The sequence below is a fragment of the Rattus norvegicus genome, chromosome 18 (genome assembly GCF_036323735.1).
Source record: "Rattus norvegicus strain BN/NHsdMcwi chromosome 18, GRCr8, whole genome shotgun sequence".
Lineage (NCBI taxonomy): Eukaryota > Metazoa > Chordata > Mammalia > Rodentia > Muridae > Rattus > Rattus norvegicus.
The window spans coordinates 84701969-84844209 of NC_086036.1; the positions used below are offsets into that span (position 1 = coordinate 84701969).

Below are 142241 nucleotides of genomic sequence, written 5' to 3' on the forward strand. Positions count from 1 at the left end.
TTCAGTGGAATGGGGAGAGTAGAGCTTCAGCAAGACAAGTGGGTGTGTGGCCCAGAGGAACCCAGAGACAAGGTATCTTAGAGTTGCAGGACTTTGTATCTATTTCTGACTCTTGACTTTCTCCACCCAACACTGCACCATGCAGTTTCTGCAAAGAGCCTTGCCTTGGTAGAAGTGTATCCAAAACCAGTCAAGGGTGGTTTGAAAGCAGGCAGTATGTCCTTTCTAGCAGTGGCAGAATTGAGAAACAGTTTTGAAATTTACAAATGGACAAGTAATTTCCAGTTTTCACCAAGTAGCAGAGTTCTTCATCTTTGTTCCTCATTCTTTGTTTACGTCTTTGTTCTCCATAGCAAGATTTCTGCTTCCCCATCACACTCAAGTAAAGATATCTCATTTCCTCTCTCTGAAAACAAAATGATTTGTCAATCAGTACACAAGGGGTACTACCAACATGTTGGGACTCCTTACTCTTAGTGAAGTTCAGAGAATTTACTTTTGCAATGGTCCCAGGATTGAGAGAACTCTGCTCAAAGGTGCTTGAATATATATATATATATATATATATATATATATATATATATATATATATATATATATATATATATATATGTATGTATATATGTGTGTGTGTATGTATGTATGTGTGTGTGTATGTATGTATGTATGTATGTATGTATGTATGTATGTATATCACTTAATTCAAAGTGTTTGGTACTGACCATGACCTTAGTTTAGAGAATATATTCCTAGAGTAGTTGTTGGGTCAGAATCCTAGACATATAGACAGTTCTTTCCAACTTCTGTTCACAAAGACCCATTGTGGAAAAATACCAGATACCGAATGCCATACACAAACCCAGAATGCCATGCTCAGTATTACATGAAATCAAATGAATGTCTGAATTGTATGCACTCTTCTTCTTAATCTGACTCCAACAATGAGCTTTCTTTCTAAAACTTAAGCCCACTCGTATCCTGTTGAACTCTCTTGCTGCCCCTTGGGCCTCTTCAGCCAGTCATCACTTACTAATTGGTTTCCATTTTCATGGTGTATGCTGCTTTGGTCAATTACACAAGTTTTGACTTGTATACTACTAAATAACTGTCCCATTTAAAAATCTCTTATTGCACTGAAATATTGTGTATGTTTACATAATTTTTAAATGATCATAAATGTATAAATAAAGGAGTCCCTTTATTGCACCAATACAGATACAATCACCACTTATATCATAGTGTTATTTATTTTAACCTCTCAGTAACCCTTGGGGATAGCATTGAGGCTCATTTGGTAGAATACTTATCTAACATGCAAAAAGTTCTGGATTGGATCACTAACATTTAATAAACAGGAATCATTATACATGACTGTAATCCTATAAGTCAGGTAGTAGAGGCAGGGAGATCAGAAGTTTAAGGTCTTCCTTTACTATATAGCGAGTTTGATGCTAATCTGGTCTCTCTCTCTCTCTCTCTATATATATATATATATACATATATATGTATATATATGTATATATATATATATATATATATTTAAGTAGCCCCAGTAACAATGTCTCTATTACAAATGCCATATTCATTTAAAGATGACTTATTATTTTTATATGTATATGTTGTCTCCATGAGTGTGTGCCTATGAATACAGGTTCCCTTGGGGTCCAGAAGAGGTTGTTATAACACCAGGATCTAGAGACACAGATAGCTATCCACCACTCAGTATGGGCACTGGGACCTGAACTTGGGTTGTCTACAAAAGCAATAAGAACTCTTAACCATCAACCCATCTCGCCAGCCCCTATATTTTTAAAATTGGTTTTTTATCCAATAATATATGCTCATTATAGATAAAATCACTGATGTTCTGTCATTTAATGATTCCATTCAGTAGATGTTTTGCTCATTTTATGTATAAATTAATATTTTGTGTTATAAATCATAGGTTTATATTATTTAGTGACATATTTTATCATGAAAATGGAATAAACAAATTTTTTAGAACAACTCAGCAAAATAAAATTCTAGTTTATTGTTGGACATTGTTTCACACATACATCAAACAGGCCAAAAAATAAATAAATAAACAGCATCTTCATAGACAAAAAAAAAGGGAAAAAATCTTTTTATCTTTGGCCTTTTTAACCATCTCATATAAACCAACTACTTATAGTACAGCTAGGTACACACACAAAAAAAGTTACTGGAATGCTCAGAATAAGATTATTTTGTTGTTGTTGTTGTTTTTTAACGAGGTTTTTTTTTTTCCTCCTTTGAGCGTATAATGAACATGGTCACACCACAAGTAAAGTCTGAAGTAGGACAGAAAATGCTCTGAAGACTGGATTGGTCACCCGTTATCATTATAAATGGCTGACCCCTAACAATATGTACAAAAATATAAAATGTAAATTAAAATTACAAATTTTCCTTTTAGAGTATTTTTAAGAAAAAAAGCAGGTCCTGGGAAGTTCTGGTTCTTTTCTCCTCCCTTGTTGCCAATTCATGTTGTGGTTTTGGTGGGGTGGTGGAGAGCGCACGTCATCTGTGGGTGGCACAGCCCGCAGTGGGTGGGCGGGGCCTGCTTCTCTAGTGGAAGGTGACCACGTTTAAATTCTGAGACCGGAAGTGGAGGGTGAATATGTCACCGTGTGTAAGGTTAGCTTTTCATTTTGCTGTCTAGTCCTCCTCATCAGTCTTCTGCTTCTTGGTGTCAACATCATCATCCTGATCGTCCTGAGCTACCCGCTTGCCCATAGGAGCCTCAGCTTCCTCATCTTCATCTCCATCCTCTTCCTCACCATCACCTTCCTCCTCCTCCTCCTCTTCATCTACCTCATTGTCAGCCTCGTGCTCCCCATTTTCCTCATTTTGAGCGTTCCCATTGGCAGGTGGATCTCTTCCATTCTCTGCCTCTTCCACAACTTCCTTCTTCTCCTTCAAGTCCTTGGTGGTGATCTTGGAGCTGATGTCCACTGCTGCGTCTGACATGGTGGGGCACGCTGGTGGTCTGATACTGCTAGTAAGGAATTAGTTGAGTTTCGAAGACTCTGGCGAGAAAGCTGCCTGAGTCCGCATTGGAGGAGATGGTGGGCGGCGATGGGCGGTGAAGGTGGCTGCAGTGAGCAGGGAGCACGACCCGGGAACAATGCAAAGATGGCTTTTCCGAACAGCCAGAGGGGCCACAAATTGTTAATTAGCCTTCATGAAATGCAAAACTTTAAACTTAGTAAAATGTTAAAACAAATGTTAGAGTCCTTTTATGTGTTTGATTCTGCACAGTAAATTTTGTTATCAAAACATCTCTTTTAGTAGGAATGATGTATTTAAAAGATGTCCATAGACAAGGCTGCCCACTCTCTCCCTACTTATTCAATATAGTTCTTGAAGTTCTAGCCAGAGCAATCAGACAACAAAAGGAGGTCAAGGGGATACAGATCGGAAAAGAAGAAGTCAAAATATCACTATTTGCAGGTGATATGATAGTATATTTAAGTGATCCCAAAAGTTCCACCAGAGAAATACTAAAGCTGATAAACAACTTCAGCAAAGTGGCTGGGTATAAAATTAACTCAAATAAATCAGTAGCCTTCCTCTACACAAAAGAGAAACAAGCCGAGAAAGAAATTAGGGAAACGACACCCTTCATAATAGACCCAAATAGTATAAAGTACCTCGGTGTGACTTTAACAAAGCAAGTAAAAGATCTGTACAATAAGAACTTCAAGACTCTGAAGAAAGAAATTGAAGAAGTCCTCAGAAGATGGAAAGATCTCCCATGCTCATGGATTGGCAGGATTAATATAGTAAAAATGGCCATTTTACCAAAAGCAATCTATAGATTCAATGCAATCCCCATCAAAATACCAATCCAATTCTTCAAAGAGTTAGACAGAACAATTTGCAAATTCATCTGGAATAACAAAAAACCCAGGATAGTTAAAACTATCCTCAACAATAAAAGGACTTCAGGGGGAATCACTATCCCTGAACTCAAGCAGTATTACAGAGCAATAGTGATAAAAACTGCATGGTATTGGTACAGAGACAGATAGATAGACCAATGGAATAGAATTGAAGACCCAGAAATGAACCCACACACCTATGGTCACTTGATTTTTGACAAAGGAGCCAAAACCATCAAATGGAAAAAAGATAGCATTTTCAGCAAATGGTGCTGGTTCAACTGGAGGTCAACATGTAGAAGAATGCAGATCGATCCATGCTTATCACCCTGTATAAAGCTTAAGTCCAAGTGGATCAAGGACCTCCACATCAAACCAGATACACTCAAACTAATAGAAGAAAAACTAGGGAAGCATCTGGAACACATGGGCACTGGAAAAAATTTCCTGAACAAAACACCAATGGCTTATGCTCTAAGATCAAGAATCGACAAATGGGATCTCATAAAACTGCAAAGCTTCTGTAGGGCAAAGGACACTGTGGTTAGGACAAAACGGCAACCAACAGATTGGGAAAAGATCTTTACCAATCCTACAACAGATAGAGGCCTTATATCCAAAATATACAAAGAACTCAAGAAGGTAGACCGCAGGTAGACAAATAACCCTATTAAAAAATGTTGTTTTAGTGCTAAACAAAGAATTCACAGCTGAGGAATGCCGAATGGCTGAGAAACACCTAAAGAAATGTTCAACATCTTTAGTCATAAGGGAAATGCAAATCAAAACAACCCTGAGATTTCACCTCACACCAGTGAGAATGGCTAAGATCAAAAACTCAGGTGACAGCGGATGCTGGCGAGGATGTGGAGAAAGAGGAACACTCCTCCATTGTTGGTGGGATTGCATACTGGTACAACCATTCTGGAAATCAGTCTGGAGGTTCCTCAGAAAATTGGACATTGAACTGCCTGAGGATCCAGCTATACCTCTCTTGGGCATATACCCAAAAGATGCCCCAACATATAAAAAAGACACGTGCTCCACTATGTTCATCGCAGCCTTCTTTATAATAGCCAGAAGCTGGAAAGAACCCAGATGCCCTTCAACAGAGGAATGGATACAGAAAATGTGGTCCATCTACACAATGGAATATTACTCAGCTATCAAAAACAATGACTTTATGAAATTCGTAGGCAAATGGTCGGAACTGGAAAATATCATCCTGAGTGAGGTAATCCAATCACAGAAAAACACACATGGTATGCACTCATTGATAAGTGGTTATTACCCCAAATGCTTGAATTACCCTAGATGCCTAGAACAAATGAAACTCAAGACAGATGATCAAAATGTGAATGCTTCACTCCTCCTTTAAAAGGGGAACAAGAATACCCTTGGCAGGGAATAGAGAAGCAAAGATAAAAACAGACACAGAAGGAACACCCATTCAGAGCCTGCCCCACATCTGGCCCATGCATATACAGCCATCCAATTAGACAAGATGGATGAAGCAAAGAAGTTCAGGCCGACAGGAGCCGGATGTAGATCTCTCCCAAGAGACACAGCCAGAATACAGCAAACACAAAGGCGTATGCCAGCAGCAAACCACTGAATTGAGAATAGGACCCCCATTGAAGGAATCAGAGAACGAACTGAAAGAGCTTGAAGGGGCTCGAGACCCCATATGTACAACAATGCCAAGCAACCAGAGCATCCAGGGACTAAGCCACTACCTAAAGACTTATACATGGATTGACCCTGGACTCTGACCTCATAGGTAGCAATGAATATCCTAGTAAGAGCACCAGTGGAAGGGGAAGCCCTGGGTCCTGCTAAGACTGAACCCCCAGTGAACTAGATTGTTGGGGGGAGGGCAGCAAAGGGGGGGAGGATGGGGAGGGGAACACCCATAAAGAAGGGGAGGGGGGAGGGGGATGTTTGCCCGGAAACCGGGAAAGGGAATAACACTCGAAATGTATATAAGAGCTCTGCACCCAAATCCCGTGGGAGGGAGCGCTAAACCTTCAGAGAGGCAGACAAGCCTGGGAAACCAGAAGAGACTGCTCTCTGAACAAACACATCACGGACGCCAGAGGAAAACACCAAAGGCCATCTGGAACCCTGGTGCACTGAAGCTCCCAGAAGGGGCTGCACAGGTCTTGCTGGTTGCTGCCGCCGCAGAGAGCCCGTGGGCAGCACCCCGCGAGCGAACTTGAGCCTCGGGACCACAGGTAAGACCAACTTGTATGCTGCAAGTGACCTGCTTGGTGAACTCAAGACACAGGCCCACAGGAACAGCTGAAGACCTGTACAGAGGAAAAACTACACGCATGAAAGCAGAACACTCTGTCCCCATAACTGGCTAAAAGAAAACAGGAAAACAGGTCTGCAGCATTCCTGACACACAGGCTTATAGGACAGTCTAGCCACTGTCAGAAATAGCAGAACAAAGTAACACTAGAGATAATCTGATGGCGAGAGGAAAGCGCAGGAACCCAAGCAACAGAAACCAAGACTACATGGCATCATCGGAGCCCAATTCTCCCACCAAAACAAACATGGAATGTCCAAACACACCAGAAAAGCAAGATCTAGTTTCAAAATCATATTTGATCATGATGCTGGAGGACTTCAAGAAAGACGTGAAGAACTCCCTTAGAGAAACACAGGAAAACATTAATAAACAAGTAGAAGCCTACGGAGAGAAATCGCAAAAATGCCTGAAAGAATTCCAGGAAAACATAAATAAACAAGTAGAAGCCCATAGAGAGGAGACACAAAAATCCATGAAAGAATATCAGGAAATCATAAATAAACAAGTAGAAGCCCATAGAGAGGAGTCACAAAAATCCCTGAAAGAATTCCAGGAAAACACAATCAAACAGTTGAAGGAATTAAAAATGGAAATAGAAGCAATCAAGAAAGAACACATGGAAACAACCCTGGATATAGAAAACCAAAAGAAGAGACAAGGAGCTGTAGATACAAGCTTCACCAACAGAATACAAGAGATGGAAGAGAGAATCTCAGGAGCAGAAGATTCCATAGAAATCATTGACTCAACTGTCAAAGATAATGTAAAGCAGAAAAAGCTACTGGTCCAAAACATACAGGAAATCCAGGACTCAATGAGAAGATCAAACCTAAGGATAATAGGTATAGAAGAGAGTGAAGACTCCCAGCTCAAAGGACCAGTAAATATCTTCAACAAAATCATAGAAGAAAACTTCCCTAACCTAAAAAAAGAGATACCCATAGGCATACAAGAAGCCTACAGAACTCCAAATAGATTGGACCAGAAAAGAAACACCTCCCGTCACATAATAGTCAAAACACCAAACGCACAAAAGAAAGAAAGAATATTAAAAGCAGTAAGGGAAAAAGGTCAAGTAACATATAAAGGCAGACCTATCAGAATCACACCAGACTTCTCGCCAGAAACTATGAAGGCCAGAAGATCCTGGACTGATGTCATACAGACCCTAAGAGAACACAAATGCCAGCCCAGGTTACTGTATCCTGCAAAACTCTCAATTAACATAGATGGAGAAACCAAGATATTCCATGACAAAACCAAATTTACACAATATCTTTCTACAAATCCAGCACTACAAAGGATAATAAAGGGTAAAGCCCAACATAAGGAGGCAAGCTATACCCTAGAAGAAGCAAGAAACTAATCGTCTTGGCAACAAAACAAAGAGAATGAAAGCACACAAACATAACCTCACATCCAAATATGAATATAACGGGAAGCAATAATCACTATTCCTTAATATCTCTCAACATCAATGGCCTCAACTCCCCAATAAAAAGACATAGATTAAGAAACTGGATACGCAAAGAGGACCCTGCATTCTGCTGCCTACAGGAAACACACCTCAGAGACAAAGACAGACACTACCTCAGAGTGAAAGGCTGGAAAACAACTTTCCAAGCAAATGGTCAGAAGAAGCAAGCTGGAGTAGCCATTCTAATATCAAATAAAATCAATTTTCAACTAAAAGTCATCAAAAAAGATAAGGAAGGACACTTCATATTCATCAAAGGAAAAATCCACCAAGATGAACTCTCAATCCTAAATATCTATGCCCCAAATAAAGGGCACCTACATACGTAAAAGAAACCTTACTAAAGCTCAAAACACACATTGCACCTCACACAATAATAGTGGGAGATTTCAACACCCCACTCTCATCAATGGACAGATCATGGAAACAGAAATTAAACAGTGATGTCGACAGACTAAGAGAAGTCATGAGCCAAATGGACTTAACAGATATTTATAGAACATTCTATCCTAAAGCAAAAGGATATACCTTCTTCTCAGCTCCTCATGGTACTTTCTCCAAAATTGACCATATAATTGGTCAAAAAACGGGCCTCAACAGGTACAGAAAGATAGAAATAATCCCATGCGTGCTATCGGACCAGCACGGCCTAAAACTGGTCTTCAATAACAATAAGGAAAGAATGCCCACATATACGTGGAAATTGAACAATGCTCTACTCAATGATAACCTGGTCAAGGAAGAAATAAAGAAAGAAATTAAAGACTTTTTAGAATTTAATGAAAATGAAGGTACAACATACCCAAACTTATGGGACACAATGAAAGCTGTGCTAAGAGGAAAATTCATAGCGCTGAGTGCCTGCAGAAAGAAACAGGAAAGAGCATATGTCAGCAGCTTGACAGCACACCTAAAAGCTCTAGAACAAAAAGAAGCAAATACACCCAGGAGGAGTAGAAGGCAGGAAATAATCAAACTCAGAGCTGAAATTAACCAAGTAGAAACAAAAAGGACCATAGAAAGAATCAACAGAACCAAAAGTTGGTTCTTTGAGAAAATCAACAAGATAGATAAACCCTTAGCCAGACTAACGAGAGGACACAGAGAGTGCGTCCAAATTAACAAAATCAGAAATGAAAAGGTGACATAACTACAGATTCAGAGGAAATTCAAAAAATCATCAGATCTTACTATAAAAGCCTATATTCAACAAAACTTGAAAATCTGCAGGAAATGGACAATTTCCTAGACAGATTCCAGGTACCGAAGTTAAATCAGGAACAGATAAACCAGTTAAACAACCCCATAACTCCTAAGGAAATAGAAGCAGTCATTAAAGGTCTCCAAACCAAAAAGAGCCCAGGTCCAGATGGGTTTAGTGCAGAATTCTATCAGACCTTCATAGAAGACCTCATACCAATATTACCCAAACTATTCCACAAAATTGAAACAGATGGATCACTACCGAATAACTTCTACGAAGCCACAATTACTCTTATACCTAAACCACACAAAGACACAACAAAGAAAGAGAACTTCAGACCAATTTCCCTTATGAATATCGACGCAATAATACTCAATAAAATTCTGGCAAACCGAATCCAAGAGCACATCAAAACAATCATCCACCATGACCAAGTAGGCTTCATCCCAGGCATGCAGGGATGGTTTAATATACGGAAAACCATCAACGCGATCCATTATATAAACAAACTGAAAGAACAAAACCACATGATCATTTCATTAGATGCTGAGAAAGCATTTGACAAAATTCAACACCCCTTCATGATAAAAGTCCTTGAAAGAATAGGAATTCAAGGCCCATACCTAAACATAGTAAAAGCCATATACAGCAAAGCAGTTGCTAACATTAAACTAAATGGAGAGAAACTTGAAGCAATCCCACTAAAATCAGGGACTAGACAAGGCTGCCCACTCTCTCCCTACTTATTCAATATAGTTCTTGAAGTTCTAGCCAGAGCAATCAGACAACAAAAGGAGGTCAAGGGGATACAGATCGGAAAAGAAGTCAAAATATCACTATTTGCAGATGATATGATAGTATATTTAAGTGATCCCAAAAGTTCCACCAGAGAACTACTAAAGCTGATAAACAATTTCAGCAAAGTGGCTGGGTATAAAATTAACTCAAATAAATCAGTTGCCTTCCTCTATACAAAAGAGAATCAAGCCGAGAAAGAAATTAGGGAAACGACACCCTTCATAATAGACCCAAATAATATAAAGTACCTCGGTGTGACTTTAACAAGGCAAGTAAAAGATCTGTACAATAAGAACTTCAAGACACTGAAGAAGGAAATTGAAGAAGACCTCAGAAGATGGAAAGATCTCCCATGCTCATGGATTGGCAGGATTAATATAGTAAAAATGGCCATTTTACCAAAAGCAATCTACAGATTCAATGCAATCCCCATCAAAATACCAATCCAATTCTTCAAAGAGTTAGACAGAACAATTTGCAAATTCATCTGGAATAACAAAAAACCCAGGATAGCTAAAGCTATCCTCAACAATAAAAGGACTTCAGGGGGAATCACTATCCCTGAACTCAAGCAGTGTTACAGAGCAATAGTGATAAAAACTGCATGGTATTGGTACAGAGACAGACAGATAGACCAATGGAATAGAATTGAAGACCCAGAAATGAACCCACACACCTATGGTCACTTGATTTTTGACAAAGGAGCCAAAACCATCAAATGGAAAAAAGATAGCACTTTCAGCAAATGGTGCTGGTTCAACTGGAGGTCAACATGTAGAAGAATGCAGATCGATCCATGCTTATCACCCTGTACAAAGCTTAAGTCCAAGTGGATCAAGGACCTCCACATCAAACCAGACACACTCAAATTAATAAAAGAAAAACTAGGGAAGCATCTGGAACACATGGGCACTGGAAAAATTTCCTAAACAAAACACCAATGGCTTACGCTCTAAGATCAAGAATTGACAAATGGGATCTCATAAAACTGCAAAGCTTCTGTAAGGCAAAGGACACTGTGGTTAGGACAAAACGGCAACCAACAGATTGGGAAAAGATCTTTACCAATCCTACAACAGATAGAGGCCTTATATCCAAAATATACAAAGAACTCAAGAAGTTAGACCGCCGGGAGACAAATAACCCTATTAAAAAATGGGGTTCAGAGCTAAACAAAGAATTCACAGCTGAGGAATGCCGAATGGCTGAGAAACACCTAAAGAAATGTTCAACATCTTTAGTCATAAGGGAAATGCAAATCAAAACAACCCTGAGATTTCACCTCACACCAGTGAGAATGGCTAAGATCAAAAACTTAGGTGACAGCAGAATCTGGCGAGGATGTGGAGAAAGAGGAACACTCCTCCATTGTTGGTGGGATTGCATACTGGTACAACCATTCTGCAAATCAGTCTGGAGGTTCCTCAGAAAATTGGACATTGAACTGCCTGAGGATCCAGCTATACCTCTCTTGGGCATATACCCAAAAGATGCCCCAACATATAAAAAAGACACGTGCTCTACTATGTTCATCGCAGCCTTATTTATAATAGCCAGAAGCTGGAAAGAACCCAGATGTCCTTCAACAGAGGAATGGATACAGAAAATGTGGTACATCTACACAATGGAATATTACTCAGCTATCAAAAACAACGAGTTTATGAAATTCGTAGGCAAATGGTTGGAACTGGAAAATATCATCCTGAGTTAGCTAACACAATCACAGAAAGACATACATGATGTGCACTCATTGATAAGTGGCTATTAGCCCAAATGCTTGAATTACCCTAGATGCCTGGAACAAATGAAACTCAAGACGGATGATCAAAATGTGAATGCTTCACTCCTTTAAAAGGGGAACAAGAATACCCTTGGCAGGGAATAGAGAGGCAAAGATTAAAACAGAGACTGAAGGAACACCCATTCAGAGCCTGCCCCACATGTGGCCCATACATATACAGCCACCCAATTAGACAAGATGGATGAAGCAAAGAAGTGCAGACCGACAGGAGCTGGATGTAGATCGCTCCTGAGAGACACAGCCAGAATACAGCAAACACAGAGGTGAATGCCAGCAGCAAACCACTGAACTGAGAATAGGACCCCCGTTGAAGCAATCAGAGAAAGAACTGGAAGAGCTTGAAGGGGCTCGAGACCCCATATGTACAACAGTGCCAAGCAACCAGAGCTTCCAGGGACTAAGCCACTACCTAAAGACTATACATGGACTGACCCTGGACTCTGACCTCATAGGTAGCAATGAATATCCTAGTAAGAGCACCAGTGGAAGGGGAAGCCCTGGGTCCTGCTAAGACTGAACCCCCAGTGAACTAGACTGGTGGGGGGAGGGCGGCAATGGGGGGAGGGTTGGGAGGGGAACACCCATAAGGAAGGGGAAGGGGGAGGGGCATGTTTGCCCGGATACCGGGAAAGGGAATAACATTCGAAATGTATATAAGAAATACTCAAGTTATTAAAAAAAAAGAAAGTAAGTACAGGAAAATTAATTGGTAAAAGTGCAGCCTGGGTGTAGGAGAAGACACCAGCATTTTGAAAATGCCAGCACCATAAGAAGACCACCAAGAACATGGCGGCAACGGAGTGGAGCGAGGTGGAATGCAGATGAAATGTTGTGTGGGCTGCAGACCGTAGAGCTAAAAAGTGACCAAAGCCCTTTGGAGGACCCCGGAAGACTGCGAGTGGAGCTTAGACATTGGACCCTGCATTACGTACACTGTTGGAAGTTTGGTTTGCTTGATCTGGTTGTGACTGCGCTCTGCATCTCCCATCTTGAAGTGAGATATTATTTATTTTCATTTTGAGGCCTTATAAAAGACCACAATGGAGAGTTTCAACCCCCCCCAAATAAATAAATAAATAAATAAAAGATGTTCAGTTCAAAGTAGGAAAATCACATGAAGAAATGTTGGTAAAGCAGAATGAGAAATTACTAGAATAGAAATGAAGCAGAAAGATACAGAGAATATTATTTCTGCAACACTCTGTGTTGGAGTCAACAGAGCAATGTAGTTTCACACACAGAGAGAGAGAGAGAGAGGGAGGGGAGAGGAGAGAGAGAGGGGGGAAGGGAGAAGGGGAGAGGGGGGAGATGGGAAGGGGGAGAGGGAGAGAGAATATAAACCCAAATTGTGTTGTTCAATGATCTGAAGAGTAGAATGGGACTACATTAATGAACTTTATATATCTTATATTTAGATAGAAGCAGTTATTTAGCATGTAACATGCATGGTTAGCGCTGTAACCATATATGTATCTGTAGGATGATACTAAACCTGGTTAAAGTAAAACAAGCCTCTGATAAGAAGTTGAGAAAATCAATCTTTATGTGTTAAAAGTTTATGTGGCATTTTCTTTCTCTTCCTATAACCAAGTATTACCTACTTTTCTAAAAGAAGTTTAAACAATTTTGCTTTCCTAAAAAGTTGTAGAGGGCACTGTGAGCTTAAGTAATGTCCATTCTGTTTTATACAAATCAACACAAGAGTCAGTTTTAGTCAAGAGAGAGCAAAGTGATTACAAACAAGTCTTCTGTGCCCAAGTTAATGTCCTGGTTTTGTTGAAAAGGTGACTTAGTCTCCACCTCAGCTCTTGGCAGGAGCCATCTGGCAGAGGCACCGGGATGGCACCAAAGGACCTTTAAAGTTATGTTGCTCCCTTCTCGTTTTGTAGTTCAGATACTTGTAAATTCACCTGCTGATGCAATAAATTTTCAGAGACATTCCACAAACCATTTACCCAGGTTCCTCAAAATAGTGACAAATTACAGGACCTAAAACAATATCAAACTAAGACACTGACATTAATACAGTAGGCTTAACTCACTCAGATTTCCCAAGTTTTGCTTGAACTCATGTGGATGTGATTGTCTTTGAAACAGGAGGATACCCAGGAGGGAGTGTTATAGGAAATATTTTATTTTCTCAATGCACATTGCTGACCTTGGGAGTATTATAGAAGAAAGGAACATCCACTATGGTTGCTTATCAATGAAACCCATCTATCTATTGACTGGAGGGAAGAGGTCTACACTGCCATAGGTGGAGAGTGGATATTAAGGTTAAAATTGTGGACTCTGTAAGCAAGTAGCTGGATTTGAATCCTGACTTGGCTAAGCAGAAGATGTCAGGAATGGAGCCTTAGGTAAGTTACCTGGAAATGGTAATAATTTCTTAGTTATATACTTTTAAGATTTAAAAACTGATTAAATGGATTTGTCTGGAACCTTGGTGTGAACCTAGTTTTGCCCATTCATGGTGACTATAGATACTCTCAGCCTTCCTTGTTAGCTTATTCCTATTCCTTGTGTCAGCTGCTAATTGTTGTGGATTTGGTCTAATGCTGCTTGTATTATGTTAATATGGGGCCCCAAAATTCCATGAGAATACTCATGTCTGCTTGTAAGGCACTAAAGGAAACCTGTCCCTTGTTTGGTTTGGGATTGATAAAGTTTCCTGGGAAGGGACCAAGGAAGAAGGAGGATGGAGAGAGAACTGCCATGTGGTGAGGAGAGGAGACACTACACCTGAGAGGTGCAGGACACAGAGCGTAGTCACCATGCAGGAGCCAGGGGAGCTTGGCCCAAGAGAACTGCACATTTGGGTCTAGGGCAGCAAAGATGGTATATAGATTTTAGTAAGTAATAACTCAGGAATATTGGAGGGGAGATGGATTAGCCATGTGAAGGTTAGGAAGTGGCCCAGCCATGGAGCTGTTTTAGGCATATCAAAATATAAAGGCTAAGTGTATGTGTCTTTTATTCGGGAATCCAGAACATTGGGGTGGGTGGTGAGGAACTTGCCTCCACTCCCAGAATCAATTGAGTAGATTAATTGGGTACAGCTATAGCTAATATCTAGTAACATTCTCCACCTGTAACCCAAGTTGTGACATTGTGCTAGGTCTCAGGTAGGCAATTCACGCTATCCTTATTGTTCTTTGTGATGAACTCTCCATTTTCACCCTTAGTCCTGTTGCAACCTGTTTGCAGGTACTCCTCTTATCTCAATTCATTTATTAGAGACTCCAACTCCTGATATAAAACCAGGTCTCTCCTAACCCTTTCATCCTTGTCTCTCTGGACATTCTTTGTTCTACTGCAATCTATTTGCAAAAAACCACACCTCTACATGACACTTTACTCAGCAAGACAAAGTTCATTTAAGGTACCAAAATGAGTCACCACAGTCAACTTGCAGCCCTTATCACAATGTGATAGGCAGTTTTAGCTGAAGCAGTATTTCCTTTATAAACTGGGTTGTCTTTGTGTGTGGTGCCTAAATGTTCAGGGTTGGTATTCTGAATGTTTCTTGTACTTCGATAAGTACCTCCTGCGTTGTTTTGCACAGTTTTCTTCTATGATTTTGTTGAAAATATTTTCTGAACCTTTAACTTGAGTTTCTTCTCCTTCCTCTATCCTATTATCTGTAACTTTTGTATTTTTATAGTGTGGTTTGTCAAGAACTAGCCTCAGCTTGGAGAGGTGTTCCTGAGAGAAGGGGTGTCTGTCATTGGCAAAACAGAGGATTTGAAGTCAAATCGGGGGTTACAAGCTGATGGTCAATGTTCTGCTCAAGACAGCTTTCCAGATAGTTCTCTGCTCAAGACAACTTTCTCTGAAATAAAATTGGAAATAATAAAAATTGACGAATCAAACAAAAATCTCAAAGGTAAGTCTCACTAATAGAGTATAACACCTGGAAGAAAGAATTTCAGGCTTTGAAGAAAAGGTAGAAGAAATAGATATCTCAGTCAAACAGAATGTTAAATCTAAAAAAAAAATCAAGCTACAAACAATTGAGGAAATCAGCCATACGATGAAAATACCAAATTTATGGTTAATAGGAATGGAGGAAGGAAAAAAAAACTCAAGTCAAAGGCACGGTAAAGTCATAGAAAAAAATGTCACAAAACCAAATCAGGAGGTACCTATTATGGTAAAAGAAACATTCAAAATATTAATCCTAAACAATTAGGCACCAAACACATGAACTACCAAGCTATAAATCACATATCACACTGTGACTATGATGAATCGATTTTGGTACTTCAGATGAACTTTGTCTTGATAAATAAAGTACCAGTAATGAAATGGGAAACTTCTTGTCACTTCATAGAACTTTCTCCAAAATTGACAACATATTTGGACACAAAGCAAGTCTCAGTGGATACAATAAAATAATGTGCTACATTCTATCTGACTACAATAAATTAAAACCAAATATCAACAAAAACAAAAACAAAAACAGAAACCAAAGAAAGTTTTCAAACTCATTGAAACTGAAAAACTGACTACTGAATGAAAAATGAGTCAAGACAAAATTAAATAGGAAATTAAAAACTTTTTCAGAGTTGAATAAAACTAAAAATGGAAATACAACATATCTAAATACCAAATATTGGACTCAATGAAGGCAGTTCAAGGAAGCAAGGCCATAGTACTACTTACCTATCTACCTACCTACCTACGTATACACACACACACACACACACACACACACACACACACACACACACAGAGAGAGAGACACAGGAGAGTTATTAACAACTTTGTGGTGCTTCTGAAAGCTCTAGAACAGAAAGAAGAAATAATGTTCAAAAGTAGAGGGGAAGAAATAATCAAACACAGGGTTGATATCAATAAATAGAAACAGACAAAAATTGCAAAGAATTAAATGAAAAGTTGGTCTTTTGAGAAAATCAATGATTGATACAGTCTTAGTTAAATTAACTAAAAGATGGAGATAGAAGATCCAAATTAATAAAATTATAGGTGAAAATAGGGGCATCACAACAGAAACTGTGGAAATTCAGAGAACCTTAAGCACATACTTTAAACAATCCGAACTCCACCACACTGGAAAACTTTAAATAAATGAATTAATTTATTGAATACATATATGTATATGACAAACAATAGTTTAATCATGGTCAGATAAGCCTTTAAATAGAAGAGTTAAGTAGAAGACTCCCAACAAGCAAAACAAGCAAGCAAACAAACAATCTCATGGCCAGATGGATTCAGTGTAGATTCCTGTCAGAACTACTAAGAAGAATTAATGACAATACTCTTCAAGTTATTCTACAAAATAGAAACAAAGGGAACATTACCAAGAAAGAAAATTACAGACCAATATTTGCATAAACAGAGATGTAAATGATGTCCTGAGAGAGCACAGGAACTCCACGGGAAGACTAACACAGTCAACTAACCTGGACCCTTGTGGGCTCTCAGAGACTGAATTACCAACCAAACAGCATCTACAGGCTGGATCTAGGTACCTGCGCAGCTCTGTCTTCATGTGGGTCCGCCAACAACTGGATAAGAGGTCTGTTCCTAAATCTATTGCCTGCCAATGGATTCCTGTTCCCCTAACTGGGCTGCCTTGCATGGCCTGAGTGGGAGAGAATGTACCTAGTTTAGCACAGATGGAAAAGAAATGTAAAGGGGAATATGGAAAACAAGTCAACATTAAGGGCCACTGGAGGTAGGGGTCATTTAAAAACCTACTACTGTAGAAGCATCTTAAAATATATAACAGTGAAACCTAAATGAACTCACAAAATAAAGGAGAAGACAATACCTCAACTAGATATCCTTTGTTGCAAGTGAAACTGCCAGTGCCAGAAATGTGTAACATTTAGTTGAGTTGTTGACCAAAGGGGGCCCAACAAAAGCCCCAAATATCTCAGAGTATTGTCAAGGCTATTTGCTGTTCACAAACTTATGGTAAGGCCTTATTCCTATGGACAATGTAACATACCATATTAAATGTAAGAATTTAAGCTGTGACTACCTAGAACCTTCATCCCTACTGACTAGTGTTCATGGTACTGGAAGGTACTCTGCAAACTACCAGAAGAGAAAGGTACAAAGCCTGTGATCTATAATGGTGACTTCCCTGCAAGATATGCTGGTACAATAGTGGTAAAGGGCTGCAGGGGTTCAAGCCAGATGAGGTCTCAGTGCTTAGAGTGGGAAGTGGACATGAGCTTCATATCTAATTAAGAAGCAATATCAAATTGGCATCTGCTTGCAAAGGAAATTTAGTTTTCTGATAGAGTCTCACTACTATGTTAACCACTTAAGGATAGGCCTACACCTGGCAGTAGATGACCAATACAAAACAAACCCAATGGTAACGTTATAGACTTGTCTAATATTGCTTGTTTGACATTTATTTCCGTTTTACTGGTATTTCGATTGTATATTACGGTTTCCATTTTTTCTTGGAATTTGTGTGTTTGCTTGCTTGCCTTTTTTCTTCCTTCCTTCCTTCCTTCCTTCCTTCCTTCCTTCCTTCCTTCCTCTCTCTCTCTCTCTCTCTCTCTCTCTCTCTCTTTCTTTCTTTCTTTCTTTCTTTATTTATTTTTCTCCCTTCCTTCCTTCTATTCTTTCTTTAAAAAAAAACTTCTGGCTTGTTTTGTTAAGAGACATAGAAAGAAAGATGTGAGGTTGAATGACAAAGGAGGTAGGGTGGATCCGAGAGGAGTTGGGGGAAGGAAAATTGTGATCATGGTCTGAAAAAAAATGTTTTCAATAATAAAATGGAAAAGGATAATGAACAAAGTATTTAATGAAGAAATGTAAGTGCTGGGGACCATCAAGAAGGCTCAGCAGGTAAAGGTACTTGACAGTGATTTTAATTACCTAGGTTTGATCTCAGGAAGCACAGGTTGGAAGGAGAAATAGACTCTTGCTAGTTGTTTTCTGAGCTCCATGTGAGTGTCAAGCTACAAATATTCCCCCATCACAAACACACAAACACATACAGTCATAAATGTACACATACACACATATACATATATACAACTGTGTGCACACATATATACATACCCACATACAGAATGCATACCCACATACAAACATATATACACATACACATTCACTCATAAATAAATGATTATAATAAAAAAGAAAGAAATGTTGGGCACATAACCATCCAGTCACCACCAGCTAGAGTGCCTATAGTTAGACAATTAGGTGGGAAAACTAGCAAAGCTCATGGTGGCCCTGGGAAAGGAGACCCAAGAATCATGAACAGTGATCTGCTAATCATAGCAGCTGCTTTGAGAGCAAGGATACTATCGGTAGAAGTAGAAAAGGAAGAGGAGGGTTTTAAATGTATTTTTTTAATGAACATTCTTCGGTATTTGGTGACATAATATAACATGTTAACAAGGACTACTCAAAGATGGCATTGAGGTGGGCCCTGGGAACTAGGAAAGGGGACTTATATCTTCCATGAATGCAGGGTGTCCTGGATATGAATATATCATCCTGGGAAATTCAGTGATATAGGATCAAGGGTAAATCTTTCAAGTTTTGTCTTTATTGGGAGGAAGGAATATGAAGTCATTTCGTTAGTTTATACAAAAATCTGATACATGATCCATGTTGGTAATGAAACAGTCTGAGTATGCAGCTGTATTACAAGGAAAATTATGCCTGAGATGCAACTTTGAACTTTGAGGACATCTCTGCTTTTTATTGAGGGCACTGAAGTGGTAGAATAGGTCCTCTGGGAAGGAATTAAAAGAGAAAGGCATGCTGGTACTCATAATCAAGAAAAGGAACAATACTAGTGGGAAGAATTAAAAAGGCCTCAAGTGAAATAAATATGCATGAATTAAAGCCAGAAAGGAAAATGGTGTCTTCAGTAACGCAGGTTTAAGTAAATGGGGAACTAGGTAAGATGACTTGGTATATAGCAGATGTATAAAACTTCAAACCTTCTGCATATAGAGTAGTGTATTTTACCTTGTGTCAGTATTTTGCTGGGTTTTGTTTTCATATTATTACTCATTTCCTTGTATTTCCCCATCGAATCCCAGCTATCAGAAACTTCTAACACTATTATCACAAAATAATTTATCTTGGGTGAGTGGATAATGACACATGCAACCAAGTCCCTGGACCCCATATAGGGGAAGAAGAGAAATGACAGAGCTGTACATTAAATACCATGCCTTTGCCACTGTGGCACACGTGTCCCTCCACTCTCTCACCCAAATACATACATAAATGTAAAAAGATTAGATAAAACTGTACATTTAAAAGGATTTGAACAAGGAGTAATCATATTAGTTATGTGTATGTATGGCTTAATGCATACTTGAATATCTTTCTGTCATCCACAACTTTATCACTTTTCCTCCAAAGTCATCTCCTCTAGAAATTTCCAGAAACTGGCCCACTGCTTTGTGAACTTTTCTGGATTCTACTTATTTCTGTACCAAGCACCAAGACTTTTATCCATGCTTTTACACACAAAAATTAGAAGAAAATCAATCTGCATTTTATTCACGGAGAAGACATAATAATGACACCCCTTTCACAGATATTCAAGGAAAGGGACTTCTCATAAGACGAAGAGCAAAGATTTTGAGGTGGAAACTTATCTGGTCTTGTGTGAATGGGTCTAATGTAATTACAAACATCCTTAAATGTGGAGGCAGAGTGACAGTCAGAGAGGATGTGAGCAGAGAAAATGGTCAGAGAGGCAATGTTGCTGACTTGGAAGGCAGAGAAAGAACCAGGAGTTCAGGAAGCATCTGCCTCTAGGAGCTGGCAAAGCCCATAAGACATGACCTTGCCTTGAGACTAGAGCTCTGTGGACACTTGGGGTTCAGTTCAGACTCGTGTTTCATTTTAAACCTCTAAATTTATGGTAATTTGTTACAATCACATGTAGAAAAAAATAAAGGGGCTAGGAAGACCTAAATTACATCCAGATGAGGAAAGACGGTGAGAGAGACAAAAGGAGGGAAGGAGATGGGGACGGAGTCAGAGAGAGCTTCCAAACCACAGATAAGGTGAATAAAGATATTAGAGCAGTAAAACTCCCCAGATAGGTAATGCACAAAATTGTGAGAACATTTCACAGAGTACTAAAATTTGGGACTAATTCATGATTTCAAAATAGGTAAGATGATAATTCTGGTGCATGGAGCAAGAGGAGTCTGTTGTGCAGGATTTCTTCTCTGGGGAAGTAGAGTGAAGAATGCCATGCTTCAAGGTTGTTTCCTCTAAACAGTTTCCTAAGGATACTGTACCAGTAGTATGGCCTCTGGTCCAGAAAAGCATGGAGGAAAAAATCTTAGGGCTGGGACTACAGAGCATCATCCAGAGTTATCCAGTTTCTCTTTTACCAGGCATCTAACATTTCTCCTAGTTGACAGGATGTCCATAACTTACTAGATTTAAGTTGAAGTGAAGGGCAATCAGGACAAGGGAAATAAATATGTTCATTTAAGCAGGCTGAGAGTGAAGGTGGAAGGGTAGAGAGCTACATTACTGAAGTCCTGAGGACACCAACCTGAGTCTGACTGCAGTCGAATATTCAAGAATTAGAAGCTCTGGCTCTCCAAGAACACATCGGTCCATCACCAGCTTCCAGCAGCACAGGTGCAAGGAATTTCCAGAAAGTTTTGGAACAAAGCTACTTCAAGCCTCGTCTGTGCAAAACCTGCCCACCAAAGCTCCAGATGTTAACAGTACAAATTTCCCATTCGAAACCATGCAATATTAGTCTATGACTGAGTTAAATATAGACTTCCAAGTCACACGCAAGTGCCTTTTGCTCCAAGAATTTAACTTAAAATCTTGCTTCCAGGAATACTGGGTCACACACTCTCCAAGTTTTCAACCTCTAAAATGCAAGGGAGAATTCAGAAGGAGAGAATTTGGGTTGTTGGCAGGTAGCATGCTGGTATACTGGCCACCACTGCCTCTTATCTTCTCTTAGAATGAAGAGTTCTGAAAGTAATGAACCCTCTTACAGCTTACATTTGTATTTAAAGCTCTGATTAGGCATTCTGACAGAGTCCCCCTTTGTTGATTTTAAGAACAAACAAACTTCTTGTTAACAAAAAGCAAAATAAGTGTTAAAATCATACTTAGGGAAGAACTATTTATAAATATCTGTAAGGTGCTAGATGATGCTCCTGGCATTGGGGTCTAGACTTGGTGACCAACAACTAGATTTTTCTGAGACTATTCTGAACTGAAACTTGTATACTGTGAGCCGATGTAGTACCATGTAAACATCTAGACAATGGACCATGTTTGATACAGCAGTGAAGAATGCAGGTTTCAATACATTTGAGGTGTTCATCCTTAAGTTGGTGGCCCAGACACACACACACACACACACACACACACACACACACACACACACACACACACGCCAAGGCAAAAGTCAGAGTTTTACATACATAGTATCAAATAAGAAAGAAATTAAAACATGTTTTAGTTGTAGGCTGGTTCAAACATTTATTCTGTAATGAGCCGTCTCCTTCTGTGTGTAGTACGAAAGAGATGGTTCTCTAGGAAATAGCTGTGTATTCTGAAAGTTCCTGTTTACTACCCATGTGGAGACATATAAAGAAAGTCTAACTACCATTGCTTACAGGTAAGGTTGGCTTATTTTATCTGTCTTTATTCCCTTCCCCAGGATCCCATGTCCTTGGGAAATGAAAATCACTTTATATTGAGGCCTTGAGTACTAAGGCCTCTACAGCTGGCAATAGTAGTAGATTTTTATTTCTGAAGCCAGGGCCATCTTGACTGAGGAATGGGTAAAGGACTACAGGCTCCCATGTGAGCTGACTTTTCATTATTGAATATTTAAGTGCATCCAAAACTCAGATGACTCCATCAAGTTGGCATCCTCAGGACTTCAGTTATGCAGGAGAAAGATGTGCTGTCCCCAAATCCTCTTGGTCATCGTCCAAGCTGGGGTGACTACCTGGCTTGGCTTGGACTGTACAAGATCATGGGATCTTGGGAAATTGGGTGTCAGATTTAAAATCCCCTAGGTAGCTTTTTGGTGAGTATAAAATTTATTATCCAACCCAAGATACTTTTAAAAATGAAAGGCAAGATAGACAAACGATGGATAGATAGATAGATAGATAGATAGATAGATAGATAGATAGATAGATAGATAGATGATAGTGGAAGAGAGAAAGAGAGACGAGAGAGAGAGACGAGAGAGAGAGAGAGAGAGAGAGAGAGAGAGAGAGAGAGAGAGAGGAAAAAGTAAATGAATGAGGGAAGGAAGGACATAACAAAGTACACAGATTTTCTACCATTGTAGGCAATAAAGATTTCTTCCAACAACCTAAGTGCATTAATATTAAAAATATAGGATGAAAAATGGCTTTTGCGGTATTTAGAATCTTCATGGAACTCTACCAAGGATGGAAAATGCCTGATCTAAAGTCCCAGAGATGGCGTCTGCCTTCCTGGAAACCATCCTCCCTGGAAGAGAGTGCCGTTGTAGCTGGGAAAGGATGTAGGCGTCCTCAGTGGAGGACTAGGAGTAGCATGGATCGTCTTGCAGGGATACAGGTCTGACCCCAAGTCACTGTGCAGGGCATTCTCTTGCTTCTAGGACGACAATGACTTTCTCTTACTTTTAACCACAATGGAGAGCTCAGTTTTATCAAATGGTGGCAGCACAGAGCAGTGTGGACTACAGAAGATGGCAGAGGAGCAGTGTCAGGAACTGGCCACTGAGGGGAAGAGATACTGGATATCAGAAAGCCCCTGTCTATCAGTACAGATGAAGCTGACTGCTCTTTCCTGTTTGTTTCTCAGCAAACTATCCCAAAGAATCCTCAGCATTTGCCTAGGTCTTGCACTTGTATTCCTGTAATGTACTTGCAAGAATACATTTCCTAGAAACCTTAAGAGCATCACCACAACAACGGTGAAGAAAAGAAGGAGAAGGAAAGGGCAGTGGCGAAGGCAGCATGGACACAGAGACCTAGGCCCTGGGCAATGTGGAAGGCAGGTGAGGAGGAGAGCATGGGCTCTCAGCTGCTTTCTATGGTGGTCTCTATTTCATGTTTATGAGACTATGTAAGATGCATAAAGCTCAGTTGTTTCTATTTTTTGTCTCTGGAACTATGCAAGATGCATTTAAGCTTTTTTCTCAGCATATTGCAGAAGTCTTGCATGTCTAAATATAGATTTGTGTAATCATTGCAGAGTAAAACAGTCTCCTGAGTGCATTTATCACAATGCACACAGCCCATCCACTGGAGACGGGCTTACATTTATTTTCAGTTCTTATTAACAGTATCCATTGTAATAAATATTTATACTTTAGATAAATATCCTTGCTAGCTTTTATAAGTGTACCTGTTTTAGGATACATCTTTTGAGGTGATTTTGCTGGTTTGGAGGGTATCTGTTACATGTCTTGTTTAACTCTATAAACACACAAAGTTTAGGATGTGTATAAGATGACTCTTCTAATATAATTATTTATGTTCACTCTTACCATTGTTCTTGTGTCTCTGTTTACACAACTAGTCAAACAAAAGTTGGCTTATAATTGTTTTAAATTTTAATTGTTTACAGCTGGTGATAGTATCTTTGACGTCTCACACCCTTTTGTTTTCCTTTAATTGAAAGCATTGGGTAATTTTATAACCTATAGTTTAAAAATGTTATTCTTCACTCTCATAAATTATTTTTATTCCTTTCCATTCAGATTCTCATGTACTTTTGCTTTTTTACTTGTTGTATACTTGACATGTGAGAGTTCTAAGTTATTAGGAGAAAAAGGAGCTGTTACATTTCTCCTAACTTTGGAGCTTTGGTGGTGTATGTAAAAGTGGTTTAGAAAAGATGCAAGTTACAGTATGTATGTATGTATGTATGTATGTATGTATGTATGTATGTATGTATTATGTAGGTATTTCTGTATATATGTGAAGGAGGAGGAAGAAAGATATAAATAGATCTCTCTCTAACCAAACCTACCTATCTTCATCCCTAGGTTTTAAACAAAGCCTAAATTTTTAAAGATGCTTTTTCTCACTCTTAATTTTGGATGAACTTGAAATTAATGGTGAATTTATTAGCCAAAGTTTTTAGTTGCAATATTTAGAAGTAAGTCTATCTAACCCAAGAATGAAATGATATATTATAAGGCTGTAGAATACCATCTAGACTAAAGGATAATATTTATCAGAGAATTAGAGTATGTTTTGGAGAACTATACAGTACAGTGCCCATGGTTACCAGTACTTTAATATATGTTAACATTTCCTGAGGGCACATATGATTTTGAATTTACCACCAATATTTAAATGCATTAAATAATTTTTAAAGGATGGAGACACGAAATCTTTGGCAGGACTAGATACGTTTTGGACACTGACTATGATGGGACTTTCACCAGAGCACTATATTCTTGTTTCTAACCTCTGAAGTTATGTACATTAAAAATATTTATATTGTTTATATGCAGCTATACTTTAAAAAGTGTTTTTAAAGGGAGGCATGCGACAATTCTGGAGCTAGTTCTGTGGATAAAGGACTGGCAAGTGAGAGTGCTGTTCATAGTCCTAGATATCTGCTAAAAGTAAGGCAGGTATGGGTGCGGCCTGTATTGCTAGCACTTATAAGGCAGTGATCCTGCACATGCTGGATAGTTAAACTAATCTAGCTTGGAGAGCTCCAGGTTCAGTGGAAATTCTGTCTCAATAAATAAGGTATAGGACTATCAATGAAGATACCTGATGTCAACTTCAAGCCTCCCTGGGAAAACAGATGCATGTGACTGTGCACCCACATACTCATCGTGCATCCCATACATATAAAAATTGTAAGAAAGGATACAGGATATAGGATATGTCACAGGATAAATGGACAATGGAGGCATCAGAGGTTTGCTTAATGCAACTCAGCTTACAACATTTCCACTGTATCAGATGGACATATTTGAATAGCAGCCTCCCCCAACCCTGCCCCAGTGCAGACCCTGCTCTTTGCCACTGCCTGCCAGTGGGTGCAGGGGAAAGGGATGAATCCTGCCATAGAGAATGAGCAGGCCCTGAAGACTTCCTGGAGCTGCAGCCTCTCCAGTCCTGCCCTCTATTTCTTTCTTGCTTTAAATTCTAGAGTCTGATCCAAGTTCCGTGAAATAAAGATATTACTTTATGCTTGCATCCCATTCCAAGTGTGAACTAATCTGGCAGAAGGAATATTACAATTAAGATAGGTGCTGCCCCAGAAATGATAGGCATAGATGGTGATGAAGGTGAAGCCTGGCATACCTTTTTCCAAATGGCAAGCCAATTTCCTGAATACTGTTAGAATATCAGTTCTTCTCTCTACTGAATTAAAATGTCATTGCTATCATGTACTGAAAATTTATAATTCTTCAAGCCTATTTTTGAAGTCTGATTCTTAAAGAATATATAGTCATTGCAGCTTTACAATACACTTTCATATGTGGCAGTGTGAGTGTGAGATACCCTGCTCTTTTCTCTCTTTATGAGCATGCCATGGTATCCTCATTTAAACAGAGCTGCAGCTAACCAAAACCGTTTCCATTCTGTGACCATTTATAGGCACACAGCACACAAGTACTAAGAACTAGTACCCTTGACTGACCACTTCTCATGGTCTCAGATGGAGCATACAGTCAACACATATCATCTGACCTATTCGAAAAACATAAGAGATTCTGGGATTTCAGGCAAGTTCTACTGTACAATTTTGATGTGCTCCCAAATTGTATCTTAATAGAGGAATAGCCTCATTCACACATGTCTCCACTAACATAAGATTTCAAAATGTTTTCTTTGGTAGAATATATAAGTTTCTCTAATTCTTTTTTATTGATTATTTTACTTATTTATATTTTAAGTGTTGTCCCCCTTCCTGGTCTCTCCTCTGTCTCATCCCCCTCCCCCTCTATGAAGGTGCTCCTCCGCCTACCCACCCACTTCTGCCTCAGTGCTCTAATATCCCCCTACACTAGGTCATCAAGCCTCCACAGAACTGAGGGTCTCCCCTCCTACTGATGTCACATAAGGCATCCTCTGCTACATAAGCAGCTGTAGCCATGGGTCCCTCCATGTATACTCTTTGGTTGGTGATTTAGTCCTTGGGATCTCTGGGGGGGGGTCTGGTTAGTTGATATTGTTGTTCTTCCTATGGGGTTGCAATCCCCTTCAGCTCCTTCAGTCCTTCCCCTAACTCTTCTATTGGTGTCTCCAGGCTTAGTCTAAGGATAGTCTTAGTCAGATGCTGGCAGAGCATCTCACAGGGCAACTACACCAGGCTCCTGTCAGCAAGTGTTTCTTGGCATCAGCAATAGTCTGGGGATTTGGTGTCTGCAGATGCGATGGATCCCTAGCTGGGACGGTATTTGGATGACCTTTCCTTTAGTCTCTGCTCCATTTAGTTTCCTGCATTTCCTTTAGACAGGAACAATTCTGAGTTAAAATTTTTGAGATGGGTGGGTGGTCCCATCCCTCAAATGTGGGCCATGCCTATCTAGTGGATATGGTCTCTACAGGTTCTATCTCCCCTTTGTAGGGTATTTTGGCTGATGTCATCCCCCCTGGAGTCCTGGGAGCCTCTTTCTTCTCTGGCGTCTGGGACTTTCTAGTGGCTACTCCCAGTTTCCCACCCCTTACTGCTACATATTTCTATTCATGCTCCTGACACTCTGTACTTCTCTCTGGCTCTCCCACACCTTATCCTGCCCACCTTTTTTCCCTCCCCCTCCTCTCTCCCTCCCAGGTACCTTCCTCCTTCTACCTCCTGTGGTTATTTGTCCCCCTTCTAAGTAGAATTGAAGCATCCATATTTTGGTGTTCCTTCTTGTTAAGCTTCATATGGCCTGTGAGTTGTATCATGTGTTTTCTAATTCTTAATAAGCCTTCAGGAACATTCTATTGTAACACATGCCTACATGCATTTATATTATCCAAACTTCGTTATTCTTTTGGATGTGACATGCACAAATACTAAATTTTGAATAGTTTTTAAGATTTATACTTTTGCTTCCTTTGATAGTTATAATTACATTAAGTTAAAATTTCAGAATATGTTAAACATTGGCAGAGGTTGTGGCCATCCTTAGTTCACTTTGGAATGTGACTGAAAGTTTATTTTTAGTGTATACTAAGTTTTCTTTATCATGACAGAAATTTAAAAAATTGTTGTGCGTTCTTACAAGACTGCTCAAAAGTCATCAAATGATCTTTGGAATTTTCAGGATCAATAATATTTTCTTATAGGGTTCATAATCGCCAGCATCTTATTGAGGGAATGTAGATCATTTGTTCCTTAGTACATGTCTACCCTTTGCAAGACAGTGCTTTCTTCTCTGCTTGTTTTCTGTTTACAATGTTTGCAAGGTTTTCAGACTTGGCTGAACTCAAGCTAAGGCCCACTGGAAGGATCACTTTCTAAATGGCACTATTTTCTTCCTCCTGAGCCACATTAGAAAGCCTCTAATGGTTGCTTAAACATAATTTTAGGGAAGTTGGTCAGAGGGCGTATGCATTGCCAAGTCAGCAGTTCCTCTCATTGTAGAGTTTCCTATTCATCATTCACTCAGTGGTTTTAGTTTCTATCAATCTTAATGCTTATCCTTGTTGATTGTTTTATCATACATTATGAAAAGACAACATATATCTACAATGTGTGTTTTTTTATGGCAGTTCAATTTTTCTATAAGATAAATTTATATTACTGTGAGGTACAACTTGTATGTGAAAGATGAGATAAGCACTTTATTTCCCATCTCTTACACTTTGTTAGGACAATGTGTTGGTGCCCTGGAAACTTACAAAAAAGAAATAAAAAAGTAGTTAGTGTGGTACTTCTAGTGATAATTTTTTTTAATTGTGCCTCCTGCTTCTGCCAACAGATAGTAACACAAAATAACATTGCTTTGTGTTAAAATGATAAAAAATGCCTTTTGTAAGCAGTACTGGAGTGATCTGTCCCTGTAAGCGGTGGCCAGTCTTCATTCTGCCTGACTGATTTTCCTGTCCTGTTGTCCTCATTTATTCTTCTGGGGAGAACTCTGAGAGCGGAGCAGCTTCATCAGTCTCAGACTGATTCGAGTGTTTGCTTCCTGATTGATTGCTGATCACCTGACAGTCTTATATTTCTTCTATTTGCTGATTGAAAGTGTGTAGATTTATGTTGGGGAGAATAATTGTACATTTCTAGGATCCTCATCATTGGGTGCCTTGCATTCCTTTGGCAAGTATATAAAGATAATTGTTAAGCTTTTTGTATTACGAACTTTTAAAATTCTCTTTTAAATTATTTTTATTTATTTATTTATTTATTTATTTATTATTTATTTATTTATTTTTTATTATTTATCTCTAATGTTGTCCCCCTACTGATTCCCCTCTTGCACAGTTCCTCCCCCCATACTCCCACACCTTCATCTTGATAAGGCAGCCCCCACTCCAGTTAACTCCCCCAAACTGGGGCATCAAGCCTTTATAGGATTAGGTACATCCTTTCCCATGAGGCCAGACAAGGCCGTCTTCTGCTACATGTATGCTGGGAGCCTTGGACCAGCCTGTGTATGCTCTTTGGTTGGTGGCTCAGTCTCAGGGAGCTCTGAGGAGTCCAGATACTATAATTCTTCCTATGCAGTTGCCATCCCTTTCAGTTCCTTTAATCCTTCCCTAGGGGTCCCTGTGGACAAGACTTAATGTGCCTCATTCATTTGTTCAATCATTTTGATACTTGTTTTGAACTCATTATGCAACTGCATATGACTTGAACAACTGATCCTCCTACTAGTTCCCAAATGCTGAAATTGCAGGCGTGTACCATTACTCTCACCTTGAAAGGATTAGAATAAGAAAGGCAACCACAAAAGGATATGCTTTATGCTTCAGTAAATGCATGCAAGGTTGCAGGAAGATCACAGGAGGGACACTGGAACCTGATTTTGGAGACCCCTTTCCAGTCAAGAGAATTTTACAAAGGATCTCTGAGCTGAGACTTGCTGGATGGAAAAGCAGCAAGAGAAATCAAGGAAAATGACTCTTGTATGCCTAGGCTCTACTTTTATAGATCATGGTTTTTAAAATATAAAATATTACTTATGTCTGGATGGAAGCTTAGAATTAGAATACTTGTGAGATATGAAATTGGAAAAAGTGAATTCAAGTAAGAGGACTTTAGAGTAAAGTTTGTTTCCTCAGGACAATGATAGGATTAAAGTGATGGGATTCAGGTGGGTGTTTAGAAAACTTCCTCTGACCCACAGTAAGTGCCCATAACATTTATGTAATGAAAGCAACACTGCTAATTCATTTCCATGCTTCCAGACATACAGTTAGCCAAGCAGCAAAGGCTAGCCTTGTACCCTGAGTCATGATTATTGTTTAAGGCTGTTTGACCTTATAATTAGTTCTTATTTACCAACTGTAGTTATCCTTTCCTAATATTTCCATGATGACCTCAGGCATCAGCCACATACTTCAAGTTGACTTGACCAACAGGGGATGTCAAGATCAAGGTAATCAAACATCAGATAAAATTGTTATCCTTTGGTGTCCCCAAAGACTTAGACTATATTCCTCAAGTTGCAACAGTGGCACTCTTATCTTAATGATAGACAGCTGTCTAAGTAGACTATAGACCCACTCAGTAGGAGGAAAATGCCTGATTCTGGAAACCTGACTAACTGCCAAGGGCTAGTAAGGTCGTGGATTTTAAAAGAGAATCATCATTTCACTAGACCATCATAATTCTTAACTGCATTCTAAAATTTATCCTTAGATACAAATGGGTATATTTACCTCCCAGTCAAAGAAGCATCTTTTTACAAGAGTGGCCATTGTAGAAAAGCACGATAGGTCATAATGTAGAGTAGAGCTCAATGGATTGTGGAGATCCTCATTCCAATTAAACACCTATAGCACAACTCCTGTACCTAAGATTCAGGGAACATCATGGAAGAGGGAGTGAAAAGATTTTTAGAGCCAGAGGACCAGGAAGTTTGCTGTGAGATTGTGTTTTATAGACATGACAGAGTATCATGGAACCTCAATGATATGGCTGCCTAAAAAGAACCAGAACGATGATAATATTTTTAGATATGTTAACATGGAAGGGGAAATTCTCATTGGGGTCTCACCTCCAGACAAAGAACAACAGGTAACATCACTTTTTAGAGAGGGAGATTTACACTTTTCCAGGAATGAGTCCCTAATTTATTATATACTGCAAAGTGGTCAGTCCTGAAATCCTATACACACACATAACTCTAAGTGGATTCAGCAAGTTGTAATTATATATTGATATATAGCAATGATAGAAAAGAGGTCATCACTTTGAGAGGAAAAAAGAGGGCACAGAAAAGGTTGGAAGGAGGGGACAGGGCATGTTGGAGGTAGGACAGAAAAGCAAGAAGTAAAGTAATTACATTTTATTTAAAAAATTAAGACTAACCAAAATGATTTTGTCTAATATATATTGGGACTGGTCTTTGGTGATATCAATTTGCACTCTTTTACGTGTGTGTATCTTAGTGTGTGTACAGGCTAAAGGTTGATTTCAGGTGTCTTCCTTAATCACTTCGTACTTTTTGAGCCAGGATCTTCAGCTCCAGGGATGCTTTTGTTTCTCATTCCCAAGTGCTGTTGTTACAGGTTTGTAATTTTGCACCCTGCTGTTGACTTAGGTACTGGGGATAGAACTCAGGTCTTCATGTTTGTGGAGTTAGCCCTTCACCAATTGAGCCATGTCCTCAGACCTCTGTGTTCTGGGGATGGAGAGAGTGTCACAGACTATATGGCAAAGACTAGATTTTGTGTGTGTGTGTGCGTGTGCGTGTGTGTGTGTGTGTGTGTGTGTGTGTGTGTGTGTGAGAGAGAGAGAGAGAGAGAGAGAGAGAGAGAGAGAGAGAGAGAGAAGAGAAAACAAGTAGTACTAGAAACCTGTTTAGATAAGGTCTAAGATAATGAAGCTTCCTGAATTGTAGATACTTCTGAAGGTACATTTCTTTGATTGGCAGGAAGAAATGGGGAAATGAAAAGAAAGAAATGAACTTCAAATAAAAAAATACACTTAGTTTCAATTTGGAGTTAGAATCGAGTATGAAAAGTGCGTACGGGCTTGGAATTTACTGAGTTTGGAATGAATATGAGTAGATGAAAGTTACTTCTAGATGCAGAAGACTTCTTGACTTCAGGAAACCCTGCTTTATGAAACAGTGTCTGCTATCAGTGGCTGCTCGAAGAGGCTGTGATAGAAAGAAAAGCTCAACTTCAGGAAAGTTGTTTCCCAGAAAGAGTCAAGCTTCCAGTGCTAGCCAAAGGCTAGGAAGCTCTAAACAATCCACTTATCTGCAACAGGAGTTAAAGCCAAAGAAAACCAAGGTAAGTAGCCTTCTTAGAAAAAGGTTGGATCTCATATTTTACATAAAATTATAAATTCACATCTGTACACGTGACATGAAATTAAAACCAATACTGTCTAGGGAGGGAACCAAGGTGTTTATTGGGAAGGAAAGGAAAGAGAAAGTGCTGGGAAGGAGAGCGGTGAGGGAACATGGTGAGGATGGGAAACATACTTGTATGAAAAAAAGGTCTATGGAACTCAGTAGTACTCAGTAAATAATATATGCCAAGAAAACATTGGCTGTGGCTGAGCTGACATGTCATAAGTCTGTAATACAAGTATATATTGCAGGGTAGGGGACACAACAAGAAATAGCTGTCATTGCTTGAATGTCATGGAAGCCTGTGATTTAAGCAATGGACATAGTTTTGGTAAATGCCATTTTAATACTTTTCCCTGAATATTCATGAAATTTTTAAAATCATAATAAAATTCCTAAGATAAGAAAACTGATATGATTTTATAAGTGCCTAAGCTATCACATTTAGTCTTCTTCTTCTTAGGAAAGGTTGATTGAGGTGAACGTATCAACTGTCTGCTATCTGAACAATTTTTGTAATATGAAAAGGTGGCAAAAGTTTCCTGTGGAAAAAAGTAGCACAAGAATGGCACAATTAAACAGATGAGAATGGCTGTGATCCATCTAACATTTATAGAAATTAAATGGGCCACATGAGCCACGGGGTCTATCTCTACTGCCCTAGATGATCACTACTGAATGCAAACTAAGGATTCTGACTTGGAATATGACTTGTTGAGATTCTAAGGGAGCCATGAGGCAGAAGAGACTACAACTTCCACAATTGTTGAGGATTCTCTAGTGCTGAGGTAGAAACCGAGGCTATGGTGTTTCAATTGAATCTGTCTAGAGTTCTGAGAGCTTAAAACAGCTAAGTAACAGTGTCTTATCACACAAACATCCTCTCAATTTGGGAATAAGAACTGAAACAAAGATCTCATATCTGCGATCTTCCCAATAGTCATCATGAGTTTTCAGAGTAGCAACGCTCTCTGCTTGGCCATTCTTTGCTTTCATGTGGTTTGAGTGAGAAGAGATGTACCACAGGGTGTCCCAGAGTAAATCTGGGAGGAAAAGGTGCCATTAAAATAATGAAGAAAAATGAGAATCCTCCCAGTGTTCAAAAGTCATAGAAATACATAGTAGTCAAAATATATTGCAGATTTCAGATATAGTGAAATTAAGGAAAAGGAGAGGGCTTGCCTTTGTGGCTAGAAAGAACATGTCTCAAGATGTTCACCAGACACATATGGGAAACCTCAGGGGACAGACCTCTGCTCCTGTGCATTGCTGTGAAGTTTAACATAGTAGAAAAACTCTGGAATATGTTGATTAATTGTTTTCTTGAGGACAAAGCTCCTTTGTTTTTTTTTTTTCTTTTTTTTCGGAGCTGGGGACCGAACCCAGGGCCTTCCGCTTGCTAGGCAAGTGCTCTACCACTGAGCTAAATCCCCAACCCCGACAAAGCTCCTTTGTACAGACAGCTCTAGTCAGAAAAAAACCAACCCTTTTCAAGCCAAACCACACCATAAATCATGCAAAAAATGACTGCCAACATCACATAAATAGCTTAGTTGCAATCTCTATTTATTTTTAGTTAGATGTTGATACATAGGGCTTGTCCCCAGCAAAGTGGTAACATCCAAATTTTTATCTTCAACTGCAAGTCCATAGGTACTTTTCCAAATGCATATATGTGTGTTTAGATTTCTGAATGTGAGTGCAACTGATTTTTGATCTCTGATGAACTGGCATTGAATGACTTGGGAATGAACTACACATCATAATCAATTAGTTAATTTCAAGATTGCTTAAAAAACAACTACTCGCCTACTTTTAGAGAGAGGAAACTTCTTTCAATTTTGTTTGCAAGAATTGTAAGTCACTGAGTGGAGAAAATCACATCACATCTAATTCCATTTGGGCCTGTAGGAATACACTGTCACAGTATCTAAGTTGTTTTTCTATATTATTCCACTATAGAGAATCCTAATCCCTGTCCATTCTTGAACATCACACACACACACACACACACACACACACACACACACACACACACACACACACACACACTCACATTTAATTAGCAAATATTTAAATTTTAAACTCTCAAAATCTTAGTTGACATCTTGGACCATGATCTTTTTTATACTATTTATTTCCAGTTGTTGTCACAAGCATATGACACAGCATGTCATTGGAATCTGTCCTTTCAGTGTTCTAGGAAGCTTAATGTTACTCATAGTTCAGGGTATTGGGGAATCAAGTAATAATAAGCATACAATGAACACCAAACTGTACTGGCTTATGCAGTTGGGAGTACAAAGTTACAGTTACAGTCTTGGTTATCACTAACTATATTTGCTTTACTGTAATGAAATTTAAATTACATAAAAGTAATCAAATAATGTGTGTCTGCTTAAGTTGTGTTCAATAGATTCATAGTGCTCTACAATAACTTCATTTTGTGTGTGTGTGAGGGTGTGTGTGTGTGTGTGTGTGTGTGTGTGTGTGTGTGTGATAGGACTTCTGTATTGGTGCTGGGACTTGAGCCTGAGACCTCTGGAAGACCAACCATTGCTCCTAGTCACTGAGCCATTTCTCCAGTCCCAATAACCACTTCTTATTCACACCAAACCATTTTTTAATCATCCTCCAATAAAACTTTATAAACTAAGCAATCACTCCCCATTCTGTTATTTTACCAGCCTCTGCAAAGAGCAATGTGCTTTGTATATCTTACAGATTTACCCATTCTGGGACCATTTGTGCCTACACTGTTTTATTTATTTTCTGTAATCATTCATAGGATGGCATGAATCAATGCCTATTTCTTATTGTGACAGAATAATATCTCCTGCTATGATTATATTCAATTTGCTTACCCCATGCACATGATGGATATTCAGGTTGTTTTCACCTTCTAATTCCTGTAAACAGTGCTGCAATGAACGATGATGTGTGAATGAGTGTTTATTATCTGCTTTAGTATCATGGGGTACATTTCTAGGAGTGAAATTGTTGCATCCTGTGATCCTATTTGAGGAATTAGAAAGTACTTTCCACAGCAGCTTCAACCTTTCATATTCTTGTTTGTAATACACAAAAGTTTCAGTTTATTCACAGCATGATTTTATTTTCTCTTTTTTATGATAGCCACATAACTGAATATAAGGTGATTTCTCAGTGTGGTTTTGTCTGCATTTACCTTAGAACTAATGATGTTGGATACTGTTCAACTGGTTTGTTGGCCATTTGTGCTTGCTCTCTGAAGAAATGTCTGTTGAAGTACGTTGCTCATTTTTAAGCTGAGTTAAATATTTTATAACTTTCAAGTCATGTATTTAATTGACAAATATTTTTTTCCATTATATTGGCTGAATTTTCACCTTTTTGACATCTGTTTTGATACACAATAGTGTTAATTTCAATAAGTCCCAATTTTCTTTTCTTTTTTTTGCTTCATTTTGATACCATATCTAATAATCCCTAGTCAACTTTAAGGTCATGCAGCTCTTACATTTAGGTCAATTCATTTGACATAGTTCTTATGTATGATGAGAATTACAAATTTAATTTCATGCGGCTCTTCAGGTGCTCCAGCACCATTCTTTGAAATACTGTGTTGTTTCTCACTGACTTGTCTTGATTCAGTGTTGAACATCAAGTCATTATAGATGTATTGTTTTAATTTTGAAGTTTTCAATTTTTTCACAAAACGTTTTCCATCTCCCTTACTTTTTGATACTTTGACAGTTTAACATAAAATTTTCTCGTTTCATTTTGTTTTCAAAGCATGATTTGTGAATATCATTTGAAAATTATAAAGAAGATTCTGGAATAATTTCTAATATGTTTTCAAAATGTATTTGAATGAGTGCTTTATTTTCTTCTTCCTTTATTAATTACTTTATTAGTATACATTTCAAATGATATATCCCTTCCCGGTTACCTTTCCACAAAGCCCCTCTATCCTCTCACCCCTTTCCCCCATCCTCTTTGTTTCTGTGAGTGTGCTCCTCCATCCACTCACCCACTCCTACCTCACCACTCTAGCATCCCCCCTACACTGGGGCATCAAGCTGCACAGGACCAAGGGCCTCCCCTCCTAATGATGCCGGATAAGGCCACCTTCTGCTACATATGTGGCTGGAGCCCTGGATCCCTCCATGTATCTTCTTCGGTTGGTGGTTTAGTTTCTGGGAGGGTGATCTAGTTAGTTGACATTGTTCTTCCTCTGGGATTGCAATCCGCTTCAGCTCCTTCAGTCTTTCCCCTATCTCTTCCTCTGGGGTCCCCAGGCTTGGTCTGACGGTTGGGTGTGATTATCTGCATCTGTACTAGTCGGGATGTTTTCAATTTTTATAACAAAATAAAATATATTAAGACAAAACAAAAACTGTCACAATGAAGGTAGACAAGGCAAGCCAACACAGAAAGGGAGAAACCCAAGAGAAGGCAAAAGAAAGAGACCCATTTTTTTCATACACTTAGAAGTCCCATAAAAATCTTGAACTGAAAGCCATAATACATATACACAGAGGGTTTGGCACGGCGCCATGTTGGTCTCTGTGAGCTCATATGAACTTTACTCAGTTGGTTTAGCAGGCGTTGTTCTCTTGGTGTCCTCCCTTTACCTTTGATTCTTACACTCTTTTTTAAAAAATGATTTATTTATTTTTATTTCATGTCTTTCTGTTTCTTCTTCCACAGTGTCGCCTGAGCTCTGAGGAGACATTCCATTTAGAGATGTTGTGTTTCAAGGTCTCTCATCTCTTCTCTCCTTTCTCTGCCTCTCTTTCTGCCTCTCATTGTCTCCTCCCCCCCCCGTCTCTCTCTGTCTCTCTGTCTCTCTCTCTGTCTCTCTCTGTCTCTCCCTGTCTCTCTGTCTCTCTCTGTCTCTGTCTCTGTCTCTCTGTCTCTCTCTGTGTGTGTGTGTGTGTGTGTGTGTGTGTGTGTGTGTGTGTGTGTGATATCTGGCTCTGTGTCTCTGTATTTATTCCCATCTGCCACAGAAGAAAGTTTCTCTTTAATGATGGCTGAAGAAGGCGCTGGCCTATGAATACAGCAGAATATCACTAGGAATCATTTTATTGTAACTTAAAGAAAACAACCAAAACCAAAAACCAACAAAACAACAAAACAAAAAACCTAGTAGAATTTGGTTTCACCCTAGTTCTCATGGCTTTCTTGGATTTGGCTCTTGGTTATCCAAGCAAAGCTGTATATATGTTATATCTCATAGAATTGTGTCTTAAGTCAAATTAGACATTAGTTGGTTACTCCCCTAAGTCTTATGCTGTCATCACCATAGCATATTTTACAGACATGACAGATTATAGTTCAAAGGTTTGGTGGCTGCGGTGGTGTACACATTTCTCCTTCTTTTAGTATTTTCCTGCAGAGTGCCTTCCCATACCAAAGACACTAGGAAGATAGTAATGAAAGTTCTGTGTAGGCACCAGCTTGAAAACTCCATGTTTAATGGGTTATGTGGGTGTTGTCTTCAACAATAAAGGTCTTGTCTGTTTGTGGAGAGAAACATATTATCTTAGCAACTGCCCAAGTTGTTTGAGGATATACATGGAACCCCAAGCTCAAATTGGATGCAACCCATTTCTGATACTAGAAGTTTCATTTGGTGACAAGACATGGCCAGTTGTGACTTTATTGTTCCCATTATTTTGAGACTTCATTAGGATTGCCTTCATATATTTTAGGAGGTTTCCACTGCACTAGATTTCTATATCACCCCTCAAGGGCCAGTTTTTAAATATCACTTTCATGCCATTTATTTGTCTGTCTGTCCTAATCCCAACATCAAGGTTTTGATTATTAGCTTTGTACTAAGTTTTAAAAGGGGACATAGTAATCACCCAACCTATTCTTTTTCAGGCAAATATTGGCTGTTCAAGACCCACTCCAATGCAGTATGAATTTCAGGATCAGACTTTCCATTCTCAATATAAGGCCACTTAAATTTTACTAGAGACTGTTAAGGTTACAGGTTTATTTAATAGTATTTTCTTTGAACATTAGTAAAATTTCCATTTATGACACTGATATATTCTAGATAAATGTTTTATTTTTTTAATCATTTTTTTAATAGTCCAGTTGCTATCCTCCTCCCAGTTCACTCTCTGACAATTCCACATCCTTTTCCTCTTTCCCAGTCTCCAAGAGGATGTCACCCCCATCCCCACCCCACTAGACCTCCCGATTCCCTGGGGCCTCAAGTCTCTTGAGGGTTAGGTGCATCTTCTCTCACTGAGGTCAAACTAGGCAGCCCTCTGCTGTATATGTGTCGGGAGCCTTGGACCACCTAGTGTATGCTGCCTGTTGGTGGTTCAGTTTCTGAGAGATCTCAGGGGGTCTAGGTTAGTTGAGACTATTCTTAAGCATGCCTTTACATTTTTAGGCTTTCTTCTAAGGACTTTCAAGATTTGTCATTTTCCATGTAAAGTACTGATTCATCTACTTGGTTAAATTTACTCAGATGTGTTTTACTTTCTGAATTACAAATAAAATTTTATTTAATTTTTTTCATGTGATATTTGTTAGTATTTAGAGATACGCTAGCTTTTCACATGTTCATTTTCTATTGTGCAATTTTGCTCTGTTATCTAAACAGCATTGGGTAGATGTTTTGTCTGCTAACATACAAAATCATGTCATCACCATGCAGGGGACAGGATTACTTCTTCCTTGGATGTGTAGGTATATTTTATTTCTTCTTGCTTATTTGCTCTGGGTAAAGCCTAGAGAGCAATATGAATATCAGCAGTGAAAGCAAACATCTCTGTCTTGCTCCTAATCTTAGAGGACTTCCCTCACTGGGTGCAAAGTTGCTGCCGGCGTTTCTTAAGCATCTTTCGCCAGTGGTCAGTTAAATTTTCAGATCATCAGTTCCCTTATTTGTCCTTCACCTTTTCCCCCCTGATTTATTCATTCCTTGACCTTTCATGATATCTCCAGATGAACTTCTGCTCCTCAGTGTACTAGCTTTAACCAGAATCCTCTATAGCAGGCAGCCCTCTTCCTGAATCCTTTAATGCTTATCACAGGAACGGGCATTTTTCAAAGCTTGTCTTTTAGTTATTTTCTCACCTGATCTACTTTATTATATTTGTATTATCTATAAACTTCTCTAGTTGTTTATTTTTTGTGTGAAAATACTATCTATTGAATCTTTAAGTATATTTTCCTGACTGGATGCAGCTTAGATCCCATGGAATTAATTAAAGATACCCATTATTGCCATGTCTCTGAGATTACAGGTCATGTCATGGCAGCCAACTAATTGATCTCATTTGCAGGGAAAATATCCAAGTCCAGGTGGCCATTTAATTTTGTTTAGATGGCAGTGAGGATGTTCTGAAAGTTGGATGTCAGTGTTTGCTCATTCATATTCTTGTCTTACAGCACAGATAGAAAGAAAATGTACCACTTTAGATAGACATGAACAGAAGTAACAGGGACTTTCTTGTAAAATGTAATATATCTCACCATATGCGCTGACGCCACAGTTGACGGACTCTGTGGTTCAATGATTTTAGATGCGGGTTTGTATTCATCTTCTGATAATTGTCCTCAGATTGATCTTCAAGATAGGTGATTGATCTTCAAGATAGGTGATTGATCTTCAAGATAGGTGACGTATGGCAGTGTAGTAACAATGCAATATTCCTTCTTCACATCAGGTGAGGGAGGGGAGGAAAGAGAAAATGTTTCTTCTGGTATAGAATGCAAATATTCTGTATTCTGACTGGGTCATCATCAGGCTTTGGTTGAGGGAAGAAAACCTTTCTTCTGGTGGTATAGAATGCAAACAATCTCCTGTGCTCAGGTTTTGGATTTTTTTCCCACATCCTCAGATCAGTCAATAGAATAGCTTAGATTCTTCATGTTGTGGTTTAGAGAAAGGAGTGGACATTCAAAGAAAGCCAAATTTCCAAAGAATCATGAGAAGGCAAGTGAGTGACAGATACCCTTCTATTAACTTAGAACCATCATCCAGAGTTTACATCCTATCTATAAAATGTCATCTCCCATCATTTCCTGTCTTTATTTCCCCTCTACTATTCACAGCTACAACACCATTGAAAATTGGCAGCTTCTGGCTTGGTGTACCTGCTGTCCTGTCTGCATCTGATCTCAGTGCTTACCTTGCTAGTGTTCCTGGTTTTATTTAGAGTTTTCACAGGTGTTTCTCTCAGTCATCTTTCCTACAAAAGGCTTCTACTGGACTTCCAGTCTGGATATTTGGTCTTCTGGATCCTCATGAACTTCTTTCTTCATAAGCTTGAAGGTATTTTATAAATAAGTATTTATTTCTATATGTGTTCAGTGCCTTTCTACCTGGATCAGGGATCCCTTTGACTGTAAAATACCTATTATGATCATATATACCTCCTGATTACATGATCACCCCATCCATACACTGTACTTATTTCAATTCCTGAACATGCTCCATGTGAACACATCTTTAATTCTTCCTGTTTTATATGAAACATTCTCCAAATTTATTAGAATGACCGTTTCTCTCTTTTATTGTCATAAACTCAAATAGAATAATTTGTATTGTAAAATAAAAGGTGAAAGACAATTTCGCCTCTTGAACTTCCTATGTGATTCCATATAAAAGATTATCAGTGTGAATAAACTATTGTTGTGTGTATATACATGAGTATAAAACAGGGAGATATTTTCTGAGAACATGAAATTCCCGCTGAGAATAAGAAATGACCTCATTTATAATATGCACATTGTATCTGGGTTCTGCTAATGGGACCAAATGAAATATAATTTTTTTTGTAAAGGCGTAATTTTGATTTTTGATTGTCTTGTTGAAATACAAAGTTTTAAGAATTAGAATTACTGATTTATTTATATTAATTTATCATGTGCCATGGTGCACCTCTGTTGGTCCAAGCATAACTTTGTGAAGTTAGTTCTATCCCCTTACCTTTATGTAGGTTCTGGAGGCTGTAACTCAGGTCAACAGGCTTTTTTTTTCCCTCCATCTTTATTAAATTGGGTATTTCTTCTTTACATTACAATTGTTATTCCCTTTCCCGGTTTCCAGGCCAACATCCCCAGTCCCTCCTGCTCCCCTTCTATATGGGTGTTCCCCTCCCCATCCTCCCCCCATTACCACCCTCCCCACAACAATCACTTGCACTGGGGGTTCAGTCTTGGCAGGACCCAGGGCTCACCCTTCCACTGGTGCTCTTACTAGGCTATCCATTGCTACCTATGAGGTCAGAGTCCAGGGTCAGTCCATGTATAGTCTTTGGGTAGTGGCTTAGTCCCTGGAAGCTCTGGTTGGTTGGCATTGTTGTTCTTATGTGGTCTCAAGCCCCTTCAAGCTCTTTCAGTCCTTTTTCTGATTCCTTTAACAGGGATCCCATACTCAGTTCAGTGGTTTGCTGCTGGCATTCGCCTATGTATTTGCCATAATCTGGCTGTGTCTCTCAGGAGAGATCTACATCCGGTTCCTGTCAGCCTGCACTTCTTTGCTTCATCCATCTTATCTAGTTTGGTGGCTGTATATGTATGGGCCACATGTGGGGCAGGCTCTGAATGGGCGTTCCTTCAGTCTCTGTTCTAAACTTTGCCTCCCTAGTTCCTCCCAAGGGTATTCTTGTTTCCCTTTTAAAGAAGGAGTGAAGCATCCTCATTTTGATCATCCTTCTTGAGTTTCATGTGTTCTCAACAGGCCATTTTAGCAAGCATCTTTATTGGCTAACCTATCTTGCCACAACCCTGAGTTGTTCCTATAACTGAAGAAAGAGAGAAATGATGAATCTTAGAAATCAATTTCACTTTGACAGTATATCATAGTTATATATAAGGTGTAGCCTCTAAGGGGACTTTGTTGAAATATCTAATTTGTCAGTACTCCATACTTATTTTAAAATAAAAAAAGTGGAAAAATCATCAGATATAACGGTATATTTGTATATCTCCCGAACAGTAATTTTTTTTGTAGTTGGAGGTCCATTCTGTTGTACATCTTTGTTCAAATCTAACCTGGAGGTGTGGTGCCGCCGGAAGGCCACACCTGAGTGGTTACCTGCTATTTAGGCTCCTCCCACCAACCCCAGTCTTCAACCCATTTCACTTTCTCAGTGAACAGTTCCTGGACCTGCCTATATCAAAAGAGCTTGACTGCCCTGCTTTTTTTTTTTTTTCACTTCTCAGGTACCAACCACCTTCAGCATCATGTCAATCTCTTCTTAATAAAACGGCATGGGATTTTATTTTTAAATTGCATTTTTGTATATTCTTGTTGCACAGAGCTGAGTCTGGCACAGAGGACACACTCAGTAAACATTTGTCAAATAAAAGAATCTTTCTTGAAATTTGTATCTTTTGAAGTAAACTGATTATTCGACAGAGAAATAACTGCAGCCTATCCATTCCTGTACGATAGCAAACCTTCCTTTGAAGCTGAAACTTCTTTCCTGTGCTCATACTTCAGAGAAAAAGAAGAAGCTGATAACATCTGAGAGGAAGGAAATAGCTCTTCATGCTGAGTTGTGAATATAACATCACACACACATTTTTTTTTAAACAGTCCAACCTCCTGAACCGTTTCCAGAGATGGCTTATCTTACTTGGCTTTTGGCTATTCTTCATGTGCACAAAGGTAAAGCCAATCCTATGTCTTCATTTGAAAGTTTTGTTTTGTTTTTTTTGGTGTTTGAGTGTGACAGGCACAGGATCTCTTAAGCATTTTTCCCTTGTTCAGAAATACTAAAAGTTACAAAAACCAATTTTGTAGTTGAAATTGTCAGTCTTCGCCATGAACTTAGCATATTATTTGTTAAGTCTTATGAATTTTATTTATTTGGTTTTATCATCATTGAATCTAACTCAATTTATGTGATATACATTTTAGCGCTGTGTGAAGAGACATTGTGGGACACAACTGTTCGTCTTTCTGAGACTATGACTTTGGAATGTGTATATCCATTGACGGATAACTTAACCCAGGCGGAGTGGACCAAGGACACTGGCACAAAGAAAGTGAACATAGCTGTTTACCACCCTAACCATAATATGCATATAGATCCTAACTACCTCCATAGAGTGCACTTTCAAAATGCAACAGTGGGGTTCCGCAACATGAGCCTTTCCTTTTACAATGCCTCTGAAGCAGACATCGGCATCTACACCTGCTTGTTTCATGCTTTCCCACGTGGATCTTGGGAAAAGAAGATAAAAGTTGTCCAGTCAGGTAAGGAAAAACTTTATTTTTCTTTTTGTTGACTGACAATGTTTAATTCTAACTAAACTAAATTAACCCAACTAGCTTAAAGTGTTATTGTATTCTTTTCCCAATTCCACTTCTAGACTTTTGATGTTAATTTTCTTCAAAGAATAATGTTGCAACCAATCCCATTTTTTATTAATTGCCGTCATTTGTGAATGGAGGTGTTGCCTGGGTTTCAATGATTTGGGAGGAAATGGAGATTTACATAGTCTTTATGATGACATAAGGCTAGATTCAAATAATGTTTTCAGCATGTAGATTCAGAGCAATCCCTTCTTTTAAGGCTTATCTCAGCAATGCATGAGCCCAGACCTGTTTGGTGGTCGTTTGGCACTGGTTTCAGCACCTAAATATCTAGGATCTCTTCTGCATGACTTACTCTGATTTTATTAACAAATTACTATGATTTTATTAGCAAATTGTGAGCAAAGTTTAAGACCAAGTTCATCTCCAGTCCATATACTTCCTTTTGGAAGTGATAGATATTGTGTCAGAAAGAGAATAATGATGCATGTTAACTATACCAGTGACTACGCTTAGATTCTTCTCATATGGCCATATGGATTAAGTATGATGCATCAAAGAATGTTTGGGTTTTATAGCCACCATTTTCCATAAAACCCTATGTTAGTCGCTCATTCCCTTTCACTGAAGTAACAGAACAACACATCAAGTTATTAATAAGAACAACAATGCCAACCAACCAGAGCTTCCAGGGACTAAACCACTACTGAAAGACTATACATGGACTGACCCAGGGCCCAAACTGCATATGTAGCAGAGAATAGCCTAGTAAGAGCACCAGTGGAAGGGGTGCCTGCCAAGGTTGGACCCCCCAGTGCATGGAAATGTTGGTGGGAGGGAGTTAGGGGGATGGATGAGGGAGGGCAACGGGAGGGGGTCTTATGGACAGGAAACCGGGAAAGGGAATAACATTTGAAATGTAAGTTAAAAATATATCTAATAAAAAAATAAAAAAATAAAAATATAACTCTCTGAAAAAATAGAGAAAAAATACATTTATATGCAAAAATTTACAGCAAAGTCATTATGCAAATGAAAAAAGAAAAAAAGAAAAAGTTATTAATAATTTATTTAAAAAAACTACCCTTTCAAATCTCAAAATTTTTCAAAGGATAGGTTTTTAGAAAAAGAATAATGGAGAAATTAAACATATTTGTTATATTTAAACATTTACTTTAGAATATATCTAAAAAATCTCCTTTTATGCTTTATTTACAACTTAACAAAATCCATAAGTACTGTATTTCATATAATATAATGATGGGATTGATGTATGTAATTCTAAAGACAAACTTAAAGATTCATAAATCCTAATGTGCATAATAAATTGTCAGAATTACAACACAAAGAGGGAATTGATTTATTTAATATTAAAAGAAAAAACCCTTAAAAATCAGAAATCCTAATGTGCATAGTAAATTGTCAGAATTATAATATAAAGAGGGAGTTGATCTATTTAATATTAAAGAAAGAAATTTAGAAATCAGAAACCCTAATGTGCATAAAACTGTCTAAATTTCACAGGAAAGAGTGATACCATATGATTGTCACAAATACTGACTTCTGTTCTTCACTTGTAACTCTCTATGGTAGAAGAATCATCCTTTCAGTACCTTAGACAGATTTCCTTATCCCTCCCCACTGTACTCTTGAACATAAACATTATCTTTGCAATATCTGCATATGGGAGTGCTGGGCTAAGAAAAGTCTTCTGGCCTTTCCAAGGCCTCTAATCTGTATGAGTCCCATATGGGTAACACCATTATTGGATGTTAAGTGATGTATGGGGAGTCATGAGTCTCTAGGCCTGGAAAGGATAAGTGACCATTGCATATGTATGTATAGATCCTTTGTGTATTATTCTCTCCTTCATTCCTTGGTATTTAAACAGAGAATTGAGCTAGTTAGAGATCTCATTTTGGATAAGAAATACTATTAGTGGAAATGACATTAAAATGCTTATTAGCTTTAAAATAGAGATTCTTAAGTAAAAACTGGTGCTGTATTATTTTCCCAATTTTATGGTAAAATATGCTAAGGTGACTTAGGTAGTGACCTTTCAAAACAGTTTATTGATAGCAGAGTTTGTGGAAGTTTTGGGGAGCACATTGATCACCTTGGATCTCTGACCTTAGTAGTCAGTTAAATAAAATATATTTCTAGTTAAATAACCACCTCCCCCGACCTGCCAGAGAGAGATCCATTCCAATATCCTGCCAACTTTCACTTGAAATCTACTCTTTATGAAGCAATTGAGTATCTCTTGTAGTACATTTGAATACTCAAACACAGGAAGAGAACATTTTCTGGTGCCTAATTTAAAAAGGAGAGATGAGAGATAGAGACAGAGAAACATCACATACTTGCCAACAGAGATGAATCTCACACCTATTTTGGGATATGATTCATTAGCTAGCTAAAGGACTGCATAGTCTATAGTACAATAATTCTGCTCTGTTTGCTATTTTTAGAGCTTCCCACATGAATTAGAAATCCCCAGCCATGTTTATAACAACAGTGATGACAGGAGCAATATTGGAAAACTACCCAGAAGCTCATCAAGAGTAAGATAGGCAAATATGAAGGGCTCATCCATGCAGTAGGAAACTGCATTCCTAAGGGAGGACTCATCACTATGCTTACCAACAGAAATGAATCTCAGCAAAATCACACTAAGGAAGTAAGCGTACCAATGATGACTTTGGGTGTGGTTCCTGTCTTTTACATTGTATAGATATGCAAGACTGAGTAAAACATGATTGATTGACATATAGACAACAACAACAACAACAACAACAACAACAACAAACAACAAAAAAAAGAAAGCTACAAGAAACAAGTTCTAAAACATGATCAGGAAGAGCACAAAGTTAGGATTGACCACCAGTTTTCAATTATCATCATCACAGTGATACTCATATAGAGACATTTTATTTACTATTCTCAGAACTCTATTATAGCATTTCTTTCAAACACACTGAGCTTCTAGGAAGATGTTGAAAATATTTAATTTCAGTTTTTGAGAAGTTCTTATTTGGTCTGAATGTTAGTGAGGAGGAAGCTTTATGAATGCACCCAGATTTTTATGATTTAAGAACTGGAAGATATTACTTTTAGTTTAAAATGACAGAGGATTAGGAGACCAGATTGGGCTTATAAGAAAGGAAGTCTTTCTGGTCCCTGAGTTAACATAGCCTCTGAGTACCTATGTTATGGAGCAGTAGGGCAGAAGAGCATTTCAGGACTGAATATACCAGCTTTCAAGTTATTTTATCACCCAGCATATGTGAAAAGGAAAGTTAAAAAATATCAATGAATAGAAGGAAAAGACTAAGGCCATAGTCTTAGAAAGATCAAAATGAAGTGTGTGAGGGTGATTACATACAAACATGGAAATTATGGGGAAAGGAGGGAGAGAGTCAGGTGTGGAAAGATGAAGCTGAAAAAAATAGATCAGTGGTGTGAGATCAATTAGGTTGGACATAGAGTTGCTGCTCACGATGTCCCTTTAAAGCGTGTCATTCTTCTTGAGTGGGACAAAGATGTTCATGTCTTCCACACTCCTTTCGACAGTCCCTTTCTTACCCCTGCTAGTCTAGCACTCTTTGCCCAGGTGCCAGCAGTTGACATATCAGTTAAATGGTCCATGCATGTTTATTGCTGGTTAGCAGTGTCCAGAGGTCCCTTGAATATTTGCGGCTTCAGAACTGGTAGTAGTCCCATGGAACCCATGGTAAAATAGTATTAAAAGACAATAATGTCCACCTCTAGATCAAGTTGGGACAGTATGCTTTTTCCCCTGTAGTGTTAGTATGATGTCAGGATTCAAAGGTGGAAAGGGAAGAGTGTCCTAGATCCAGTTTCTTTAAATAGGCTTGCTGATATGGAAAAATGAACTCATCCATTAACTCATCCACCAAATCCTTATTAAGAAACTAAACTATTCTAGAATATGTCCAGTGATTTTGAAGCTAAAAAGGCACAAACCTTAGCTCTATATGTAGTTTATCCTGGCTTATAATTCATAGCCTTTATCAGACTATCAGCTGATAGGCTCTACCAGCATGGTTTTATTTCAGATTTTTGTTTTGATTATCCAGAATTAACAAAGAAGGAAAATGCATAAAATGACAGGTACAAAGTGATTAAGGTAGAGACTTGGTCAAAAGGTTAAGGGCATTCTGATTGTAAAAGGATGTTTCAAAGCTGGTAAGAGGGTCACTAAGAAATAATCTCCCACAGACTCTTATTTCAAAGATTACTGGAAATTGTTCAGATATTTATCTGTATTCTTTTAATTCTCAAAGGTCAAGTAAATCCACACTTCTTCCTCTGGTCCTTACTGTAGATACTCTTTACCCAGTGTGAAAGAAGCAGCCAGCTATAAAATCTGGAACACATTTCCTCTATAGAGCAGGTTTTGGGGTGTCGGTTTGTGTGGGTACTGGTATGTGGTGGAGACAAGGCTTCATGCATGAGTAAGAGTGAGCACGCTTCAGTATTTGATACCTATCAACATTACCATGGAACATATCTAGCCCACGGGTCAGGGTTATCCAAAACTGTCTAGGCTTCATTATGCCTTTGAGTTTTTCTCATCAATAGTCAAAAGCTGCAGGGAGCAAGCATAGATTTCTGGAGAATTAGTGCATAGATTAAAATTCCATTACAGGAATTTACACATAAACTAGTCACAGTACTGACTAAAGGCAAGACCATGGACTTTGTTTTAAAGAATAAAAACATTGAATTTTGAATATGCAAATAAGAAAATAATTACTGAAGGAAGTGTAGAGAATAAAACTCTTAGCTCCAGAGCTGGCTTGAGAGAATCTTTATGAATTTTCTCTGAGGTAATGCTGTCAGTAGGGATCTGATTTAAAACTGTAAGGAAACAACTTGATTTACAAACTGCATTTTTGATGTTGCCCTTTGTTTTGGTTTGACTTTATAGGTAGTGGTGATTAGAAATAGGATTGCCTCTCCATTCCTTCATGAAAATGGTGGGAAACTATTTCTGAAGACAATAAAGGTTTTAAAACTGCTAACAATTTTAAGACCATCAAGTCAATTCTTCTGGGATCAATGCAAAATGACTCCCTGGGGCAACATCTCATGTACTTACTTTAGAATTGTTTTAATTAAATAACTCCGCTGATGGGACTCCTGGCACTTCCCTAGAGAGATTATTCACAATCCAATAAATCTTAATGTGAGAAATTTTCTCCTGACTTCAGCTATTTAGCCAACTTACATCTTTAAAACCTTGCTCTTTTTCATAATCTTCCCAGAAAGAAATATTCATGTTTCATAAGATGAAGGTATAGAAAGGTATCTAAGGCAAGGTCCATAATCCAAAGGATATTGGTTTAGGAAAGATCATGTCTAGGGAAAGACCATATCCCATAGACAGGTGTCAAGAGAAAAAACTATGTTCAACAGAAGAGAGATATAGGAAGATGTCTAGGGAAAGAGTGATAATGTGCCAATTTATATTTACTAACACTTGAAATAGAAATGAGCGACATGCCTTGGGAATGCAGCAAGGGTAAAGATAGTGGTCGGTAAGAATAAAATATGGGCATGAGCTCTGTGTTCAAATGTTCAACTTAATCATCACGATGATTACAGAAGTTCACATTCTCATTTCAGCTGACTGGTTCCAATACAAATTTGTGCTATTTCTTGGGAGCAGTATGAAATTCATTCTTCTACCATATTAAAAGTTCAGAAAGTCTTAGTCAAAGTGTGCATATGAGTGTGTGTGCATGTCCTGTGTGTGTTCTCTTTTTAATTGAGAATAGATTCTTCTCATATACACTACATTATGACCACAGTTTTCCCTTTATTCACTCCTCCCAGCTTCTCCCTTTTTCCCTTATTGTTCAGATCCACTTTTCCTCCATTTCCTATCAGAAAGGATCAGTACTACAAGAACAACCAAAGATGATAAAACAAAACATAAGACAAGGCAAATGCCCTTATATTAAGAATACAAAGCAATCCAATAGGAGGAAGAGAGTCTCAACAGCATGAAAAAGTGTCAGAGACACACCCATTCCCTCTGTTAGGAGTCCCACAAAAACACCAAGCTTACAGCCATAATATATATGTAAAGGACTTTGTGCAGACCTGGTGCTTGCTGCTTTAGTCTCTGTGAGCTCCCATGAGCACTGCTTAGTTGATGTAATGGACCATGTTCTTCTGGTGTCCTCCATGCCCTCTGACTCTTACAATCTTTCCTCACCTTCTTCTGTGGGGTTGCTCAAGCTTGCAAGAGAGGGACCCAATAGAGATTCCATATTTAGATTCTCCATATAATGTCTGGCTATGGTTCTCTGCACTCACTCTATTCCCATCTGTTGTTTGAGGAAGCCTCTCTGATGATGACTGGACAAGGCACTGATCCATGAATATAGCAGAATATGATTAAGAATCATTTCATTGTTTTTTGTTGGGAGTGGGGGAGTCATGATTGGTTTTATCTAGGTCTTTGGGCTATCCAGTCTCTAGTTCCTGGCCATATACACAATGTAGGTAATGTGCTCTCTCATGGTATGGACCTCAAATTAAACCAGACATTGGCTGGTCACTTTCACAAGTTCTAAACCACCATTGCCCCAGCACACCTTCTAGGCCGGACAGATTATAGGTCAAAGTTTTTGTGGTTAGGTTGGTGTCCTGGTTTCTCTTTTGACAGCTTGCATAGTACCTTCCTGTGCCAAAGAGAATAGAATGTAGGTGTGAATGCTTCATGTAGTCACTAGCTCAAACTCTCTACATTCAATGAACTGTCACGATGTTGTCATCAGCAATGGAGCCCCACTGTTTGTTTTTTGAGGCTGACCCTCTATTCTAGCATCAGCCTGAATAGATCATGGAGCTGTCTCAGCCAACAACTCAACTGAATGTAATCCTATCCCCCACCACTTGCTTGGTTATAAAAATGCCCAGTTCAGACTCTATCCTCCATTACCAGGGTTCCTCACTTAGGTCACCCTCATATATTCCAGGAAGATTTAACTGCATTGGATTCCCACAGTGCCTCAGATCCCCAAATTATAGGAAAAATTTAACCATATTTCCATTTAATTTCATGAATGTATAGAGCAAATTTATTTTTCTTTACAAACTGCATGCTATAATTGAACATACACTATTTTTCAAGTGAAAAAAATCCAAGGAATTCCATTATTATTTTTGATAGAGGGCGTGGTAATGTTAGAGCACTTAACCATCAGATAGTATTTTTCATTAGGTCATGACATCATATTTCTCAGTGTAACCCTTCATTATCTGCTTCTATGTATGTGGTGCTGGAGATAAAAATTCAGTTCTCATGCATGTGAGCTACCACTCTGCTTTTCACCCAGTCTTTTCTCTACTATCTTTAAAAATATGTAGTTATGAATAGTTAAATAAATGATATTTATAAATAGACCTTCTATTTTTCTCATATGCTAGAACCATTTTATAAAAATAAGAATTTAATCAGATGGAAATGTCCAAGAACTATTACTGCATTTCCTTGAACTGACTCGATATTTAATTTCTCATTATTCATGTAGTATAACCATGACATTTTTGTTAAAATAGCAGAATCAAAGAGTTAGACCATAGGGAAAAGTATAACATTGTTGCCAATGGCACTATTGTGCATAGAATTATAATTGATTGAATGTTTAGATTGAATGGTAACAATAATTTAAATACTTATGCAAATCCATTCTATCTTATTGGAAATTATACATGTACATGTGTGTGTGTGTGTGTGTGTGTGTGTGTGTGTGTGTGTGTGTGCTAAGAAATGCCTCTGCTGTGAGTTATTATATAAGAAAGGCCTTTATCTGTGAGTTGAAAGAACAGCAGCTGGCTAAACATATTAGATGGAAGATTGTGCTAATTAGCATTCAGCAAAGTCTGGGGAAATAAGAGATGAGTAAAATTTCTTCTGGTTTGGTGGGAACCATGAGCCGGGAAATGGGCTTTGAATATAACATTTTGTCACATGCTTTGGGATAGGTCGGGAAGTACAAATTCTAGATACTGGATTTCACATAGCAGTTAGTAAAGTTTTTATAAAGTGAACGTTACTTATTGGCCACATCTTGCAGTAGTATATGGGATGGTTGGGTTGAGAAAGTAGAAAGATGGGTCAGGTCAAGTAACTGAGAGAAAGAGAACCCTGTCAAACAGAGAGGACACAGCCTTTAAACCAAGGCCCACAAGACAGTCTGTACTATAGATTACTTAATTTATTCTCCTCTGTTCCAATAAAGAAAACTTTCTGTATTCAATTCTAGCTGCCTCTCCCCCTTGCTGCCTTTCCATAAATATTTACGGATGAAAGACCACCTGGAATGTGGTTAGCACCATTCCAGGTTGGAGGCTTGGACTGAATAAAATGGTGCCCTGAGTATTAGTCTTTTTTTTTTTAATTCTTCTTCATAGCTATGTATACAATGTGACCAGCTACCTCATACTCTTGTTACCATACCTTTCTTTGCCATTATGGATTGTGTTTTAGCTGTGAGCCAAAATAAACCTGGTTTGGTCACAACAATGAGAAGTGTGACTAATATATGTCCTATGTCGTTTGCAAATGCTATGAGTTTTCTCTACTCCCCCTGTGTACATCATTTCTGGGAACATGTAACTTAGAAGACATGCTCAATAAAGAAACAAAGAAATAGAGTAGTAGGAGCTGATACCTCAACACAAATTCATCATCATTGATCCTGGGAGATATATAGGAAAGCATTAATTTTATTATTTTATTAATATAATTAATATAATTTCATAATAGTAACTTATTATTATTATTAAGTGGAACATAGCAATTTTTCTTTTATGAGTTCTGTTCAGGAAGTCAAAAACACTTTCCTGGGTAGTGACAGAGGATTTTTGTCATATCTCATTTGCCAAAGAGGTCTGAATAGAAGAGAAATATCTGATTGATCATTTATGGAAAGTAAATTCAAACAAGAGCAAAACTGTAATGAATGGGGATGATAAAAGTAGATTTTAGAAATACAGTTTTGTGAGACTGACAGTTTGGGAAAAAAGAAGGGTAATGGGGATGGAGATTAGGGTGCATGTTTGAGAACAAGTAGTGACAACACCTAATGACTAAGTCAGAGGCATTGGTAAGGATAAAGGAGTTATGAATGACATTCAGTTCCAATGGTAGAAGAGTAGCAAGGACTAAGTTTGGAAAGGGGAATACAGCTTTGCTTATATGTAAGCAAAAAGTATATAAAAGAGTTTGAAAGTTAGACAGAGGCATATGCCAGCAGCAAACCACTGAATTGAGAATAGGACCCCCGCTGAAGGAATCAGAGAAAGAACTGGAAGAGCTTGAAGGGGCTCGAGACCCCATATGTACAACAATGCCAAGCAACCAGAGCTTCCAGGGACTAAGCCACTACCTAAAGACTATACATGGACTGACTGTGGACTCTGACCTCATAGGTAGCAATGAATATCCTAGTAAGAGCACCAGTGGAAGGGGAAGCTCTGGGTCCTGCTAAGACTGAACCCCCAGTGAACTAGATTGTTGGGGGGAGGGCGGCAAGGGGGGGAGGATGGGGAGGGGAACACCCATATAGAAAGGGAGGGGGGAGGGGGATGTTTGCCCGGAAACCGGGAAAGGGAATAACACTCGAAATGTATATAAAAAATACTCAAGTTAATAAAAAAAAAAAGAAAGTTATGTTCTTTCATTCTTCTTTGCCACATGGTATTTCTCCCCAAAATTCTAGAATTGGAAGTAGACATTCTTTTAAATTTCCTTTAGATTTATTTATTTTATGTGCATGAGTGTTTTTGCTGGAGTTACAGAGGGTTGTCAGCTGCCATATGGGGAGTGGTGATGAAATCTGGGTTCTCTGCAAGAGCAACAAATGTGTTTAGCTAAACAATGTGTTTAGCTGATGAACTATCTCTCCAGTCCCAGGGTAGACATTTCCTCTTAACAAGGCCATGCTGCAGTTCTTATCTTAGTTTGCGCTTGGTTACACAGTAAGCATCAAAACCTTTCCCCAGTTTTCTGGACTCAGGAGTTAGAATAATAGCTTTAAATTTAATGCCCTATCCATCTTTAGACTACTACCCAGTGAAAACATAGGAGTGTTTTGAAACATGATAGGTGAGATTGTGTCATATAGTTTGGCTGGCTGGATTCATAAAGCAAATTCAGTGGGGATAGAGTTAGTTTTCCCAGGGAGGTGAATTTTCTCAGTATAGAAGTTAGATCAAAGGCTCATCATTTCTTGGCAAAAACATGGTGTCTGTTGGTTCATTCTCTAAGGGTTTCTCCTGCAAAGTCACTCTCTTTTTATCCACTGAAAAACATTTATTGTCTGTGACTCCATTTCACTCACTCCCTTTCCTTGATGTTCTGAAATTTTATCTGCATTTAATTTTGGAGCTGCAGGCAGGTATTTTCAGGCACTCTTTTGGTCTCGTTACAATTTGTACCTCTGGGCATTGTAACTCTTCCCTGGTGAATGGTCCCTTTACTTCTCTTAGGGTTGTACCTTCATCTGAGTATGACTCTTTGACTTTGCATTTTAGCCATAAGAGGTTTTATTTTAAGCACAGGACCCTTTAGATCTATTAGAATATATTTCCTTTAGACTTTCAAACATATTTTCCAGTATTCTTGGGGTTTCTTTTGGGACTTTTACCTTTTAAACCAGAATTTATATGTATATATATTTAAAACCAGAATATTTGCATTTTAGTATTGTTTCCATTTGTTAACCATGAAAACTTTCCAGTGAACATTCTTTGACTTTCTATTCAGAATGACTTTTAGTCATCTGAAGAGGCAATTGCTTCAAAGCAAACAATTTATGTGTCTCTTCCGTTGCACATCATGACATAAAAGTCAATATATTTTTTATTCTCATGGGCTAAGTAACCAGTCAGAAGAGCAATCTGAGTGTACTAAGATTTTTTCAAAGGAGAGGTTCAAGACAGAATGTGGATAATTTTGCTATGCACTTTGTCTCCTGTGTTTGATTCTTCTACCTGACTGGTTTTGTGTAATATTTCCTTTCATTATGTTTGCACTATGTTGATAGCATCACATGGGTGACTGGTTTCTACCATATAAAATACTGAGTTCTGTAGCAGTTGCTATTTAGAACTAAGTTAAGATATCCTCAGCATCTTATTTGTATAGACTATTTCCCCAACCCCCACATTCTGAGTCAGATTTGTAACTTTTATTGGAGCTGTCCCTTGCTTCAAAGGTTCCTCTTAATCCTTTCAATATTTTAATACTTGGGTATTTGTGTTGGCAAATTATGATTTTTCTATTAGTTCTAAGATAGAGTAGTTGAAGCTTCATTAAGGAGCAATAAGGTTGAAAAAATCAGAATGGTTGGTTCTGTAAAAGAAACATAGAAAATTTTTGTTGAAACAAGAGACTTGAAAAATCATGTACTGGGTTCTAGTTGGTTCGGATTTCTTCCCTCTGTATTTAGTACCAACACCTTTCATACTCCAACCTCTAGGCTTGTCTTTCTACAGTGTGACCCTTTCTTTCCCACGCTATCCCAGAACTTGCTAATTTTTCTACCATTGTTCCTGTCAAAACTGCTCTCCTAAATTTGTGTGAAAATAATCACTTCAGCTATTTGGAGTGCAACTGTTAGGACTGTGAAGAATAATTCTACTAGGCACTTATTCTCATTATTGTGAATCCTTAAACTGTGTCCTGAATCTTGGTCTCTTCACTTTATTTGCTTAGTGAAGAGATGATTCCTGGTTTCTATTAAATTCAGCAGTTCTAAATTATCTCTGTAGTTCTTTAACATTAGTTATTCTATTGACCCTGCTTGATTTCTAAACATTACATACATTCAGGAAATACAAACTTTCTTCTCAATGATGAAATCACTTTTCATTTCTTATACTAAGTATATATTATAATATAAAAATAATATATTACTTTATTTAGAGCAAATTACAAATCTTGCAACATATTTGCAGTAATTCTATTTCCAGTATAGATAACTTAGTGAACCATTTAGTAACTGATAGCTGGCCATTTATCATGGGAGATTCTCTATGTGTTAGGGAAGTGGTAATAATGGATAATAAATGATTAATGGCTCTTAGTAGTCCCTTGAATATATCCAGATATATTCAACCAGAACATTCCTGTAAAGTAAAAACAATCCCTCAGAGGAAAAACAGAATTCAAACTAAAACCAAAATAGAGCAAAAACTCCTTTATTTGGCTAATGAGAAGACAACTCATTGATGTTAATTTTCAGAGATAATGAAAGAGACATAATTATGACAGAGGAAGTGGTTCTAAGCTGTTTTCATCAGGCACATGATGTCTGGTCCACTTCACTCCTGGAGAGTGTGATTGTTGGCCTTTTAGTCACAGGGCCTAGGAGAGTTATAATGTCAGTGCCCTTCTTCGAGTAGGAAGCTGTTCCTTATCTGGAGCTCTGAACATAAAATGAATCAACAGGACGTGCTAAATTCTGATAGAAATGCTGCAGTAGAAAAATGAAAAGTTAAAAGCTACAGCTTCGAGTCCAGAGGAATCTCAGAAGTTCACATGTGATACTATCAGGATGTATGTAGAGTTCAAAGATTTCAGCAGAAAGAATTGTCAGCACTAGGACATGAAGTGAGTGATGATTATGAAGACATGATGGGTTGAAGTATAGTAATGGTGATTACAAACTATAGATAGGTGTGGAAAGAAATGGAGTGGAGAGGTTTGAAGGCCGACTATACTTGCCGAACTCTGTGATGTTAGAGATTCCAACATTTCAGGTTTGCAAGCAGGGAGGGCTGAGACCAAATTTATATTTGGGAAGGAATTTCCTCCCATAGAAAAATTTGGTTATAAATATTCCTTGCCTCTGCACAAAAACTAAAACAACTACATTCAAAGACAGCAACAAGTTGTATTGGTTATTTTCACATTGCTGGGGCCATGGCACTGGGTAGAGCCCATTTAAGGGAGGAAACGCTTATTTTAATTTGTGGCTTAGAAAATTTGGTCCATTGCAGTGAGGAAGGAGTGGTGGCTATCATGCTATTATGGTAGCAGAACGAGCATGCCACTGTCGATAAGGAAGCAGGAAGCATGCCAAAACCAGGGCTCTAAGCGGCAAAGGCCTTGCCCTAGGGAACTAGGCACATGTTCCAATGTCTTTGAACATGGTACCAATAGCACCAGGGGAACAATTATTTAACATAATTCTGAGGGTGATGTTTCATATTTAGAACATCAGACTGACTATTCCCCACTGCTCACAAGGTTTTGTGGTCATCTCTTAATTCTGTGTACGTTTAGTTTGAGTTCAACAGTCTTTGCAAGTCTTTACAGTGACAAAAATGGTTCAGAAGTGCAAAGTTTAAGTCTTTTTTTTTCTCACACAAGGCAAATTCCTAACTTAAGCCCCTACAAAGTAAAGAGGCCATGCACACTTCCAGTACACAATGGCATAGGTAATCATTGCCACTTCTATAGGGAAGAAAGGAGACTAAAATGCAAAATTGAAACCCCAGCATGCTAAACAGCAAATCCTGTAGCTTCTTATCTGACACCTGGGACTTAGAGTTCCATTCAGTTCTTGCAGCTCTCATCATCAAATGCCTCGTTTCTCCTTGAACCTTAGGGTTCACATTTACAGCTTCACATGTGTCTTGGAAGAATTCCCTGCAGAAAATCTAGCCCAGTTACACATTATCTGTGCTCCCAAGATTACCTTAAACGCCTGTCTTTGTGCCAGCTTCCGTAATTCTGTAACTCTTGTTTTCTCCGTGCCTACAAAACCACAGGGACTTTTTTTTTTCTTTTCCAGTTTGAGAAATAATGGAGCACCCTTTCAGCATGGCTGTATCAGTCTCTGAGTACTTGGGTTGCAGAACTCAAAAAACCATTTCCATAGGTCATCATTTTCAGCAGGGTACACTGTAGCCTCTTTAATGTCAGAAATCTGTAATCTCTTTTCAAAGAAATGCTTTTCAAATGAGTTTGTATGAGTGGGTGAGGATTCATCTGCAAAGGCCCCCTTCTAATATTCTAGTGTACTTGTGGGTCCTCCTGTGGAGTGTTAAACCTTAGCAACATAAGCACTTTCTTGAAGGTTCTTAGCCAGAAATATTTAACTTTTTTTTCTGGTTAAATCAGATATTTCCCACATCTCTCTGCTTTTTTTGCTAATAGTTTTCATTATAATCCTGACTTATGGTAGCTATATGAAACCATGCCTCAGCTTATAGTTGTGGTGTTTGAAATTTCCTCCATCGAATTCATCAACACATTACTCTTGCATTCAGGTTCATTAAAAGAAAAAAACAAACAAACTAGGAAATAGACAAGATGCAGATACAGGTTGTTTTTTGTTTGTTGGTTTGCTTGTGAAATAAGTGGCCTCCAGTACATTTTCAATAATCTTGGTTCCTATCAGTAACCTCATGGACACGTTTAGTGTCTGTGTTTCTGATAGTGTTCTGGGCTTCTGAGCTGTCACTTGAATTGTTCATTGAAGTCTGTTCACAGCATTCTAGGGATTCTTTAGTTCCCATCACCAAACATCTCCAAATTCCTCCCTGAAGTCAGTGAGAATACTTAATGAGTTGAGCAATTTTACTTTTAAAATAGCATGAGTGTAATTTTTAGTTTCAAGTCTGTAGGGGATATACTTTAAGTGGGAAGTAGAGGTTATGAATAAGAAAAATAAACATACCACTGGTACATGTTGTAGCATAATTATTAGAAAAAATTGTGATACTTTTCATGAGTTAAGTAAAGCAGAATATCTTCAAGTTTGTTTTTTTCCCGGTTGAGTTTATGGAAAGAGCAGGAAACAAAGTAGATGAGGGTTGGGAAATTCATGTGCCTTATAACCTTATAGTAATAAACTCTATTTTGAAATGATATCACTTTAAAAATCTTCATTCAACACATGGAAATGTTATATAAACTACTTATTACTATGAATAGTATGAATCTGTCTTGATAAGCAATTTATTCTGTTAGATTAAATCCTCAGAGTTCTTCAGCAAAGAACAATAAAAATGAAAATACACTTTGCCTGGTGTTACTTATTTCACACAGAGATAATATTTCTCCTCTTCTAGCATTTGTTTATCCTTAAAACTTAGATTATCATCCTGCATTGAGCTCTCCCCAAAAGTACTTATCAGTTCTTTTTTCTTTGATAGTAGGTATTGTTTGAAGGCTTTTATCTCCCTTCCCAATGATCCTTTAAATGTGTGGTACAAATGAAAATGTTTTCTTTTCTTTTACACGATAGTCTCTGTTTCAAGACATGTTTGAAATATTTTAAGACACACTTTTCAGTAGGATAGCAGATTGTTCTCTCCTGTATTTGTGGACAGAGCCTAGACAGCTTTATGGAATGTCTGAATTGCCTGGGTTTTTCATTGTTCTTCCTCACCCTGAGAATAATTGTAAGAGAGAGGTCATGGTCAGACTTTGTTTAATCCTTAAAAAAATGATAACTCAGTAAACATAATGTCCAATACTTACAAGACCCAGTAGGTAAAACCACAGCTGTCCAAATATTTTCTGGATAAAGTTTTAGTTTTCTTGTTTTTGACTTTTTCTTTTTTTCATCTTAGTTTTGTCTTCTAGAGCCTCCAGCAGCCATATTACTTTTAAATTATCCTTCATATTTGTATCACCCGGGCAGAGGTTCTAATATCTCTAGTCTCTCTGTTTACTTCCTATACAGATTAGTGCACAAAATTATTGAAAAGAATCACCATCACACCCATATGTTCAATGTGAGGAGTTCAAACTATATTTATCCGTCAACCTTCCATGTCTCTACTTCAGTCCCTCCAACCAATTCCCAGTTCACACTGGGAGATTCTGAAGTCCAGATGATGCCTGATAATCTCTAGCTTTGCTCTAAGTCAATGCTCAATTTTTTTTGCTTAGGGTAATTCCTCTTATATTGCATCATTTTATATACTCACACAGCACTTTATATGTTAATTCTCTTTAATATTATGGCTACTTAGTAGTTTCTAGCCCTATGACAATGGGGGCACATCTGTCTTACTATGTACTTCATCCACTTCTTTAATCCCTGACATAATTTAGTCCTTTACTAAATAATTATGTATTTATTTATATCTGCTGTGCTGGGAATAAGCCAAGTGCCTCATGAATGCTAGGTATTTACCTAATAAGCTACAAGTCCAACTCCATTTTAAAATACCGAATTAGTGGTTGCAATGACTGTAGGCTCATTCAGGGAAGGGGTATTTCTTATTCATCTTTAAAATGTATATCTTTTCCCACAAACCTTTGTATAGTAGACCTATAAAAGATCCATGAAGGACTAATGACTGAATGCTATGCCATTTGTGGGTCAGCCTTAGATGACTAGTTATGCACTTTGGTACTTAGTTTGCCTAGACACAAGACACATCTCAACCAATGTTGCTTTGGACCAGAAGTTTTAGTATAACGCAGTTTCAATATTTCAATCAAAGCTATTGGTGCTTAGCTTTTATATTATTCAGTTTATCATAACTGTGACCAAATATTTGGCAGAAACAACTTAAGGAACAAAAGGTTAATTTTGCTCACTGGAGCAGAGCGTCATGATGGGAAAACCATGGCAGTGTGGTTCCATTCACAGCAGTGGGAAACTGTGGTAGAGTTCTTAACATGACTATATGTCAGGAGGCAAAGGCCAAAATTAGGACAGGTATCCCCTCTAATGCACACCCCCTGCCAGCCTCAATAGTTGCTTGCTATTTCAAGTAGGTCACATTTTCCAAGAAGTCATGATTTTAGCTGTACTAATCCTTGGGAACAAGAGTTCTAATCATGAGCTTGTTGGGGACATTTCAGATTCAAAGCCTCTTCTGAGTGAGTTGAAGTGCTCATTTCTTTCACCACCACTTCCCTGTTGTTTCAAACCATTTGATACTTTTCAATGACTTTGATCCTCATAAAGTGGTATAGGAATTAAAGATAAAGTAATAATTTTGGAATGCATAGTGATGAAAGGAACAATTTGGAAAAGTTAACTTTAATAAACAAGTTGAATCAGAGGGTATATACAACATTCTGCTTTGCAGAAATGCAACTCAGCAACTGAGAGGCATGTCTTAACACACCACCATGCATTAAATAAATGTATGTTAAAAGGTGTCTAATCATGAGGAGTTGGTTTTTGGACAACAGGGTTTGGAGAAGTTCAATGGAAGAAATAGCACATGACTCCCCAGCCAAAGATGGAGGAAAGGTACTGCTGTGGACAGGAAGCCCTGACTAGGTACTAAGAGGTGAAACAAGTGAGTCTTAAGACAATTTTAGTATAAGCCCAAGGTAGAAGTGAATGATGCAGCAAAGCCAGCCCTCATAACTCATGTTTTTTCCCCCAATTAGGATTGATGGTGGTACTAAGAAGTTTAAGTTTATTTCTAAGTACTCTAGGACAATTTAGGATTGTAGACTAGGAAAATACAGGTCTGGATTTATTTTCCAGGATTGCTCTGATTATTTTAGGGATTCATGGGAGCTAGGCATGAGTAGAGAAAATGGTGGCATGATCACTGAAGGGCCAGACAATTAAGAGTTGATAATGAGTCTAATTTAGTTGAGAAGGCAGAGCATTAGTCAGATGGAAAGCTACTAGATCCACAGAAGGGGTGATGGAATTTGCAGGTGAGTTAAATGAGAAAATGGCAGGGAGGTGAAGGCTGACCTCTGAACTGGGCTGCTGACATGTAAGGATATTATTTATAATAATGAATGACATTAGAAGGATACCATATTCCAAAGAATGGGAAGGTATAGTGTTCTATCAATTTTCTTTAGAGCAAAATTAATGAATGTTCATTAGGAATGGGTTTTACGTATGAACAGCTCTTGATTTCTGTTATATGTGATTGTTCCTTGGTATAGATTCTAGGTGATAAATCATAGTTTCACATTAAATGATGAAGTTATAGTCTCTAGTCCAAAGACTCATCAGAAAATATTATTTTGTGCCTAATTCTTGTCTAAGCATTAAGAGAACATTATTTTTATGTCACTCTATAAATCAAATGCAACACCAATACTTGTTGATCTGACAAATGTTTTGAGTCATCTCTTCCTGGAAAACATTTATTTATTAAAGATTAGTCTGTTGGCCTACTATTCTTTCTTTTTTCTAAATTGGTTTTGAAGACATTTCATTTTCTGGGTTCAAGGTATATTCCAAGAAAGGAAACATGGATATGTGCAGACCATGAGAATCACATAAGCTATTCACCAGCTCTGGAAAAATCTTATGTTGATTAGTTAATTTTTGTTTTATTTTATCTTATATAGTTTTTAAGTACCACTGCATCCAATTAACAGCTTGCTATAATATTCAGCATAGTTTTCCCTTTTGTCTGTGGATTTCCACTAAGAGCTCACCATCTTGGTAGTTTTCTCTGTTTGCTGAGGCCTTCACTGATTTATTTATATGCATCTTTTAAATGTCCAATGTAAGCCTGTGAATAAATTGTTTGGCCATTGCATAGAACTGAAAAGATGCTTTGTTCTCCTATTACTCTACAGCAATATGCTTCTGAAATGAAATAGCACACTGTGATAGAGCTCACCTTGATCGAAGCACATTAGGGTAGATTTGTAATTGCTGCTACTGGCGGGGGCTCATCCTGTGATTAGGCTCAGATCCCCAAATTTTATAGCTTTTTGTTTTGTTTTGCTTTAAAAGGCAAACCCATAAATGTGATAAATGGAATTCCAAGATAATGGAGTTAGGAAGCCATTACTGAAGGCAATTTTGGAGGAAAATGGAGAGTGTAAAATGATGACTTTAAAATATTTAAAATTATGGAGGTGGAAATTAAATTGCAGACATTGGAGGAAAGTGTTCACTGTGCAAGGAAAAGGAAAGTCAACACCAATTTAGAGATAGAGTCTATACTTTGATAAAAAAAAATCAGAGAGAATGCAAGCATTACCTCTCAATATTTCAAAAGGAACAATTCCAGCAAGTTTCTGCATTAAAAGTATGGCATGTGGCAACAGGAAGCACAGATTCATAGGTGGCATATTCATCCGAACTCTTTCTGACTGATATGGAAACAGTTCTGTTTGGTTTTCTAAAACTCAGTTTTTCTTTTAGTATTCATGAGTTCGACATGCTTCCTAGATGAATTCCAGCAAATGGAGAGCCACAGGACAATAAAAATAATACCTGTGGCTTTTAAGATAGCTTCAAATCATTGGGAAAGATTAAATATTGACACTTTGATAATTTACTAAAATATCTACACGTTTCTGTGCAATTTCCATTTATCCTCCCTCGAAATTAAAACACAGGGTAGCAATTTCCAAATCAGAAGCAAGCTTTCTCTCATATTGAACATTTATTGGTCATCTTAACTGTGTTTAACTCATAGATAAAGAAAAAAAAGTAGCTACTGACATCATCTCATAGGGTATGAAGCGGTGAATGTGTTTATCCTCATCTAGCATAGCTGAGGTCTCACACAATAACCACTTGGTTTCGCAAATGCCATTGCCACCAAATGCTGCTTGTGAAATAAATAATTACCTAGAAAGTTTTAATACTTCAAATTAAAATCTACCTTTGGTTGAAAATTGAGTAGAATTTCTACAAAAACGACAATATGCCAATGTAGTTTAAAAGCATTTTGTGGACTTGTTCCTCATAACAACTTTGTATCAGATGAGGAAGTACCATTTGCATTATTAATTGCTATGCCTTTCAGGGTTATAAAATTTCACCTGAAACTCAACACATTCTAAAAATAGCTCCTCACCTAATGGTACTGGAGCTATCTTAAAAGCATAGGCATTTCTCTTTCACTCTGAGCAGCAGGGTGAAAGCTAACTACACCTGGAATGTTTTGGTTGCCATTTTCAAGTAGAGGAAGGGCTAAATGGCAGCTGTTCTGTTATTGCTTTTCTTGTTCTGAAATTTCTTGCAGAAGAAATGCTTTTCTAAAGGAGAAACATAAAGGACATAACGCAAAGAATGAGCTCTGGAACTTGACTGAGAAATTAGAACTAGCTGAACCCCTGACAAATTACTGTTAATAGGTTTAAACTTAAAATCTGAAGAGAGATACTCCTTGTCTGCACTATGAACACATTGGATTCACTGACAAGTTAGTTTGGTGCTGATGAGCTTGAACTAAGCCTACTGGGTCCTCACATCCTCAAGGGCATGGATGCTTGGTGGGTGTCAGGGTGTCGATGAAGGTCTTATACTGTGGGATGCACTGTGATCCCTGTAGCTGTTTTCCATGTATCACATGGAATATCTTTCCACAGAGGTTGGATATTGGAGTCAGATATTTACTATTACTGAAGCAGTATATACAAACAAATTCCTTGGGTAAAACTGAGTCTTCCTTTTAGCTCATTATGTGAAAATAAAGGTAAGAAATTACCACAGTGAGTTTCCCAGAATTGGAAGAGGCTATAGCAGAAGTCTTGGATTTCCCTCAACTCACATTGTTTCTGGAAATCTCATGAAGAACACCAGAAATGATAAAGAAGGCCAGGCATGTTTCACCACAGTTCAGTATTAAGTATTTTTCCTTTCCTGTGTGGTGTTCTCTAATTCTTCCCTTGGATAAGACTGTAATATCTTCCATTTGTCTTAGATTGCTTTTTGCATGCTATTATAAAAGCAGAGTATTTTACTAGAACACCTTAGGCCTGCAATAAGTTTTTCACTATAATAGCTGATGTCTGTCCATACAGTATTACTTATAGAGAAATCTCCTGCAAGTTGTTTTTCAATTGTCACCAACAAATTGTGAAATTGTGGTATTTTTCCATTTGGTGTAGCCAACAGCTGTTTAATTGGACTTCAGGCTGAACAGAAGGGATACTTAGATCTTTCTGGTATTGTCAACCTAGTGACCTTTGCAGGTCGAAGAGATCTTAGAGCCAAGATAAGAACCTACTACTGTCAGGTTCCTAAACCAACATAATTTCTGACTATCTTTCGTATACTTATCTTTGTATCTGCAGTTAAATATATCTCTCTCCCCTCATCAAAGAAGCTTCTTTTTGTGACAGATGGAGACTATTGCAGAGATCTGTAACTGGTCATAATGCAGAGAATAAGAGACTGTGGGGTGCCCAACTCTAATGGATTCATTTAAAGCTAAGGTTCAGAGAATATTGTGGAAAATGGGGTTAAAAAAACTGTAAGAGCCAGAGGCTTAGGCTGCCTGTAAGCATGATTGACAAGAAAAATATACTCATCAACTTTCAACACCATGCTTTCTTGGATAAGACAAGAAAACAGCAATACCAGTTGACAGGTCAGTTCCGACAGGGAACATATCAGATGCTTCCACTCCTAGATGAAGAGCTACAGGATGTCAAAGGATGCTGAGATGAGGAGAATCCGTTGTGCTCAGGGATGAACTCTCACATAGATTATCCCAAGTAAACACCAAAGCAAAGACAGATGGATTTAATAGGCTACACATATACTTGTGCCTATATAGTATATACACATATACACATGTATGTGCATGTGAAAATATAACTAAAGAATATATAAGTTTTGGAGGAGGACGGAAGAGTTGGAGAAAAGAGAAAGAAGTAGGAGTGGTATAGATGTTGTGCTCATATGTGGAAATTCTCAAAAATACCACCAAATTTTAAAAATAAGAACTATGTACACAAAAAGCATAAGTTTTTAGAAGATTCTCCACATTGACTCAGATAGTAGCTGCATTAATTTACCCACTTACTTATATGATTTATTCATAACAAGCAAATTGTTTTTTATTCATAATAAACCCATCTCTCTATAAACTGATGAATGCATTAAGAAAATGTAACACACACACAGAGTTGTAAAGAAGAACTGAGTTATGTATTTTTCAGTAAAATGAATTGTACTGGAGATTATCATGTTATTTAAAGCAATCCAGACTCAAAAATCAAATATGTCCCACTCTCCAGCATGTGTGAAATTTAAGAGAGGAAAAAAGAGCTTGAAAATAAAAGAATATTAAGGACATGGGAAGGAGTAATGGAGACGAAGGCTGTCACAATAACACCTTATATATTCTACAATCAATTCCTGATAAAATAACAGACCTATTGTTTTCTAGTTGTGATGAAGCCAGTGCTTTATTTCACCATGAGAAATGAGTAACCTAAGTAGCAAAATCCTCCAACTTTGGGATCTGAGCAACCAGTAACAAATCCTTTAGAAAAAATTAATTCCTTAATTATTGGCTTGCTAGACTTTATCACTGAATTTCTCAAATGTTTTACTGTTCCTGTCTTGGGCATTCTCAGTATTCTCTACATGTATTTTTCTCCCTCTGCTTACTTTTAAACCATCAGAAGTAGAGGGTCAGAAAAGTTGCCTCAACAGGGACAGGGAGTATTTATTTCACTGCCAGTGTGGGGGAATGCTACATTTCCTCTGGTGCTCCGGGAATTCTCCCATTAGATAGTTTTTCTTAGTCCCAACTCATAACTCATAGGTCCATATTTAGGCTTAGGATTATCTATTCTAATTATAAGAAAATGGTGGATCAAATCATCTCCAGAAAGTCATCAGCTATCATCTCTCCTTGTGCTACCTGAGACACTTATACTTGAGAAGAGTCAGGAGAGATTTTATTTCTTATGTGAGATCAGGCCAGAGACTGGCTTTCCTCTTATTCATCTTGCCTGAGTTTCAAAATCTATAAAATGCTATCCTGAAATGTACTTCAATGGATCATTGCAAGTGTTAAAATGTAACAGAATATTTAATCATTGAATTGTCGTACTCAAGAAAGCAAGACCACAATTAGGTTAAACCCAGAGGTTAGATTATTATCACACTTTTTGTGAGAATCCGGTTTCTTATTCAAGTGTGAAAACTGCAACTTTGATAAAAGGGGTTGCATGTTGACACCTAAGTGGAGAGTAATTTTATATCCAAAAACTTAGGATTTTGTAGTTTAAATCTTGGTCGCAGAATTTAGAGTATTCTAGTTACCTTTTTCTGGACTAAGAAATGAAAAGGCACAATAACAGAAATAAATAAGCAGGGGGGACAGAATAGACACCATCTAAAAGTAGCCAGTCACTCACTTTGATGATGCTGGGGCCTCTTTGATTCTATGACAGCCTTCCCATTTTATGTTGAAATGGTGAAATAAGAGCCACGATTGGAGTAGACACAAGGAAACAAAGTCTCTTGGATTCAGTTGAGCAACAAGTTAAGTTCATAGTCCCAACATAATAGTCAAAGATTTGCTTTGGTGGGTAAAGTTTCTTTGATAGCATATTTAGTGACTCTGTGTGTGTGCACATATACACAAGAGTGTGTATTGTGTATAAAGACAAAGAAAAAATTTAAAGTTTCTTTTATTCCACCTTCCATTTTCAATTTAATTCTTATTCATAGGCATGTGTATGTTTGGATTGTTAGTAAAGTGTAGATATCATTGAAAATATTTCCTTTATTTTATATGATAAATATCCTCAGTCTTTTTTATAACTTATTTGCCTCCATATATTTCTGGACATTAAATTTATTTCCACCATTATCTGTTTCAGATAATGGTTTATAGCCATATCCGCATGCATAGGTTTGTGAAAAGCATGTTTCCTGGGTTAATGTGTACGTAGCCTTGTGATGCCAAAAGGTCCACATCGAATGCTGATAAAGATTTGTTTCATTATGTTCTATTATCATGCCTAATTTCCCCATCACAAATATATTTTTATAGTTGACAATTGCATTTTTAAAACTTTTTTCTTTTTTATTGGATATTTTATCTATTTACACCTCACACTTTAAAATGTCCTTTACTGTATATAATGCAACATGAATATTCTTTGTTTCCCTCTATTTCTGAATTTTCTTTCCTGAACCACTTACATTTTGGGGCAGATCAGATGACTGTAATCACCTCCTTTAATATCTGTGCTCATTCTAATTTTTCAACACTGTGATGTTTAACTGCATCGTAGTTTGAATTAAATAACTGCACCCTTTCTTCCTTTAGAGGTTTTTGAGAAACACTGTCATTTGAATTGTACTGGGAACCTTTTGTAACAACAGTATCAAAACTACAGAGTCTTGGCTACTGTGTGCATATGGTACCAGGAAGAATAGCTCTTGAATGTATTTCTTTTAGTAAATCTGGAAATGAAAACCACAGTTTGTATAGGATTTGGTTTTGTTCATTAGACCTATAACACCTTGACAAATGGTTTGTGACCCACTCTTCATAAAATTTATCAGGCAAACAATGTTCTTAGCACTTAATTAAGATTACACAGTTTCCAGGGGTGGTTCCTTTGAGGACTCAACAGCTTTCTAGTGCAGGAGGAACGATAGCAGATAGATTATGGCAGGGTGCAAAGTATCAAAGTAAAACAGTGCTTCTGGAAAGAGTTGTAAAGTGTAGGAACACAGCATCTAAGAAGATAGGGTTGCAAAGGCATTAAAGTAAATGCAGTTTTGAGGGAAACCAATGCCCACTGTAGATTTCTAGCAGGAGGTGAGACATCAGACAAGGGCAAGAATAAAAGCATACAATTTTCTTTTTTGAGCTTGAGTGACAAAGGGGAATATAAAACCTTTTAAATAGAGATCGAATATAATCAAAATCATGCTTCACCTTCACAGTAAAGAGAATCCATGGGGGCCAAAGGAGAGCTTGAGTTTTAGCGTTCACATGGGTAACTATTTCTATGGTCCCAGAGAAGACAAAGTGAAAAACTTTTAAACCAGGTCACACTTCTTTCCTGTTTTGTTCAGAAATCGTTATTTTCATTGAACAACTTTTTCTGATATTGTTTTCATCTACCCAGACGAAGTAAATGTTCATAGCATGTTGCTTTGACCATCACGTAGATGTAACATTTAAAGTAAGGCTCCTCTGGAGATTAAAATAAGTATGATACATGATGCATTTACTTTGAAAACTTCTGAATCACAGTAGAAAAACCAGCAACAAACAAATATTTCAGAAATCATTTTTGTCTCTCCTTGAGTCCAGCATAATTGAGAAAAGCAAGATGCACACACAAAAGGGGGAATCAGTTTATGCCTTGCAACTGCAGTAATTTATTTTATACCTTTATAGAAAAGTATGGGAAGAAAATAAAGTCCCTAGGATTCTGACTGCATAACTCCTGAGTATAGTTCATGCAAGAGAAGGATGACTAGCCAGACATTGAAGGACAGCAGGGGTTGACTGGGTCAAAGAGGAAGTTTTTAGTTGACTCAAGCTATGCCTCCATGAAGGTGGGAGGCCTTGTGTTGTCACTTGTGAAGACAATATGGTATAACCCTAATGCTGGACAAGTTTTATAAAGTCCCAATACTGCATATGGCTTCAGTATTTTCCAGAAGCATTACCAAAGAGGACGATAAATGTGACCAGTCAGATTACAGTATTACTAGGATAGTCCTTCAGGGAAGCCAGATCAAGGTTGCAGACTTAATGACCTGTGAACAAGGCCCAGGGAAGTGAACTTCAACATTGTCTATCACAGAGTCCTGAGGATGTCTAAGACAGGGGTTGGGGAGTCCATCTCTCTTGTCATAAATAACCAGATAGTTAGGGAATCTGGGTGTCATTTAACCCAGAGGGATCTACCCATGGAAGAGAGCTTGGGTGCCTGACAAGGGTGGAGGGACTCCATGGGGATGTACATGGAGCAGTTTTACAGTCTTCGGAGTGTTCATTTAGAGCCTGGCATCTTCTTCAAATTAATAAGATGCCCCATGATATAGGACCTTTTGCCCAAACTGGAGTTCTGATCTTTCAGATATTATTAATCATCAAGCATATGCAAAGTTTGGTATTGGATTTGTTATTTTTATCCACTTAATAGAATACAAATATAAAAACATACTCCAGAAATCCCCACTTTTAATTATGATCAGCTATAGCTGAGTAAATGATATCATATTCCAGTATTCAGGGGGATGTTGTATGGGTCACTTGCAAACTTTGAGAACTGTTGGCACTACTTGCTGAACATATGCAATGCTGAACTGAGTCGAGGTACTCTCATTTTCTTATCTTAAAGGAAATGATTTTATTTCAACATTTTTCCCCATAAAATTTTTAAGCAATGCCCTTCCACTTTTTCAGAGTGAAATTAATTAGAGGAGTCACATTGATAAAAATGGTTCAATCTTAAAACAAGTGTTCAAAAACCTTGATTTTAAAATCAACCTGACTGTCGAGGTTGATTAAAGCATTGTGTTTATAGAAGTTGAAGTATGTAAGTCCGCGTTTATGTAAATATGTGTTTATTTCATCTTGGGGAAGTGCATATTTTACTTCCTCTCTCCAGATTTTTTATATATCAACTGCCTTTTTGTCGTTCATTACTCAAGTGTCATGAATCGGAAATGCCAATTACTATTCCTGGAAAGTCACATGTAAAAACGAGTATAATAAGTTAGATAATGAAATGGTGACATGGATAGAAGGTGTGGGAAGTGAAAGAAAAACTTGGAAAAGAAAGAAAATTTACTAGCTGTAAATGCAACAAACGCGGGCAAATTGCATATCTTGAGTCTGAAGCCTTAAGCAGAGTTTTTTTTTTTTTTTTCCTAGCAAAAAATGTCTATTAACCTTTCACAGACTTGGTGAGCCCACTGCCAGTGGATGACACATGACAGAACTCAAGGGCGTCCCTGTAGATGTGCAAACCTCTATGCCAAGTCCCTGAGGGCAACTGGTCCTGGTACTTCCCTCTTTGCTTGGTGAATGTCAGGGGAGGGAGGGACTGAGAAGGGAGGAATGGAGGAAAGAAGAATGAAAAGAAAGAAGAAAAGTGAGAAGGGAAACAGGAAAGAAATATGGAAAGGGGGAAGGAAGGAGGCGGGAACAGAATAATTCGGTTGCATCCTACTTGCATGCCTGCCTCTGGCATGAGTGCCACAGTGCCCACAGTGCACGTACAGGTGCTCACTTCCCTGCACACATCTATGGTAGCATCAGTGGAACAAGGCTGGCTCCTGGCTTTGCCACTCTTCTTTGCTACAGCAAGTCTCTTCTGGGCTCTTTGTCTATGGGAATTTGCTTCTTTACTTCTTATTGAAAAACAATCCAATGGACAATTTCACACTGTATTGGTGCCTGTCAGGAATCAAAACTGCTACTGTTTTTAAAAAAAATAAAGATAAGGACAGGAGCATTTAATTGTAGCATTTAAGGCATCAGAAAGTAAGCTGTTTAGAATCTAAGGTTATCTTGGGTCCTGTTTGTCTCTGTGAAGTTTAGCTTCCATGAAGAGGAAAAACAAAAAACAAACAAAAAACCCAAAACAAACAAACAAGAAAACTTCAGCTATCTCTGCAAGCCTTCATTGTGACATACGGAGCTAGAGCAAATTCTGTGGTTCAGTGTGGCTCCACAACCTCCTACCAGGGTGAGAAAGATTTTATCATTTATCAGCCAGGTGGCTTCTCTGCAGAGACTCAGTATGTTAGTATATGACATGCATTTAATGCTGGCATAAAAGTAAAGAATTATTCAAGGTTGATTGCATTACTTTAAAATCTGCTGCAAATGGGAGCTGGGGAGATGGATTTGCCAGTAAAGTGCTTGTGTAGAACCCATGTCTAAAGGCCAAATGAGATGTATGTCTGTAATCTTAGCTATGGAGAGGTTGGAAGGAATATCACTGCTTGACTCTCCAGTGTAGTTGAATCAACAAACTCCATGTTCAGTTAGAGACTGTATCTAAAAAAGATAAAAATGATCAACGAAGGCATCTGATGCTTACCTCTGTTCTTTACACACATGGACATATGCATGTATGCATACCTGTTCGCATAAGTGAATATGTGCACATACTACACATACGTGTTTCTCCCCTTTAATTAGTCAGATTCTTTTGTCATACAATATAATCTGAATACAATTTCACCTCTTTTTACTCTCCCCAGTTCCTCCCCAACTCCTTTCACATTTGGACCCACTTTCTTTCTGTCTCTCATTAGAAAAGAACAGCTTTCTAAGAGATAAAAACAAAACAATCAAAATAAAATATAAGATAAAATGAAAACTATCATATCCAAGTTGGACGAGCCATGCCAACAGAAAAATTCAAAAGGCCCTTTGTAGGTGAAAGCACAAGAATCAAAACCCACTCGTTCACCCAGAGGACCTGGCGCAGCCCCTTGTCAGCCCTGTGAGTGTTGCTTTAGTCTCTGTGAATACACATGGGCTTTGCTCGATGTTTTAGAGGGACTTCTTCTTTTGATATCCTCCATCCCTTCTGCTTCCCCACTCCTTCTGCCTCCTCTGAACTCTGAGAGGAGGGATTTAATGCTGCTGAAATCTTATTTAGAGCTGCACACATATGTTTTTAAGTACACAAGATAAAATGCTTAGTGTACTCCTGCTTCTGCTCCCTGCTGGGAGATAATTAAAAAGAGAATTAAACTTTGGATACATTTTTTTTTCTGTTAAAAATGTCAACATTTGATTTCTAAATGCAGGAAACTTTTGGTAATATTTTAGTAGAAAAACTGGAAGCTCTTGGACTGTAACATTTTTCTGTTTTAAAGGTCCTTAGAAGTACACTACTTAAAACTCCTGTTCAATTCTTTTTTTCAAGCTGGAAGAAAATAATGCAGAAGTGTTGAAAAGTTGAACTTTTTCTTTTGCTTCAACAAACATTGTGTTACTGATTTAACAAATTGTATCACTTCCAGATAGCATGGTGAGAGACTGGGAGTTACAATTACAATCTGAGTGTATTCTAGTTACCCTCACCCAAAGTTTATCTAATCTCAAGAGCTCATGGAAGCTTCTTAAGAAACAGTTTGGATATTTAGGGCTGGGCTACAGCCCGGATCACTGCTTGGAATCCCGAGTCATATGAATCAGTTCTGCCTAGCCATTTGGCAAGCTGTTTTCTGTCTGGGTCTTGGACATGTGTAGCCTATTCAGGACCTACTGTAAATCTTCCCTCTACTTGTGATGTCTGGTTGGAGTTCCTACTTGATCATCCTAGGCTGATCTCTTTTGTTCAATTTAGACACCTGTCCCTGCCTGTCCTGACTTTGCCAGGCGGTGTTTTATCTAAGATGGTAGCTCATGTTATCATTGCTTTTCAGTCAAGCAATCATTTAGCTCATTTTTTTTATCTTGCTTGTTTTCTTTACTTTGTACCTCCACTCTAAATGGACGATGACAAATGACATTTCATGGTGGGGCTATGAAGACTGTTGGTCTTCTGAATAGCATCCTGGCTTCTTCGGACTAGGCTAGTGAAGCTCATACTGCCCAAAGACAGTTCTGGATTACTGATGCAGCAACAGTAACAAGCGATGATATAGTCTGCGTGACTTGCCCAACAGGAGAGCATCATGGGATGGACCAAGAGCTGGAAATGTGTGGTACCAACTCAGCAGGCAGTTTCCTCTCACAGCTGTGGCAGGCCTTCTCCAAACTTCAGCTGTTCAGTTGACTTGTACTCAACCATCCTACCTTGGCATTCTCCCTTTGCATATCTGTGTCTGAATTCCAGCCCCCCATCTTTGTAATGTAAAGAAACCAGTTATATTGGATAAAGAGCTCATAACTAATGACTTCATAAACTAATTTCATCTACAATGTCCTTTATTATAAACCACTTTATTTGCTGGTGAAGGCTAGGTAAGAACTTCGACTAGTCCTGCTGTGACTTGATGTGCTGTGATGATATTGAGGGCGGGGGTTCTCCCTTCTCTGGGAGAAAGGAATGGGGTTGGGGGAGAGGCTTTGTGAAGGAGGACTTAAAGGAGAGTGGGACTGCACTCTGGATGAAAACTAAATAAAAAATTAATGAAAAAAAAGAAACAAAAAGAAAAACAAGGAACTTTGCCATGTGAATTTGTTGGGACACATTCAGCTCATGCCCTAACTAGTCACTGTAGAACACTGGAGCATTTTAAGGGAAGGGTCTCCAACCTACTTGCCATCCTTCACATTTGAAAGGAACACACTGCTGTGTTTTTACAGCAGCAATTGGGAGTTGGCCTGCTGCAGCCCCGTGAGTACTGATGTGTTTTAAGTTACAGGTTTCTGTTTGTTCCTATTCTGCTTGAAGTTGCTAAACTTCAGTTTGGGGTCTGCCACAACCCATCTTTTTTTTTTTTTTCAGGCCTTTGTCACAGGAAGAGTGAGGGAGGTGAAGCTACTCTGAGGGAAATTTTGTCTTTGGGGTCTGACCTCCTTCCTCTGCCCTCGATGCATCCTCCCACACTGCCTGTTCTTTGAATTTCAGAAACATTTCTTTTCCACTTTCTAGACCCTCATTTCCACTTCCTGTACCCTACTAGTAATTGGAAATTAGTGTGCTTATTTATTGTGTCCGTATGTCTCAGAGAACTATATCTCAGGTCACCACAGTGAACTTCCTAAGTCATCATGCAGTCAATATTTGGTTTTTCAGAAAAGAGCTCCATTGTGCATCTTCACAGACAAGGTAGAGTTGGGAATACATAAAGACACCAGTGTTAATGCTTCTAATTAGCTGGCATAATAATAGCAACTGCAGATGGCTTGGGGTAATTCTGCACTGTTTAACAGTTAGTCTATTTTAAACATCTGAAGAACAAGTTATTGTCTTGTGCTTTGGAAACCCATAGAGATACCTGGGCAAGTGGGAGCATTTGACGTTTACCTGATGTGCACAAGAGGTGGTGGAGAAGTGAGGGTAGACAGAAACACCTGAGGATGGCTAATGCAGAGTGACTATCAGAGAGGAACAGTTGAGAAAGAGGAACAAATTCTGAAAGATATGGGAGGAAGGTCAGAGAGGAGAGAGGGGAAGCAACGAGGCACAGATGCCGGGTAGGTAGAGAGGGCCTTTACAGAAGGCCAGACCTCTAATGTTTAGAGTCAAGGGCACAGGTAACATTGGAAGTATAGGTAGAATGGTAGAAATGGAGACTAGTTAACATGAAGTATTATTGAAACATGAGAACACATGGGCCTTCTAGTAAGCTGAATTAATGGGGAAGAATAAAAAGTAATTAGGCCGTTAGATAGTATCTTATAGGATCCGAGCTGGCTCTCAGGAGGTTGAAGTTTCCAATCAGAGATGAGTGAAAGGAGCCCAGTTAGAAACAGAGGTCAGCTTCACTCCTTCTTTAAAAGGGGACAAGAATACCCTTGGGAGGGAATAGGGAGGCAAAGTTTAGAACAGAGGCTGAAGGAACACCCATTCAGAGCCTGCCCCACATGTGGCCCATACATATACAGCCACCAAACTAGATAAGATGGATGAAGCAAAGAAGTGCAGGCCGACAGGAACCGGATGTAGATCTCTCCTCAGAGACACAGCCAGAATACACCAAGTACATAGGCGATTGCCACCATTAAACCACTGAACTGAGAACGGGACCCACGTTGAAGGAATCAGAGAAAGGGCTGAAAGAGCTTGAAGGGGCTTGAGACCCCATATGAACAACAACGCCAACCAACCAGAGCTTCCAGGGACTAAGCCACTACCCAAAGACTATACATGGACTGACCCTGGGCTCCAATCTCATAGGTAGCAATGAATAGCCTAGTAAGAGGACCAGTGGAAGGGGAAAGCCCTTGGTCCTGCCAAGACTGAACCCCCAGTGAACGTGATTGTTGGGGGGAGGGCGGTAATGGGGGGAGGATGGGGAGGGAAACACCCATAGAGAAGGGGAAGGGGAGGGATTAGGGGGATGTTGGCCTGGAAACCGGGAAAGGGAATAACAATCGAAATGTAAATAAGAAATACCCAAGTTAATAAAGATGAAAAGAAAAAAGAAAAAGAAAATAAGAGTGTTAAAAGTGGAAATATTCTGACATGAACAGTACAGGGGCCCAAGGATAAAATTTGTTTGATTTGCATTCTGTCATCTGCAAACTCAGTGTTTTTGGGAGGTTTAAATGCCCCTATTTGTGAGACAACCTTATCATTTCATTACCTGATTAGAGCCTGGGTGTGTTGCAGGCCTTTACGAACCAAGTGTTCCCCTTTAACTTAATTGTCCAGCTTCCCAAACAAATACACTGATCTAAAACAGATAGTTTTAGACTTTTAAGAAAATTTCATTAGAAATGAAGTGAGCAATGTGAGATACTTATTGACAACTGCACTCATTAAACCAATTGGAAGTTTTAAGTCCTTTGAATTAATGGCCAGACCTCTGAAAAATCTCCTAGTATCCAAGCTCAGGGGCACAAAGGTTTTAAAGACAAAAACCACAAAGACCATACCTCAGAATAACTTTGATATATTCGTTTCTGGCAGAGCATAGCAATTATCTTAGACACTGAATGCCAATTTTTTAAACATATTTTCCTAGTTATTTTAGTTTACTTTAATTATTTGGGTTAATAAATTTGAACCTTGGTTAAAACCATGAAAATCTCAAATGAATTGCCCAGGCAGATATGACTGCTATGGGATGAGTGGTGGAGCTCCGAAAACTGTCTAAATAAACACAAAATGGAGTCAGAACAGAATGGCATTACTTTAGTCATTTCAGAAACAACAGTAAGAAAAATTCCTATGTGTCTTTTTTTAAGCTTGCCCAATGATCAAGCTTGGCCTCAATATTACTGTTCTATATTTCTCATACTTTTAGTAAATTTTATCTATTTTACATCTCCAGTTGTATCAATATTCTGCTTTCCATTCCATGTTAGAGATATTTTGTCTTTCTCAGCTTGTAAACTCCTCTTTTTATTTACTTATTTATTTATTCATCATTTTGTTATTATTGCCATAAGTTTGAACTTTGTGGAGTCCAGAGCACTACTTGCCCAAAATGTCATATAATGCATTTCTTGGGTCTTTATAGCTTTGTAAAATTCTTGTTTAAAGTAAAACCCACTGATTCCACTGTTATGGCCAGAGCTATTATTTCTTAGAAACACGAATGTGTTTTCATGAATTTTTGGATGAATCTTATCTTTGTGTAGAACACTATTTATTTTGGCATAAAATGTTACTTTAAATGTATTTCTCATTATGAGAATTATTGCAGAAGTCAATACTGTCCCAAACAACACAAAGCTATATTTTTCTGACTGCAATGTGGAATGCCAATTGTTTTTCTATTAAAAATAATGTTGATTGTTCTCTTTCATTTCTGGCAAGGGTGGATCTTGAGGCTCAAGGTGAAGTAGTATAAGGCAAGCTGGCCTGAACAAAGGCTTGGCCGTAGATGTTGGTGTGAAGAGACTCGGGACTCTGTGATGTTGATGGGTTATATAACAGTCCGTTCCTGGGAGACGTGACACACATACATATAGTTTGTCACCCCAGATAGGACTCTTATGATGGACCTAAGTCGAACTTAGTGAACCAAGAGATTTTATTGAGGCGACTATGGGTGAGAGGTCATTTACAGGAGCAGGGATGATTCAGAGGAAGCTTCATCACCCAAGAGTAGCCCAGCACCCAAATACCTTGACGGCTCATGTAAGTACTAACCCCAGAATAATTCTCTCCTGTTGTAGTTGTTCACTGCTTTTTATAACCCCAGGCCTCCTGGGCTTCCTCCTAGAGGGAATGTTACCATTTTGGAAGAACTGCCATAGCATCATTCGATGATGTTGAAGACCTGCCCAACTGGAGACTGAGTAATAGCCCTCTAGGGATACTGATGGTGACAGTCAGTGACTGGGGATGTAAGGTGAACACTAAGTATCAGTGTATCCAGCAAAAGTTGGCTCTCTAGGGGTGGGGCAATACTTGGAAAAGAAAATAAAGCACACATTAATGATTAAATTAAATTAATGAACTATAATCGTGATAGAAAAATCACTTGTAAAGTCAAGAATATCAATAAAAGTTATACAGACAACAGTATTTTATGTTCATTTTATAAACTAGTATATGGATGAATTATCAGTATGGAATCGGTGGGTTTCTACTCTTACTGTTATTTTTATTTTATTTTGGGATTTCTCCTCCTCCATGAACTGTGACAGTTTTTTCCCCTCTGATTTAAATCGATTCACCTTTGGCTTTGTAGTGTGTCAGGATGGTGGGCCCTCTTTTTTATGTCAGGTTTTCTTGGTTGTTATTTTTAGCGCCACTTTGGATAGCCTTCCACTTGGCTGAGCACTAGAAACAGTAAAGTGGGGCTTGGTTTTCATCTAAGACCAGTCAACTCCTTTCGGTATTAAGCTTGAGCGGGATCAGGTTGGGGAAGAGGTGGAATGCCTGCCCCTAAAACTCCCTCCACTGTTTAGGTCTTGATGTTTATGGGTATAGATTTTCCCCATCGCTTCAAGAATTTGTCCTTCATACAAATGCAGGTAATTTCCCTAAGTGGAGCCCAGCATTTTGTGCCTGAATTAACAAGTACATGGAGCTGTTCCTAAGAGGAGGTTAGGGTGAGAACAGCCTGAAGACAGCGTCTGAGACGGGAGTAGAGAAGCATTCAGAAAGAGTGGAGAAAAGCAGTAGTGAATGTAAGTCCTGAGGACAAACACTGAAACCTGTAGCCAGAGCTTTTACCTGTCTAATCCCGGAGGCTAGAGCCTCTTGCTTATAACCAGAGGATTTATTTTAACAGGTTGTTATGAATAATCTTTTTTTTTATTAACTTGAGTATTTCTTATATATATTTCGAGTGTTATTCCCTTTCCCGGTTTCCGGGCAAACATCCCCCTCCCCCCTCCCCTTCCTTATGGGTGTTCCCCTCCCAACCCTCCCCCCATTGCCGCCCTCCCCCCATAGTCTAGTTCACTGGGGGTTCAGTCTTAGCAGGACCCAGGGCTTCCACTTCCACTGGTGCTCTTACTAGGATATTCATTGCTACCTATGGGGTCAGAGTCCAGGGTCAGTCCATGTATAGTCTTTAGGTAGTGGCTTAGTCCCTGGAAGCTCTGGTTGCTTGGCATTGTTGTACTTTTGGGGTCTCGAGCCCCTTCAAGCTCTTCCAGTTCTTTCTCTGATTCCTTCAATAGGGGACCTATTCTCAGTTCAGTGGTTTGCTGCTGGCATTCGCCTCTGTATTTGCTGTATTCTGGCTGTGTCTCTCAGGAGCGATCTACATCCGGCTCCTGTCGGTCTGCACTTCTTTGCTTCATCCATCTTGTCTAATTAGGTGGCTGTATATGTATGGGCCACATGTGGGGCAGGCTCTGAATGGGTGTTCCTTCTGTCTCTGTTTTAATCTTTGCCTCTCTATTCCCTGTCAAGGGTATTCATGTTCCCCTTTTAAAGAAGGAGTGAAGCATTCACATTTTGATCATCCGTCTTGAGTTTCGTTTGTTCTAGGGATCTAGGGTAATTCAAGCATTTGGGCTAATAGCCACTTATCAATGAGTGCATACCATGTGTGTCTTTCTGTGATTGGGTTAGCTCACTCAGGATGATATTTTCCAGTTCCAACCATTTGCCTATGAATTTCATAAACTCGTTATTTTTGATAGCTGAGTAATATTCCATTGTGTAGATATACCACATTTTCTGTATCCATTCCTCTGTTGAAGGGCATCTGGGTTCTTTCCATTTTCTGGCTATTATAAATGCCAGAGCACGTGGAGCACGTGTCTCTTTTATATGTTGAGGCATCTTTTGGGTATATGCCCAAGAGAGGTATAGCTGGATCCTCAGGCAGTTCAATGTCCAATTTTCTGAGGAACCTCCAGACTGATTTCCAGAATGGTTTTACCAGTCTGCAATCCCACCAACAATGGAGGAGTGTTCCTCTTTCTCCACATCCTCGCCAGCATCTGCTGTCACCTGAGTTTTTGATCTTAGCCAATCGCACTGGTGTGAGGTGAAATCTCAGGGTTGTTTTGATTTGCATTTCCCTTATGACTAAAGATGTTGAACATTTCTTTAGGTGTTTCTCAGCCATTCAGCATTCTTCAGCTGTGAATTCTTTGTTTAGCTCTGAACCCCATTTTTTAATAGGGTTATTTGTTTCCCTGCGGTCTAACTTCTTGAGTTCTTTGTATATTTTGGATATAAGGCCTCTATCTGTTGTAGGATTGGTAAAGATCTTTTCCCAATCTGTTGGTTGCCGTTTTGTCCTAACCACAGTGTCCTTTGCCTTACAGAAGCTTTGCAGTTTTATGAGATCCCATTTGTCGATTCTTGATCTTAGAGCATAAGCCATTGGTGTTTTGTTCAAGAAATTTTTTCCAGTGCCCATGTGTTCCAGATGCTTCCCTAGTTTTTCTTCTATTAGTTTGAGTGTGTCTGGTTTGATGTGGAGGTCCTTGATCCACTTGGACTTAAGCTTTGTACAGGGTGATAAGCATGGATCGATCTGCATTCTTCTACATGTTGACCTCCAGTTGAACCAGCACCATTTGCTGAAAATGCTATCTTTTTTCCATTGGATGGTTTTGGCTCCTTTGTCAAAAATCAAGTGACCATAGGTGTGTGGGTTCATTTCTGGGTCTTCAATTCTATTCCATTGGTCTATCTGTCTGTCTCTGTACCAATACCATGCAGTTTTTATCACTATTGCTCTGTAATACTGCTTGAGTTCAGGGATAGTGATTCCCCCTGAAGTCCTTTTATTGTTGAGGATAGCTTTAGCTATCCTGGGTTTTTTGTTATTCCAGATGAATTTGCAAATTGTTCTGTCTAACTCTTTGAAGAATTGGATTGGTATTTTGATGGGGATTGCATTGAATCTTTAGATTGCTTTTGGTAAAATGGCCATTTTTACTATATTAATCCTGCCAATCCATGAGCATGGGAGATCTTTCCATCTTCTGAGGTCTTCTTCAATTTCTTTCCTCAGTGTCTTGAAGTTCTTATTGTACAGATCTTTTACTTGCTTTGTTAAAGTCACACCGAGGTACTTTATATTATTTGGGTCTATTATGAAGGGTGTCGTTTCCCTAATTTCCTTCTCGGCTTGTTTCTCTTTTGTATAGAGGAAGGCAACTGATTTATTTGAGTTAATTTTATACCCAGCCACTTTGCTGAAGTTGTTTATCAGCTTTAGTAGTTCTCTGGTGGAACTTTTGGGATCACTTAAATATACTATCATGTCATCTGCAAATAGTGATATTTTGACCTCTTCTTTTCCGATCTGTATCCCCTTGATCTCCTTTTGTTGTCTGATTGCTCTGGCTAGAACTTCAAGAACTATATTGAATAAGTAGGGAGAGAGTGGGCAGCCTTGTCTAGTCCCTGATTTTAGTGGGATTGCTTCAAGTTTCTCTCCATTTAGTTTAATGTTAGCAACTGGTTTGCTGTATATGGCTTTTACTATGTTTAGGTATGGGCCTTGAATTCCTATTCTTTCCAGGACTTTTATCATGAAGGGGTGTTGAATTTTGTCAAATGCTTTCTCAGCATCTAATGAAATGATCATGTGGTTCTGTTCTTTCAGTTTGTTTATATGATGGATCACGTTGATGGTTTTCCGTATATTAAACCATCCCTGCATGCCTGGGATGAAGCCTACTTGATCATGGTGGATGATTGTTTTGATGTGCTCTTGAATTCGGTTTGCCAGAATTTTATTGAGTATTTTTGCATCGATATTCATAAGGGAAATTGGTCTGAAGTTCTCTTTCTTTGTTGTGTCTTTGTGTGGTTTAGGTATAAGAGTAATTGTGGCTTCGTAGAAGGAATTCGGTAGGGCTCCATCTGTTTCAATTTTGTGGAATAGTTTGGATAATATTGGTATGAGGTCTTCTATGAAGGTTTGATAGAATTCTGCAGTAAACCCGTCTGGACCTGGGCTCTTTTTGGTTGGGAGACCTTTAATGACTGCTTCTATATCCTTAGGAGTTATGGGGTTGTTTAACTGGTTTATCTGTTCCTGATTTAACCTCGATACCTGGTATCTGTCTAGGAAATTGTCCATTTCCTGAAGATTTTCAAGTTTTGTTGAATATAGGTTTTTATAGTAAGATCTGATGATTTTTTGAATTTCCTCTGAATCTGTAGTTATGTCTCCCTTTTCATTTCTGATTTTGTTAATTTGGACGCACTCTCTGTGTCCTCTCGTTAGTCTGGCTAAGGGTTTATCTATCTTGTTGATTTTCTCAAAGAACCAACTTTTGGTTCTGTTGATTCTTTCTATGGTCCTTTTTGTTTCTACTTGGTTGATTTCCGCTCTGAGTTTGATTATTTCCTGCCTTCTACTACTCCTGGGTGTATTTGCTTCTTTTTGTTCTAGAGCTTTTAGGTGTGCTGTCAAGCTGCTGACATATGCTCTTTCCTGTTTCTTTCTGCAGGCACTCAGCGCTATGAGTTTTCCTCTTAGCACAGCTTTTATTGTGTCCCATAAGTTTGGGTATGTTGTACCTTCATTTTCATTAAATTCTAAAGAGTTTTTAATTTCTTTCTTTATTTCTTCCTTGACTAGGTTATCATTGAGTAGAGCATTGTTCAATTTCCACGTATATGTGGGCATTCTTCCCTTATTGTTATTGAAGACCAGTTTTAGGCCGTGGTGGTCCGATAGCATACATGGGATTATTTCTATCTTTCTGTACCTGTTGAGGCCCGTTTTTTGACCAATTATATGGTCAATTTTGGAGAAAGTACCATGAGGAGCTGAGAAGAAGGTATATCCTTTTGCTTTAGGATAGAATGTTCTATAAATATCCGTTAAGTCCATTTGGCTCATGACTTCTCTTAGTCTGTCGACATCACTGTTTAATTTCTGTTTCCATGATCTGTCCATTGATGAGAGTGGGGTGTTGAAATCTCCCACTATTATTGTGTGAGGTGCAATGTGTGTTTTGAGCTTTAGTAAGGTTTCCTTTACATATGTAGGTGCCCTTGTATTTGGGTATAGATATTTAGGATTGAGAGTTCATCTTGGTGGATTTTTCCTTTGATGAATATGAAGTGTCCTTCCTTATCTTTTTTGATGACTTTCAGTTGGAAATTGATTTTATTTGATATTAGAATGGCTACTCCAGCTTGCTTCTTCTGACCATTTGCTTGGAAAGTTGTTTTCCAGCCTTTCACTCTGTGGTAGTGTCTGTCTTTGTCTCTGAGGTGTGTTACCTGTAGGCAGCAGAATGCAGGGTCCTCGTTGCATATCCAGTTTGTTAATCTATGTCTTTTTGTTGGGGAGTTAAGGCCATTGATATTGAGAGATATTAAGGAATAGTGATTATTGCTTCCCTTTATATTCATATTTGGATGTGAGGTTATGTTTGTGTGCTTTCATTCTCTTTGTTTTGTTGCCAAGACGATTAGTTTCTTGCTTCTTCTAGGGTATAGTTTGCCTCCTTATGTTGGGCTTTACCATTTATTATCCTTTGTAGTGCTGGATTTGTAGAAAGATATTGTGTAAATTTGGTTTTGTCATGAAATATCTTGGTTTCTCCATCAATGTTAATTGAGAGTTTTGCTGGATACAGTAACCTGGGCTGGCATGTGTGTTCTCTTAGGGTCTGTATGACATCAGTCCAGGATCTTCTGGCCTTCATAGTTTCTGGTGAGAAGTCTGGTGTGATTCTGATAGGTCTGCCTTTATATGTTACTTGACCATTTCCCCTTACTGCTTTTAATATTCTTTCTTTATTTTATGCGTTTGGTGTTTTGACAATTATGTGACGGGAGGTGTTTCTTTTCTGGTCCAATCTATTTGGAGTTCTGTAGGCTTCTTGTATGTCTATGGGTATCTCTTTTTTTAGGTTAGGGAAGTTTTCTTCTATGATTTTGTTGAAGATATTTACTGGTCCTTTGAGCTGGGAGTCTTCACTCTCTTCTATACCTATTATCCTTAGGTTTGATCTTCTCATTGAATCCTGGATTTCCTGTATGTTTTGGACCAGTAGCTTTTTCCGCTTTACATTATCTTTGACAGTTGAGTCAATGATTTCTATGGAATCTTCTGCTCCTGAGATTCTCTCTTCCATCTCTTGTATTCTGTTGGTGAAGCTTGTATCTACAACTCCTTGTCTCTTCTTTTGGTTTTCTATATCCAGGGTTGTTTCCATGTGTTCTTTCTTGATTGCTTCTATTTCCATTTTTAATTCCTTCAACTGTTCGATTGTGTTTTCCTGGAATTCTTTCAGGGATTTTTGTGTCTCCTCTCTATGGGCTTCTACTTGTTTATTTATGTTTTCCTGGAATTCTTTCAGGGATTTTTGTGTCTCCTCTCTATGGGCTTCTACTTGTTTATTTATGTTTTCCTGGAATTCTTTCAGGCATTTTTGCGATTCCTCTCTATAGGCTTCTACTTGTTCTCTAAGGGAGTTCTTCACGTCTTTCTTGAAGTCCTCCATCATCATGATCAAAAATGATTTTGAAACTAGATCTTGCTTTTCTGGTGTGTTTGGATATTCCATGTTTGTTTTGATATGAGAATTGGGCTCCGATGGTGCCATGTAGTCTTGGTTTCTGTTGCTTGGGTTCCTGCGCTTGCCTCTCGCCATCAGATTATCTCTAGTGTTACTTTGTTCTGCTATTTCTGACAGTGGCTAGACTGTTCTACAAGCCTGTGAGTCAGGAGTGCTGTAGACCTCTTTTCCTCTCTTTCAGTCAGTTATGGGGACAGAGTGTTCTGCTTTCGGGCGTGTAGTTTTTCCTCTCTACAGGTCTTCAGCTGTTCCTGTGGGCCTGTGTCTTGAGTTCACCAGGCAGCTTTCTTGCAGCAGAAAATTTGGTCTTACCTGTGGTCCCGAAGCTCAAGTTCACTCGTGGGGTGCTGCCCACGGGCTCTCTGCAGCGGCAGCAACCAGGAAGACCTGTGCCGCCCCTTCCAGGAGCTTCAGTACACCAGGGTTCCAGATGGTCTTTGGCTTTTTCCTCTGGCGTCCGAGATGTGTGTGCAGAGAGCAGTCTCTTCTGGTTTCCCAGGCTTGTCTGCCTCTCTGAAGGTTTAGCTCTCCCTCCCACGGGATTTGGGTGCAGAGAACTGTTTATCTGTTCTGTTTCCTTCAGGTTCCGGTAGTGTCTCAGGCAGGGGTCCTGCCGCTCCTGGGCCCTCCCCCACAGGAGCCGAGAGGCCTTATACAGTTTCCTCTTGGGCCAGGGATGTGGGCAGGGGTGAGCAGTGTTGGTGGTCTCTTCCACTCTGCAGCCTCAGGAGTGCCCACCTGACCTGGCGGTTGGGTCTCTCACGGGGTCTGGGAGCAGAGAGCTCGGATTTTTTTTTAATTACAGACTGCTACTATCTTATTTAGCATTTTCCTTCTGTTTCCCATAGTTTCTTCTCCCACCTTAATGTTAATTTCCCCCTTATGTCCTTTATAGGATATTTCTTATTATTTTTTGCTTATGCATTTTCTTCCTTTCCTCCCCTCCTCCATTCTGTTGTGTTGGTTTATAGCTTAGAGATAAAACATTTTCTGTATGCCTCTTATGTGGGCAAAGTGTTACTTCTACTGAACACTTGCATGGTCATATACTGAAACACTAGAGAGCTGTGGCTTTTCTGTATGCAAGATTTTCACATCCAGTAACCTCTGTAACAGCTAGTTTTTTTGTGGGAGGAGATATAAGGTCCTAATCCAATATGAATAGAAAATATTATTGTACTTTTAGACTTGTACTCTTTTTCTAATGTTCTGTTTTCTTATTTTCCATTGTCTTCCCTCACCCCCGTTCTCCCTTCCCGTTCCTCTTCCCTCCCATTCTTCCTTTTTCTATTAATTGTTGTTTTATAAACCCAAGCACTGATTCCTCAAAACCTTTGAGCATACTGATACAAATAAGTAGCTCTTTCATTTTCTCTATTCCACCTGCCCAAAAGCTTTGTGACATCATCAATACTCAGCCTTCTTTTCTTGAATAACAAATCAGTGTTCTTGATTTGTGGCAAAAAAGACTTTGGATGAGAAGGAAGTGGAAGGGGATGCTGAGTTGCCTGCAGGAGCTTGACAAGGAGGAAGGGATCCTGTTGTGTCTAAAAGCAGCCCTGCATGATCAACTGAACCGCCTCAAGGTTGAAGAATTGGCCCTTCAATCAATGATAAGTTCTCAAGGAGGGACTGAGACACTGAACCTGAATGGTTATGTGATATGTCGTTGCATATGGACAATGAAGCCCCAGTCAATCAAACCACATTGAAGCTGAGCACAAGGAGCCTAATGGAAGAAGAGGAGGAGGAGGGAGAGGAGGAGGAGGAGGAGGAGGAGGAGGAGGAGGAGGAGGAGGAAGAGGAGGAGGAGTCTGATTCGTAAAGGGGGGACAAGGGCTAGGATTAGTTATACAATCTAAACTAGATCTTTGGTACTTCATTTCTTCAAAGTCATCTTGCAGAGCCTATGTGAAAGATATACTTATGAATGGAAGAGACTCAGTTGATAAAGTATCTAGATGCAAATTTGAAGACCTGAGTTTGGAGCCCCAGAATCTATGTTAAAAACCTAGGCAGAGTGTCACATACCTGTAACCCCAGTACTAGAGATAGGAAGACCAAAAGATCACTGAAGCACAATGGGCCAGGCAGTCTAGCCAAACCAGTGAGTTCCGGTTTACTCAAAGACCCTGACTCAAGAGAGCAGTGGTAGTGCTCATACATCTCAATCCCAGCACATACGTATGGAAAGGGTTAAATAGCAAGCATATATATAAATCAGTTCAATTTCACTAACAGAGGAATGGGGAAAAATAGATAACATCTGATCATTATGTAGAAGATCATAGTAAGATATAGTTTTAGCTAACTTTGGCGTTTACACTCCTGTAAATCCCACGCTTTAGGATGCTCTAGCAAGAGTGATTGACAGCCACTGTGAAGCCAACTTGGCCCTATAACCAAAACAAAACACAGTGCCAGGTCTTACCAGGGGTTGATCACTAGAGTACTGGGCTAAGTGACGTCAACTAGTCTATTCCATCTTTTTTCTGAAAAAAGGAAAACACTATACAAATTGACCTAATTTCAGTCATTACCAGGGATAATCACATAGGATGTGACAGGGAGTCAGAGGTAGGATATCAGGCCAGTGTGATGGTTCACAAAGCAAGCTCAACGGCCAGACTACATAGAGAGAACCTGTCTCAAAAAATTAATATAGAAAAACTGTCAGCAACCTCTGGCCATCAGCACACCTCCTCACACACACCAAGTACCTCATATATACCCCCATGCTGACAACTCCCTACACAATATATACACTGGTTTTGTGTAAGATATTCTCCCAAAGAGGAAACCAAGGAATATCGATAAGTTGGCCTTTTTGTGTGTGCATGTATGTATGTGTGGACCTGTATATCACTATGTGCCTATGGAGGTCAGAGGACAACTTATGGAAGTTGGTTCCTCTTCCACCGTGTGAATTCCATGAATTGTTCTTAGGTTGTATGGCTTGGCAACGAGCCCACTGAACCATGTCACCTTCACATGACTGCTGCTGGTGTTTTCAGGCTATATTTTGCTTGTTTACGGGCATGTGTAAGTTCATTTGTATATAAAGCTTAATCTCTCTCTTTCTCAAACAAACAAACAAAAAAAACCTTTGGATGAATGAGACTGCCACTTAGTTTACGTTTTATGGCTCTGGAAAATCCTGATCTGAGAAATAACAATTTGAGTTTTAGTATGTACATTAAGTTCACAAGCTTTCTGGTTTCAGAACCAAAAAATGATGGAGGACTCCTAAAGGACATTTGTTCACATGCGTTATATCTAATCTATAATGTTCATAGCACTAGAGGTTAACACTGAACATAATTTTTTTTTTTGCTATAATCACATGAGGTTTATCGATAGGAACCAGTGCACTGGGGTTGAGACTCATATCGCACGCAGGGGCAGTGGAGTTCAACACCGAGAGGCTGGGAGAAAGAGTATTTAAAGGGAGAAACCACAACCCAAGGGGGCAGGGCTGGTGTCATTGGAAAATCACAGGAATACCAGTGAAAAATCACAAGGAGAAACTCCCTGTTTCTCAAGATTGTTTTCTAGGTTTTAATCTAACTTTATGGTCAACTAGTACAGGTAGAGGGCAGGGTCTGGAATTTGAGGTATTTAGGGCTTTTTCAAACTTCTGACTTCTTAGCTGCATTTTTTATTCTTTCATTCCCCACTTCTTCTAGCGGCTAGTTCTAATCATAGAACTAAATTTTAATATCTTTATAATATTGGCTTTCTTGTCCTCCTAAAGGATGATACTGTTGGCATAACATCAAAATCTGAACAGTACTTGCTCTTTCTCTAATGAAGATAACTAGTTTCTTTAACACAGATGGACCTATAATCAGAAGCAGAAGCAAAACTAAGAAGGGTCCCATAAGGGAAGATCTCAGAGTAGTCATCCAAGGAGATCTACTAAACCAGCTCTCGAACTATCCCTGATGCGCTTCTCTGTAACACTGAGCATAATTTTAAACACAAGGATCTTTGAGCACTTGCTGCATAAGCTATTGGGGCCTGTGACAGTATATGCTGTACACATATCACAAAAGGAGAAGATCTTTTATATTTTCCTGTTGCTTTGAAGGTAGAAATTTGAGGTATCACAAAAGGAGAAGATCTTTTATATTTTCCTGTTGCTTTGAAGGTAGAAATTTGGGAGAATATTTTTTTGGCTCCAGAAATTTATCCTGCACGTGAGTCTCCACTTATGCACCAGATATTCCTGTACAACTCAGTGAATTAAATGAAAAATAATGTAGCATCTTTTCATAGCCACGCAAACCTTAGTCTATTGTCTCATGATCTGGAAATCGAAGTTACTGGTTCAGTCTTCTAAATTCAGACCCAGGTGTAATCACTGCTAATAAAGTACTGAGGGTTTCAGTTATGTTTCTCGTTGTCTGGTTAACAATGTAACACTCAAAGGATATGTGTCAAACACTGTTTCCTTCTTCTATCTACAAGCCCTTAATGAAATTTTACAAAAACGCAAAAATGAAGATACGGCTTACTCTTGGAGCAACTGCAGTTGGTAACATCACCAATCACTTCAGGGTGGCTTTCTGAGTAGCTTTCCTCTGTGTGTGAATATCTGACCACCTGCCTAAGTATCTGCTTCTTTTTCTTTTCCAGATAGTTTTGAGACAACAGCACCCTTGGATAGCTACCTGTCTGCAGAACCTGGACAAAATGTCACACTCAGTTGCCAGCTTGAAAGGACTTGGCTAGTGCAACTAGTCATATGGGAAAAAGTCCAGCCCCATCAGGTAGACATCTTAGCTTCCTGTAACCTATCTCAAGGGACAAGATACACTTCAAAGTACCTAAGACAAACATGGAGCGACTGTAGCCAGGAGAGCATGAAGAGTGCTCTCATTATACCCTATGCCATGGCTGCTGACTCAGGACTTTACAGATGCCGCTCTGAGGCCAGTACGGGAACAAACAAAACCTGTGTCATAAGGCTGATCATAACTGATGGTGAGTGGCAAAAGATGTTCCCAGTATCAAAAACAGAGAAACAAACAAACAAACCCAGCAACTGTGAATTGGTCTCTATTCTTTTTATTTGCAACCATTTAATGTTTGCATATGAAGCATCTAGAATAGTAGACTTCTATGTGTCTTTTTAAAAAAGACCTTTCATATGATTTATCCTTATGCATACTCCAAAAATATTTTACCTAATAGTCATATGTGCATACAGAATTTAATAAATATTTTATAAGTTGAATTAAGTATGTTGAATATTACTAAATTTCAGGACTTGGTATTTCTTTGGTTAGTAAATCAACCACCATAGATTTACTAATAGAAATATTTCATTTTATTTTTATTTAATGTGTGTGAGTGTTTGTGTGTGTGTGTGTGTGTGTGTGTGTGTGCACCCACACACAAGTGTTTGTGCATGCATGTATACACATGGGTAGGTGCATAATTGAAATTTGGAAACTTTTGCTATTGTTCTTAACCATTTTGTTTGAGACAGGATCTCTAGCTGAACTCAAATCTCCTGGTTTTGACTACACTGTGGGGGTGATCTATCCAAGGTTCTATCTGTCTCTGCTTCAACCCTTGCTGGGGTACCTTTGTTATACTCTGCATTTTAGTGGGTGATGGCAGTCCTCACATTTGTGTGGCAAGTGCTTTATCTACTGAGGCCATTTCCCAAGCCAAACATTTCATGATTTTATTTTTTTAACTGAAACATGAATGAACTAAAATGCACACATGTGTACACATGCATACACTCGCATGCATGCATGAACACAGAGGATATTACCAGCCTATATCTTCATTATTTAATTCCTTACTCCAAATTATCTACAGATTTGAAGGAGATGCTGGATATTGCATTGCCTGTGTGTCCCCAGCACTAACTGAGGACTGCAACAATGGTTTCTAAGTCTTGTGAGGACAGGGCTTCTGTTGATATTTGACAGTGTGTTATTAGTAGTTTGCCAGATGGAAGCCTTGTATCCATAATGAACAGAAGACAGCTGACCTTGAGGTTTACAAAGCTGACCTCCATGGCCTACAGCAATGCTCTTCTAATTCTATGAGGCTGCATTCATTTTGTATCCATAATTTGTTTCCTTTGTCATAATGTTTAAATTGTGTAAACATCAGGGTAACCAATAGCTGCATCTACTCATAGATGAGAGCAATAACAGATATTTCTCTGTCTGCAGAAGTGAAAACACAAAGGTGAAGAATTAGGTGTGTATAGCTGTCCTGCCACTGGGGATAGAGGGCAATCCTAGGTTTTCCTGGTTCTGCCTTTGGGCAACTCTCTCACTAACCAGGAGCAAAGCATTGTTTTTACCAGTAATAGAAACTTTCCTTCAATTTATTGTTCCTCTCTCTTTTATCCCTCACTTTCTCCTTTCCTCTTTATTTTCTTCCTCTCTGCCCTTCTTTCCTTCCTGTCTTCTTTCTTCTCTCTCCTACTTCTCTCTCTTTTTGTTCTGCCTCCTCCTTCCTTCCCCTCTCAATTCTCTTTCCTTCTCACCTGCTTTCTCTTTTATTTTTCTTCTCTTTTCTCCATTCTTCCACCTTCCCTGTCCCTCCTTTCCTTTCTCAGACCTTCCTTGACTTCTTACCCACTAGCCTTCTTCTTCCTTTCCTTCCTCTTTCTCCCTCCCTCTCTTCCCCTCTCTGTCCCTCCCTCTTTCCCTCCCTCCCTCCTTCCCTCCTCCCTCTTTCCCTCCCTCCTTTCCTTCCTATCTCCTTCCCTCCTCCCTCCTTTCCTTCCTCCCTCCTTCCTTCCTCCCTCCTTTCCTTCCTCCCTCCTTCCCTCCTCCCTCCTTTCCTTCCTCCCTCCTTCCTTCCCTCCTCCTCTTCTTCCCTCCCTCATTCTCTCCTTCCCCTTCCTCCTTCCCTCCCTTTCTCCCTCCCTCCCCCCTTCCTTACTTTTTGCCCTCTTCCTTAGTTTCAGTAAGTTCACGTGCCTTGGCAGTGCTCAAAGATTTAGAGTCAATTATTTTGGCCTGCAGCTGCCCCTCACAGTTTCTGCTCATGATTTCAGACTGGTCTTTCCTTCTGCATTATGATAAATAGGGGAAGATTCTGTGTAACAGTAGCCCCTGTCCCTACATAAAAAGGATAAGATAGCAGGCTTCCATGTGTTAGCCATGATCATGATCATATACCCTTCTGTTTGTCTCAATGGCAATAGGAGCTGAAGGGCAGATATACATTGGCTTTAAAATTTGATTATTGAAGAATTATTTCTTGATAGAATATTTTGGGGTCAGGGAGAGAAATTAACAGAATGCTTTGTCTTACATGTTTGATATTCCTGTAGGCACAGACAGGAAATACTTCTTATCTAAAAAGTCCATCCATTACAGAAATTATTTTGAATCTGGAAAGAAAAAAGAGTAAAAAGGAGATGATAACCTTTTTGCTAAGAAAATATTCTAAACAGAAGTATGTTATAGAGCCATGAAATAAGGTCTTACCTAGTAAATGCTAAAGACATGATAAATCTCTCAGGTCATAGAGCAAGCAAAGGGAATGAGTTTTAGGAGATGTTATTGTTTAACTTTTATAAATTACTGGAAATGTCCTTCATATGCCCAACATAACTTTTGTCAAAACAAAATCCATGTATGTAAATTATAAACAATGTTAAAATCTACCATCAGCTGGAACTGACAGTGTAATAGCTGGTATTGTTAGTGTCCAGAAGCCTTGAACAGTTGCAAAATAGTTTTTTTGACATATAATTGACAGATTAAAAGAATAACAACTAGATTTTAAATCCATTTCAAATATTATAATTGATGGGAGATGACAACCATTGGTTTTATATTTTGACTTAATTCTTTTTTTTTCAATTATTGTAAGTAAAGATAAAATCTAAAGCTACTAGACAGCAAGCAAGGAGGATGATTTGTGTTTTCTCTGGTGTGATTTTATTATCTCAAGTCCTGAGGCTATTTGGTAAAAAAAAATCAATGTAGAGATTGAAGCAGGGAGACAGGTATAAGATGTGAGGAGCATTTAATTCCTCTCAACTGTCAGGGTAAAGGTGATTTTGACACACATTTTATAAACTGCTACACATTCTCTTTTAGTTCCTATCCAGCATCCAAATGAGAATTTTAGGAGTCTCCAGGTTTCACACACACACACACACTCACTCTTATGGGTTTTCTCGTGAATTCTGCCTACTTACATTTACCTTCAGACAATAGTCAATTATAGATCACGTAAGTGATTTTAACTAATTGTCTAATTACCAGCAAATATGTGTATGCCTTTTCTTTGTGTATTTTAAGTAAAGGATGAAGGTGGCAGAAACATGAGATTTTTGCTATCAAATTCTTTGCTAAACAAATGAAGCTTTGTGCTATTCCTGTGTGCTCTTGGAAGTGTTAGGAAACAGTTACAGATTGACAGCACTGATTTTGAACCTTAACCCCAAAGGCTAGTGACAAAATGTGCTTATAGCTAAGGACCACAGTTAACTTTTGAATATATAAATTCTAATATCCTTCAGAATTTAATTAGTTTCAGGAAAACATTAGTTCAGATCCCAACCAAAAAAAATTGTGAAGTTCTTTTAATATTAGCAAAAGATGATGTATAGACTATTATCATTTAAACTGCACCTGCTAACATAAAAAGAATGAGAATAAAATAAATGACATCAGCTCACCAGAAAGTACAGAGACAAGACAGGAATTAACTGTTTGCTGCTGGTTGATGGACTTGCTATAGTACCAGTCCAATCTTCTTTAATGAGACCTCTTGATCGAACCAAGTTCCTTAGGAGGTAATTTTCATAGCTAGACCTGAAGAATGAGGGGGAAATAGGTCACATTGGGCAAAGTAAAATTTGTACCTGATAGTGGGGAAATACATGTAGAAGATTATAATCAGATGACTAAGTTGGTCCAGACAGTCTGATCCATGAGTTAGTACAGAGTGAGGCAAGGTTAAATGAAATGCCACTCTGATCAATTCTTGATCTTTTGTCATAGTCAAGGAAAGCCACTTCTGGCTCCCAAGAAAGGACAGTGAAATAGTATTCCAGGAGAAATAGGCTGTTCCTATTTTTCCATGTATACATCTTTTGCTTACATTTATTCCTGTCTTCATTTCTTCTTTTTTTCTTATGAATGAGATTATTTTTAAAATTTATTTCTGTACATAATGTGTAGAAAAATGTGAATTGTCTTTGTCTATTGGTTTAATTTTGTGTATGAATTATAGTATTTACTTAATTTCTTTTTTGTATCATTCTGTATAGAGAAATGTAGACATTCTTTGTGTATTATAGTATACATTGCAACGTTTAAAAATTCATATATTAATTTTAGTGGTTGAGATTTTATTTATGTGTATGGCTAAGCAAAGTCCTTCGAGTTTTGTGTGTGTGTGTGTGTGTGTGTGTGTGTGTGTGTGATATTGTCATGTGCAAATATTTGTTTTATTATTTTCTATTCAGACCTTGCATACCTATCTGCTATGGGGAGGACTTCTAGAATTAACTTTAGCTCAGTGACATATTTTTTCATTTTTAAAAAAATTATTTTATTTATTTACATCCAGCCCCTCCTCTCAGTGCCCCCTCCCACAGTTCCTCGTCCTATTTCTCCTTCCAATTGCCTCCAAGAGCGTGCTCCCTCCCACCAGACCTCACCCTTTCCTGGGGGAGAGCGACATGGTTTTGTTCTTAATCATAAAGTAAATGTTTTTAGTTTTTCACTAGTGAGTCTGATGTTGCCTATGGCTTTTCTTAAATGACCTTTATTTCATTCCCTCTATGCTTAACGTGTTGAGAGGGTTTTGTAAAGTATGAAAGATGTTAACTTTTATCAAATGCCTTTTCTATGTCTACTCATGTGTTCATATATATATATATTTATATGTTCATATATATGGTTGTGTATTGATTAATTTTCATGCATTGAAATATTATCATATCCCATTTGATTGTGGTATTCAGTCCTATTTATATGCTATGTTAATTAAATGATTGAATTTCCTAGTGTTTTACTGAAATTTTCATCTATCTATGTCTTCATGAGAGACATTGGCCTATAGTCACCTTCTTTTGTGGCTTGCTTATTTTGGTATTATAGCAATGCTTTTCTCCTAAAGTTTAAAGTATTCCTTATATGTTCAGAGAGATAAAGAAGCATAGGCATCAATCCTAACTTTAGATGTTTCATTTAGAAGAAGATTATGAAACTATTTTCCTCTGGGATTATCGGTGAGCCATATGGTCCAAATGAGCCATATGGTCCCAATTTCTGTTTGTGGCTCCCTTGGCTTGGCCTCTCACACCATTCTAGTTTCTCCTTTCCATGGCCACCATCTTTCACCATTTACCACCATTCCCGTAGAGCTCTGTCTTTATGCTCTGTCTGCATTAGCCCAATCTCCATCCATGTCTTCAAACCTCACATATTTTGGCTGTCTCAAACTTTCATAATTTAAAATTACTATGATTAAGTGATTTACTAACTGTATGCGTTTGTGTGGTCCAGATTCCTAACAAATGCCCTTGGCATCTTTGGTTGTACTTTTCATCAAAATAGAAAGAAACCAACCCCATTGAAAGTTTGTGACAATGCTAAATACATATATTTATTTATCTACTCCTTTGTTTATTAAGTACACGATTTTTTTATCTACTCCTTTGCTTTTAAAATAATGTTTGATACAAATAAATACTATTTTATTAATAAGTATTCATATTTAGTAAAAAATAACCAAAGAATATTTTAGATGTATTCACTTTATAAAATATGTATACAATAAACATATTTTAGGATAGTAGAAATATGAAATATTATTTTTGAAATTATAATGTATACATACTACATTTATAATAAATACTTTTTAGTTAGAAAAATTATTGCATCCATCTAGATTTTTTACATCTATGTTGAAAATTACTTAAGTATTCTTTTAGCATGTGCTCATGAACATTTATTGAGCATTTACTATGTTAGTATTTCCATCTTAGAAATCATAATGTCCATCTCAGTTTTACATTTTCTTCATAACTTATTTTAAGGCCCTTTGTACATGTTACAGCTCATATTTGAGATTTAGAGATTGCCAATCAAAGAAATGGAACTTCTGAAAATCAAGTGCTACATTTGTGGAGGAAATTTTCATAAACTTTGGTTTGTGTGTGCAACTGCCTATTATCTATTTCCTTTTAAAACTTGTATTATTTTGTCTTTTAAGACATAAATGCTGAGCCTGTAGAATTAAAGAATGTAGTTAGAAGTTAGGTCTCAGGGGTATTTAGCAGGAAATCACAATGCCACAGTGACCACTCCTCCCCACAAATGGTACTTGTGTTTCATCAGCAAGACTCATGATTTGCAGATAACAAGAGTGAAGTCTAGCAATCTTAATATCCCTCTTCCAAGCTTTACACACTTATTGACTTTCACTTCATGTGCTCTTGTGTTGATCTATGATAGTATGGAAGGAGACTGTGGAAGGAGACTTTGTGTGTATGTGTGTGCCCATGTTCATGTATGAGCATACATGTGCATAGATATCTGTCTAATTCAGGTACTCATGCTTGTAAGACAAACACTTTGCTAAGCATTTCAGCTCCAAAGAAGGATAAATTAATTTTATTTATTTATTTGCTTTTAGTTTCTAGAGTTCAGCTGCTCTTCAACGAGTTAATTTATATTGTAGAACAGATCTGGGTCATTAATTATTGCACTTTAGAATTTTGTTCATTTACAATCTTATTTCTCATTCCTGCAGGTTTGAGTAGATGTTCTAAGATAGTCTGCATAAACCAGTCTGTTTCTGTGACATAGTTTGGCAAGCCTCAGCAACGGAATTTTTACATACATGACATTTCTTTTATATGCTAGAACCACTTGACTGGAATCTCCAAGTCCTGCTGATTTTGCTCACAAGTTAAAACAGTTTCTCCTGAGGCAAATCAGATACAATTTCCATCTCAGTTTAATTTCATTTTAAAAATTCTGGTTAACTGCTGGGTACCCAGATTCAGCATACAGTTACCAACATCATAAGTAAGTTAAGTACTCAATCACTGCCTATTTTGTCATAGCATCTTCTCACATCTACTTCTGCCCACATCAAAGTACTGTGTCCTTTTTAGTGCGGTAATGCACAGATAGTCAGATACTTTCTTTTCAATGTCCCATATAGACAGGTATACATTTCCTCCAAAGTACAAAGTAAGATAAGAGAACATTTACTTGCGTTCATTTTATACATTAATACTTTAATATTGGATTGAATAATAATGTCATGCTAATATCACATACAACAGAAATCTGAAAACAGGAAAAAAAGCAGTTGATTTTAGGAATTGCTTTTTGGTAAATCTTTGCACCCATAGTATTAATTTTTTTTAAAAAAATTTAAAAACATTTAATCTATCTATTTATTTACTCTCTCTCTCTCTCTCTCTCTCTCTCTCTCTGTGTGTGTGTGTGTGTGTGTGTGTGTGTATGGGTGTGTGTGTGTGTGTAAGTCAGAGAACAATCAGTGGGAAACAACTATCTTTTTACTATATGTTTTCTAGGATTGAAACTCAGTTCAGCAAACTCGGTGACAAGCACCTTTGCTCCCTGAGCCAAGATGTAGCCTTCAGCTTTTATTTAAAAAAAAAAAATCAAACCTTTCTTGTTCCTTGGAATTCAGATAGGTAAAATTCAAATTCAAATCTGAATATGTAGTTGTGCCCCTTAAAATCCATGCATTGCCCCACTGATGGAAAAAAACAAACCACAAACTCCTAATACATTGACTCTAAAGTAATCACTTTGACTGCTTTGGTCCTACATACAAATTTCATCCTAAAATGCCCTAGAAATTTTTAACAGCACATGGTACAGATTAATAGGTAAAGTCTTTCTGAAGGCAGATAACCAGTTACCATGTTTACAGATGAACTCTTGGAATGGGATTGGCAGGATTTCTTTTTTTCCCTCTTTGTTTTTATGTGGTGTACATTTATTTTATTTTTTAAATTTTATTTAATCTTTTTTTTAAAACTTCAGATTTTATCCCTCTCCTGGTCGACTCTTTGACTGTTCCCCATCCCATACCTTCTCCCTCACCCCTCCCCTGTCTCCATGAGGATTTCCCCATCCTCACCCCTACTTCCCACGCCCCCCAGACCTCTCCACTCCCTGGTCTCAAGGGTTAGGTTAATCTTCTCTGACTGAGCCCAGACCCAGCAGTCCTCTGCTGTATATGTGTTGGGGACCCCATATCAGCTGGTGTATGCTGCCTGGCTGATAGTCCAGTGTCTGAGAGATTTTGGGGTCCAGGTTAATTGACATTGCTAGTACTCCTACAGGGTTGCCCTCCTCAGCTTCTTCCAGTTTTTCCCTAATTCAACCACAGGGGTCAGCAGCTTCTGTTCATTTGTTGGGTGCAAATATCTGCATCTGACTCTCAGCTTGTTGGGTCTTTCACAGGGCAGTCACGATAGGCCCCTTTTGTGAGCACTCCATAGCCTCAGTAATAGTGTAAGGCCTTGGGGCCTCCCCTTAAGCTGGATCCCACTTTGGGCTTGTCACTGAACCTTCTTTTCCCCAGGTTCTTCTTCATCTTTTCCCTGCAGTTCTTTTGGACAGGAACAATTATGGGTCAGATTTTTTGACTATGGGATGGCAACTCTATTTCTCACTTGGTGAGGATCGGCAGTATTTGATTCTTAGCAGAAATTCCAGCTTTGAGTATTCCAATTTAATTACTGAGATCAATATTTTATGTGAAGTATTTCAAACATACTGACTTGCATTTTGACAAATATTCAAAGGCAGTATAATGGCTTTTCAGAGGGCTATTTATCTAAAAGATCAGTACATGAAGAACAAGCATGAATCTATCACTCTCAAAGATATATCTTCAAAGCCCAATTTGCACCTTAACGATATAATTTACACCGAAGTGATCCAAGAGTCCTTAATAGGTATTGACCCAACAGAGAAATATATTTTTCTTTTTCCACATCTGTAAAATGTAAAATAAATACTTCCCAGTCTACTGACCTCTTTGTGATTTATTTCCAAAATGCATTTAGCACACTCCATTTTTGTTGGAACTCAAAAGTAGTCATGGTGCTATAATGTTTCAGAATGGCACTGGCATTTTATTTTATTAACTAATAGAAACTGATTTTCTCCTACACAAGTATACATGTGGAATATCAATGCTTTTATTTGGACTAATGGAGGTTAATAATGGCTTTAGTCATATTGAAAGTGAGCAAAACGAAGGAAATGCTAATGATAATTCTATGCATGAATGCAAGAAGGAACAGGTCTAAGAGAAGAAGACATTAGCAAAGGTTGGGCTACTCACAGTGGCTACACATTTAAGATGCTCAAGAGCCATGATATGTAAAAGTTCCTCAGTCCTGGATGGCATAAAAGGTTTACAGGTATGGAAAAATGTAGGTTCACAAAGTACAGTTGTTTTGATATTAATGCCATCAGTTTTCATGTCTTATTTGAAAAATTACCACTAATTCTTTATTCTTAACTGTGTGAGTGTTTAAGAATATATATATATATATATATATATATATATATATATATATTTGTGAAGGAGAGAAAAGTGATTATTGGCCTGCTATATGGAAGACAGCTAATAAATATGTCACTGGGCAGGCAGTTTTACATCTGTACTTAACATAGGCATATATGCCAAATCTCAAATAGCTTTATGAGAACAATTTACTGTGCTTTGCGGTTGATTAGTGTTTTCTCCTTCTGACTTCAAAATTGAAAGGCATCATTTTTGAATTCTAATCATGCGATCAACAAACAATCATTGGATTTTTAAATGATGAAAAATTGGGTGGGTAATAAGATACTAACAAACATGTCCAACTGTCACCTACAACCAAGATGTCTGTGAGTGCATCCCAATAGAAAATCATAAACCATTTATACATCTTGAGGTTTGCTTGCAATTTCTTTTCTAACCCAGTTCCATAATGGCTGTGTCTAGAGTATAAATCTACAGGTTTTGGACATTAACACTGTTCTTTATAATTATGTTTGCTTTATACTTTAAAGCATGAAGAGAAGTTTTTCCAGTTACTTGCTTAAAATAGATAGAATTCATGTGTTAGATATTTAACCCAGAACTTGTGACTCATTTTATATCTTGACAAACATAACATAACATTTATATATACATCTTGTTTAGTGGCTGTTTAGTGCAGATTTTGAATGTCCCAGAGATTTGATCCCTGATGGTGCCCATGAGAAGTGGTAGGGTGTTTAAGAGATGGGGCACAGTGAGACAGGGATCTTCAGGTCACTGGAGTGTGCCTTTGAATGGCATGTTGAGATTCCGGTTACCTTGCTCTGTTTAGGAAGTGAGTGGTTTTCTTACCCCATGAGCAGTTTTCCCATACAACTCCTTACTACAGTTTGCAAAGCAATGAGGACTCTTGATCATGAATTGGAAACTATAAAATAAAACCTTTTTTTTTCTAAGTCGATAGATCTTAGTATTTGTCACAGTGGTGCAAAGATGATTAACACTCCCTATTGTTAGAATCTTGATTGCACATGGCTGTGTGTTGATATGTTTTTGAGACACATGGGTCGTGCTTCTCTATGTGATGCTTGCTGGCCTAAGAATGTATGCAGTGTTGCTCATTTACTCCTCGAAGCGGTTTTACCTCATCCCTACTTTACAGATGAGAAGCATGTGAAGTATGGCAGGTTTAATCGGTTTATTTAAAGCTTTTTAGCTAATACATATATCAGCTAGGCTGTAGAGGCAGGCACCCTGGCTTCAGAGTTCCTGTTCTTAGTCACAGCTCCTCATTCTGCTCAAAGTAGAAGAAAAAGTCTTGCTGCTTATCTCAAAAGGGGTGTCAGTGAAATCAGGAAGCTCTGGTCTCCTCCTTTTAGATATTTATTCATTAGGCAGATTACACACTGAACCTATACATGAAGAAAGTGAAATCTCAAAAGTGGGGTATGATCTCTCACTGTTTTATTCCAGCACTGGGTGCTTCAGCTTGTCTCACAGCTTCTCTGGTAACTACCCTCAGGCTCAGGTCCTTCACCTACTATTTTCCCTTTTCCAGGGGCTTTTGCATTAGTTGATAGAATCAACCAAGATTGGTTCCATGCACAGTCCTAGGAAATTAGCACAATTAGAGCAGGTGTGAGAATCCAGAGGTGGGTCGCTGCTGATAAAATCAATTCTACACTGAAAAGAGATTAGTGGATTGTGTGATTTAATTGTACCCAGTTCCTAGTGAAACAGTGCTAATGTGGAAACTTTAATTGGGCCATGAAGGCTCTGCCTTCATCAACTGGTAAATGCAATTATCACAATAATGCGTTAGTGGCTGTGAGGGTAGCACTCCTGATAAGTTCGGTACATTACTTCTCTTTCACTCTAACCTTCTCTTATCTTTCCACTGTCTAGCATGGGATGATGCAGCAAGAAGGTTTTCTGCTGTCTGTTGTTCTTGATTTGGTGATGGTAGTGGTGAGGAAACAGTTTCTCACTTTGTAGCCTAGGCTGGTCTAGAAATCAATATGTAGTCCAAACTGGCCTGAAATGTATGGAAATATTCCTGCCTTTACTTCCTGAGTTAAACCATTACAAGCATGATAAACGATACTCAAATGAATGACTGATTATTGTCACCTAAACTCTGGTATTGCATTACAGCCACTTGAAAGGGACTCAGACACTAGAACTTTAAGAATAGTATCTGGATTAAAGGACAATCCTCGTTCGTGATATAGAGACCTGGGAATATCTCAGCATATGCATGACATTGGGCAATTGCAAAGCACCAGTGCACATGACCTTGTTCTTATCTCCTACTAGATGCTTATCCCATGGCTAAACCTACTCTCTTGGACAACTACTTAGGTATCTATAGAAAATACACAAGCAAATTTCTTTATTCCTTTTTTTTTCTTCTCATATCCTGCCCTTTTCTTTGTCTTTATAGACCAGACCTAAATGACCTAGGACAGTTGGATCGCAGTAGTAGTTAGTAATCAGAGCTCTTCTTCCCCTCCTTGTTGGTCAGTGAAGGGTTAACTTTCAAAATACCCCAAAGAAGCAACAGAAGCTTACTTTTTATACTAGCATGTGTTGTCCATTTACATAGGAACACCATGGTACAAAGTGACACCTGATCACACAACAGTAATAGAAGCAATTTTCCGTGGAAATGTAATTAAAAACAAACAGTCTCTGCCCAGGAAGAGAAACAAAAAATTTATTTCAATAAACACGAATTTAGAGTGTGCCGTGAATCTCAGGTGATCTACTAAAAGATTGAAAACAAAGTAAGGAATACTATTTCTTTAATGTAGATAATTAGGATTTACTATATTCATATTTAAAAGACAAATTATAACCAGTCTTCAAGTAAATGGACTTGGCAGCACTACTATGATTTGTTAGATATATCATAAAGAGTATGCCATATTCATCTGACATTTGTGGAGTCCATCCATTTTAGCTAATTGTCTTTATCCAGAAGAAAACACAAACATAATCTTTATAGCAGGAGGCAGTTTTACATTAGAGGGAAATGTTTGGGTAATAGAACCTGTCCATGCTATGTTGTCCTTGGTGATGGCATATTAGAACTATGGCTTTCTGATTCTGGAGAAAGATACTTCTCCAACACAAAGTAGGCTAAGGAGTTCATTTAGCTTGAAAAGAGATTTCCATACTATCATAGTCAAAGAGACAGAGCCTATGTTTCCTAACCCTCTAAGAAAGTAGGGGAGTGAGGGGGAAAAAACAGCAGAAGGTTTGTGATTAACCTCAAGCATTCTTCTCGGAGGGGCATTGACTTTTTTAAAGTGAAGTTCCTGGAATCCAATCTTAGATTATTTATTAAAAATATTTTTAAAAATGTCCTGCATGCACACAATGTATTTTGACATATTCACTCCCCCTTCCCACATTTCACCTGGTTTCTTCTTTTGTGTTTCACTCTTAACTTAAAATCACTTATTTTTTTTAAAAAAAAATAGAACCCACTGAATCCAATTAGAATATTCACTTATATTCTTGAAAAGTCACAGATTCCCGAATTTTGTACCTCAGTTCCTGACTCATAGTAGATTTAGATAAAACAAGTCATTATTCTAAATTATTAATATTTATCCCTGTCTTAAGAACCAAACTAATCAACTCTAACCTCTGTTTACTTTTATTTCTAATGTTCTAGATTCATTTATCAAATCAATGCATTTGATAGTTTTCTTCTAGATTCTTTAGATGTGAAACCACTAAGTTTAAAGAATTATGGCATTGGAGCAATAGCTGTGAGCTTATATGTTGATGCAACACTCATGATGCAGGGAGAGAGAGAGAGAGAGAGAGAGAGAGAGAGAGAGAGAGAGAGAGAGCTAACTGGGAATGGTATGGGTCTTTGTAACTTCAAATCCCACCCTAGGATCATACCTCCTCCAAAAAGCCACACCGTTTAATCCTTCCTAAACTGTTCCACTATTTGGAGATCAAGTATTCAAACATACGAGCTTCTAGGGGCTATTCTTGTTCAGACCATCAGAGGTACTGATTTAAGCACCCTTGGGACACAGCAGTCAATAGATTAGAGGTTTCGCCATGGCTCTTTAAGTCTCAGAATGCTACTTATTTTCTGGGATTTTCTTCATGTGAAGCAGGAAATTGTTTATGAAATAAAGATTATAAAAACAAATTTATGTAGACAGGTAGCCCCTGGAAACCTGGAGTGATGTTAAAATACCAGAATCCATTTGATGCAAGTTTTACCAATTTTTGTCTACTATATTCTAGTGGTTTAGAATCATCTTATGCTTAAAGATCAATACTACATTTACCCTTCCCTAGAAGGGTGACTCTAGTTACAGGAGTAAGCTACCTGTGCTATAGGATTGCTTCAACATGATATTTCCGCATGAATAGAAATGGCTTATTTAGTTAGTCCTAATTTGGATAGGGTGTATAAAAATCTAAATGTATGTATAATTTGTGCAGTTTAATAACATTATAAAGTGTTTAAAATACTTAAGCACCCATACATATGTCTATTTAAATACCAAAGGCATGTTTGGCATTGATTCTATTATCATTTTGCTACTTACAAAAGAAAAAGATTAACTGTCCTCTATGAGCTCACCAAGTGAAATCAAGCAGAAGCCAGGATTAGATTCCATACCTGTCGTTAATGTCTGTGCTTTTAGTTTGCTAGTATAATTTGAGATTAGATATTTTTCTGTCTCATGCCAGTAGTTGAAAGTTGATTGTCTTCATATTGCTGAATCTGTGAATCTACATGTATCTGGTTCATTCAAGCTCACTCTGTGTCTATTCCATCTGTCCACAGAATAAGGTCTGACAGTTGTGCTTATCTTTTTAATGAGCCATGAAAAGATACATTGACCCGACACGTAGTGGATATATGACTCTTTCTCACATGTTCTGGTCTAGCAAGTTAGGTGTGTTAATTCTTGGATTCTAAAATGGTCTCATGTAGCCCAGGAGTTTGCTATGTAGCCCAATCTGCATTTAAACTCTTGATAATGCTGCTTCTAACTCCTGAATGCTGGAATCAAAACATGGCCCATTGTACTTGACTCATTATCTAGGTTTTACATTATCTGATGCCTTTACCCCTGTTTTAGTTAGGGTTTTACTGTTGAGAAGAGATATCATGAACAAGGCAATGCTTATAAGGACAACATTTAATTGGGACTAACTTACAAGTTCAGATATTCAATCAATTATCATCAAGGGGGGTAACATGGCAGCAGCCAGTCAGGCATGATGCAGGAAGCTGAGGGTTCTATATCTTCATCTGAATGCTCCTAGCAGAATACTGGCTTCAAGGCAGCTAGGATGAGGGTCATAAAGTCAATGCCCACAGTGACAAACCTACTCCAACAAGACCACACCTTCTAACAGTGCCACTCCCTGGGCTGAGCATATACGAACCACGACAACCCCCAAACCCTATCTCTAATGAGGACAAACAGTGAGCAGTGCCAATGGGCTATGCTTTCTGCCTAGCTGGGCAGGAAAGATCTAGTGGCATTTCTATACTGAGTCTTCTTCAAAAGTTTATAACTCAGTCATAAATACTTGGCATTGACAGAAACTTACCCTGGAGGATTGTAGGCCTAGAGAAAATTATTCATTTATAAATTTCACTGACTTGATTTAAATTGTTTTAACTGCTCTTATTCTTTGTGATAGGAAGAAAAAATAATGGCTTCATAGTTCAAGACAGTTTTGTCCTCCTATGAATCAATACAGCATTGGGATACATGAAAAAAAAAAGCCATCGGAAAAGGGACCACTGAGAACAGATAATAATTCTTTCTTTAAGAGAAGAGCTTGAGGGCTGGCATTATTCAACCACAGATCTATTAGCAGAACTTAAGGGGAAAAGTGAATGCTATGAACTATTGATTAACTCCTCAAAGCATCCTGTGTGCTTTCTGTTTTTCCATCCTTACAGGTTTCAGGGAGGTGAATGCTTGCAGTGCTCTGGCCATTCCCACAGCAGCTACATAAAGAAGTCAGGGCAGGGAGGGAGAACAGAAGTAGCTTTAGGCTGTGCTGGTCCATGACTGTCAGAAGCGTCACTTCTCTACACTCATTCTGGAAGGAAAATGCTTGTTTCATGATGACTTTAAAACACGTAGGGCTTTTCGAAGTAACGTAAGTTCCATTAAATCAGATATAAAATGAGTTTATCTGTTTCCCTCTTTTTACCAATCACCCAGCACACTGTGAGATTGTTTGCATTCAGACACTGAAGAGATGGACCTGACTAATGTCAGACATATTGGAAGAGGTTAATCATGGAAACAGTTCAGACTGCAGCATTTGAAGAAACTAGGATGTATAATTAAGAGCCTTGGGGAAAAGTCTAAAGTCACTTATTTGAATGCAACAAAAATGTGATCTTAACTCTTAACAATTCTGAGTCTACTTTAAAGTGGAGTTCTGCACATTTTGTTCTTTAAATGCAACCACTGAAATTCAATAGCATTTTGTTTTAAGCATATAGACATATTTTTATAGTTTTGCTGATTCAAAAAAATCAGCACATAATCTGGAATATTTAAATAAATACCAAAAAAAGCAAAAGAAAAATACTCTAAATTTGTGTGTATGTGATTGTGTGTGCATATATGCATGTTTATGTCTGTGCAAGTACACTTATGTACATATGCATGTGAAAATCATAGGTCAGCTTTAGTGCTGTTCCTCAGGAGTTCATCATCGTGCTTTTGGAGATTGGGTCTCTCCCTGCATTGGGGCTTGCCAGTTCAGCCCAAAGACCTGCTTGCTTCTGAACTGGAATAAAGAGTGTGAAACCACAGCAGATTTTTCATGTGGATAGAAGTCAGGTCCCTGTGATTATACGGCAGATACTTTGCCAACTGAGCCATCTTCTAGCTCTAAATATAAATATATATTGGCACATAGTAAATATATATTACATATACATTTATATGTATATATGTATCATATAGTTAGGTTTTTAATTTGTTTAATCCCTATTGTAAGCATAAGTGAGACTAGCCATACAATGTCTGGTACATATGTTATATATGTTGAATATGAAGTTTTTAGGTATATAAACATTGAGCAATGATTACCACAAACAAATTAACACACCCTCACTTACTTATACTATAACTTACAGCCCCTGAAAGTTTTCTTCATTTACCAGAGCTTGTACCCTTGTGCGTGATTCTACTTTCTGTACCTCCTGCTTTACACCAGAGATTACCATTCCACTCTGCTAGTATTCTTCCAGCAGTTCTAGATGTCACCTACCCTTTGAATCACAGTGTCAGTATGTGTGTGCCTTATTTCTCTTGGAATAATATCCTACAAGTTCATTTATGCTGTCACAAGTCTCAGGCTTTCATTAGAAAAATATTGCAAACAATGCAAGGAAAATGATGAGCAACAGACCTTAATTGACCCCTTTTTAAGCCAAATGCAAAGCTTGCCAAAAATTATGGAAAAAAATAGTTGGTGTCACTAGTATAAATTAACATAGTTATTGAGAAAAACGAAATGGAGGTGCCCCAAGGAATTAAATGTAGAACTACTACACAGCCTAGTAATCACTCTGTTGAATATACATCTAAGGGACTAGGGACTGCTTCCTTGGAGAGATTATTCCTTCCCTGTGTTCACATAGCACTCTCCACAGAATTCAAATTACGAAAACAGCTGAAGTGTCTATGAGTGTTGAGATGGATAAAGAACATGATATATATACATATATCTATATATATCAAGGTAGTAGTCAGCTATACAGAGAGAAGATGCTATCATCTGTTATCCTAAGATAAACCTTGTGATATGCTGTTACATGTCATAAGTCAGACTCAGAAAGAGAACCACTGTATGGTCTCTCTTGGGCTTACAATAGGGATTAAACAAATTAAAAATCTGAAGGCATCTTTTATTTGGCTCAGTTTCTTTTAAATAGAGTTGATCTAAACTTTGAGCTTTTATCATCAGAAAAAGATTCTGTGAATCTGTGGCTTAGGAAGAATGGGGTGATCTGAAGAAATATGAAGCAGAGTGAGCTAAAAAGTCACACTTCTCAGGTTGCCATTGGATCCAGACTGCAGTGGCAAATGTTCTGTCTCAGTGCAATAAAGATAAAAGGCAAACCTCATTTCAAGTCCACTCCTGCCAGCAACCAACAGTGATGGGGGCTCACCCCACAAGGTCTTCTGCAAGTAGACATGGACGAAGGGCAGACACAGGCAGGAGGACACTTCTAGCACCTCCACAGGTGGAATTTCTCAAGTAGTAGCTCCTTAGTCTTTCTTTTTTATAAACTGTTTTATTCATTTACATATCAAATGTTACCCCCTTCCCTGCCCCAACTCCAAGGATTCTTCCAGTTATATACTGCTACTTAGAGTGTACTTCCACATAAGATGTGATCCTGTTAATATATTACTCCAGTGTTACATACTTTCCCTGTGATAATTGAAAGAGCATGTGTGTTAAATGTGTGCTATTAATATTATTGTTTTTACAGATTTATTTTTATTACTTTTATCTGTATAGTATATGTGGGTGTGAGCGGAAGTGCCTTTGGAAGCTGTAGGTGTCAGATTCTCAGGAGATACAGTTACAGGCAATGGTGAGCCAGTGTATGGATGCTGGGGGACCTCTGAAAGAGAAGTAACCACTGAACCATCTTTTCAGCCCCATATTCATATTCTTGTTGAACCCAACTTAATCACGGAAGCAATAAAAATCTGCAATAGTCATAAGAATTAAGGAGGCTTTCAAGGAACAATACTTTTCCCCTTAACCCATCCTATCGTTCTTAGATTCTTTGAGTTTGATTGCTATTCTGCCATGATTAATGAATCCTTTTTTCACTCTCCACCTTTCTTTGGTGGGAATTAAATTCCTAATTCATACTATAACGTTTTTCTTTTAGGTGGAACCAATAACCACTTTATCCTTCTCATTGTCGGAGGGCTAGCCTCACTGCTACTTGTCATCCTAATTACCATCATTATTATCTTATTCAACAGGTGAGTATATATCATTTATATACCATTTTATCCTTCTCATTGTCAGAGGGCTAGCCTCACCGCTACTTGTCATCCTAATTACCATCATTATCATCTTATATAACAAGTGAGTAAAGCAACTTACCCTGAGTCCTATTTATCTTGTATGATTCTGATACTTAAGGCCTTCTATAAATAACCCAACAACTTATGAAGCCACTCAGGATTCATGTCTGAGTATGTGGTTACATACATAGGTAGGCAATTGCTGCTTTTAATAAAAGGACAGAAAAAAAGAGTATGGGAAGCAAGGGGAGTACTGTTATAGACCAAAGTCATTCACTTAAGAGTTGTCAGTGTGCCCTTACATTCATGCAAATATCTCTGTTCTACATCCACCTTCCCTTCTGCCTCCTCCATGGGAATAGGTGTCTGTTGAGAAGCTTTTGTGAGTGTATGGGGTATGGGGAAAAGGTTGGAGAGAGCAACAGATAGGGAGGGAAAAAAGGGGATAAGAGATTAATGTTTTATTCAGTCATCTTTTTAAAAATATTGCAATGCAACAAACAAGAGGCAAGGAAGCTTACATATTACCAGGATAACAACACAGTCTAAGATAGTTTGATATTTTCTGAAACAATCCACCAAGGGATGTTAAATAAAGTAACTTAGATAGGACCTGAAGGGGTGGCCTGAGAGAGGTTTCAGGTCCTTTCCCTTTTAGCTCTCCCATGAGCATTACTGATCTGTCTAGCATATCTCATACTTTTTTTATTAATTAGTTATTTATTTATTTATATTTCAAATGTTGTTCCCCTTCCCAGTCTCCCCTTTACAACACCCCTTCCCCTCCTCTCTCCCCTTTGTCTCTCAGAGGGAGCTTCTCCACCCAGACACAAACCCACCAGTTCCCACCTCACCCCTCTAGCATCTCCTTACACTGGAGCATCAAGCCTCCACAGTTCCAAGGGCATCCCCTTCCACTGATGCCAGACAAGGCCATCCTCTGCTACATATGCAGCTGGAGCCATGGGTCCCTCCATGGTTCATGGTTTAGTCCCTGGACTTTAAATTTATTAGATAACTTCTTATACTATGTTCCACTTGGAGTGTTACCTGCTCAAGGGAGAAAGGGACCACTTTCTGAACATTAGAATTTTGCATGTCTGGAAAGGCACAGGCATGTAATAGTTTTTGACAAATAAGTAAAATTTCATCCTTCCCTCGCTGATATTAACAACAACAACAACAACAGCACACACACACACACACACACACACACACACACACACACACACACAGCTTATTATTATGGTTCTCAAGGAGTTTTATATGTCCTATCTCCATACATGACCCCCTAACTCTTTTACTGTCACCTGATGTTAGTAACATTTTTCACTCCCCTATATTGCTCTCAAACCCACTTTCTCCCTCTAACCTATCGATTTTTACCTATTTTTTTTGAAATAGCATTGGTGATGCCATTGTCCTGACTGACACTTGTATTATCTTCCCAAAGACACCAGGGAACTCATTAAGCCACCCATCAAGGGCGCTTTGCTTCCTGACCTCAGCATAATCTTCATTTATATTTTCCATGTTACTAATCCTGATTACTTTTGTTAAAACTGGAACTATTATATATTTTTAACATATCCAACTCACTTCTCAAAAGAGCAGGATTTTGCTACCAAAATACAGTTTCTCTAATTTGACCTCAGTCCTTGTGCTTCATTTAGCATGCAAGATACTTGTCCCCTTTCCCCATGCCAGAGGTCTGTCCTGTTTTGATGTTCCTTCAAATAGACATGATGTCACTATCTGGAATAATCTTGTTCTCTTCATCTGCCATCCCTTGCATTTTGCTTTGTATTTTAATTGTTCTTGGGGTTGTTATTCCTTTCTGTATGTCTATGATAATCATAATGGGGTTGTTTTGCGCATTTCATTTTTAGTATTTGAGTGCATAAATATGTCTAAACAGTGCATATTCAAAAGGTGTCTGCACAAGTACATCTCCCATCATCGCTGCCTTAAGTTTTTTTCTTGAGCAGAAAATGCCAAGTTAGGAAAAGACCCTCTAGTATTACAGAAAATTAGTATTACAGAAAATTCTATATAACATGAGTACACGGGGGACAGGCAGCAGAACTGAAACAGTGAGTGTCAGAGAGATCTCTGGAGGGTCCCAGATGTTGGACATGATAGGTTTTGCTTCTTGAAAATGCATTACCTTTACTTGAAGAACTAAATTGAACCAGAGAGTACATAGCCTCCCTTGGTTAAATGTTATAAAAAGATTAGAGAGCTTGACTTCATAAGCATAGGTGAAAAGCACAAAAGAAAGGGCGCTTGCTCTTCCTGCCTTGTCACCGGGCTGTTTTGGTTGTTACTTCAAATGGAAACACTTTGAAAAGTGACCCAAGGTTTATAGCAGTGACCCAGAGCCCCGTCTTACCATTTAGAATAATGCTGCAGCTTCAGATGTGCTGAGGTGGACAGAAGCCAAAGTAAATTCAGACTTTACTCTTGGCACCTAGTCGCCTGTGATCCTGATGCCCTTGGAAGCAATTCCTCTGTGTCAGGTTTGCCCTGCTCCATGTAGAGATGAGAAGGATGGTAATAGTGAGTGAACAGGACCAGGGGAAGTACAGAGTGCTGCTCAGAATGAAAGGAGCGAACAGTTTTTTTCTTGAGATGGACATCTGTTAGGTGGAATTTAATATATAGTGAGAAAAATGTTGCTTATTGTACATTTGGTATAAATGTGTAAATGATATTTTTAATAAGTACAATGTCTTAATATGCTGGAAAGTCTTCCCTTTTCTGCACTGAATAGGAGAAATTCTTTACAATTAGGCAAACCAGGACAACTGTTCAACACACAACAAGCTTTGGCATATGATCTAACTGTATTATAAAGATAAGGGGACTGATTATGAGATACTGATTATTTGTCTAGCAAATAGCACAGTGCAAGTTACATAAAGAAAGCTTTGAGATTTAAACTGTTATCTCTTATTTACTACATTGTATGCTCTAATGTTATTTAAGTATGAATAAACACACAGACAGACAGATACATACAGACACACAAACAGAAACATACATACATATATAGACATGCAAACACACACAGAGAGACACATATAACACAACACACACATACATACAACACACAACAAATACACACAATCATTTCTTTTTGTGTATTTTGAATTTTGGATCTGCCAAATTCTTTTTTTTATTGGTTATTTTATTTATTTACACTTCAAATGTTATCCCCCTTCCTGGTTTCCCCTATTTTCCCTCTGCCAACCCTCCTGCTTTCTTTTTTCTTTTCTTGGGTATTTTTTATTTACATTTCAAATGTTATTCCCTTTCTTGGTTTCCCTGACATAAGCCCCCTATCTCATCCCCCTTCCCTTCTTCTCTAAGAGTGTTACCCCCTCCCCAACCACTCCCTGCTTCCTGCCTCCCTGCCCTAGCATTCCCCTACACTGGGGGGGGGCAGCATTGGCAGGACCAAGGGTTTCTCCTCCCATTGGTGCCCAACAAGGCCATCCGCTGCTACATATGCAGCTGGAGCCATGGGTCTGTCCAGTGTAGGTTTTGGGTAGTGGTTTAGTCCCTGGGAGCTCTGGTTGGTTGGCATTTTTGTTCTTACGGGGTTGCAAGCCCCTTCAGCACCTTCAAACCTTTCTCTACTTCCTCCAATGGGGACCCCATTCTCAGTTCAGTGGTTTGCTGATAGCATTGGCCTGGTTACTTATCATGCTCTAGCTGAGCCTCTCAAGAGACAGCTATAACAGGCTCCTTTCAGTATGCACTTCTTGGCTTCATTAATTCTGTCTAGGTTTGGTGGCTGTATATATATGGGCTGGATCCCCAGGTGGGGCAGGCTCTGAATTGCCATCCCTCCAGTCTCTGCTCCAAACTTTGTCTCCATCTCCTCCTGTGAATATTTTTGTTCCCTCTTTTAAGAAGGACTGAAGCATCCACACTTTGATTGTCCTTTTTCTTGAGCTTCATGTGGTCTATGGATTGTATCTTGGGTAATTCGAGTTTTGGGGCTAATATCCGCTCTTCTTTTTTGAGGGTTCTCTCCCATCCACCCATCCAACAACAACTCCCTCCCCACCCTAGCATTTCATTACACTGGGGCATTGAGCCTTCACAGGACTTCTCCTCCCATTGTTGCCAGACAAGGCCATCCTCTGCTACAAATGCAGTTGGAGCCATGGGTCCCTTCATGTGTACTCTTTGGTTGGTGGTTTAGTCCCTGGAAGCTCTGGGGTGTCTGGTTTTTTTTATATTCTTGTTCTTCCTAATGGTTTGCAAACCCTTTCAGGCCCTTCACTCCTTTCTCTAACTCCTCCATTGTTGTCCCTGCACAAGGTTTGATTGTTGGCTGCAAACATTCACATCTGTATTGGTCAGGCTCTGGCAGAGCCTCTCAGGAGACAGCTATATCAGGGTCCTGTCAACAAGCACTTCTTGGCATCAGCAATAGTGTCTGGGGTTGGTGGCTGCATATGGGATGGATCCCAGGTGAGGCATTCTCTGGATGGTCTTTCCTTCAGTCTCTGCTCCACTCTTTATCAACATATTTCCATTAGACAGGAGCAATTCTGGGTTAAATTTTTTGAGATGGGTGGGTGGCCTCATCCCTCAACTAGGGTTGTGCCTAACCTCTGGATATGATCTCTACAAGTTCACTCTCCCCTTCGTTGGGTATTTTAGCTAATGTCATCCCCATTGGGTCTTGGGAGCCTCTTGCTTTTCTTACATCTGTGGCTTTCTAGTGGCTTCCCCCAGTTCCCTATCTCCCATTGCTACACACCACCATTCAATTCCCGGATCCTCTGTACATCTCCTTCGTCTCGCCCCACACCTGATCCTGCACTCCTTTTCCTCTCCCCCTCCTCTCTGCCTCCCATGTTCCTACCACCCTCTACCTCCAGTGATTATTTTGTTCCCCTTCTAAGTAGGACTGAAGCATCCACACTTTGTTCTTTCTTCTTCTTGAGATTTATATGGTCTGTACGTTGTATCATGGGTATTCCAAGCTTTTTTCCTAATACCCACTTATTAGAGAGTATGCAGTCATTTCTTAATAATGACAATTTAACAACTGGTCAAAGGCATAGATCCATGTTTCCTCAGCTACAAAAGAAGCAATAGCAATCTTACCACAAATTTTCTTGGAGACTAAGTAAGAACTGTGTTATATGAACTTAGGAAGAATCATTTATGTACTTATGTGCCATACATTTACACACAGACTAAGTAAGTAACTGGAGTACTAATTTCTTAAATAACAAAAAAATCAAACAAATGTGAACAAAGAGTTAAGATTGTGCTGAGTTAGTCTGTCTCTTCCCAAGCAATTGGAAGAATCCATTACAGCCAATAGCCATTATGGATAATCTTTCCTCTGTAGAAAGAATATCTTGCTTTCATGATTTCTACAGAGGAGTTGTAATTATAGCTTTAAACAAAACGACAAGAACGAGCAAACACAACAGAACTTCTTACTTCTTGTATTTCATCTATTTCTGTTGTGGTTCAGTTAGAATCTTGTTTGTAGGGAGATGACAGAGAGACAGATCTGATTTTCCCATAACAACTCTTTCAGTATTCTTGTCTGTAGTTATTTTTCTACAATTCAACTATTGCATTATATTTTGTTTCTCTTATATTTATTATTTTGAGATTTCACCAAGAACTTTAGTGTTCTTAGATGAGTGTAGTGTACAGTATGGCTCTGGATGGTCTGCTTACAGAGATGACTCAAGAGCCTTGGATTAAGATGGGAGGGATGTGGCTTTAACTCAACACCATTACTATCCCATGAGAGTCCAGGCAAGGTGGTATTCACATCTGAGCACTTTTCTAATCTCTTAAAGCTTTGATGAACTTTAAAAAAATAATAATCCAGGTAATTTATAATGAGACCTGGGGATCTTTAAATGAAACTTAAGTTAATTATTGTTGTTATCCAATATATCCAGTGCTGCCTTTTAAAGAAGTCCAAAAGCTATAGGCTATTTTGATATTAGTTCACTGTACAGTATCTTGTAATGCCACTTTGATTAATTGCTATTGCATTCTGTCTGGAGAGCCATGTAGCTGTCTTTTCCATTTATAAGCACATTAGAGTAGATAAGTATGTTATTCTTTTCATCACTGTGACAAAACAACTGGAAGACAGCCTTAAGGAAGAATAGATTTATTTTGACTCACAATTGGGGAGTACAGTCCACTATGACAAAGAAATCATGGGGGCAAGAGTATGAATCATTTGGTCATATATCCAGTCAGGAAGCAGAGGGAAGAGATTCCTGGTTTATTTTCTTCTCATTATTGAGCCTTTGGCCTCAGCCCATAAGATGGTGATGCCATTTACAGCATGAGTCTTCTTTTTTTGAGTAAAAATTTCTAGAAACAAAAATCACACCCAGAAATATATTTCCATGATAATTTGAAATCTAGTCAACTTGTCAATCAAACATCACCGAAGAAAATGTACACATAAAACAACTATTTGTAGCCACAACTACTTATTCACTAAGCACATGAATGGCTGGGGATACAGTAAGGATTTGAACAGTACAGATAATCAATGCTTTATTGTAGGGTCTTAATATTCTGTCCTGAATTTGTATTCCAGGAAGAGAAGGAGACAGGTGAGAACTCCGCTTAAAGAGCTCAGAGATAAACAGAGTAAGGTAAGTTGGTTACCATTGCTCCCTCTTGTTAAAATCTCCTATAAGAGCTCTTTTATTTTCAGTTGTTTATCTTATTGCTTATTTTCCTTTCAATCACCTTGCAACATGATTCAAGCATCAAGTACCTAATGAAATATTTATCTGCTTACTGTTAATAATTTTTGAAGCCAAGATTTTAAAAATATATCAATATAAAAAATACCTATCCATTTTTCTAGTTCTTAGAAAGCTGAGGCAGGGGGGTTTTGAGAAAAATAGTAATAATTACACTGTTATAATTGCAATCAGCACTACACATCACCAACATCTGCATTATGTGTGCTTCCATAAAACATTGTACAAACTTAGTAGTTTAAAACACCAGACATCTATTTTTTCATGATTCAGGGTTTAAACAAACAACAAACAAACAAAAGGAAGCACAAGAAGGTTATCTACTTCTTGGGTAGATCTGGTCTTGTACTTGCCTCCCAGTTTTGGTAGTTGCCTGAATTTCTCCATCGTCATTGGAGAAATATACTAGACTTTGAATAGATAGAGATCATCTTATTTTTGAACAAGTAATTAGCATAAGACCAAACCAGATAATCTGCCTTGAATTTACTTACCATCTATTCCAGTCATGTAAATTGAGAATGAAATTTCTAAAATAGGTTTTAATAGTAAGGTCAGTGTTTTACCAAATTATCTGTAATGGAAATATGCCCTATATCAGTGTATTTGGAGGGTTCTATAGAATACCTTCATTGGATGTTGAAATTCAGTGAGCCACTCAATGTTTTGCTATTTATTTTGCAGGTAGCCACCAACTGCAGAAGTCCAACTTCTCCCATTCAGACTACAGATGATGAAAAAGAGGACATTTATGTTAACTATCCAACTTTCTCTCGGAGACCAAAACCAAGATTCTAAGCCGCTCTTTTGCCTGAGCACATTAGTAATGACTTCTATGGCATGGATTTTTACCCATGTCCTCCTCACCACCAGGATCTACATTGATTAAAAAGTTGATTGGATTTGTTTTATCTCATATATAGAAGTACTTTATGACCTGGGAATATTCTTAACAGAGATGGATTTGAAAACCCAAATCTAATTAACCGTTCAAGGAACAGTTCAAGGAACCATCTTCCATTATATAACAGAGTAATCTAGAGAGGACTAAGTACCACGTGGCTTTCTTGCTCTACTTGAAATCAGCTGTGAACATAAGTTTATTTCTGGATGCTTCCTACAGTGTTGGTTCTGCTTATATACTACTGGTCCAACTCTCGTACTGCTTCTCTCAGATGCTCCCATGAGTATTGCCAAGGACACTTGGTAGAAAGTTTACTGGTTAAACACAGGAAACAAAGTTTATTATTCACTCACTAGCAAGAAGGTAGCATTACCACAAAAGATTAGATGACCTAAATTAGCTGTGGGTTCAAGACCAGGACAAAAGGGTTACTTGGGAATTCTGAGTATTGCTAAAAAGGCTGAAAGGGACCTAGAAGTTGAGTTATTTTTAACAAACTTTAACTTCAAAGGCATTGCTTATTAACTAGATAACAAATGAATGTACTGTAGTATCAGCATAATTCAAAAGAATACATGCCAAGGAATGCCGAGAGCAGAGATAATTGTGTAACTATTTCTTCCCTTTCTGGTTTCAAATAAATTCATTTCTAATTCTATAGAGAAGTCTTGCTACCCATTCAGGACTGGTCTTCTATACAGTGAGATGGTCCAATTAGAAATAATTCTTTTAATAATGCTTTTTCTACTTTCGAGAGTTATTTTAATATGTAAACTTGTGAGTTTAAAATCTTCAAAATGAGCACATGAAAAGAGATTGATGGTTTTAAGTAGTAGAATACAGTAATGTAGGAATCTGAGAGCAGAGAGTTTGGGAGGGGGTGAAGAGGAAAAGACATCACCAAATAATGATATATGAGAGAAAATCTACACTTCAGAGTTTGATCAAGGCCATATCTCCCAATTTGGCTGGCACTGAGATAATGCACCTGATGTCTCCATTTTAGAAAAAAAATGAGTATTTGTGGAATTAAATAAAACTCTAGTTATCTCAAAACTATGGTAATCATTATCAAATAGAATGATATTTAGTATCTAAAAGACCCATTTCTTATCTGTAAAAAATTTAAATGATCATAATCTTTAAATATTCATTGTGGAAAACTTCGATTAAGTTTGTGGTGTGAAAATTTTGTTACAAACTTAAGTGAAAACAATCCAAATGCTAATGCGGTTACATAGATTCTAAAATGCAATTCATAGTTTTAAGATAATTAGTAGATACTTCATATTTTAACCTTAGATACCATGCATGATAAATAGGCCAATTATTTTCCCAATTACAGAAATTCAGAAGGTAATAAACGAAAATGACAGTTTCTTAGTTGTGCTTATATATTTACTCAAGAATAGCTAATTAACTCAGATTTTGACTGATTGCTTGAAAATTTTTGTGTCTCAATTTGTGAACTGTTTCTCTAAATATGCCAGTGTACCATTGTTGAAATACAATTAACCAGAAAATAGTCAACATTTGGAACCATAGGAGATCACAACACAGTTTGCATGGTTAAACAACTTAGTGTTGTTCATAAAATAAACTAATTATTCTTCCATAAATGTTAAAGACAATCAAAATACTACTTTCTATCATGTTTGGAAGCCAAGTTTTGCAATGGCTAAGTTGGTGAGAGGGAAAGCTTTTATAATGGCATTATAGGGAGATAGCTACCTGGTAGTCCGTGATTTGTATGAAGAGTCACCTAAGTAGATCAAGAAAGCCTCCAGATCACTGGACACTCTTCTTTGTTTCTGTGGAGATTCATATGCTGTTTCGAAAAAAAAAATCACTCTGTCAAAATATATTTTCTCTGCCTACCCTTCCTTTCTATATGTAGTTCCCTTACAGAATTTAGTATTTATTGGGAATACTTACTACCACCTTGACCTCCCTATGTCTCTGTTATGCTGCAGAGACAATGTTCATTGACTCTGTAGACATTTTTATTAAAGAAAGCACTTTAATTGCAATCTTTGTGGCCTATACAATTCACAAGAATTCTGTAATGTGACCCCTCCAAAAATTTTTGTGCCTATTGTTCTGATTGGTAGCAGAGCAATCAAAACTGCACCAAAATAAAAGATGAATGTCAGAAATGAAATACAATTTTGTTCTCCATGTTTTATTTTATTTTTTAATATTTAGTGCTGCTTTGGAAGTCAGATGCTTTCTGGAGGTGCTTTACTCAGATAATGGATACCAGTATATAATGCAATGTTTAAGTGAAATATGTATGCTTGAATTAAATGCTATAATCTTAATATTTACATTAAAGTAAACAAAGAAAGGTTTGATTAGGAATAGAGCAGTTTCTTAGGTGCTTACAATAACTGTGTATATACTATGTTATTATCAGACTGGTGTCGTTTCATTTAAAAGCATTTGTTAATATTGAGAAAATAGAAAATATATCTTTATTGTTCTCTTTTATTCTTTCCTATATTTCTCTTACTGAAAATTGAATTCAAGGCTTTTAAATATCAGGCAAGTGCTATGCTTCTGAGATACACTCTAGTTCACCATATAGTTTAAAGTTTAAATATTCAACTAATTGTCAAGATACTATCATTAAATATAAATTTAAAAAGATAAAGTAAAACCTAGGAGGTTCTTTTTTATTTTAAACATGCAAGTTTTATTAGTTTACATATAGAACTCTATTAGATGAAATGATATAATTATAATTATCTTTTAAATTAGGAAACCCCACACTATAGTTAGAGATCAGTTTACATAGTTTAATTTTTTATGTTCAAAGCAATAACACTGTTGTAAGATGCTGGTAGAAAATGCTTTATTTGAGGATATGGATAATAATTGTCTGGTTCTGATTAGTTGCTTATTGTTTCTGTTGTAATTATAAGTTCTATGACAATTGTATTTTGAGCATTGTTTCCAGTTTTATTTTCCATTATCAGAGACTGAATTTGTAGGCATAAAGCAGCTCTTATCCCTCAATGTACTATAATCTATTGTTCTCAATGAATAAAACATAGTTCTCAATGATGACTAGTTTCTTTTGCTACCAAAAAAATTTTAGGAAAAATAAACAGAAAGAAATCAACATGTAGACAGAAACACAGAACGAATTTTAATCACAGAAACTTTTTATCTTTTATCTTAAAGAAATGCTTTGTACATTCTATAAGTATGTGTATTTCAAACAGCTATGTAAGAATTTTCTTTTTGGAAAGATAGCAGTCCTCTCTCCTGCATTTCCTTCCATCAGGGCATGAATTGCAGATCTTACTCATTAACTCATTCCACTCTTCTGCTATCCCAGCAATATCATCTACCTCCATGTGGAAACAGAGACATGCATGCCTGCATGCGTGTAAGTGTATATCTGGTTTTGATACATAGTTATTAAAGTTGGGGATGTTGATAGCAAGCATGGGGACTGATGCTTTGTTGAAAAATAGTTAACTGCATAACATTGAGAGCTCACAGAAATCCTAGGGCATTAATGGAGTACATTTAGAAAATAGCAAAAGGCATGGTATTTCTAGTGTTCCCCAGAAATGAAACACAAGTCACACACTGGAATTCTGGGCACAAAGTTGGCACAGCAGACCTGAGCAACAGCATAGACTATTGCTATGATGAAACACCATGACCTAGAGCAATTTGGGTAAGAAAGGGTTTATTTGGCTTATATTTCCATATCCACAGTCCATCACTCTAGGAAGTCAGGACAGGAAATCAAACAGAGTGAGAACCTGAAAAAAAGAACTGATACAAAGACCATGGAAGGGTGGTTTTTGCTCAGCCTGCTTTCTTATAGAACCCAGGACCACCTGCCCAGGGATGGTCTGGGCCCTCCCACATCACTAATTAAGAAAATGTTCTACAGGCTTTAGCTCTCCCTCTTGCTCTCACTCTCTCGCTTTCACTCTTATTTTTCCTTTCTTTTTATTTACTGTAAATCCTGTTCACAGCCCCTCCCTCCTCTTTTCCCAGTCTCACCTTAACAAATCCCTCCCCTGTTGCCTCCTCCACTTCCCCTCAGAGAAGGGGGAACCCCCGTGGGTACCATCCCACCTTGGGACACCTAGTTCCAGTAGGAGTAGGCACATCCACCTGCTGAGTCCCAACTAGGCAGTCCAGGTAGCAGGGAGGAGGATCTAATGACAGGAAACAGAGACCAAGACCTCATCCCCATCCCTGATCTACTTGTTAGGGGACCCACATGGAAACCAAGCTGCAGATTTGCTACAAATGTGTGTGTAGGGGTGGGTGGTCTAGCTCCTGCATGCTCCCTGGTTGGTGTCCCATGCTCTGTGAGCCCCCTTGGTCCTAGGTTAGCTGACTCTCATCTTATTGTGGTGTCCTTGACCCCTTTGACTTGCTCAGTTCCATCATCCTCGCCGAGCTCTGCCTGATGTTTGGCATCTGCGTTCATCTGCTGCTGGATGAAGCTTCTCTGGAGACAGTTTTGCTAGGTTCCTGTCTGTAAGCAAAGCAGAGTATCATTAATAGTGTCAGAGGTTGGCTCTTTCACATGGGACAGGACCCAAGTTGGGTTATTCATTGGTTGACTGTTCCCCCAGTCTCAGCATTATCTTTGTCCCTGTACATCTTATAGGCAAGACAAATTTTGGGCTGGAGGTTTTCTGGTCAGATTGATGGCCCCTCTCTCCTCTGGAAGTGGCTATAGGAGGTGGCTATGCCAGTCTCCATATCCTCCTCTGGTAGGAATCACAGCTAAGGTTGCTCCCATAGACTCTCTGTATCCTTCCCTCATCCCAGACTTCCAGCTCATCACCACACATGATGATTCCCCGATGACTCCCATTCACATCCCAGCCCTCTCCTGCCTCCCTCTCCCCACACCTGATTGCAATCCTACTTCCCCTCCTTTCCCCTTCTCCTACCCAGTTCCCTCTCTCCATTCATCTCCAATAACTATTTAGTTTCCCCTTCTGAGTGAGGGGAAACTCATTCTGTTTATGAATTGTAGCATGGTTGTCATGTCTGTCTGGTTCTGGATTACCTCACTCAGGATATTTTCAAGTTGCATCCTTTTGCCTGCAAAATTCATGATGCCTTTTTAAAAAATAGCTGAATAGTTTTCCATTGCATAGATATACCACATATTCTGTATCCATTCTTTGGCTGAGGGTCATCTGGGTTGTTTCCAGTTTCTGATTATTACAAATATAATGCTATGAACATAGTGGAGCAAGTGACCCTGTGGTATAGTGGGGATCTTTTGGGTATATGTCCAGAAATGGTATAGCTATGTCTTGTGATAGAACTATTTTGTTTTCTGAGAAACTGCCAGATTGATCTCCAGAGCAATCATAGCAGTTCTGAGAAACTGCCAGACTGATTTTCAGAGTGGTTGTACCAGTTCGCAAACACACCAGCAATGGAGGAGAGTTCCCCTTGCTCTACATCCTCATCAGCACTCAAGTGCTGTCACTTGAGTGTTTAATCATGGTCATTCTCATGAGTATAAAATAGAATCTCAGGGTCACTTCGATTTGCATTTTCTTGATAACTAAAGACATGAAACATTGATTTTTAAAATTTTTATTAAATGATTTTATTTACTTACATTCCAGTGCTTCTTGGAGATTCCTTTCTGGAGAATTCCCTGTTGAGTTTTGAATCTCATTTTTTAATTGGGTTATTTGGTTTGTTGGTGTCTAATTTCTTGAGTTCTTCATAAATTTTGGACATTAATCCTCTGTTGGATATTGGGTTGGTGAAGATCTTTTCCCAATCTTTAGACTGTCTTTTGCTCTGTTGACAATGTTTTTTGCCTTACAGAAGATTTTCAGTTTTGTGAGGTCCGTTTTATCAATTGTTGATCTTAGGGATTGAGCCACTGGCATTCTGTTCAGGAAGTTGTCTCCTATGTTAACGAGATCAAGGTTATTTTCCCTGTTTTCTCTTCTATTAGACTTAGTGTATCTGTTTTTAGGTTGAGTCTTTGACCCACTTGGACTTGAGTTTTGTGCAGGATGATAGATATAGATCTATTAGTATTGAGTTTTGTGCAGGATGATAGATATAGATCTATTAGTATTGAGTTTTGTGCAGGATGATAGATAAAGATCTATTAGTATTCTTTACATGTAGATATCCAATTAGAACAACACCATTAGTTGAATATACTTTTATTTTTTTGGTATGGGGAACCACTAGAAAGTCCCATACACAAGGGACATGAGAAGCTCCCAAGACCCAATAGGAATGATATTAGCTGAAATACCCAACAGTGAGGATATGGAACCTGAAAAGACCACTTCCAGTAGATAGACATGGTCCCCAGGTGTAGGATGGGGCCACCAACTCATCTCAGAATTTTTGACCCAGAATTGTTCCTGTGTAAATGAAATTCAAGGACAAAAATGGAGCAGAGACTGAAGGAAAGGCCACACAAAGATTGTGCCAACTTGGGATCCATCTCATGCACATGCACCAAACCCCTACACTATTGCTGATGCCATGTTGTGCTTGCATACAGGATGTTAACATGGTTGTCCTCTGAGAGGCTGTACCAGTACCTGACTGAGAGAGATGCAGATACTTACAGACAACCATTGGACTGAGCCAGGGGACCCATATGGAAGAGTTAGGGGAAGGACTGAAGGAGACAGAAGATTTACAACCCCCAGAAGAAAAAGTATCAACTAATTGGACTTCTCAGAGCTCCCAGGGAATAAACATAATCAAAGATCATGTATGGGCTGGTCTGTAGCTCCTGATAAATAAATAGCAGAGGACTGCTTGGCCTCAGTGGGAGGGGATGCACAGAGTCCTGTGGAGGCTTGTTGTGCTTGAGAAAGGGAATGCTATAGGGGTAAGGTGGGAGAGGGTGGGTGAGAGAGCACACTTTTAGAGGAGAAGTGGGGTGGGGTGGTGTAAGGGGCTCATGGATGGAGGACCAGGAAAGGGGACAACATTTGAAAGGTAAATAAAAATAATAAAAAATAGAAAGTTACTTTAGTGCAGCTTAGCATATGAGTCTTCAGAAGCAAGTTTTAATCTTTTTATCTTTCTCACATTAAAAAATGTCATAATTCAGTAGGTTCTAGAGAATTATATTAGTCTTTTAGGTTTTTCTATTTTAGAATACATTGTTTTTATGTATCAAATTGCCAAATAACAAAATTAATCATTAAAATATAATTTGCAAATCTCTTTCATTATCCTTTCAAAATAGTAATAGCTAGCTCTCATAAAGTTTGATAATTGACAAAAGTATATATTTTATTATGTGGTATAATTTTAAAACCATTTCTTATGTTCTTTTATGAGAGCTTTACAAAACTTCATGATCAGGCCAAGAAAAATAGTATTAGTGTAATTGAGAATTTAGAAGATACAGATGAGATAGAAGTGTGTGCCAGACGTTACTGTCAACTTGATTAAGATGAGAATATTGATTCCTGTAGGAAGCAGATTTTTAAATTTCTTGTAAGAGTAATGTGAAATGTTGAACACTATTCTCTTTAGGTCATTTCAGTCATTGTGGTGAGGGGCTGATTTAAAAAATCTAGAAAGTTTCAGCTTTCCCTTCTCTATTATGTGCCCAGTGTCCCCTGACTGAATACTCTGTTGACCATTTATAGTTTTACTTGCCAGTTCATGTTGGCTGCAAAACCACTCATGCAAATAGCCACCCAATGACAATGGCTTCCTGGGGATCTATTCCAAGCTTCCTTTCACATGTCTAAAAAGATACAACGGTAATTCATTTACCAATCCCAGAAAAGTCATCTGGTTTCCTATAAATCCCAGGAAGAAATGATTAGATTCTGAAATTTAAAAATCAATTCTATTTACCATAGCACTCAAACAAATGAAGAAATTACATCCAGCCAAATACATACAGGATCTATGTGATTACATTCTTTTTTTAATGTTGGCCTTATTTATAACTACAAATAATTTTATTTCATATGTTTTTGGTATATTTCCCAGAGAAAATTTTGTGTGAATAACTTAGTTTTTATATTTTAAACCTTTATTGTTTTTATTTTGCCTTAGTGAAACAATCTTGAATTCCTAAAATCAAAGTTCTAAGATATTTCATTTCTCTTTTTTTTAATCTTAGAGAGTATGTAGTCATCCAACACAGAGCCAATGCTAAGTACAGCTGTTTGTAGATTTCTTTTTATAATACTGAGGACATTTTCTATTCTTATCTGGATGCAATAAAAGATTTTATAATTAGTGGATGTCAGATTTTGTCAAGTATATTTTTGATGCATAATCATATGATCTTTTTAAATTTTGTTAATGGGGACTATTACATTTGTAGCTATTTTAAATGTTAAAAGAGCTTATATACCTGGCGTTAGTCACATTTGAGCATGAAATTATAGAAATATAGAATTATATTATTGTAATTATAGAATATAATATGCTTTGAATAAATTAATCATCAATCCATCCTTTTCTACTCCTTCTTGGTCTTTTCCCCACATTTACCACCTTAGTTTATGTGGTTTTTTGTATAGACCCACTGAGATTACTTAATGTTGCCTGTGTGTGCCTGGGAGGAGGACCATATTCTGAAGTGTTATTAACCTCTAGGAACCTGCATCCTTGAAGAAAACTGACTCCCTTTATCATCATTTATCATTTGCTAATAGCCACTCAACTGAAGGTCAGACTTCATGAGCTGATTACCCATCCATGCTAGGACTTTGGCAAGTTTGATCCTGTATCGATCCTATTATGTGTACAAGGGCTCTGTCTTACATGGCAAATATTTCCCCTGCAAGTGTCCACTACTTCTGGCTTTCATAATGTTTCTACCATCTCTTCCTTCATGGTCCCAGAGTATTGGGAACAGATTATGATATAAATGTACCATTTAGAGCTGAGCACTCCATAAATCTTGTTCTCTGCAAACTGACCAGCTGTAGGTCTCTGTATTAATTTCCATTTCCTGTAAAGTTTCTTTGATGAGGGTTGAGAGATATACTGCTTCATGGGTATAATGATGAAAACATTGGGAGCAATCTATTAGTATGTTCATGCAGCAGAAGAATAGTATTCATTCCTCTGGGAGACCTATACCCTAGCCAGTCTTGAGTTTTCAGCCAGTTAATGGTACCAGGAATGTGTTTTACTTGTGGAGCATGATATGAATCCAATAAAAAAAAACTATGTGGATTCATAGCTGCTTAATACTGCTGATTACTTTCTCTGAATTTTGCATGCATAGCACTATGAAAGCTAGCCAGCTGGGATGATGCTTTTGGGTTGGTACCAGTTTGATTTCTCTGTGTACTATGTTTAAAATGTCTGTGTTTCAGAATAGTAACTAAGAACAGTGACAAGGGCCTATACAGAGACTAAGAAACCAAATTTGGTCTACAGAAACCAAATATTCAACTTCTGGAAAAGAAGAAACTCATACATGGAATATTATTTGATAGCCTATGATGTCTGGGAGAGGCATTGCCAGCATTATATATACATACATGCACACACACACACACACACACACACACACACACACACACACATATATATATATATATACACACATATATGTGTGGGTATGTATGTATTTTAAGAAGATTCTACAGTAGGTTGACACAGGGAATTTCAAAGGACTTTGCTTTTCTTCCCTATACTCTTCTTTAGACTCTCCTCGTGTCGCCCTCCTCACCTAACCCTTCTAGTTCCATTATTCTCCTTATCTCTTCATACCACCCAAGTCTGCCATCCTTCCTGCTGACAGTGACACTCATTAGGTTCCTGATTTTATGGTTACTCCAATTTAAACCGACATATCTAAATGTTCAAAGCCACCATGCACACATATAAAATGACTGTGATGTTTGTCTTTCTGGATCTGAATTACTTTTTTTTTTAATTTTATTTTTCTTAGGTATTTTATGTATTTATATTTCATATCCCCTCCCACCACCACCCCTGCTTCTATAAGGATGCTTCTACTCCCACCCACCCACTCCAATCTCAACACATTGGCATTACCCTACATTGGGAAACAATCTATCATGGGCCCAAGGGCTTTTCCTCCTATTGATGCTGGACAATGCCATTGTCTGCTACATATGTGGCTGGAGTCATGGGTCCCTCCATCTGTACTCACTGGTTGGTGGTTTAGTCCCTGGGAGCACTGGGGCGGGGAGGGGTCTGGTTTGTTGATATTGCTGTTTTTCTTATGGTGTTGCAAACCCCTTTGGCTCCTTCAGTCTTTTCTCTAACTCTTCCATTGGGGTCCCCTTGTTCAGTCCAATGGTTGGCTGCAACCATCCTCATCTGTATCAGTAGGGCTCTGGCAGGGCATCTCAGGAGAACCCATATCTGGCTCCTGTCAGCAAGCACTTTTCAGCATCAGCAATAGTGACTTGGTTTGGTGACTGCATATGGGATGGATCCCCAGATGCGACAGTCTCTGATTGACCTTTTCTTCAGTCCCTGCTCCACTCTTTGCCTCTGTATTTCCTCTTTTGAGTATTTTGTTCCCCCTTCTAAGAAAGAATGAAGCATCCACATTTCGGCTTTCTATCTTCTTGGGCTTCATATGATCTGTGAATTTTTCCTTAGGTAGTCTAAGCTTTGGGGCTAATACCCACTTATCAGTAAGTGCATACCACGTGTGTTCTTTTGTGACTGGGTTATCTCACACAGGATGATATTTTCTAGTTCCATTCATTTGCCTATGAATTACATGTAGTCATTGTTTTTAATAGCTGAGTAGTACTCCATTGTGTAATGTACCACATTTTCAGTATTCATTCCTCTGTGGAAGGACGTCTGGGTTCTTTCCAGCTTCTGGTTATTATAAAAAAGACCATTTGTGTTTCTTCTTTTGAAAACTCTCACTTGAGTTCCATGCTTCAAGTTTTTTGTCTTTTTTAATTATTGGTTATTTTATTTATTTACATTTCAAATGTCTCCCTTCCTGGTCTCGCCATGCAAACCCCCATCCCATCCCCCCTCTCCTCCACCCACTCATCCATTTCCGCCTCACAGTTCTAGCATCCTCCTACCCTCAGGGTCTTCCACAGGACCAAGGGCCTCCCCTCCATTGATGCCAGATAAGACAACCCTTTGCTACAATTGTAGTTGGAGCCCTGGTTCCCTCAGTGTATACTCTTTTTTTGTTTTTGATTTTTTTGTTTGTTTGTTTGTTTTTTATCTTTATTAACTTGAGTATTTCTTATTTACATTTCGATTGTTATTCCCTTTCCCGGTTTCCAGGCCAACATCCCCCAAACCCCTCTCCCTCCCCTTCAAGCTCTACCAGTTCTTTCTCTGATTCCTTCAACGGGGGTCCTATTCTCAGGTCAGTGGTTTGCTGTTGGCATTCGCCTCGGTGTTTGCTGTATTCTGGCTGTGTCTCTCAGGAGCAATCAACATCCGGCTCCTATCGGTCTGCACTTCTTTGCTTCATCCATCTTGTCTAATTGGGTGACTGTATATGTATGGGCCACATGTGGGGCAGGCTCTGAATGGGTGTTCCTTCAGTCTCTGTTTTAATCTTTGCCTCTCTCTTCCCTGCCAAGGGTATTCTTGTTCCCCTTTTAAATAAGGAGCGAAGCATTCACATTTTGATCATCCGTCTTGAGTTTCATTTGTTCTAGGCATCAATTCAAGCATTTGGGCTAATAGCCACTTATCAATGAGTGCATACCATGTATGTCTTTCTGTGATTGGGTTAGCTCACTCAGGATGATGTTTTCCAGTTCCAACCATTTGCCTACGAATTTCATAAAGTCGTTGTTTTTGATAGCTGAGTAATACTCCATTGTGTAGATGTACCACATTTTCTGTATCCATTCCTCTGTTGAAGGGCATCTGGGTTCTTTCCAGCTTCTGGCTATTATAAATAAGGCTGCGATGAACATAGTGGAGCACGTGTCTTTTTTATATGTTGGGGCACCTTTTGGGTATATGCCCAAGAGAGGTATAGCTGGATCCTCAGGCAGTTCAATGTCCAATTTTCTGAGGATCCTCCAGACTGATTTCCAGAATGGTTGTACCAGTTTGCAATCCCACCAACAATGGAGGAGTGTTCCTCTTTCTCCACATCCTCGCCAGCATCTGTTGTCCCCTGAGTTTTTGATCTTAGCCATTCTCACTGGTGTGAGGTGAAATCTCAGGGTTGTTTTGATTTGCATTTCCCTTATGACTAAAGATGTTGAACATTTCTTTAGGTGTTTCTCAGCCATTCGGCATTCCTCAGCTGTGAATTCTTTGTTTAGCTCTGAACCCCATTTTTTAATAGGGTTATTTGTTTCCCTGCGGTCTAACTTCTTGAGTTCTTTGTATATTTTGGATATAAGGCCTCTATCTGTTGTAGGATTGGTAAAGATCTTTTCCCAATCTGTTGGTTGCCGTTTTGTCCTAACCACAGTGTCCTTTGCCTTACAGAAGCTTTGCAGTTTTATGAGATCCCATTTGTCGATTCTTGATCTTAGAGCGTAAGCCATAAGTGTTTTGTTCAGGAAATTTTTTCCAGTGCCCATGTGTTCCAGATGCTTCCCTAGTTTTTCTTCTATTAGTTTGAGTGTGTCCGGTTTGATGTGGAGGTCCTTGATCCACTTGGACTTAAGCTTTGTACAGGGTGATAAGCATGGATCGATCTGCATTCTTCTACATATTGACCTCCAGTTGAACCAGCACCATTTGGTGAAAATGCTATCTTTTTTCCATTGGATGGTTTTGGCTCCTTTGTCAAAAATCAAGTGACCATAGGTGTGTGGGTTCATTTCTGGGTCTTCAATTCTATTCCATTGGTCTATCTGTCTGTCTCTGTACCAATACCATGCAGTTTTTATCACTATTGCTCTGTAATACTGCTTGAGTTCAGGGATAGTGATTCCCCCTGAAGTCCTTTTATTGTTGAGGATAGCTTTAGCTATCCTGGGTTTTTTGTTATTCCAGATGAATTTGCAAATTGTTCTGTCTAACTCTTTGAAGAATTGGATTGGTATTTTGATGGGGATTGCATTGAATCTGTAGATTGCTTTTGGTAAAATGGCCATTTTTACTATATTAATCCTGCCAATCCATGAGCATGGGAGATCTTTCCATCTTCTGAGGTCTTCTTCAATTTCCTTCTTCAGTGTCTTGAAGTTCTTATTGTACAGATCTTTTACTTGCTTTGTTAAAGTCACACCGAGGTACTTTATATTATTTGGGTCTATTATGAAGGGTGTCGTTTCCCTAATTTCTTTCTCGGCTTGTTTCTCTTTTGTATAGAGGAAGGCAACTGATTTATTTGAGTTAATTTTATACCCAGACACTTTGCTGAAGTTGTTTATCAGCTTTAGTAGTTCTCTGGTGGAACTTTTGGGATCACTTAAATATACTCACATATCATCTGCAAATAGTGATATTTTGACTTCTTCTTTTCCGATCTGTATCCCCTTGACCTCCTTTTGTTGTCTGATTGCTCTGGCTAGAACTTCAAGAACTATATTGAATAAGTAGGGAGAGAGTGGGCAGCCTTGTCTAGTCCCTGATTTTAGTGGGATTGCTTCAAGTTTCTCTCCATTTAGTTTAATGTTAGCAACTGGTTTGCTGTATATGGCTTTTACTATGTTCAGGTATGGGCCTTGAATTCCTATTCTTTCCAGGACTTTTATCATGAAGGGGTGTTGAATTTTGTCAAATGCTTTCTCAGCGTCTAATGAAATGATCATGTGGTTTTGTTCTTTCAGTTTGTTTATATAATGGATCACGCTGATGGTTTTCCGTATATTAAACCATCCCTGCATGCCTGGGATGAAGCATACTTGGTCATGGTGGATGATTGTTTTGATGTGCTCTTGGATTCGGTTTGCCAGAATTTTATTGAGTATTTTTGCGTCAATATTCATAAGGGAAATTGGTCTGAAGTTCTCTTTCTTTGTTGTGCCTTTGTGTGGTTTAGGTATAAGAGTAATTGTGGCTTCATAGAAGGAATTCGGTAGTGATCCATCTGTTTCAATTTTGTGGAATAGTTTGGATAATATTGGTATGAGGTCTTCTATGAAGGTTTGATAGAATTCTGCACTAAACCCATCTGGACCTGGGCTCTTTTTGGTTGGGAGACCTTTAATGACTGCTTCTATTTCCTTAGGAGTTACGGGGTTGTTTAACTGGTTTATCTGTTCCTGATTTATCTTCGGTACCTGGTATCTGTCTAGGAAATTGTCCATTTCCTGAAGATTTTCAAGTTTTGTTGAATATAGGTTTTTATAGTAAGATCTGATGATTTTTTGAATTTCCTCTGAATCTGTTGTTATGCCTCCCTTTTCATTTCTGATTTTGTTAATTTGGACGCACTCTCTGTGTCCTCTCGTTAGTCTGGCTAAGGGTTTATCTATCTTGTGATTTTCTCAAAGAACCAACTTTTGGTTCTGTTGATTCTTTCTATGGTCCTTTTTGTTTCTACTTGGTTGTTTTCCGCTCTGAGTTTGATTATTTCCTGCCTTGTACTCCTCCTGGGTGTATTTGCTTCTTTTTGTTCTAGAGCTTTTAGGTGTGCTGTCAAGCTGCTGACATATGCTCTATCCTGTTTCTTTCTGCAGGCACTCAGCGCTATGAGTTTTCCTCTTAGCACAGCTTTCATTGTGTCCCATAAGTTTGGGTATGTTGTACCTTCATTTTCATTAAATTCTAAAAAGTTTTTTATTTCTTTCTTTATTTCTTCCTTGACCAGGTTATCATTGAGTAGAGCATTGTTCAATTTCCAAGTATATGTGGGCATTCTTCCTTGATTGTTATTGAATACCAGTTTTAGGCCGTGGTGGTCCAATAGCACGCATGGGATTATTTCTATCTTTCTGTACCTGTTGAGGCCCGTTTTTTGACCAATTATATGGTCAATTTTGGAGAAAGTACCATGAGGAGCTGAGAAGAAGGTATATCCTTTTGCTTTAGGATAGAATGTTCTATAAATATCTGTTAAGTCCATTTGGCTCATGACTTCTCTTAGTCTGTCTACATCTCTGTTTAATTTCTGTTTCCATGATCTGTGCATTGATGAGAGTGGGGTGTTGAAATCTCCCACTATTAGGGTGTGAGGTGCAATGTGTGTTTTGAGGTTTAGTAAGGTTTCTTTTACGTATGTAGGTGCCCTTGTATTTGGGGCATAGATATTTAGGATTGAGAGTTCATCTTGGTGGATTTTTCCTTTGATGAATATGAAGTGTCCTTCCTTATCTTTTTTGATGATTTTTAGTTGAAAATTGATTTTATTTGATATTAGAATGGCTACTACAGCTTGCTTCTTCTGACCATTTGCTTGGAAAATTGTTTTCCAGCCTTTCACTCTGAGGTAATAATGTCTGTCTTTGTCTCTGAGGTGTGTTTCCTGTAGGCAGCAGAATGCAGGGTCCTCGTTGCGTATCCAGTTTGTTAATCTATGTCTTTTTATTGGGGAGTTAGGCCATTGATGTTGAGAGATATTAAGGAATAGTGATTATTGCTTCCCGTTATATTCATATTTGGATGTGAGGTTATGTTTGTGTGCTTTCATTCTCTTTGTTTTGTTGCCAAGACGATTAGTTTCTTGCTTCTTCTAGGGTATAGCTTGCCTCCTTATGTTGGGCTTTACCATTTATTATCCTTTGTAGTGCTGGATTTGTAGAAAGATATTGTGTAAATTTGGTTTTGTCATGGAGTATCTTGGTTTCTCCATCTATGTTAATCGAGAGTTTTGCTGGATACAGTAACCTGGGCTGGCATTTGTGTTCTCTTAGGGTCTGTATGACATCAGTCCAGGATCTTCTGGCCTTCATAGTTTCTGGAGAGAAGTCTGGTGTGATTCTGATAGGTCTGCCTTTATATGTTACTTGACCTTTTTCCCTTACTGCTTTTAATATTCTTTCTTTATTTTGTGCGTTTGGTGTTTTGACTATTATGTGACGGGAGGTGTTTCTTTTCTGGTCCAATCTATTTGGAGTTCTGTAGGCTTCTAGTATGCCGATGGGTATCTCTTTTTTTAGGTTAGGGAAGTTTTCTTCTATGATTTTGTTGAAGATATTTACTGGTCCTTTGAGCTGGGAGTCTTCACTCTCTTCTATACCTATTATCCTTAGGTTTGATCTTCTCATTGAGTCCTGGATTTCCTGTATGTTTTGGACCAGTAGCTTTTTCCGCTTTACATTATCTTTGACAGTTGAGTCAATGATTTCTATGGAATCTTCTGCTCCTGAGATTCTCTCTTCCATCTCTTGTATTCTGTTGGTGAAGCTTGTATCTACAGCTCCTTGTCTCTTCTTTTGGTTTTCTATATCCAGGGTTGTTTCCATGTGTTCTTTCTTGATTGCTTCTATTTCCATTTTTAATTCCTTCAACTGTTTGATTGTGTTTTCCTGGAATTCTTTCAGGGATTTTTGCGATTCTTTCAGGGATTTTTGCGATTCCTCTCTGTAGGCTTCTACTTGTTTATTAATGTTTTCCTGTGTTTCCCTAAGGGAGTTCTTCACGTCTTTCTTGAAGTCCTCCAGCATCATGATCAAATATGATTTTGAAACTAGATCTTGCTTTTCTGGTGTGTTTGGATATTCCATGTTTGTTTTGGTGGGAGAATTGGGCTCCAATGATGCCATGTAGTCTTGGTTTCTGTTGCTTGGGTTCCTGCGCTTGCCTCTCGCCATCAGATTATCTCTAGTGTTACTTTGTTCTGCTATTTCTGACAGTGGCTAGACTGTCCTATAAGCCTGTGTGTCAGGAGTGCTGTAGACCTGTTTTCCTCTCTTTCAGTCAGTTATGGGGACAGAGTGTTCTGCTTTCGGGCATGTAGTTTTTCCTCTCTACAGGTCTTCAGCTGTTCCTGTGGGCCTGTGTCTTGAGTTCACCAGGCAGCTTTCTTGCAGCAGAAAATTTGGTCTTACCTGTGGTCCCGATGCTCAAGTTCGCTCGTGGGGTGCTGCCCACGGGCTCTCTGCAGTGGCAGCAACCAGGAAGATATGCGCCGCCCCTTCCGGGAGCTTCAGTGCACCAGGGTTCCAGATGTCCTTTGGTGTTTTCCTCTGGCGTCCGAGATGTGCAGAGAGCAGTCTCTTCTGGTTTCCCAGGCTTGTCTGCCTCTCTGTAGGTTTAGCTCTCCCTCCCACGGGATTTGGGTGCAGAGAACTGTTTATCTGTTCTGTTTCCTTCAGGTTCCGACGGTGTCTCAGGCAGGGGTCCTGCCGCTCCTGGGCCCTCCCCCACGGGAGCCCAGAGGCCTTATACAGTTTCCTCTTGGGCCAGGGATGTGGGCAGGGGTGGGCAGTGTTGGTGGTCTCTTCCGCTCTGCAGCCTCAGGAGTGCCCACCTGACCAGGCGGTGAGGTCTCTTTCCCACGGGGTCTGGGAGCAGAGAGCTGCTGCAGGCCGGGATCCGAGGGTGTGGGACTTCCGGTAAACACAGGACGTGCCCGGTCCTAGAGGAATTCTGCCTCTGTGTGTCCCGATTTCACCAGGCAGCTTTCTTGCAGCAGACAAGTTGGTCTTACCTGTGGTCCTTTCCGTGTCTCTCTCCCTCCTTCCATCTTCCTCAATCACTCTATAGAATTTAAATATCTTAAGAACTCAGGAGTTCTCTATTAGTGGCTTTTCACAATTTTGGAAAATTGTGAAAGACACTTATTTTAAATATTTCTTTTGTTTTATTCTCAATTCTTCTTTAGAGCTGCAGATTATGTGTGCTATACATGGTGAGATTATTCCACTGTTCTTAATGTTTTATGTTTTCTTTCCTGCTTAGGTTTATTTTGGGAACTTTAAAAAATTATTTTTACTTATTTACATTTCAAATGTTGTCCTCTTCCAAGTTCCCACTCCAAGAGTTCTTCATCTCATTTCCCCCTTCCCCTTTGCCTCTGTGAGTGTGCTCTTCCCTAGCTCATCAACCTCTCACCTTACACTCAGCTCCTCACCTCCCTCCTGGCATCAAATTTTTATAGGATTAGGCACATCCTCTCCCACTGAGGTCACACAAGGCAGTCCTCTGCTACATATGTGATGGGGGTCACGGACCAGTCCCTGTTTGTTCTTTGGTTGGTAGCTTAGTTTCTGAGAGGTCCCAAGCATCTGGGTTAGTTGATACTGTTGATCTTCCTATGGGATTGCCATCCCCTTGAGCTCCTCCAATTCCTCCCCTAGCTCTTCCAAGGGGTCCTCAATCTTAGTCCAATGGTTGGTTGTAAGGATCTACATCTTTCTCAGTCAAGTGCTGGTAGAGCTTCTCAGAGGACAGCCATGTTAGGCTCCTGTCTGCAAGTACAATATGCACAGCTACATATTTCTATTCATTCTCCTGGGCCTTTGGGCTTGTCTCCTGTTTCCCCCGCCCCCAGACTTTTGGAAACTTTATATGCATGAGTAACTTTCAAATTCACTCTTTTATAACTTGTGTCCAGTTCTGAATATTCCATAAAATATAGTCTTCACTTCTGTAAAACAGTTTTTTTTTTCATTAACAAGTTACCGATTTGTAGATTATTCCCAAATATAACTAGGGATTGGATTGCCTTTGAAGTCTGTTGTAGCTGTGGGTACTAAATACATTTGAATTGTTTACTTCCCTTGGAATTTTATTGTTGCTGCTTAATTTGATTTTCTTTCCTCATTGACTTCAGGCTTCTGTTGTCATTTCTCCTCTTTAGAGAGACTGCCCTGATTGGAGGTTCTCTCTTGCAACTACAATTTAGTTATTTTGAAGCCTTCTTTATATATTGGTAAGGTGTATGGAAAGGGAAGTACTTTATGATTTTACAGTTAAGCATTAGGCTTTCAGTGTGTTTAGAAAGTTAACAAAGACATTATTACTTGTCTACCACCACCGTGCTTTCTCCAACTATCACGACTGCAGCATTTCTAATCGATTTCCTCCAGAGCCTGACACTTAGCTTCAGAATGCAAGATTTCGAGATCTGAATGCAAGATCTGGGGAGTGTCTCATAAAGTTTTTTCCTTACAGCCCACCCCTGCTATAAAGAAGACTCTCCTCTTATTATTCAATGGGTATACTTTTTAGCCATTGCTGAAGCTATGAAGGGATTATTCCCAGATTCTCATGAAGAGAACCTGATCCTTCTGGCTCTGCCTCCTTACTGCTTGAATCACACAAACTCATGGATTTGTCCACAATAAGAAAGCACTCGATTGATACAAATCCCTAGGACTGTTTTTTAACTTGCATATTTGATAAGTTTTCTCCCACTGAACTTTGTTCACTTCTTGCCTTGTTATAACTTAATGATGGTTCCACTGGGAAGATCTGATACTAGCATTTATTCTATCTGATTTTATTTAGTTTATGCTGAACTTCAACTCATTTTAGTGAATGCCTTAGTATTTAGGGTTATATAAACTGAACATGTACATTTTAAAGAATATAAAAATTTTGAGAGAATAACTATAGAATATGAGAGAAAATCTGAAGGTCAATTTAAATAATACCTTTCAGGTTTCCTGATTATGCTTAAGCCTTCTTTGAGATTCATAAAACTTTCCAAATCCAAAACAAGCAAAAGGTTACAGGAATATTTTGTGTCAATGTACACAAAGATCGAATGCCAAGTCTACCCAATTAGCTAATACTGGAGCAGATGAACTGTCAGTCATACTTGTTCATTACTGAGTCAGTCTGATCTGAGATGTCAAATTTTGAGAATCTTTTTGTTTAAACTGCCAAAATAAAACAACATTAAATGTCAGAAAAATTCAACATTAGTTCTGCTTTGTTTTTTAAAAAAAACTTTAAAGTTGCAAAAATGTAAACAGAAGTAGAAGACGTTAAGGTGAAAAGGGGCTAAAAAGGATTAGTCAAGAGTTTCACACACACACACACACACACATACACACACACACTCATTAGTTTTCTAAAGAACAGAAAGAAGGTGTCCCCTGTGAATTGATTTTAAGTAGAACTTTCTTTTTATGCATATGTGAGCAATTTTTTTTCTTTTCTTTTTTTCGGAGCTGGGGACCGAACCCAGGGCCTTGCGCTTGCTAGGCAAGCGCTCTACCACTGAGCTAAATCCCCTACCCATATGTGAGCAATTTTAACTTAATATGTGGACACAAGTCTGTAGACTTGACAGAGATTTTTCACTGTAGATGACCATGCCTAAGAATACTGCAAAAGTTTAATAAACAAGTCACTGAATAATTACTTCCTATGCTGTAACCTACATAGCAGAAGCAACATTCAAATAGACCGAGTTCTTTAATTGCCCATTACATATTACTCTGTTTTCCAGGCTAAAAGAATTACTAGTGATCATAGAGTAAGAATTACATGTCATCAGGGCAAATAATGTCTAGGGATACAAATAGACAAGAATAATCTTTAGTATACTACTTAATAGCAATGACCTGAACTATTTGAGACTGTGTAGTGTTTTGGTGTACTATAAATTATATTGTATTGCTTACAATTCTTGCCTCACTCATAAATATAGAAAACAGCATAAAGTGATATTTTGGAATCTCTAGGCCTTTTGGTATTTCCCCTAGAGAGTTAAGGAAGATAATGTCACATGAAGGGTAAAGTTATGTTTGGTTCACAAATGAATTGAACATTCCATATTGTATGCAATACAATAATAATTTTACCTGAATTTTTAAAACTAGCAAAAACAGTTTAATATCTGAACTTTTCAAAAATAGCAATGGACATTCCTTTGCATTCAAATTATTCATCCAGTGTGCAAATTCTAAAACATATACAAATTTTACTGCTGTTACATTTCCCAGAAAAGCCTCTTAAAGGACCATGAGATTTTGAATTTAAAACGCCATCCCCTCCCAATGTTGAGGAAGTAGGTCAGGTATGAGGAGTACAGCTCAGAAGGAAAGCTGAGTGAAACATTCCAAATACATTCAATGTAACATTTTTCCCCCATTACAGCATGAAAGTGAGGTGATTTCCTTAGAGTGAATGAAATAGGTTATTTCTAGGTAATGGCCTTAATAAAGTATACTTAACCCTCTGAATTGTTTGTTAAAAAAAAAAAACAAAACTACAAAGCGAGGAAGCAGCAGGGTTCTCACAAATAGCACAATATGTATTGAAACAAAGAAGGAATGAGTAAACCCAACTGTTCTCCAGGGACACCCAGTGAATAAGACCAGACTAAGCTACCTGCCTCATGATCTCTAGGTGATGTGCTCTGGAAAAAAATGGCATCACATTGTGCCTTTCAAGTTCAGCTGTGAGAAGATTCCATTAAGAATTCATTTTATTTTATTTATTTACATTCCAGTCATTGCCCCCCTTCCAGTCCCTCCTCCCACAGTTCCTCATCCCATTCACCCCCCCAACGCTTGACTCTAAAAGGGTGCTCCCCCTCTCATCCCTCTCACCTCTTATCCCTCTTTCCCGGGGACTAAAGTATTTCCAGGATTTGGTGAATCTTCTTTCACTGAGGTCAGACCAGGCAGTCCTCTGTTGTGCCAGGGACCTCAGACCAGCCAGTGTATGCCGCCTGGTTGATGGTTTAATTTCTTGGAGCTTCCAGGGGTCTGGGTTAGTTGAGACTTCTGGTCTTCCTGTGGGGTCACCCTCTCCTTCAGCTTCCTCAATCCTTTCCCTAATTCAACCATAGGAGTTCCTGACTTGAGTCTAATGGTTGGGTTTAAATATCGGTGTCTGAACGTCTATGCCCCCACCCACATTTGCAAAAGAAAATTTACTAAAGCTCAGTTCAATTTAAAATTGAAGTTTGAAACAACCATTTTCACAATTGATTACCTTAAAACTAGAGTTTACATGTATTCAAAGAAATTTGGAACATATAGTGCAGATCTCTGTAATTGGCACACATATAGAGAGTGATAATGATGTTGGAGAATCTTCATGGACACATTAATGATTTTGTCAGAAGAAAAATTAAATATCAAAAATTCGAAATAAAATACAATTCCAATAGTGAGAGATGATTCTGTGTTAATATTTAATTTTGTTTTCTGAAAATATCTGTGACTGAAAAAATAAGTCTGTTTGGTGAAAGAGGGGAGGCAGAAGGAAAACAAGTGATGGGAGATGAAAAGAAGGAACTGGAAGAGAAGAAGGGAAGAAGAATGTAAGGAATAGAAAGGTGGAGGAGTTGGAAGAGGAAGAGGAGGATAATTAAGAAGAGGGAGGACGAAGAGAAAAAGGAGGAGGAAAAATGGAAGACAGGAGATAGATACATTCAGAGATGACTTTGAGAAAGTTGACTTTTAGTAATCTGTATTTCTAGCCATTTTGTGATCTACGTTGCCATAAGAGCTGATTTCTAATATTGGCACACAACAAAGGAATTAAAAGTAGGAAAGAACAAAGATCAGAAGATATTGCATGTCCTTTATTTGTGTTTTGGAGGTAGCAAGAACTCAGTAAGCATTTAGTGATTGACTAGACTTGGAGATCATATTCAGTATCAGTCAACAGCCGGATAGTCTAAAATACCTAAATAGTAGAACGATCCACACTTCCATGAATGTTAAATATTCTAGCCAGTTCTTGCTCAAACATTGATTTTAATAAGTCACCATATGGATACCAAAATTAGATCAATTTGCTAACATATTTTTTTAGTAGCTTGGAAACAGAGATAGCTGGTTTGTATGTTACAAAAATAGCAGAGTAATTGCTTTGGGGCTGTGCCCTGTGGCATGTATTTATTAAATATTGTCTTTGATGTCAATCCTAAGCTTATATAAACCATTACATTATTCATAAAGATTTTTTCCCAGCAAAAAATTCTGCATGATCTTAATTGTGACAAAAGGGAAAGAAACACCACAAATTCACATCATTAATTTCTTATGAAAATGACCCAAAATTAATATTCAGCATAAATTATTTCATTCACTATTTAGAAGAAATGAATATTTTCATTATCATCCCACTATTGAACATTTTTCCTAAACCGTATAGCATCAAAAGGTCCTAGTCATTTTTTTATTGTTTTCTTTTTACAAGTATGTGTGGCTGTACTTTTCCATCAAGGGAACTTCAACACTACTGACTGTGTGACCTGGGTATACAATCTGGTTTAGTTTCTCCAGGATTGAGAAATTGTACCCTTTTTTAGGGGTCTGTTTTCTTAAGAAAGGGAAATATTCATTAAAAAAATCATTTGGTAAACTAACCAGAAAGGCTCAGTTGATATTTAACCACCAAGTTTTGAGAAAGAGGCTCAGCAAATGTTTATCTAGACAGATCTACATTAAAATGACAAAGACTGTTGTATCATGAGAAGAAATGTCAAATGGAATGTCATGGATCACATACATCACTGCGGTGATTGAGTAAATTCCAATTTTGATATCCAATCTTGATGCCAAATACTCATTTTAACTAATTTTCATTACCATTAATGGTTGGATACAAAGATAAAAGAAAACCTCAGATTTAATTATATCACATTGTATAAGTCACTCATGCCTTCTGTGTGTCTTTTCACTTGAAAATAGACATTAAACAAATTGGTTGTATGATATCATCAACACTAATGTGCTACAGTGTATTCCAATCATATTCAACCCAAGAGAATTCAAACTCAAATGTGATATTAGGTAAATACTTGAAATATGTAATAAATTCTCAGTAACCTTACAGTTAACAAAGGGCTCTCTTTCACTTTATTTTGAAAATTGCAAGCTCATAAGTGATGGAAGAAGTTAACATTTATAAGTTAGCAAGATATGATTGTCAGAATTCTGGTTAGTCACACAGTTACATTCATCACATAACAAAAATGTAAGGAAATCACTTACTATTACAGTGCTAGGAAAGTCAACTAACCTATGGGTAAAACCATTGAATTGGCTCAAAACTTCATTCATGCAGGGCTGTAGTGTAGAGCAATACTTTTGGCTTTTTTAAAGTAACAAGGCAAGTTTTAATGTGCAACCATGTTCTTCTTTGTAGCAATTCCACTTGTGAATTTCTTGGACTTATAAGACATCAACACCAATAGATTATGTATACTATTTAAAGATTGAATTATTATAAAAATGAGAAATTTAGGAGCAGCAAACTCGACTATGCATTTTTACTGAAGGGTAAAAAATCACACACAGATTTAAAACAACTACATTTCTTAATTTTATTATTGCCTCATTATTACTTTATGCTCTGTCAGAAATTCAGATTTACTTTCTATGGACAATGTTTACTTTGCATTTAATTCAAAAGTTGTGTTTCAAATAGTATTTAAATCCAGATTTCCCCAGACTATTATTAATTCAGAATAGATTGTAACTAAGAAGAAGATGGGGTAGGTCATATGTTTTCCCACTGAAGCAATTATGTCATAGGTGTTTCATTTCTTAGTCAGAGCTCAATGTCTGGTGAATTTTATCAAAATTCTAATTGATTATCAACAAATGCTATCCCTTTAAAATGCACAGTAGGACAACTCACAAAGTACATATAAATTGCTTAAATAAAGATTTACAGGAAGCAAACATACAATGTATCATTTAGTATATTTTGAGCTTCACAGGGATAAATATTATGTAATATATGAGTTTCTCAAAAGACAAGTGATACTTCACTGAAAATAGAGTGGTCAAAAGCCAAAGGTAAGCGTGTGTCTGTGAATGTGAGCATGTGTGCTGGTTGGGGTACCTGAGAGGGGGCAAGGGAACCATTATTTTTTTGTCATCTGCAGTGAAGGTAACACTGGCCTTCATTCCCAGGAGTGGAGAGATTTGCTGGTGCGGTTCATGTACTGCGTCTGACAAAGTAACAGTGTCTAAGAAAAGGAAAGAAGTAAAGTATGTCATGATTGCTCATCTCCACAGTGTGGAGTCTCAGTCTCCTTGTCTCCTTATCTAGCCACCATTAGAGCTCTCTCTCTCTCTCTCTCTCTATATATATATATATATATATATATATATATATATATATATATATATACATACATACATATATATATATATATTCCATATCAAGCAGTGTTTCCTGAGCTATACAATAAGTTTGTGGATCAGGAGTAGACTGATCAGATTTCTAGCTCATAGTAATTATGTGCGGTTCTGACAGAAAAGTGCAAACATCACTGTTCTGCATTTTGCCATCATTCTGTCAATTTCTCACATACCCTTTGGTCTATGAGACATGTTCCTCTCAAGATGGTTCTTCTGAGAGAAATCCTGCAGTGGTTTAAAATTAAATCTTTTTTTTCCTGAATTTTGGTTTATAAAATTCAAATAAATACATGAGTTTTTTTGAGACTATGGGTACTTTGAGTGACTTTAAACGGCGATTGAATTTCAACATTTGCACGCCTGCTTACAGCTAGTCTAGTGATATACAGTTCTGTTTACAGAGAAGATTGGTTTTCTATGCTTAGCCTAAAACCATCTTGAGAGTGATACATTTGTACGTTATTTGTGTTAACCAACATGAGGATTTCAGATTAATGATGTTGGCAGAGAAAATTAAATACATTAAAATAAAGCTTAATGTGAGCCTAGCCTGTAATGGCTGAGCCATCTCTCTAGCCCAAAATAAAGCTTATTATATATGTGCAATTACTACAGGGGATAGTTCTCTTACATGTGAATTTTTCCTATACAAATATTTACAGGATCATAATAATTAACCTTGAGGAAAAGAGTCTGAAACTTACAACTAAAAGGTGATTTTTTTAAAATGGTTTTCTGATTCATCTAAATTTCAAATAATGTAATAATTTCCAGTTAAATTTATAAGGGAAAACAGGATGTATATGACATCTGAATATAAAATTCTAATCTTTAATATTTTTGAGAATGGAAACTGTGTGGTTTTCATGAAAGATGATGTAGCCATGATGTCATCAGCTATCTAATACATTGTGATAAAAGTTACTGATAATGGTGTAGTAATGTCCTCTGGAGAGATAAGGACCCCTAAAATAATAATCATGGCTATCATATGAGGTGTTAGTGGGCAAAAAGAAGAATGGTAAAAAACAAGCAAAAACAAACAACAACAAAAACATTGCCTTAAGTTTTAGGTTGCTTATTATTTGAGGTAATTAAGTACTGGTTGACAACTAATAAATGAAAAAGTTTATAGCAATCAATGGAGTGAGTTGCTTGCAAGAAAGGTTTTGGGATATCTTGGTGATGAGTCCAAGACAGAAAAGAAACTGTGTAAAATTGAAAGGAGAGCATTCAAGGTACAAGAGCTTAGGTATTCTAAGCCACAGGCCATTTTTCGTTTTCCTCCACATCCTGCTGAGAGATGGGTGGGGCCAGGGAACACTCATGGGGCCTGGAACAGGAGGAAAACATTCCCAGCTGTTTACTGCCTCTGAACAAATTACAAAACCCTTAGGTTTCAGTTTTCTTCCTGGGGAATATAGAATGAACCTTTCACTGTGTATAACCTTTCGATTGCTGCCAGGGTTTAAGCCTATCTCAAAAATGTGTCTGGTTTCTGAAGATTTTTGCACAAAACTTATAAAACCATTTAAGTCATCTTCTCTGAGAATAACTGTAGAAACATTCCAAGCTTCACAATCTTGAATAAGAAAGAATGGGTTCATAGCAGATCCATACACAAAAAGGCAGGTGACCCTTCTAATTCATTTAGAGTACATAAATATCTGTTTCTCTGTGCATACTGTGCATACTGACCAAGTAGTCATTCTCACTGATAACACAGCTTCATGGTGAAATTCCAAAGAAGTTGCTCACAAAAAGCAATTCCAGCATTACAGAATTGTGGTTTACATACCTTCCTTTGTGTTAATTTTTTCACAAATCGAAAGAAGCACATTTGTTGGTAATGTGTTTTCTATGCGAATTATTAAGACATAATATGATTGTTTTTCAAGTGCACATAATGCTAGATGAATACTAGTGAAGAAGGCAAAATCTACCACACAGAAGAAACTCCAACTGTCGGAAGAGTAGTGTCCAAGTGTCATGCTGGTTGTATCAATGGATTCTTTATCATTTTGCTTAAATTATCCAACAGACTAATCATTTTCCATTGACTCTACTTTTTCCATGGGCAATTTCCATAAATTTTATAACCTAAGAATACATCATAAATTTCACAGTCTAGAAATTAATTTGTGTAGCATATCACTTAATTTTAAAACCAAGATTACATACACAAGAAACACTCTTTTTGGGGGGTCTATTTTTGAGAAGGTGGTAATCCAAACATTATAATGATTGTAAAAGGAAGTTATCAATACACTATACTGATAGACACATTAGTAATTAGGAGAGTATACATAATTTTTATTTGGAGCAGTCATAACATTATATGTGTACTTTGTGAAATATTAAGTATTAAAGGCCTAAACCTCAGGACCACTGAATGTATACTGCTCTTTTATTGTGCTGTATTAAAATCGTCAAGACAGGAATATACTTTTTTTAAAAAATAATAATGTAATTACCTTAGTTTGCTTTCACTGTAGCACTAATGGTTATTTTGTATGTGGTTTCAATACTCAAAA

General features: G+C 38.1%; 2 protein-coding genes and 1 pseudogene across 7 annotated transcripts; 2 read left to right on the forward strand and 1 right to left on the reverse strand.

Annotated features, from left to right (window-relative positions):
• Nucleotides 1–2655: 2655 nt before the first annotated feature.
• On the reverse strand, nt 2656–2997 carry Ptmal3 (prothymosin alpha like 3). Its single transcript, XM_039097297.2, has one exon. It carries the CDS (start codon nt 2989–2991, stop codon nt 2680–2682), a length of 312 nt encoding a protein of 103 aa, XP_038953225.1. The 5' UTR covers nt 2992–2997; the 3' UTR covers nt 2656–2679.
• Nucleotides 2998–21361: 18364 nt separating this feature from the next.
• Nucleotides 21362–117868, forward strand: Cd226 (CD226 molecule). Of its 6 annotated transcripts, XM_039096759.2 has the most exons (8): nt 21362–23518; nt 31728–31892; nt 42137–42584; nt 42837–43175; nt 88155–88502; nt 106981–107077; nt 113730–113787; nt 114586–117868. In XM_039096759.2, the coding sequence occupies exons 3-8, from the start codon at nt 42539–42541 to the stop codon at nt 114697–114699; spliced, it is 1002 nt and encodes a 333-aa protein (XP_038952687.1). In that variant the 5' UTR covers nt 21362–23518; nt 31728–31892; nt 42137–42538; the 3' UTR covers nt 114700–117868. The 6 variants fall into 6 exon arrangements, with proteins under 6 accessions (XP_038952687.1, XP_006255090.1, XP_006255093.1 ...); XM_006255028.5 differs by lacking the exon at nt 31728–31892; XM_006255031.5 differs by lacking the exon at nt 31728–31892 and having other exon boundaries at nt 42417–42584.
• On the forward strand, nt 84211–88283 carry LOC134483074 (snRNA-activating protein complex subunit 5-like; annotated as a pseudogene).
• Nucleotides 117869–142241: the final 24373 nt, after the last annotated feature.

Excerpts from the sequence above, each read along its gene's own strand:
- Ptmal3 (XM_039097297.2), bottom strand. The coding sequence starts at position 2,991 with ATGTCAGACGCAGCAGTGGACATCAGCTCCAAGATCACCACCAAGGAC.
- Cd226 (NM_001107370.1), top strand. Across the intron at positions 42,585-42,836 it reads TATTCTTCATGTGCACAAAG|CGCTGTGTGAAGAGACATTG; the intron begins GTAAAGCCAATC and ends TATACATTTTAG. Across the intron at positions 113,788-114,585 it reads TCAGAGATAAACAGAGTAAG|GTAGCCACCAACTGCAGAAG; the intron begins GTAAGTTGGTTA and ends TTTATTTTGCAG.